The 144179-nt window shown below is 38.2% G+C and overlaps 3 protein-coding genes across 6 annotated transcripts; 1 reads left to right on the top strand and 2 right to left on the bottom strand.

Moving 5' to 3' along the window:
* Positions 1–47725: 47725 nt before the first annotated feature.
* LOC122040596 lies at positions 47726–49842 on the bottom strand. Its single transcript, XM_042599961.1, has 7 exons — positions 49686–49842; positions 49352–49614; positions 49080–49283; positions 48480–48587; positions 48319–48404; positions 47910–48237; positions 47726–47824 (listed from the first exon to the last, which is right to left on the bottom strand). The coding sequence occupies exons 1-7, from the start codon at positions 49840–49842 to the stop codon at positions 47726–47728; spliced, it is 1245 nt and encodes a 414-aa protein (XP_042455895.1).
* Positions 49843–58612: 8770 nt separating this feature from the next.
* Positions 58613–121288, top strand: LOC121970545 (beta-galactosidase 8-like). 3 transcript variants are annotated; one of them, XM_042521328.1, is made up of 19 exons: positions 58613–58832; positions 58980–59087; positions 59501–59696; positions 62443–62531; positions 62880–62960; positions 63115–63209; positions 78778–78848; positions 80248–80338; positions 80410–80527; positions 80611–80706; positions 80778–80826; positions 81637–81827; positions 81941–82012; positions 82156–82305; positions 103858–103908; positions 105516–105645; positions 109240–109385; positions 109490–109555; positions 121027–121288. In XM_042521328.1, the coding sequence occupies exons 1-19, from the start codon at positions 58623–58625 to the stop codon at positions 121135–121137; spliced, it is 2121 nt and encodes a 706-aa protein (XP_042377262.1). In that variant the 5' UTR covers positions 58613–58622; the 3' UTR covers positions 121138–121288. The 3 variants fall into 3 exon arrangements, with proteins under 3 accessions (XP_042377262.1, XP_042377279.1, XP_042377271.1); XM_042521345.1 differs by lacking the exons at positions 103858–103908; positions 105516–105645; positions 109240–109385; positions 109490–109555; positions 121027–121288 and adding an exon at positions 94861–95616; XM_042521337.1 differs by lacking the exons at positions 58613–58832; positions 58980–59087; positions 59501–59696; ... (1 more) ...; positions 62880–62960; positions 63115–63209 and adding an exon at positions 65695–66736.
* A 19899-nt stretch (positions 121289–141187) lies between these two features.
* On the bottom strand, positions 141188–143136 carry LOC121983706 (WRKY transcription factor 72A-like). Of its 2 annotated transcripts, none has more exons than XM_042536362.1 (4): positions 142980–143136; positions 142347–142696; positions 142120–142233; positions 141188–142022 (listed from the first exon to the last, which is right to left on the bottom strand). In XM_042536362.1, exons 2-4 carry the CDS (start codon positions 142689–142691, stop codon positions 141342–141344), a joined length of 1140 nt encoding a protein of 379 aa, XP_042392296.1. In that variant the 5' UTR covers positions 142692–142696; positions 142980–143136; the 3' UTR covers positions 141188–141341. The 2 variants fall into 2 exon arrangements, with proteins under 2 accessions (XP_042392296.1, XP_042392374.1); XM_042536440.1 differs by having other exon boundaries at positions 142985–143116.
* Between the last annotated feature and the right edge of the window lie 1043 nt (positions 143137–144179).

Raw genomic sequence — 144179 nt, 5'->3', positions numbered from 1 at the left:
AAGCCATGGATAACAACAGATCGAAGCAGGTTGGAATACAGACTTGGCGTACAGGTCGGAATGTACAAGCCATGGATTATAGAGGACAAAATCAGGTCGGAATACAGACCTGGCGTACAGGTCGGGACATACGAACCATGGATTATAGAGGACAAAATCAGGTCGGAATACAGACCTGGCGTACAGGTCGGGACATACGAACCATGGATTACAGAGGACAGAAGCAGGTCAATATACAGACCGGGCGTACAGGTCGGGACATACGAACCATGGATTACAGAGGACAGAAGCAGGTCGGTATACAGACCGGGCGTGCAGGTTGGGACATACGAACCATGAATTACAGAGGACAAAAGCAAGTCGGTATACAGACCGGGCATGTAAGTCGGCACGTATAGACTTATGGCTCAGGATACTTTGATCGATGAAACGGGTCGGTCGGGATGTGCCAGCTAAAGATGCAGGTCAGGATTCATAGCCTCCTGGTCCAAGGTAAACAGAATTGGATGCAGGTATACAGGTCGAGCTGGATGAAGTCAGACGTACAGCTTTGGATTCGGGATAAACAGAATCGGACTAAGGTCAGGAGGCGATATCAGATCGGGGTTAGCAAGATATCAGATTGGGGTTAGCAAGATATCAGATCGGGGTTAGCAAGCGCAAAGATCCAACTTAGCGATCACGAGCAGAGGATACCGGGCACTACATGACAAGCAAGCAAGAGAATCATAACTACCTGTCAGAGAATAATCAGAGTGTCAGGGAATATGCTGACAGTCGGGGCTCATTACCCCTTTGGTCATGCCGCCGACCTATGAGAAGATGTCGTGTGTCATTCACCGCCAGACACAAGCTAATAGTCGGGGCTCATTATCCCTTTGGTCATGCCATCGGCCTATGAGAAGATGTCGCGTGTCATTCACCGCCAGACAAAGTCTGACAGCAGACATTCCCTGACACCCACCAGACCCCAGAAACATCCGTTGTAGTATAAAAAGGGATGCTTTGTCCCTTACCCAGGTACGCTCACTCGCCATTTCTTACTCGTCTTTACTTTTCATCCTTTCTCTGTACTTCTGGGAAAATAGTACCTGACTTGAGCGTCGGAGGGCCTGACCCGGGGACTTTTTCCTTGGTTTCTGGTCTCTAACGACTGGTGGGCTCGTCTGAGTATGCGCAAAGCCCTAGCGTCATCATCCTGGTCATCACCCTTAGTCATCCGCCTGTGTGAACCCTTCCAGCGAGTGCCAGATAAGATCGGACGCCGCAGCGACTTTTCGTCAACCTCCAGTACATCGAGGCCCGCCTTCATCCGACTCAGCTTCTGGACGGGATCAAATTTGGCGCCGTTTGTGGGAACACAACCACCTGTTCTGGAACTTGAAGATGGAGGAGTCTGGCCGCATCAACTTCACCATGACTGCAGGAGAATATGAGCTCTTCAAGGAGGCTAAGAGGCGAGCGACCTCCGAGAAACAAGCAACCGTCTCGCGACCGAGCCAAGCTCCTGAAGCGTCCAAGGAGTCCATCCCTGTTTCAGATCGGGGCTCTAAGAGAAAACAGCCCGAGGAGTTTCCCCAGGTTCCTTATCGTGAGCCTGATTTGGGGTATTATCAGCCAGGACCCAATGACCCCTGCCTTAAGAAAGAACAGCCTCAAGTCTCTATGGCTGAGAGTTCCTTACCTACGGACTCGAGGAAAGGGAAGGCTCTCGTCATACCGGAAGTGCTTCTAGAAGATCCGGATGAGAAAGTACCCTTCTCCACTAGGATTTTGAACGAAAAATTACCTAAGGGCTACCGGGCCCCGTCGATCGGGGAATATGATGGGAGCAAAGACCCGGAGGATCATCTACCTAAGTTTAAGAATGCGGCCCTATTGCCCCAATATAGTGATGCTGTCAAGTGTCGAGTTTTCTTAAATACTCTATTTGGTTCGGCACTAAAGTGGTTTGATGGGCTACCACAAGGATCCATCACATGCTTCTTGGATTTCAAGATGACCTTCCTTCGTCGTTTCGCTAGCAGCAAAAAATATCAAAAGACGGATCATTGCCTTTTCGCTCTTAAGCAAGGGCCGACCGAACCTTTAAGAAGTTACATCAACCGCTTTAACCAAGTGGCCCAAGACGTCCCCACAGCCACTTCAGAGATACTGATGAGCGCTTTCTCCCATGGATTAGGAGAGGGAGAATTCTTTAGAGATCTCATCAAGAATCCCACTCGGAATTTTGATGAGATGGAGGAGAAAGCCGCTTGCTATATCAAGGTGGAGGAAACACAGGCGGCCTGGAGGAAAGCTAAGAGACTACCTCCATCTGTCAATAAGCCGGAAAGAAGGATACCTCAACCACCCCCTCAACCTCTTCCACGCGCTAGAGAAGCCATGCCTACCTTTCAGCCCGGTCCGGAGGTTAGACCGGCCCCCCGAGTCGTGGCTGTGCATGCTCCCCGACCTGGACCGTGGAACACTCGATATTGCACCTATCATCGATCTCGTACTCATGACACTAATCATTGTTTTCAGTTCGCTCGGGACTCTAAGCGAGCCGCCGAGCTAGGCTTACCTCTGCCAGAGCTAGCCCCTTAAGTACTCAAGATGATGGAAGAGCAGCGAGCCTCTGCTGGACAGGCCGGGCAACCCCGCCCTAACTTAACTGGACCCAGTACTCATCAACCCGGTCTGGAGGGAGAACCAGGAGTAGTGAGGGAGGCTGAGAATAGAGGCAACGCCGCCGTCCGAGAGATTGGCATGATCTCTAGAGGGCCAACCGATGGAGATTCGGGGAGAGCGCGCAAGTCCCATGTGCGTCGCTTGGAGGTCCATACCATTGGATGCAGCCAGGAGCAGGCTTTTGGCCCTATCATCAACTTCGGGCCGTCAGACCTGGAAGGTCTGGAGCTGCCTCATGACGATGCCCTTATCATCAAGGCCATTATTGCCAACAACCGAGTGGCTCGGGTTTTCGTTGACACCGGGAGCTCGGTCAATATTTTATTTAGAACTGCATTTGAGAAGATGCAGATCGATGCCACTGAACTCCATCCCGTGGCCACTTCTCTATACAGCTTCACAGGCAATAAAGTGAAGTCAATGGGTCAGATTAAGCTGCCCATATCTCTGGCACTGAGCCATTGGTGTGCACTAGGAGGAGCACTTTTATAGTGGTGGATTCCCCTCCTCTTATAACATAATCCTGGGAATGCCCGCCCTGCATGAATTTAGGGCTGTTGTTTCTACCTTCCATCAAAAAAATCAAATTTCCCGTTGGCGAGCAGGTCGGGGAAGTTAAGGGAGAACAGAAAGTCTCTCGGAGATGCTATGTTGATATGATCTGGGTAGAAGCTCGTAAGAATCAAAGGATGCAAGATGGTGGAGTTCATGCCATCCGGGAAGAGCCTTTGCTTATGGCTGAAGAACCCATCCCCTGGGAGGAGGTACAACTATATGCTAAACGCCCTGAAAGTCTAACTCGCATAGCCAGCGATCTGCCTCCTCCTCTCAAGGAAGAATTAGTCCAATGCTTGATCCGCATCCGGGATGTCTTTGCCTGGTCTACAGAGGAGTTACCCGGGGTCAGGCCTGAAGTAGCAGAGCACAAGTTACATCTACTACCGGACTCCCGACTGATCAAACAGAAGAAAAGGAACTTCTCGGCCGACTAGAATAAAATAATTAGAGCTAAGGTGGATCAGCTCAGGAAGGCAGGTCACGTCCGAGAGGTGCAGTTCCCATCCTGGCTCTCCAATGTAGTCTTAGTAAAGAAGCCCAACAATAAGTGGAGAGTATGCATAGACTTCCGAGATCTCAATCGAGCTAGTCCCAAGGATTGTTATCCTCTGCCCCGGATCGATCAGATGGTGGACTCAACTGCCGGTTGTGAGAGGATCTGCATGCTGGATGCTTATTAGGGGTATCATCAAATCCCCTTGGCAGTGGAGGACCAAGAAAAGGTTAGCTTCATTACGGCTGATGGTACCTTCTGTTATACTGTCATGCCCTTCGGTCTCAGGAATGCAGGAGCCACGTATCAAAGGATGATGGATAAGATCTTCCGGGAGGAGATCGGGAGCAATGTGTAAGTTTATGTGGATGATATACTCATTAAGTCCCCTTTAACAGTAAATCTGATCATGGATGTAGAAGAAACTTGCAGGACTCTTCGACAATACGGACTGAAGCTAAATCCATTGAAATGCTTGTTTGGGGCTAAAGGAGGAAAGTTCTTGGGCTACCTAGTGACCGAGCAAGGAATAGAAGCTAATCCAGAAAAAGTTCAGGCACTACGTGATATGCAAGTTCCCCAGAATTTGAAGGAAACACAGAAGCTGGTAGGCAAAATAATAACCCTGTCAAGGTTCATTTCCAGATCTGCGAACCGAGCTGCCCCTTTCTTCAAAGTATTTAGAAAGGCCTCCCTGTTCTAGTGGGATGAAGAATGCACCCGAGCCTTTGAAGAGCTAAAGAAGTATTTGGAGGCTTTACCATCCTTATTCAAGCCGGTTGTCGGAGAACCACTGTGGGTTTACTTGTATGCTCACCCTGAGGTTGTGGGGGTGGTACTTGTTAAAGAACAGGATAATGTACAATGGCCAGTGTATTTCTTTAGCCATCTATTGAAAGGGGTTGAGTCTCGATATATAGCCCTGGAAAAATTGGTTTATGGATTGGTTCTTATGGCTTAGCAGTTAAGATCATACTTCCTAGCACACCCTATCACAGTATTGACTAATAGTTCCATGGGCAGAGCTCTGACCAACGTGGAGGTGGCAGGTCGGCTTATCAAATGGGCAACTGAGCTAGGAGAATATGACATATAATACTAGTCATGCACCACCATCAAAGCACAGGCCTTGGCAGGCTTTTTAACAGAAATCCATCAGACTAACCTTGAGGAAACTTGAAAGATCTATGTAGATGGGTCAGCAAGTCACCAAGGAAGTGGGGTTGGGGTTCTATTGATATCTCCCCAAGGGGATATACTTCAGTTGGCTGTCCGGTTGAATTTTCGAGCCACTAACAATGAGGCAGAGTATGAGGCTTTGTTGGCAGGACTGCAGGCAGCTCGGCACGTAGGGGCTGCCCGGGTAATCATTTACTCAGATTCCCAGCTAGTAACTCAGCAAGTGGCCGACAACTTTGAGGTAAATTGTGATAAGTTACAAGTATACCGGGAAGCGTATGAGAAGATGAAGGAAGAATTTACGGAAGTTACCGTGACTAAGATTCCCAGGGCGGAGAATGAGAAAGCGGACGAGCTGGCAAAGATGGCTAATTCCCTAACTACCTGGGTGTTGGACAGATCTATAGCGCAAATTTTCCTTATAGCTCAAATTGATCTGCAGAATAATAGGGAAGCACCCATTGATTGGTGGGCACCCATGATCAGCTATCTTCAGCAGGGTACCTTACCGGCTGATCCAGAAGAATCACGGCTGGTCAGGAAACAAGCCCATGCCTATGTCATGATCGGGGATCAACTATACAAGAGGTCCTTCTCTAGACCCTTACTTAAATGCCTGGGTATAGAGGAAGCAGATCAGACTTTACGAGAAATACATCTGGGATGCTGTGGTAGTCATGTGGGAGGTCGGACATTATCTCGCAAGGTACTCCTGGCCGGGTATTTCTGGCCTACTTTACAGAGGGATGCTCAAAAGCTGGTGAATACCTTCTTGTCCTGCCAAAAACATCAGAATTTGACACACCGACCAACATCTCTGTTAAGAACATCTATAGTCTCGTGTCCCTTTGATCAATGAAGCATGGATATTATATGATCATTTCCAATGGCCCCGGGTATGAAACGCTTCTTACTGGTAGCGGTGGATTATTTCTCTAAGTGGGTGGAAGCAGAGGCCCTAGCCAGGATTACAGAAGATGTTGTCATCCAGTTTCTATGGAAGAATATTCTTTGCAGGTTCAGCATACCACACAAATTGGTATCAGATAATGGGAGGCAATTTCAAGGGCAAAAAATCCAGGCCTGGTGTAAGGGGTTTGGCATAACGCAAGCCTTCACTTCAGTGGCATACCCGCAAAGCAACGGCCAGACCGAGGTGGTCAATCGAGAAATAGTACAAGGTCTGAAGGTTAAGCTGGATCATGTGGGAGGAAACTGGGTGGAAGAGCTGTCGAGCATCCTATGGCCCTATCGTACAACACCACGAGAAAGTACAGGTCTAACACCATTCCATCTAGTTTATGGTAACGAAGCGGTAGTTACTATAGAGATTGGAGTGCCGTCAGTCAGGAGGACGTTATACAATGAAGGAAATGCAGAGCGGCGATTGGCTGAGCTGGATCTCATTAGTGAAATCCGCGAGAGGACAATAGCCAGACTGGAGGCCTATAGACAAAGAATGAGGCAAAATTATAACAAAAGAGTAATTCCTCGATTCTTTGGAGAGAGAGACCTAGTCTGGAAGCAAGTAAAACCCGTGGGGGATGTGGCTAAACTAGCACCACAGTGGGATGAGCCTTATAAGGTCGTTAAGAAATTGTCGTCTGGAGCTTACTATTTACAAGATAACTAAGGTAGGAAGTTAGATCGGCCGTGAAGTGCTAACTACCTGCGACCTTACCGAGTTTAAAGAATTGTATAAAGAAGAAGAGTCCGAGCTGTAAAATGTCTGCTAGACCGGGGCCAAACGCCGACCAGATAGCATAGTAGAAGGATATATCAGAGCGGGGATTGTATATCCTAACATTTCTTTCAACAGACTAAAATATTTCCACAAATTAAACCTCAAAGTGCAAGTGGTTGTGTAGGAAGTAAAGTAATAAAGTATTCTACATGACATCATTAAGTCATAATATGCGTAGGCATTTAGTATCAATCATTTAAAGGGAGCAAAAATATTATCCAGAATCTCTTTAATGATCCGATCATGATCCAGAAATCCAGCAGGAGGAGCGGATTTCAAGTAGCCCTGTTCGTAGAGTTGTCGCAGAGCCCCAACCGCACATGGAGTAAATAATAGCTGTGGAGAAACATTATCCTGCTTGTGTACAAAATTCTGGAGAGCGTAGGTACAAGTCGCGGCTCTGCTGGCAGCAGTCGGTCTCCCCTTCTTTATAGACGACCAGGGCTGTGGATACCCCCTCTGCAGTAGCACGAGCCTGCGATAGTTCAGCCCGAACGACCAGAAGTTCTGCTGCTTGAGACGCTAATTGGGCCGCCTGGGACTCTAATCTTTTGCTCTGCTCTTATGCTAGGGTTTCTACGGAACGTAGTTTCTAGGTTAATTGGTCAATGACTCGTTAATGCACCAAAGCTTGTTGATCCACGTGTTGCTAGTGCACGACATCAATCTGGCTCTTTTCTGCTAGAAGGCCTTTAAGCTTATGGTTAGCCTGCGCCATTGATACTTCTAGATGGGTATTCCTTCTGGTCAGGTCTTTTATTTCAGCTCTCAGGGCATAACTAGCTTGTGTGGGGTCATTTAACTGAAGCTCCAATTCTGTTACCATGTCCCGCAGCACCTTATTCTGGTAATGAGCGATGTGAAAGGATTGATTTATTATCAGGGACTCTGCACAAGCCTGGGACATAAAGGAAATATCTAATAAGAGCGGGGAGGATAATAGGTGCTGGGATCATTGAAGCTTACCTTGATATACAGCTCCGAGAATATATCCATTTAGGCAGGTGGCGGCAAGAGTTCCATCTGCTGCATACTTTCTTCCCATAAAGTGGCCAAACGACCTTTCATTGTGAAGGAGCTGGTAGGAACGTATTGCCTTGACCTTAACCTAGCCTCAGAAGGGGTAGTGGTACGGTAATGGTGATGAGCAGGTGGTGGTGGTTGTGAAGGTCCAGCAGCTGAGCTAGAGGGAGCTGAAGGGGGCACACAGTAAGGCTCTGGAGGTGAGGTAGTTGGTGAAGGGCGATGTGAGGGGCCAGCTTCGGTGCTCCGGTGCTGTTGCGAGGGTGAAGGTTGAGCTAGTGGAGGCTTGGCCTGAACCTCAGGAGGATCAGGAGGAGCATCTGTCTAGCTCGGGATAGGAGTAGTGGTTGCAATAGGAGGCGAAGGATGAGGAATAGCGGAAGGGCCCGAGTCCTAGCTAAGATTGGGGGCTCTGTAGCGAAGTCTGTGAGCCAAAGACCGATCATCCGAGTCAGAATCCTCAGAAGGCAGCCAAACTTTACGTCAAGAAGAAGAGGGTGTATCCCTACTCGAGCGGTCATTTACAGAGCGTGCCCGACGAGCCGCCTGAGATGCCTCTCTGAAAGCAGGGCTGGCATAAGTTATGTTGGCTGATCTTTGACCACGGCCGTGACCCGGGCTAGAAGTCTGTCTGGAAGGATCAACTAATTGGAGACGAACAGAGGCGGCAGGCCGGGATGTAGGCGAGGCCCAGGGATGAATAGAGGCGGCAGGCCGAGATGTAGGCGAGGTCCTGGGATGAGCAGAGGAGGCAGGCCTGGAAGTAGACGAGGTTCTTGGAGGACGACTAGGTCGGGGGTTTGTAGAGGCAGCCATACCGACCTGGGTTGAAGTCGAGTAGGGGAGCAACCTCCTCTCTAGAATGACTCGACCGCGCCGCATTATCTCCATATAACTTAGAGGAAGAGGTTAGATTTCTGAGGCACGGGTTAATGCATCGGCTGTACAAGACATAGTAGGGGGTCAGTTACAATAGGTAAAACAAAATGCGTGAAGTCATAAAAGAATCAAAAGAGAAGCTTACCCAGGGAGTGAGGTGTTTCGGAAGTAAGGTGGCTCAGTCGGAAATAGGACAACAATTCCTCAGATAATAAGCGTATTAAGTTTAGATGTCATCCTGCTAAGCGAGATGAAGCCTCTATATAGGAGGTATCAAGATGAAACTCCCCTAATTGCGGGGTCGGGGGAAGTAGCGGTTGCCATTGCAGGGGCCATTCTACTTCAGGAGGGAATTGAATAAAGAAGAACTTGCTCCTACAGTTTGTTTCAGGAGGCTGTAGGGGTGAGAAAAATGCAGTTCGAATATGCGGTTGGAAGCGGAATGAGCCTTCTTCCTGCTGTCGAAGGGTGAAGAAACAGTGGAACAATGGGGCAGACCAGGATAGCTCGCATACTTCGCAGAGTACTACAAATCCACAAAGGAACCTTATAGAATTGAGCGTCAGTTGGCCCAGGGGAATTTTGAAGTAACGACACACATCAGAAAAGAAGGGGTGAAGAGGGAGACAAAGGCCAGTTGTAAACTGTTCTTTAAAGAAGGTGCAATAGCCGTTTGGAGGGGCGGAAAATTGGTGCACTCCAGTTGGGATGATCACATGTGTGTTAGCAGCAACTTTGTAGGTATATCGCAGATCATCCAGGTCTAGTTCGTCGAAGGTGGATGAGCCAGGAAAATACATCGCCGCCAGAGAAGACAGATGAGAGGAGGATGCCATGTGAAAAGAAACAGAAGGAGAAGAAATCAAGCAAGAAGCTATCGAAGCAAAAATAGAGGTTTAAGCGCAGCAATGGATTCAGGAGGGAGGAAGAAGAAGGCGGGGAAAAGGTGGCAGGTAGAGATGAGGGGGAAGTATTTATAGCCGCTGGGCGGAGGGGTAATTTAGTCCATTATCATCCACCGGTCCACAATAATTGGCGGGAGCAAAGAGGACCAATGGATCGTCTTAGAAAATAACGTCCAAGGGTATATCTGGAAAAGTGTCGGCGCGAAGTACGAGGAGATAGACTTTGGGAAAAGACGCAACAGTTATAAGCGTCCTATGAATTCTTAACCCTCGCTTTCTCGCTCTGGTATTATCTTGTACTAGATTAAGATGGAAAAAGCAGACCAGGGTGTTTGGCTGAGCCAGGGCGGTAAGAAGGGAAAGGAAAGCAGGGAATGGAGAATGAAACCAGGTCAGGGTAAGGAAGTGAGCCCCGACCCTAACCAGTTATAGCAGCATGAGCCAGAAGGTTGAAATATACATCCATATCGCCATAGTTCATACCGGTCTGAAAACATACAAGGTATTGTTAGGAAATTAACTAGCAAGGGAAGATCGAAAACAGGTAGTCATATCACAACATATCATAAAAAGACTAAATAGTCCTAGATAATAACCAGTTTGGAAATACAATATCGCCAACAATGTTTTAGCTACATTGCCACATCAGAGTTCAGCATCAGCTGAGGGTGCGGGGAGAAGAAAGAGGTTGTCATCTTCCTTAAAAGAAGGATAAGACCCTGAAAGAAGGATAAGACCCTGCAAGAAGCTCGCTCATCAGGCGGGCAGTGTCCAGGAAGTTCTCTGAAGGTGCAGAGTGAAGCAAACCCTACTCAAATAATTGATGAGCTCCGCCAGCCGCTCCGCAACATAACATAAGGTTCATCAAACCTCCCATCTTCCTCAAGAAGAAAGGAGAGGTGATGTAGGATATCCTATACGCTCTCAGACGATCGGCCTCACCAGCTTGTTAGTCCGCCAGCTCAGCCTGGGTCTTCTCAGCATCGACTCGAACTGAAACCAACTCTTTTTGACCCTAGGAAGCAGTCTCCTGAGCCTTCAAAAGATCGGCTTGCAGTGATTTGAGTGTGGCTTGGCTGGCCTCCCAACGACTTTGGATGGTTTTCTCCCGGTCGGCACTGGAAGCTAGCTGACCCTGAACATCTGTTAAGTTTTTCTGAAGAGTCTCTTGAGTTTCTTTTAAACTCTTCGGATCAGAGGATAAAGAGGTCAACTTGGCATCTTTCTCATCTAATTCAGCCGCGAGTGAGCGACGGCGCTCCCCCCTCGAAGCCAACTTGTACTCGCTATTTTTCAGAGCCGCCTCCAAGGTCTTTATTTTGTCAAAAGTTGAATGGGAGATGCTTCGGGCAGACTCCCCAATCAACCGAAGATACCCCGCCAAGTCGCCGGGCGTTGGGTTGAGCGGATCGCGGGGAGTAAGCGGTAGCTCAAATTCCTGAAGACGAGCCTTCAACACCTCATGCTTCCTCTGTAAATTGGATGCGTATTGGATCGTGCTCAGGCTGGCGGAACAGACCTGCATAAGATACAGAAGGAAGGATTATAAGGAATTCCAGAGGAGGAGCCCTGATAAAAGAAAACTCACAGAAACTATCTAGCAAGAGGCTTGGTCCAACCCTTCCATTGGCAGATTGTTCCAAAATCGTCGATTGCCTGACCGTCAAGACGTGGCTAGCTGGCCCTGTAGTTGAACCAAGCCAACGACAGGAGGGGCATCTTCCACAGCTTCTTCGGCGGCATCAGGATCGGTGGAGGAGGGCAGGCGCGAGGAGGCGGTGAAGGCATACTTTTTGGAGATTCTCTCCCAGGTTCGAGAAGTGGAGGCCGGAGCGGCCACAGGAAACGAGGCGGACAAAGTTGTAGAGCTCCCTGGTTGGTCCATTACGGGAAGAGGGATTTGCCCGGGAGATAAGGCCTGAGCGGGAAGAGAGGCCTGCTCAGGAGACAGAGCCCGAACGGGTGTAGGGTCAGATATTCTGGGCGACAAGGTGGGAACGTCCGGCCCGAGAGCAATCTCCCGATCAGTAACAACCCTAGCCTCAGAAGATTGGGAGGCTGCGAATGAACGCTAGCCAGAAGGAAGAGGCGGAGGAGATGCCTGGACCGTGGGAATAACCATCTTCCTTTTACGTTGAAGACGCAGTCGTTTAGCGGGAGGGGGATGTTGGTTAGTCCTAGGAAAACGTACCGATTCCACTGTACAAAAAATTTTGTACAAGTGTCGAACCTTTTCTTAAATAACCTATTGTGTTCTTTAGAAGTTAAATTAGGAATCGTAGACGGAACTTAACATCATTGATTCCAAATTTAACTTATCTATTCTTAATGGTTTAGATTTGAATCACAAGCGGAACTTAACACTATTGATTCAAACCCACCTATGTTATTAATTCTATTAAATATTAATTTTCAAAATTAGCTTCCAGGACTACATGGCGAGGCACATGACCTTCTTGGATATGGGAGCAACCACCACCGCCTAATCAAAGCCTTTTAAGGAAAGCTAATATTTAATTTCCTTAAATAACTCTAGGTTAACCAAAAAAAACAATCGAATCACAAATTCGAAAAAGAAGAAAACACAAAATCAAAAAATAAATTCGATAAACTAGATCTAATTGCCTCTTGTATTTAGAATTCTTACAAAGAAAATAACTAGTATGATGCGAAAGAAAATTACTAGTTATACCTTCTCTTTGTAAGTTAATGACCTTGAGATCTTCTGCCGTATTGTTAGCTAGAGCCCTAGAGCCAATCATTTGATGATTGTATTTTGGACTTGTTGTTTCATACTTTATATAAATAAAGGCATTTGGTTTTTGGTTATTATACTTACGTGTATTGGTGCCAAATAAACTAAATATAATAACGTCCTTGAGTAGAAGGTTCTTACCTATATCAATCGATTGGTTGAATCGATAGTGAGATGATATAGGGAACACTACTCTTAATCATTCCTAGTCGAGTACTAACATTCAGGGACAATGTTAATGCAATAAGACTAGCATGTAGGTCAATTCGATGACTCGATTTCACAAGTCATGGATATGGAGATATCAAGTTGACACATGGGTATGCATTGGAGAATGTATACTAATTGACCCGCCATGAGAAAGTATCATGGATCGTTATATGAGTGTCATATACTTTCTCATGTGGCTATTAGTATGACTACTAGTCCTTAGACCCGAAGTCACCATGGTTCCCTATATAAGGAGTTATGTACTTTGGTTTCGTCAAGCGTCACCCGTAACTGGGTGGACTATAAAGGCGATTACTGGGTATGTAACAAATTATGCGGAGGGATGTGAGTGATGTAGATGGGATCTATCCCTCCTATATGACGGGAGCGACATCGATATTCTTGATAGAGTGAGACCACGAAGTGCATGGCCATGCCCAAATGAGTCAATATAGGATATTGAGCTCATTTGATTGAGTGAGTCTACTTGGAGTTCAAGATTTAGATTGATTAGAGGATGACACGGTCTATGCCTCACATTGATCAATCTAGATGTCTAGGATAGAAGGACACTTGTCATATATGTTAGAGTGTATACTAAAAGCCTAGCTTTTGATATAAACATTTATTTAGAAATAAGAATCACATTGGTCAAATGTCTACATTTGTGATAAATGTAGTTGTTCAATTAATTTATATTGTAGATAACATGGTGTGTGGTGTCACACACAGAAGATCATGTTATCAGTACCTTATAAATTATAAACAGTAGCTCACGACCATGATGGAAAGGAACAAACCATTGGAAGGATGTAGTGTAATTAGGTGTTAGTTTATCTTAACTATATAATTACACTAGTACACTAAGAGTGTATTGAGTAGGACCATTAGAGGTCGTTTCTTTTATACTGACTTTATAAAGGGACAAAGACCTCAGTTATTATGGAAGTGTGTGCTCTTAATCCTAATATAATAACAAGCACATATATTTGATATTTATTTCTTTAATTTATCAATGGGTGAGATTTAGTTCGATGAATCAATAAGCCTGATAAGTTGGGAAATGATATCACTTATAGTGTGTGTTGTTGATTATAGAAGGAAACTGTGTCCTAGTAATCTAGGTTGAGAATGTCCCCAAGAGGAGCTCATAAGGATTGTCATGTTAAACCCTACAGGTGGACTTAGTCCGACATGACGATGAAGTTGAGTGGTACTACTCTTGGAGCTAGATATTAATTAAGTGAGTTGTCAGTAACTTACTTAATTAGTGGACATTTGTTATCTTAAACACAGGGAGACTAACATACTCATAATAAGAAGGAGCCCAAAATGTAATTTGGGATTGGTGCGGTAGTTCAATAATAGTTCTTTAGTGGAATGAATTATTATTGATGAAATTAAGTTGTGTGTTCGGGGCGAACACGGGATGCTTAATTTCATCGGGAGACCAAAACCAATTCCTCCTCTCGGTCCCTATCGTAGCCTCTAGTATATAGAGATTTATACCCACCGCATACCCACCTTCTTACCCATCCAATGGGGCCGGCCAAGCTAGCTTGGAACCCAAGCTAGGGCCAGCCAAGATCAAGTGGATGAGTCATGTAGGTGGCCGGCCAAAGCTTGGGTCCCAAGCTTAGGTGGCCGGCCACTAGAATATTAAAAAGGATTTTTATTAAAATTATTTCTTATGTGGATATCATGATTTTAAAAGAGAGTTTAAAATTAAAAATTTCCTTTTATAGCTTTCTACAAAAGATTAAGAGAAGAGATTAATCTCTTTCCTTATTTGTAGTTTAAAAGGATGGTTTTAATTTTTGGTAAAAACTTTCTTTATTTGTAAATCATCTACATGTTTAAAAGAGAGTTTAAAATTTGAAATCTTTCCTTATTTGTTGATTAAAGGAGGATTTTAAATTTTAAGAAAACTTTCCTTTTTAATCATGTTCATGATTTAAAAGAGAGTTTAAAATTAAATATTCTCTTTTATAAGTTTCTACAAAAGATTAAGAAAAGATTTGATATCTTTCCTTATTTGTAGATTAAAAGAGATTTTAATTTATAGAGATAACTTTCTTTTTATCCACATGTTTAAAAGAAAGATTTTAATTTATTAAATTTCCTTTTTATAAACCAATCATGAAGGGATAAAAATTATTGAGAAATTTTTATAAATTTCCGGAAGCAAATAAGGAAGTTTTAATTGGTGTTTAAAATTTTATTTGCTTGGAGATTTCTTGGTGTGGTCGGCCATTGCAAAATTGAAAAGAAAAATTGTTTTTAATTAAATAAATTTTCTTTTTCAATGGCAAAAGAATTAAGGAAGTTTTTATTATATTTTCCTTATTTGCCAAGACCAAGGATTATAAAAGAGGGGGTAGAGGAGGCTTCAATGCTAAGGACTCTATTCTATTTTTCTCCCTCTTTTTTCCTTGGTGGTGTGGCCGGCCCTTTCTTCTTCTCTTCTTCTTCTCTTTGTGGCCGAACGTCTTCATGCTCATGGAGTTTTAATTGGTGGCTGGATCTAGCTTGAGGAAGAAGGAGAGAAAGCTTACATCCCTTGGAGCTTGGTTGGTGGAAAAGATCTTCATCTTTTGGAAGCTTTGTGCTTGGCCGAAATTTGAAGAAAGGAAAAGAAGGTGCTTTGGTGGTTTCTCATCTCGGAAGATCGTTGCCCACACAACGTCCGAGGTTAGAAGAGGAATACGGTAGAAGATCAAGAGGTCTTTCTAAAAGGTATAACTAGTAATTTTTCTTTCCGCATCATACTAGTTATTTTTGGAAATAATACCAAATACAAGAGGCATGCGATTCTAGTATTTCGAATATGTTTTTCGATGTTGTGTTCTTTTATTTTTTTTTTTTGTGATTTGATTGTTCTTTTCGGTTAACCTAAAGTTATTTTAGGAAATTAAATATTAGCTTTCCATAAAAGGTTTTGTCTAGTCGGTGGTGGTTGCTCCCATATCCAAGAAGGCCATGTGCCTCGCCACGTCAGTACTGGGAACCAATTATGGAAATTAATATTTAATGGAATTAATAACTTAAGGTGATTTGGGTCGAACGTGTTAAGTTCCGCAGGAGACCCAAGTCAAAACCTAAAAGAACGAATAGATTAAGTTTTGGATCAAACGTGTTAAGTTCCGCAGGCGATCCAAAATTTAATTTAAAAGAACACATGGTAGCTAGGAAAAGGTTCAGACCTTTGTACAAAATTTTTGTACAGTGGAACCTCTAGGTTTTCCGAGTAGCAACCAACAATTGGTATCAGAGCTAGGGTTTTGCCTCTGTGTATTTGGTATTAGTTTAATTATGCACATGTCATACATAATTTAGGTAGGATAATAGTAGGATGTGCTAACTTTGTGGATGCAGGATCCAACTATTATGGCTTATAGTTATTATGTGTGTGATTGGACCCTTGGACATGTCAAGGGCATTTTATTGTGTGTGCATGATTGTATTATAAAATACAGCAGGAGCTGTATTTAGTTTTATTAGGATTTTATTTTTGATCTAGTTACATGTACATTCCTTTTATGGAATATAGGATCGATGGATGTAAATTTTATTTTATGTTCGATCTAGTTTACATGTACATTCCTTCGAGGAATATAGGATCAAAATGTAAAATTCTATTTATGTCGCGGATCGAATCTTGCAAAGCGTGGAACCTTCTAAGGACCAGAGGCGCAGCGGAACTAGGAGCAAGATGGATGCGACAGCTAGACCCAGTGGCAGTGGCCAAATATGGCAGCAGCTTGGGATGACAACACACGGAGGACAACAAGAGATAAAAGCCATAATAGTTGAAAATTAGATTTTCTATTTATTGCTTTTATATTGTGTTGTGTGTGCATGTTAGTTTACATATTTAGTAGGCTAGCATAGTTAAAATTCCTCATTTATAAATAACTAAGTGGGAGAGGGATTTTTAAGTAAATCCCATGGTCTCCATTACTGGTTTGTAAGTGATGCAAACAAGCTTGCGCGTTGGCTCTGAGTGCCTTCCTCCATAACGGATGAGCTTGTTTGTGGATCACTAGAACAGACTTCCATTTTTGGATGACTATAGGAAGTTAATTAAGAGCGTGTGATCTTCCCCAACGGAAGGGGCATAATCTTATTAATGGATTTAGTGTCAAGTAATGGTATACACTTAGACACATCTAATAGTATCCTCCCTATCGGAGTCACTGCTATTATTTGTGTGACCAAATGATACCAACTATTAATTTTATTTGTCAAAAAGTTAGGTTGACAAGATAATAAAATTAATGGGTTAAAACCCTCCTTTTACAAATGTTGAATTTGTATACGTTCACACTAACGTGGCATGCAAAATTCACAGTGTTTGAGGTGTTGGTGAATTTAAATAATATTGTTTGAGGAATTAATATTTTTTTAAATTCAAAAGTTTTTGACCAAATATTTGATCAAAGGCAGATCAACTATTAATTTTATTCGTCATAAAGTAAAGTTGACGAGATAATAAAATTAATGAATAAAATCTCCTCTTCGATTTTGTATACGTCCATACTATCGTGGCATACAAAATTCATGGGGATTTTTAAGGAGTTGATCTTGACCAAGTATTTTTGTGATTCTTAGAATTTAAAATGTTTGTCAATCCCCTAGTACTCATACTATAAGAAAGACTTAGTAATCCCAATTGTAATGATTGGAAATAGGACTTGGACATTAAGGTAAACTGTCTTCTTAGAACTAAGAACAATATAGGTGTATTTAATTCATTAGTTGAAACATGTTTAGTGGTGTTATCTACCAGAACCTGGAGTGTAGATACAGATGTCATTAATCATGTCCGTAATTCATTGCAGGGTTCCAGGAAACCCGGCAACTAAATAAAAATTAAAACACTGTCTACATGGGCACTACTGTAAAAATGGTAGTTGTTGCAGTGGGAGATATTTATCTTTTGATAAGAATAAAACATGGATTTTTGAGTAATTGTCTTTACGCACCAAGTTTAGAAAGAACTAGTTTTCAGTTTCTAAACTATTCAAAGAACTTGATATTCTGCCTCTTTTAATAACAAAGTTGTTATTAAGAAAAAGAGGGAAATTATCTGTTCTGGTACGTTGGTTGGCAATTTATAAATCCAATAACTCTCACGATGCAACAAATGGAAATTAGTAACACATCTTCTAACTTTAAGAGAAAGTAACCTTCGAAAATGAACCAATTATATCTTTGGCTTCTAAGGCTAGGTTATATTAACTTGAGTATGATTCATTAGTAACTGATGAACTTTTGGGTTCATTAGTAGTGGAAATCTTTCCAACCTACGAGTCTTACTTGGAAAGAAAAATAACCAAGAAGCTTTTAAGTCTAAGGGGTATGGAGTCAAAGATATATTGGAACTAGTTCATTCTGATTTGTGTGATCCTATGAGCATCCAGGCAAGAGGTTGTTTCAAATATTTCATCTATTTTATAGACAACTATTTGAGATACGGATATATTTACTTGATGTGCCGCAAGTCTAAGTGCTTTGATTAGTTCAAAGAGTACGAGGCTGATGTGGAGAAACGACAAAGTAAAAGTATCAAGACACTACGGTAAGATCGTAGTGGCAAGTACCTCTTGGGAGAATTTAGGAGTCATTTATCAGAAGTAGGGATTCAATCCCAACTAACTGCACCTGGTACACCCCAACAGAATGGTGTAGGAAAAGGAAGGTATAGGACTCTTATGGAAATAAGTAGATTGATGAGTTATTAAGAATATTATCAAAATCATTTTAAGGATATACTCTGGAAACGGGAGTGAATATAGTACCTTCTAAAGTCAGAACTCTCTACTCATATAGAATTGCTGAATAGGCGTAAGCCTATTTTTAGCATATTCGGATTCGGGTAGTCCAGCACATATGCAGAAGAGAGACAATGATAAGTTGGACAGGAATTCACTTGTTTGTGGGTTATCCTAGTGAAATGAAAGTAGGTTTATAGTCTTAAAAATCAGAAGGTCATTGTTAGCATCAATGACCGATTTTTAGAAAAGGACTATGTAATAAACCATGCGCCCATAAGAAAATTTGTTCTTAAGGAAATAATAAAAGACATGTCTAATCTAGTACCAATTGTACAAGATGAGATACCACAAGGAAACTGCAACACGTATCACAAATGATACACAATTACAGAAAGTGCCTTGTCGTAGTGGGAGGGTTGTTAGGCAACCTAAAAGATTCATGTTTTGGGAGAGTTTTGGACTCGATCCCCGGAGGACATGAACCCGATCTCCGGACATATGACGAAACACTCCAAGATAAAGATGCAACATCTTGGCATAGAGTAATGAATAATTAGAATATATGTATTCTAATAAAATATGGAAGCTTGTAGAACCACCAAATGGTGTAAAAGCCTTTGGGTGTAAAAAGGTCTATAATAGGAAAAGAGGGATAGAAAGGAAGGTAGTAACTTTCAAAGCAAGGCTTGATGAAAAAGGAAACTTTTTCACTGGTAGTCATGCTTAAGTCTATCCGGATTCTTTTATCTATTTGGCAGGTGGATGTCAAGACAGCATTCCTTAATGGAAGTCTTGATGAAAGCATCCATATAAAGCAACCAGAAGGGTTCATTGCAAAGGGCTAAGAGCATCTTGTGTGCAAGCTCAATCAGTCTATGGACTGAGGCAAAGCTTCAAGGTCTTGGAACATCCGGTTTATCAAAGTAATCCAGACCTATGGATTTATTGAGTAAACGAATAAGTCTTGTGTATACAAAAGGTGTGATGGAAACGTGGTGGTATTTCTTGTACTATACGTAGATAACATTTTTGGTAGTTGGAAACAATATCAAAATGTTGTCAGAAGTAAGAGTATGGTTGTCCAAATAATTCGATATAAAGGACTTGGGAGAATGTATATATTTTTGAGATCAAAATAATATAGGATCGAAAGGAAAAATATATTTTACTTATCCCAAGCTTGATACATCGGAAAATCCTTGCTCGTTTTAAGCATGCAAAACTCCTCGAAAGGTTTCTTACCTTTTAAGCATGGAGTGTCTTTATCTAAAGAGATCTCTCCGATGATATCAAAGGAGATTGAGGACATGTAGGCAGTTCTTTATGCTTCGGCAGTTAGACAACCTAATGTATGCTATGCACGAGATCAGAAATCTGTTTTGCCAAGGGCATAGTTAGCAGATATCAAAGTAACCCTAGACAAGGAGATTGGACTGCAGTAAAGCATATATTAAAGTACCTTAGAGGCGCTAGAGATTATATGCTAGCTTACAAGGCAGTTAATTTGGTCCCTGTGGGTTACACGGATTTTGACTTCTAATCGGAAAGGGACAATAATAAGTCGACCTCGGGGTTTTGTGTTTACTTTAGGAGGAAAAGTCATAACTATGGAAGAGTGATAAGCATAGGTGTTTTTCTGTACTCCACCATAGAAGCTGAGTATATGGCAACCCTCTAAGGTAGCCATAAAAGCTGAATGACTTAATTACCTCAAGATAGACTTAGATATGATTTCTAGTTTGTCCAAAGATTATTACAATTTATTGTAATAATAATGGTGTAGTAACAAACTCGAAGAAATCATGAGTCTATAAGGCAAGTAAACACAATAGAGCGCAAGTACTACCCAATACGAGAAATTGTATAACGAGGAGAAGTTGTTGCCGCCTAGATTGCATCAGATGATAACCTAAGGTCCTTAAGGCAAGAGCTTTTTGAAAGGCATGAGAATCAGATGTATGGCAGCAGATATGACAGCTTAGTCTTTTAGTATAAGTGGGAGATTGTTAGAGTGTATACTAAAAGCCTAGCTTTTGATATAAACATTTATTTAGAAATAAGAATCACATTGGTCAAATGTCTACATTTGTGATAAATGTAGTTGTTCAATTAATTTATATTGTAGATAACATGGTGTGTGGTGTCACACACAGAAGATCATGTTATCAGTACCTTATAAATTATAAACAGTAGCTCACGACCATGATGGAAAGGAACAAACCATTGGAAGGTCGTAGTGTAATTAGGTGTTAGTTTATCTTAACTATATAATTACACTAGTACACTAAGAGTGTATTGAGTAGGACCATTAGAGGTCGTTTCTTTTATACTGACTTTATAAAGGGACAAAGACCTCAGTTATTATGGAAGTGTGTGCTCTTAATCCTAATATAATAACAAGCACATATATTTGATATTTATTTCTTTAATTTATCAATGGGTGAGATTTAGTTCAATGAATCAATAAGCCTGATAAGTTGGGAAATGATATCACTTATAGTGTGTGTTGTTGATTATAGAAGGAAACTGTGTCCTAGTAATCTAGGTTGAGAATGTCCCCAAGAGGAGCTCATAAGGATTGTCATGTTAAACCCTACAGGTGGACTTAGTCCGACATGACGATGAAGTTGAGTGGTACTACTCTTGGAGCTAGATATTAATTAAGCGAGTTGTCAGTAACTTACTTAATTAGTGGACATTTGTTATCTTAAACACAGGGAGACTAACACACTCATAATAAGAAGGAGCCCAAAATGTAATTTGGGATTGGTACGGTAGTTCAATAATAGTTCTTTAGTGGAATGAATTATTATTGATGAAATTAAGTTGTGTGTTCGGGGCGAACACGGGATGCTTAATTTCATCGGGAGACCAAAACCAATTCCTCCTCTCGGTCCCTATCGTAGCCTCTTGTATATAGAGATTTATACCCACCGCATACCCACATTCTTACCCATCCAATTGGGCCGGCCAAGCTAGCTTGGAACCCAAGCTAGGGCCGGCCAAGATCAAGTGGATGAGTCATGTAGGTGGCCGGCCAAAGCTTGGGTCCCAAGTGTTGGAACCCCAAGGTGTTTTGATGTGATCAAACAAGCTAAGTTAGGTCTTGCGTTTGTTTAACCCTTGTGTCTAAGTGTGCAGGAGCTTAGGAACACAGGAAGTCGAGCGGAAGACGCGGCTAGCGAGAAGGACGGCACGGGAGAGAGCCGACGGGCTCGGTGCGTCTGAGGGACGAGGTGTCCGCGGAAGAGTACACCGGTGGACGAGAAGAGCGTGCGCGGCGCTCGAGGGACGAGAAACCGGGAAAGAAGGCTGCTCGAGGAGAAGGCCGGAACATGGGTTCGGGTGAGCCCTATTCCGGAAGGCCGAGATCACCCAAGCTAGCGGAGCCGGAGCGAACAGACCCGGACCGTGACTGGGACTTGACGGAGAAGTGATCCCGGACAAAAAGTCAATCGCAGTTGACTTTTTGCTCCGGGCGCCCGGAGCATGATTTTGACCAGGATCGCGATTTTCGCAATCTGACCGTTGGGGGATAAAGTTTATCCCCCCGGGGGCGCCCGAAACCCTTCCAGGCGCCCGGACCAAGTCTATAAATATAGCCTTGGTCCAGAAGCAATGATCAATCAAGAAAAACTACTTGTAATCCAGTGCTTTCATTTGTGTTATTTATTTCTGTGCTTTCTACACTGTAAGAGGCTACTCCGCCCAGAGGAGAATCAATTAGTGCGCCGTCTTTGCCTTGGATTAGCAATCCTCTGATTGCAAACCAAGTAATTCCTCTGTGTCTATTTTCTGTTTTAATTAGTCTCTGCCTTTTTAATTATAAGTTCTTTTAAGTTAGTTGAATATCCTAGAAGGGCTTTTGGTTTTATTTTGTAGGGCAATTCACCCCTCCCCTCTTGCCGGCCTCCAAAGGGACCTACAAGTGGTATAAGAGCCGAGTACGCTTCAGGAGGACTAACCGCCGATCGAAGCAACAAGATGGCCGGACCAAGCATCGCCCCACCAAAATTCGAGGGGAACTTCGCAGACTGGAAGCGTCGTATGGAGGTATTCCTAAAAATAGATTTTGAAATTCGATTTATTATGAAATATGGTTTTGTAGCTCCAATAGATAAAGATGGAAAAGAAAAAGAAGAGAGCGATTGGACAAAGAAGGAGCAGAATGAGTCGGTAGCAAACAGCCGTGCGGAACATCACCTGCTGAGCGTGTTACCGCCTCAAGAGGTCAACCGCATCGGAAACTATTTTTCTGCTAAAGAACTTTGGGAGAAGTTCTTGGAACTCCACGAAGGCACGTCTGAAGCAAAGCTCGCTAGAAGGGACATCCTCCGCAACAAACTGATGAACATCCGTCTGGAGAAAGGTGAGAAAGTAGCCGGTTTACATGCAAAGGTAAAAGAACTAGTTACTGGTCTCGAGAACCTCGGTGAAACGATAACAAACCAGGACACTATACGCTACGCGCTCAACGCGTTTCCAAGAACTCCGGAATGGACATCAATCGTCGACGCCTACTACATCTCAAAAGACCTGAAGGTAAGCACTTTAGAAGAGTTGTTTTCTACTCTTGAATTGCATGAAACCAGGTATGCAGGAACAAAGGATACAACCCGGACTATGGCTGAACGTAACCTGAAGGATGAACTCGAGTCAGACTCCGAAGACGATCAAGAAGCATACATGGTAAGAAATTTTAAAAAGTTTTTTAGATCTAATAAATTTTAAATGCAGAATAAAAGGAATCAAAAAGGTGGAAGAAAGGTGCGGTGCTACTAGTGTCAGAAGGAGGGACACCTAAGAGAAGACTGCCCAGAACTCAAAAAGGCCAAAAGGAAGTCTCCCAAGAAACACAACCTAAAAGCAACTTGGGACGACACTTCTTCATCCGAATCAGAAGCTCAAGAATATGCCGGAATAGCACTAATGGCAAGCTACAATAGACAAAGTATATCAGAACCTAGCATCGATGAAGGGGGAGCGACCTCGGATGAAAGCAGTGAAGCAGGGGGAGATTCAGGCTTCAAATCCGACATGATAAGTGAGGTATGCCTCTTACCCCCTGATCAGCTTTACTCTAGTATCAAAGCTATGACTAAATCCATGTATAAATTAGAAAATAAAAATGCCAAATTAGAAAATGAAATTTTAGAAACGAAGAGAATTTTGGCAAAATCATGTCTTATAGAGGATTTTGAAAAATTGAAAATTGAAAATGAAAAACTAAAAGAAGAAATAGAAAGATTGAAAAAATCTAATGGTTCAAATATTCCTACTTTTAGAAATTTAAATTGGTATTATAGATTTCATCAAAGTCAAATTAGAAATATATCAAAAATCTATATACCTAGGAAATACTTGGTTAATCCTGTAGGTAGGAACCTTTACTGGATTCCAAAAACCTGTTTAACTTAAAATTAAAGTCAGACTTAGCATTTTCAGCAAGGAAATTAAACAACTAATTTCTTTATGAGGCTTTGTCTAAAGAAGTGGTTGTTGCTCCAATAACCAAGAAGGACTAGTGTCTCGCCACGACCTGGAAGCCAACTATCGAAATGAAAAGTTTAATTGACTAACTGAAAAAACATTAATTTAAATTACTTAATGCTTTAAAAGAGTTATTCAATTTGTGTTAGAAAATAGTTAAAAACTTTCTAACTTAACTTAGAAATTTTTTATTATCTTAGAAATTTTCATGAAAATTGACTTAGAAATTTTTTTTAAAGTTAACTTATTTTTTAAAAAAATTGCCTTATAATTTTTTTTAAAAAAATATTGACTTAGAATTGTTTCTTATGAATATTCACTTAGAATTTTTTTAAAAAAAATTAGAAATTTTTTTTTGGGAATGCTGAGATAAGTTTTTTTTAACACTTATGACTGTTCTTATCTGAAAAATAATTTTTTTTAAACGAAAAATTCTGAAGAGTGTCTTTACTAAATATTTTCCACTTAAAAGTACTTGTTTGAATTTACCTTAGACCTTTTTATAACCCCAATTTTTATGTGATCAAAGGGGAAGAAGTATGTTAAGTCTAGGGGGAGGTACTATATAATTTTTCAATTGAAAAATATTTGGACTTATTTTAATATAAATTGTTTTTATTGCATATGGTTACCCTAACTTAACTTGGGTTGCTCACATCAAAAAGGGGGAGATTGTTGGAACCCCAAGGTGTTTTGATGTGATCAAACAAGCTAAGTTAGGTCCTGCGTTTGTTTAACCCTTGTGTCTAAGTGTGCAGGAGCTTAGGAACACATGAAGTCGAGCGGAAGACGCGGCTAGCGAGAAGGACGGCACGGGAGAGAGCCGACGGGCTCGGTGCGTCTGAGGGACGAGGTGTCCGCGGAAGAATACACCGGTGGACGAGAAGAGCGTGCGCGGTGCTCGAGGGACGAGAAACCGGGAAGGAAGGCTGCTCGAGGAGAAGGCCGGAACATGAGTTCGGGTGAGCCCTATTCCGGAAGGCCGAGATCACCCAAGCTAGCGGAGCCGGAGCGAACAGACCCGGACCGAGACTGGGACTTGACTGAGAAGTGATCCCGGACAAAAAGTCAACCGTAGTTGACTTTTTGCTCCGAGGCGCCCGGAACCATTCCAGGCGCCCGGAGCATGATTTTGACCAGGATCGCGATTTTCGCAATCTGACCGTTGGGGGATAAAGTTTATCCCCTCGGGGGCGCCCGGACCAAGACTATAAATATAGCCTTGGTCCAGAAGCAATGATCAATCAAGAAAAACTACTTGTAATCCAGTGCTTTCATTTGTGTTATTTATTTCTGTGCTTTCAACGCTGTAAGAGGCTACTGCGCCCAGAGGAGAATCAATTAGTGCGCCGTCTTTGCCTTGGATTAGCAATCCTCTGATTGCAAACCAAGTAATTCCTCTGTGTCTATTTTCTATTTTAATTAGTCTCTGCCTTTTTAATTACAAGTTCTTTTAAGTTAGTTGAATATCCGAGAAGGGCTTTTGGTTTTATTTTGTAGGGCAATTCACCCCTCCCCTCTTGCCGGCCTCCAAAGGGACCTACACCAAGCTTAGGTGGCCGACCACTAGAATATTAAAAAGGATTTTTATTAAAATTATTTCTTATGTGGATATCATGATTTTAAAAGAGAGTTTAAAAATTAAAAAATTTCCTTTTATAGCTTTCTACAAAAGATTAAGAGAAGAGATTAATCTCTTTCCTTATTTGTAGTTTAAAAGGATGGTTTTAATTTTTCGTAAAAACTTTCCTTATTTGTAAATCATCTACATGTTTAAAAGAGAGTTTAAAATTTGAAATCTTTCCTTATTTGTTGATTAAGGGAGGATTTTAAATTTTAAGAAAACTTTCCTTTTTAATCATGTTCATGATTTAAAAGAGAGTTTAAAATTAAATATTCTCTTTTATAAGTTTCTACAAAAGATTAAGAAAAGATTTGATATCTTTCCTTATTTGTAGATTAAAAGAGATTTTAATTTATAGAGATAACTTTCTTTTTATCCACATGTTTAAAAGAAAGATTTTAATTTATTAAATTTCCTTTTTATAAACCAATCATGAAGGGATAAAAATTATTGAGAAATTTTTATAAATTTCCGGAAGCAAATAAGGAAGTTTTAATTGGTGTTTAAAATTTTATTTGCTTGGAGATTTCTTGGTGTGGCTGGCCATTGCAAAATTGAAAAGAAAAATTGTTTTTAATTAAATAAATTTTCTTTTTCAATGGCAAAAGAATTAAGGAAGTTTTTATTATATTTTCCTTATTTGCCAAGACCAAGGATTATAAAAGAAGGGGTAGAGGAGGCTTCAATGCTAAGGACTCTATTCTATTTTTCTCCCTCTTTTTTCCTTGGTGGTGTGGCCGGCCCTTTCTTCTTCTCTTCTTCTTCTCTTTGTGGCCGAACGTCTTCATGCTCATGGAGTTTTAATTGGTGGCTGGATCTAGCTTGAGGAAGAAGGAGAGAAAGCTTACATCCCTTGGAGCTTGGTTGGTGGAAAAGATCTTCATCTTTTGGAAGCTTTGTGCTTGGCCGAAATTTGAAGAAAGGAAAAGAAGGTGCTTTGGTGGTTTCTCATCTCGGAAGATCGTTGCCCACACAACGTCCGAGGTTAGAAGAGGAATACGGTAGAAGATCAAGAGGTCTTTCTAAAAGGTATAACTAGTAATTTTTCTTTCCGCATCATACTAGTTATTTTTGGAAATAATACCAAATACAAGAGGCATGCGATTCTAGTATTTCGAATATGTTTTTCGATGTTGTGTTCTTTTTTTTTTTTTTTGTGATTTGATTGTTCTTTTCGGTTAACCTAAAGTTATTTTAGGAAATTAAATATTAGCTTTCCATAAAAGGTTTTGTCTAGTCGGTGGTGGTTGCTCCCATATCCAAGAAGGCCATGTGCCTCGCCACGTCAGTACTGGGAATCAATTATGGAAATTAATATTTAATGGAATTAATAACTTAAGGTGATTTGGGTCGAACGTGTTAAGTTCCGCAGGAGACCCAAGTCAAAACCTAAAAGAACGAATAGATTAAGTTTTGGATCAAACGTGTTAAGTTCCGCAGGCGATCCAAAATTTAATTTAAAAGAACAAATGGTAGCTAGGAAAAGGTTCAGACCTTTGTACAAAATTTTTGTACAGTGGAACCTCTAGGTTTTCCGAGTAGCAACCAACAATATATTGTGAGGAGTCACAATTAGTAGTCACAAGGTGATGTTGGATCTCAACATTCTTGTAACTTGGGTAGCAATGATGTATTGCTAGATGCCGCTCATTGCTTATGTTTCTAAAGGAGTTTAGAAACATTGTCAACGTTACAAGAACCTATTGGGTCACACACAAAGAACAAGTGGATGGAGATTAGGTTCATATGATGAACCAATTGGATTTGGTTCATATGATGCACCAAAGATTGGATTTGGATTAATTCAAATTAGACTTATTGAGTTAGACTCAATTAGATTCAATTGTTGAATGAGACTAATTTAAATTTGATTCATTGAGTCAATTTATATTAATGAATTGAGATTCATTAGATTGAAATCGGCTTGAATCAAAGGTTGGATTCAACTCAACTAGGAAGAAAAATTGGTCAATTTTGACTTGACCAAATGGGAAGTTGAAACATCAAGTTTGACTTGATGTATTGCCACTTCATGAAGGATGACTCATCCTACATGGCATGACTAGCCTTGCCACATCATCTCCAAGTCATCAAGGAGGTTACAAATCCCATTTTCATTTAATGTGGTCGGCCACATTAAATGGAATGGGAGTTACATGTGTGGCCGGCCACATTTTTGAAATGTGGGTTTTCATTTTGTGGCAATTAAGTGTGGTTATTGTGGCATCTTCTTCCTTGGGTTCTTTCTCCTCCTTCTTGGCTGTTGCCGTGAGTTTCAAGCAAGGAGAAGGTGAGTGAGTTGAGTTCCAAGAGAATAGGGTGGAGTGAAGGTCACAAAGGAGGGTACCTAGAGGAGTATATGAGATTCCTTTTACTTTTTCTCCTTTCTTCCCTTTTTAAATCCTACCTGAGAGCCCTAGAAAGTGCTAGCACACTTGTGGTGCTCTCTTCTCCATCCTTGTGTGTTAGAGAACACATCTTGTTCGTGTGGATACTTCTAGAGGATTGTCTACGTTGACAATCTTGAGATCCGGCGTACCTTGGACTTGCGGGATTACGAAGGGCTTCGCTTCAAAGGTATAACCTTTTTCCTTTGTAGATCTAAGTGTAGATCTAGGTAAACTTGTACTTGTAGTTTTTCGAAAAAAATTTCTTTGCACGGATCCGTTGGCTAGGTAGTTTTGGGGTTTCCGCGACGCGAAAAAGCGGTTTTCGGGCCCGAAAATCCCAACACGTATTCCTCACCTCGCCTTGGACGTTGTGTGGGCGACGATCCTCCAAGATAAACACCACCCAAAAGCTTCTTCCTCTTCTTCTAAAATCCGGCCACCACCACCACCAAGGAGAAGAGAGCAAAAGGGAAAAGAGAAGGGAGAGGGCCGGCCATACCAAGAGATCTCCAAGTAAAAGAATAAGAGTTGTGTCTCATGAAGCCCCCTCACCCCTTCTTTTATATTACTTGCCCAAGGCAAATAAGGAAAAACTTTTTACAAAAAATAAAGTCATCCTCTAGTTTTTCCTTTTCCCTTTTTATTTTTCCTTTTCTTTCCTCTTGATTGAATCAATCACCAATTTTAATTTTGTGATATTTTTTAATTTAATTATGGCCGGCCACTTGCTTGGGCACCAAGCAAGGTGGTCGGCCACCTCATCAAGAGAAAAGGAAATATATATATATTTTTAAAAATTTTACAAGAAGAAATCTTCTTATAAAATTTACAAGTACTCTTACCTAAAGTAGGAGTTAAAAAAGGAAAGTTCTAAAAATTAAAACAATGTTTTAAAATTTAAAATTCCTCTTATAAAATTTCATTTTTTTAACATGATGATAGAAAATTTTAATTTTAAAACTTATCTTCCTTTTTTTTCTTAAACCATGAGGATGGTTTAAAAAGCAAAGTTTTAAAACTTTTAAAACTCTCTATTAAAAACATGTGGCCAAATTCAAATAAGGAAAGTTTTTAAAAATTAAAATATCTCTTTTAAAACTTATAGTTTTCTACAAAGAGAAAATTTTAAAAATTCAAAAACAACCCTCCTTGTTTGAATATTGTGGTCGGCCCCTTCATGCTTGGTCACCAAGCAAAGGGTCGGGCCCCTATAGAAGAGGATGTGGTCGGCCCTTGCTTGGTCACCAAGTATTGGACCGGCCCACTTCTTGGACACCAAGAAGAGCCTTACATTTGGATGGACTTGAGGCTATAATGAGGCTACGACAGGGACCTAGAGGAGAAATTGATTTTGGCCTTCCGATGAGCTTGAGTATCCCGTGCTCGCCCCGAACACACAACTCAAGTTCATCGATAATAACTCATTCCACTAGAGAGTTATTATCGCACTACCGCACCAATCCCAAATTACATTATGGGCTCCTTCTTATCATAAGTGTGTTAGTCTCCCTGTGTTTAAGATTACGAATGTCCACTAATTAAGTAAGTTACTGACAACTCACTTAATTAATATCTAGTTCCAAGAGTAGTGCCACTCAACTTTATTGTCATGTCGGACTAAGTCCACCTACAGGGTTTAACATGGCAATCCTTATGAGCTCCTCTTGGGGACATTCTCAACCTAGATAACTAGGACACAGATTCCTTCTATAATCAACAACACACACTATAAGTAATATCATTTCCCAACTTATCGGGCATATTGATTTATCGAGCTAAACCTCACCCTTTGATAAGTCAACGAAATAAATATTAAATATATGTGCTTGTTATTATATTAGGATTAAGAGCACACACTTCCATAATAACTAAGGTCTAGTTCTTTTATTAAATCAGTACAAAAAGAACTTACCTAAATGGTCCTACTCAATACACTTAGAGTGTACCAGTGTAATTTATTAATCAAGATAAACTAATACTTAATTACACTACGACTATTCCGATGATTTGTTCCTTTTCATCTTAGCTGTGAGTAACTGTTTATAATTTATAAAGAACTGATAACATGATCTTCCGAGTGTGACACCACACTCCATGTTATCTACTATATAAATTAATTGAACAATTACATTTAACTAATAAATGCAGATATTGACCAATGTGATTCTTTTATTTCAAAATAAATGTTTACAAAAGCTAGGCTTTTAGTATACACTCCAAAAAGGGAGAAGCGGCTCATTCTTCCTCGACCTATTCTGATGCGGTAAGGTCTTCCAGAGGGTCAACATTCAGGGGAAGAGTAGGGGGCTTCTGCTCGGGCTGGCACAGGAGGGGTAGACTGTGAAGAAGCTGTCAAGCCCTGTTTAAGCTCCACGCTCAGGGCTTTCAAAATGACGAGAGATCGTTGATTTATATTTGAAGAATAGGCCCGGAGCATAGCAGCCTCTACAAAGTGGAAGAGAAATACCTCAGTTAGCGAAGAATAGCAAGAAAGCAAGCAGGGTCTTACCTAACGGAGCCGCTATCTCTGCATGAACTGGGCTGAACCTGAAAGAATACAAAAGCCTTCCAATAGTATTATAGACAAGCGAACGCTCACGCCTTGGAGTTTTTCTGAAGCGGCGTGGCAGGAGGGTTGGTGATGGTGCACAGGAAGATTAGTAGGAAGATCAGAATGCCATTGGGCTGGTCCGATCAGCGGTTCAGGTAATCTTATAAAGAAGAAACGAGACTTCCAACCTTTGTTGGAAGAGGACATGTCAGAAAAGAATTTATAACCAGGTCTAGCTTGCACCATGAATACCCCTGGTTCAGATCGTTTGAAGGAATAAAAATGATGAAACAGTTGGGTGGTCAAGGGAATTTGGAATACGCGACACAGAATGACGGTGCCATATATAACCCTGAAGAAATTGGGAGCGAATTGAGAAGGATAGATACCAAAGTATTGGCTCGGGGAGGAGATGAATAGATGTAGGGGAAAATGAAGGCCTCCTAGAAGCTGGTCCTTGAAAACAGTCATGAAGCCTTCAGGAGGGGATGAGGGATGTTCGCTGGGTGTGGGGACTCGAAGTTCATAATCTTTGTTAAGTTCCAGGTTAGACCGGATCATGGACAGGTCATGGTCGTCTATGTTAGAAATGTAATAAGAATACCAGAAGGATGCCTTACCGTCCGCCATTATCAAAATGAGGAAGTTTGAAGGAGAAATTAGACAAAAGGAGGAAGGGCACCAGGCGTGAGGAGTCGAGAAGGGGAAGGGCTAAGGCACCGGGGATAGCAAAACAACGAGGCGGCGAAGGTAGTCGAAACGCTCAAGACGACGACGACGGACTGCCTTTAGGGCTTATAAAGTGGGCTTTCCTGGGGAATATCGAAAGATGAGTTGAGTATATTTTTGGGTAAAGCGCCCAATGTCGTCCGATCATAGAATGACATACTCTTATGGGAAGTCGTGTACAAAAAGGAGTTAAGTCGGTGGCGTCATACGATGTAAACAATAAAGGTGTGGGACAAGTGTCACCCCCTAGGAAGCGTATTAATGATAGACGTGATAAGGAAATCATGAAAGGAAGCGGGCGTACGGAAGCGTCTACCATGCGATCTTCTTGGGAAGCGGCGAAGAAAATTGGCGGGAGATAAATTCGAATGTTGCAAGGCTACACGACGTCATTTTCCCGAGGGCTGAGTAAGATTTTAATATTTTTTATCTTCACAGTACGTCTGATACTATATATTTCTTGATTGCAGACGGGGTCAGAGTGGTCCCTTCAAGCAATCCCTGGTCGGGAACTCACCCCCAGGTCGGCAGCATCTGTCCCCAAACGGGCTTTCCTGAGAAGTCCCGACCACCTGTTCTAGACTCTCGCCCCAGTGCGAGTTATAAGTGAGCTATACTCTCACACCCAACGACCGTCCAGGTCAGGTCCCAGACTCTCGCCCCAGTGCAAGTTATAAGTGAGCTATGCTCTCACACCCAATGACCTTCCAGGTCGGCTGTCCCAGACTCTCGCCCCAGTGCGAGTTATAAGTGAGCTATGCTCTCACGCCCAACGACCTTCCTGGTCGGGTCCCAGACTCTCGTCCTAGTGCGAGTTATAAGTGAGCTATGCTCTCACGCTCAACGACCTTCCAGGTCGACTGTCCCAGACTCTCGCCACAGTGCGAGTTATAAGTGAGATATACTCTCACGCCCAACGACCTTCCAGGTCGGCTGTCCCAGACTCTCGCCACAGTGCGAGTTATAAGTGAGCTATGCTCTCACGCCCAACGACCTTCCAGGTCGGCTGTCCCAGACTCTCGCCACAGTGCGAGTTATAAGTGAGCTATGCTCTCACGCCCAACGACCTTCCAGGTCGACTGTCCCAGACTCTCGCCCCAGTGCGAGTTATAAGTGAGCTATGCTCTCACGCTCAACGACCTTCCAAGTCGGCTGCCCCAGACTCTCGCCCTAGTGCGAGTTATAAGTGAGCTATGCTCTCACGCCCAACGACCTTCCAGGTCGGGTCCCAGACTCTCGTCCCAGTGCGAGTTATAAGTGAGCAATGCTCTCACGCCTAACGACCTTCCAGGTCGGCTGTCCCAGACTCTCGCCCCAATGCAAGTTATAAGTGAGCTATGCTCTCACGCCCAACGACTGTCCAGGTCGGGTCCTAGACTCTCGTCCCAGTGCGAGTTATAAGTAAGTTATGCTCTCACGCCCAACGACCTTCCTAGTCGGCTGTCCCAGACTCTCGCCCCAGTGCGAGTTATAAGTGAGTTATGCTCTCATGCCTAGCAACCTTCCAGGTCGTCTGTCCCAGATTCTTGTCCCAGTGCGAGTTATAAGTGAGCTATGCTCTCACGCCCAACGACCGTCCAGGTCGGATCTCAGACTCTCGCCCCAGTGCGAGTTATAAGTGAGCTATGCTCTCACGCCCAACGACCATCCAGGTCGAGTCCCAAACTCTCACTCTAGTATGAGTTATAAGTGAGCTATGTTGGTTGCTACTCGGAAAACCTAGAGGTTCCACTGTATAAAAATTTTGTACAAAGGTCTGAACCTTTTCCTAGCTACCATGTGTTCTTTTAAATTAAATTTCGAATCGCCTGCGGAACTTAACACGTTTGATCCAAAACTTAATTTATTTGTTCTTTTAGGTTTAGACTTGGATCTCCTGCGGAACTTAACACGTTCGATCTAAATCACCTAAGTTATTAATTCCATTAAATATTAATTTCCATAATTGGTTCCCAGTACTGACGTGGCGAGGCACATGACCTTCTTGGATATGGGAGCAACCACCACCGACTAGACAAAACCTTTTAAGGAAAGCTAATATTTAATTTCCTAAAATAACTTTAGGTTAACCGAAAGGAACAATCAAATCACAATGAAAAGTAAAAACAAAAGAACACAACATCGAAAAACATATTCGAAATAATAGAATCGTAAGCCTCTTGTATTTGGTATTTATTTCCAAAAATAACTAGTATGATGCGGAAAGGAAAAATTACTAGTTATACCTTTTAGAAAGACCTCTTGATCTTCTACCGTATTCCTCTTCTAACCTCGGACATTGTGTGGGCAACGATCTTCCGAGATGAGAAATCACCAACACACCTTCTTCTCCTCCTTGCTAGATTCGGCCAAAACAAGAGCTTCACCAAGGATAAAGAAAACCACCAACCAAGCTCCAAGGGATGCAAGCTTTCTCTCCTTCTTCTTCTTCTTCTTCTCCAAGTATTATCCGGCCACCACAAGAGCTCCAAGGGAGATGAAGAATTCGGCCACCACAAAGAGGAAGAGAGAAAGAGAGGATGGCCGGCCACAACACCAAGGAAAAGAGGGAGAGAACAATAGAAGTTGTAACCCATGAAGGCACCCCTACCCCTTCTTTTATATTCCTTGACTTTGGAAAATAAGGAAATTTATTTATAATAAAATTTCCTTAACTTTCCTTGACAACAATTAATTAAGAATAACTAAATAAAATTTCTTAATCAATTAATCATGGTCGGCTACCTCAAATAGACAAATTAGGAGAGTTTCAATCAAAAAAAAAACTTCCTTATTTGTCTTTGGAAATTTAAAAAAAAATTTCCCTTTAAAATCCCTTCATGGTTGATAAAAAGAAATTTCTATAATTTTAATTTTTCAACATGTGAATAATTTTCAAAGAGAAAATAAAATATCTTTCCAATCTACAAATAATGAAAGAGATCTAATCTCTTTCTTTAATCTTTTGTAGATCTTTTTAAGAGAGATATTTTAATTTTAATTCTCTTTAATAAATTATATCTTCCACATAATAAAATTAAAATTAAATTTTTTTTTTAATTTTATTATGGTCGGCCCCCTCTAGCTTGGGTTCAAGCTAGGGTCGGCCACCCATAAACCAAGCTTAGGTCGGCCCTAGCTTGATTCCCAAGCTAGCTTGATTCCCAAGTTAGCTTGGCCGGCCCCCTTTAGGTGGGTATAGAAGGTGGGTATAGGTGAGTATAGTACTATATAAATAAGAGGCTACGATAGGGACCAAGAGGAGGAATTGGTTTTGGTCTCCCGATAAAATTAAGCATCCCGTGTTCGCCCCGAACACACAACTTAATTTTATCAATAATAATTCATTCCACTAGAGAACTATTATTGAACTACCGCACCAATCCCAAATTACATTTTTGGGCTCCTTCTTATTATGAGTGTGTTAGTCTCCCTGTGTTTAAGATGTCGAATGTCCACTAATTAAGTGAGTTACTGACAACTCATTTAATCAATATCTTAATCCAAGAATAGTACCACTCAACCTTATCGTCATGTCGGACTAAGTCCACCTGCAGGGTTTAACATGACAATCTTTATGAGCTCATCTTGGGGACATTATCAACCTAGATTACTAGGACACAGTTTCCTTCTATAATCAACAACACACACTATAAGTGATATCATTTCCCAATTTATCGAGCTTATTGATTCATCGAACTAAATCTCACCCATTGATAAATTAAAGAAATAAATATCAAATATATGTGCTTGTTATTATATTAGGATTAAGAGCACACACTTCCATAATAACTGAGGTATTTGTTCTTTTATAAAGTCAGTATAAAAGAAACAACCTCAAATGGTCCTACTCAATACACTCTAAGTGTACTAGTGTAATTATATAGTCAAGATAAACTAATTCCTAATTACACTATGACCTTCCAATGGTTTGTTCCTTTCCATTTTGGTCATGAGCTACTGTTTATAATTTATAAGGTATTAATAACATCATCTTCTGTATGTGGCACCACATACTATGTTATCCACAATATAAATTAATTGAACAACTACAACTAAATGTAGACAATTTAACCAAATGTGATTCTTTATTCAAAATAAATGTTTACAAAAGCTTAGGCTTTTAGTATACACTCCAACAATCTCCCACTTATACTAACGACTAAGCTGCCATATCTTCTGCCATACATCTGATTCTCATTCCCTCCACATGCCGATCGAAAGCTTTTGCTGGAAGGGCCTTAGTGAAAGGATCTGCCAGGTTATCTGCTGATGCAATCTTGCGATGACAATTTCTCCTCGCTTCACGATATCTCGTATCAGGTGGTACTTGCGCTCTATATGTTTACTTGCCTTATGGGCTCGTGGTTCCTTCGAGTTTGCAACTGCACCACTATTATCACAATAAATTGTGATGATTTTGGGCAAACCAGGAATCACATCTAAGTCCATTAGAAAGTTCCTGAGTCATACTGCTTGCCTCAGAGGCTGCTACATACTCCGCTTCCATGGTTGAGTCTGAAACGTTTTAACACTCCTCCATACTATGGCTCCACCTCCTAAAGTAAACACATAGCCTGATGTAGACTTACTGTTGTCCCTATCGGATTGGAATCAGTGTAACCCATGGGGAGCAAATCGTCCGCTTGGTAAACTAGCATATAATCTCTAGTCCTTCTCGGTACTTTAATATATGCTTCTGCGATCAATGTCCTTGTCGAGGTTACTCGATATCTGCTAACCATGCCCAGTAAAAGCAGATATCGTGTCTCGTACATAGCATTGCATACATTAAGCTTCCTACGGCATAAGGAACTGCTTTCATGTCCTCTATCTACTTTGATGTCTTCAGAGACATCTCTTTAGATAGAGCTACTCCATGCCTAAAAGGTAAGAAACCTTTCTTGGAATCCTGCATGCTAAAACGAGCAAGGATAATATCTATATATGAAGCTTGGGACAGACACAACATTCTTTTCTTACGATCCCTTATAACTTTGATCCCAAGAATGTGTGCACAATCTCCTAAGTCCTTCATATCAAATTGTTTGGACAACCATACCCTTACGTCTGATAATACCTTGACATTGTTGCCAATTAACAAAATATCATCTACGTATAGTACAAGAAATACCACCACGTTTCCGTTACACTTCTTGTATACACAAGACTCATCCGGACACTGAATAAATCCATATAACTGGATTACTTCATTAAACCGGATGTTCCAAGACCTTGAAGCTTGTTTTAGTCCATAAATGGACCGATTGAGCTTGCACACTAGATGCTCTTTGCCTTTTTCAATAAATCCTTCTGGTTGCTTCATATGGATGTTCTCTTCAAGACTTCCATTAAGGAAAGCTGTCTTGACATCCATTTGCCAAATCTCATAATCCATATGAGCAGCAATGGATAAGAGTATCCGGATAGACTTAAGCATGACTACCGGTGAAAAGGTCTCCTCATAGTCGATTCCCTCTTTCTGAGTGTACCCTTTCGCAACAAGCCTAGCTTTGAAGGTTTCTACCTTCCCGTCTGTCTCTCTTTTCCTTTTGTAGATCCACTTGCATCTAACGGCTTTTACACCATCAGGTGGTTCTACAAGCTCCCAGACCTTATTAGAGTACATAGACTCTATTTCAGAATTCATTGCCTTTTGCCAAGATGCTGCATCTATATCTTGGAGTGCTTTGTCATATGTTCGGGGATCAGGTTCATGTTTACCCAGGATCAAGTCCGAAGACTCTCCTAAAAACATGAATCTTTCAGGCTGCCTTACAACCCTCCCACTACGACGAGGCATTGTCTGTGGTTGTGTATCATGTGTGACACGTGTTGCAGTCTCTTGTGGTACTTCATCTTGTACTGTTGGTACTGAAGTAGACGTATCCTCTCTAAGTTCTTCTAAAACAACTTTGCTACTGGGCTTGTGATCCATTATATAGTCTTCTTCTAAAAACTTGGCATTGGTGCTAACAATGACCTTCTGGTCTTTAGGACTATAAAATAAACCACCTTTCATTCCTTTGGGATACTCCACAAACACGGGAACTTCTGTACGAGATTCTAACTTATCAGCATCTGGTTTCAGCACATGTGCTGGACTACCCCAAATCCGAATATGTCTTAGACTGGGCTTTCGCCCATTCCACAATTCTGTGGGAGTAGAAGAAACTGATTTAGAAGGTACTAAGTTCAGAATGTACATTGTTGTTTCCAGAGCGTATCCCCAAAACGAATTTGGTAATTCTGAGTAACTCATCATCGATCTAACCATCTCCATAAGAGTCCTATTCCTTCGTTCTGCCACACCATTCTGTTGGGGTGTACCAGGTGCAGATAGTTGGGATTGAATCCCGGCCTCTGATAAGTAATTCCTAAACTCTCCTAAGAGGTATTCGCCACCACGATCAGACCGTAGTGTTTTGATACTTTTACCTAGTCGTTTCTCCACATCAGCCTTGTATTCTTTGAACTTATTAAAGCACTCGGACTTGCGGTGCATTAGGTAAATGTATCCGTATGTTGAATAATCATCTATGAAAGAGACAAAATATTCAAAACCACCTCTTGCCTGGACAGACATAGGACCACACAAATCAGAATGAACCAATTCTAACACTTCTTTGGCTCTTTACCCCTTGGCCTTGAAAGGCCTTTTGGTCATTTTTCCTTCCAAGCAAGATTCACAAGTTGGAAAATTTTTTAACTCTAATGAACCCAAAAGTCCATCGGCTATAAGCCTCTGAATCCTACTTAAGTTAATATAACCAAGCCTTAGATGCCAAAGATATACTTGGTTCATTTCCGAAGGTTCTTTTCTCTTATTAGAGTTAGAAAATGAGTTATAAATTTCCATGTTTTGCTTTGTGGGAGAAATTGGATTTAAAGTATACAAATTGCCAACTAATGCATCAGAACAGATAATCACTTTATTTCTCTTAATAATTACATCATTACTAAAAGAAACTGAATATCTATCCAAAAACAGTTTAGAAACTGAAATTAAATTCTTTCTAAAACTGGGTACATAAAGACAATTTCTTAAAACCAAATTTCTATTTCTATTAAAAGATAAGTAGACGTCTCCCACTGCAACAGCCGCCACCTTAGTAGCATTGCCCATGTAAACGGTAATCTCTCCTTCAGATAGTTGTTGGGTTTCCTGGAACCCCTGCAAAGAATTGCAGATATGATCAGTGGCTCCCGTATCTACACACCAGGTGCTGGTAGATAACACCGCTAAACATGTTTCAACAACTAGAGCATGAGATATACCTTTATTGTTCTGATTCCTACGAGGACAGTCCACTTTCCAATGCCCTGACTGCTTGCAGATGAAGCACTTGCCCTTCGTCTTCTTCACTCCAGCTTTAGGTCCTGTACTCTGAGATTTATTCACTTTCTTTGCTGAACCAACTTGTTTCTTCTTCTTCTTTCCTTTCGGTTTAGAAGTAGAACCGTTTTCAGCATAGTGAATATGAGAATTGTGACGAAACAAACCTTCTGCTGCCTGAAGTTCTGTCAGTAGTTCCGCTAATGAATATACCCTTTTGTTCATATTGTAATTCAGGCGGAATTGCTCAAAACTTCTAGGTAGTGTTTGGAGGATCATATCGATCTGGGTTTCCCCATCAATTTCTCCTCCAAGGATCTGTATTTCATTCAGATAAGCCATCATCTTTAGGATATGATCTCTCACAAGAGTTCCCTCTTGCATGGTGGCTGTCATTATCTTTCTCATGGCTTCTTGCCTAGAAGCCCGATCCTGATGACCAAAGAGTTCCTTGAGATTGTTCATAATATCATAGGCTGTTGGTAAATCTTGATGCTGATGTTGTAATACATTTGACATTGAAGCCAAAATGTAACACCGCGCCATCTCATCTGCTTTTACCCATTTCCTATGATATTAAATCTCCTCTTGGGTAGATTCACCAGTGAGTGCATCAGGACAAGGCTCAGTCAGTATAAACTTATAGCTTTCAGCAGTAAGAATAATGTCTAGGTTCCTTTTCTAATCTATGTAGTTAGGACCAGTAAGTTTATTCTGTTGTAGTATGATGGACAGTGGGTTGAAAGTCATCCTAAAAATCACAAATAACTTTTGGTCAGAACTCTAAATTTAGAATAATATTGATTCCTCAAACAATAATATTTTAAATTAACCAACACCTCAAAACACCGCGAATATTGTATGCCACGATAGTGTGGACGTATACAAATTCAGCATTTGTAAAAGGAGGGTTTTAACCCATTAATTTTATTATCTTGTCAACCTAACTTTTTGACAAATAAAATTAATAGTTGGTATCCTTTGGTCACATGAATAATAACAGTGACTCCGATTGGGAGGATACTATTAGATGTGCCTAAGTGTATACCACTACTTGACACTAAGTCCATTAATAAGATTGTGCCCCTTCCGATGGGGAAGATCACACGCTCTTAATTAACTTCCTATAGTCATTCAAATGGAAGTTTGTTCTAGTGAACCACAAACAAGCTCATCCGATATGGAGGAAGGCACTCAGAGCCAACGCGCAAGCTTGTTTGCATCACTTACAAACCAGTAATGGAGACCGTGGAATTTATTTAAAATCCCTCTCCCACTTAGTTATTTATAAATGAGGAATTTTAACTTTGCTAGCCTACTAGACATGTTTACTAACATGCACACACAACACAATATAAAAGCAATAAATGAAAAACTAATTTTCAACTATTATGCCTTTTATCTATTGTTGTCCTCCGTGTGTCGCCAACCCTAGCTGCTGCCTTATTTGGCCACCGCCACCAGGTCTTGCTGTCGCATCCATCTTGCTCCTTGTTCTACTGCGTCTCTGGTCCTCAAAAGGTTCCACGCCTTGCAAGATTCGATCCGCGACATAAATAGAATTTTACATTTTTCGATCCTATATTCCTCGAAGGAATATACATGTGAACTAGATCGAACATAAAATAAAAATTTACATCCATCGATCCTATATTCCATAAAAGGAATGTACATGTAACTAGATCAAAAAAAATCCTAATTAAAAACTAAATACAGCTCCTGCTGTATTTTATAATACAATCATGCACACACATATAATTGCCCTTGACATGTCTAAGGGTCCAATCACACACATAAAGAAAACTATAAGTCATAATAGTTGGATCCTGCATCCACAAAGTTAGCACATCCTACTATTAACCTGCCTAAATTATGTATGACATGTGCATAATTAAACTAATACCAAATACACAGAGGCAAAACCCTAGCTCTGATACCAATTGTTGGTTGCAACTCGGAAAACCTAGAGGTTCCATTGTACAAAAATTTTGTACAAAGGTCTGAACATTTTCCTAGCTTCTATGTGTTCTTTTAAATTAAATTTCGGATCGCCTGCGGAACTTAACACGTTTGATCCAAAACTTAATTTATTTTTTCTTTTAGGTTTAGACTTGGATCTCCTGCGGAACTTAACACGTTCGATCCAAATCACCTAAGTTATTAATTCCATTAAATATTAATTTCCATAATTGGTTCCCAGTACTGACGTGGCGTGCAACATGACCTTCTTGGATATGGGAGCAACCACCACCGACTAGACAAAACCTTTTAAGGAATGCTAATATTTAATTTCCTAAAATAACTTTAGGTTAACCGAAAGGAACAATCAAATCACAAGGAAAAGTAAAAACAAAAGAACACAACATCGAAAAACATATTCGAAATACTAGAATCGTAAGCGTCTTGTATTTGGCATTTATTTCCAAAAATAACTAGTATGATGCGGAAAGGAAAAATTACTAGTTATACCTTTTAGAAAGACCTCTTGATCTTCTACCGTATTCCTCTTCTAACCTCGGACGTTGTGTGGACAACGATCTTCCGAGATGAGAAATCACCAACACACCTTCTTCTCCTCCTTGCTAGATTCGGCCAAAACAAGAGCTTCACTAAGGATGAAGAAAACCACCAACCAAGCTCCAAGGGATGCAAGCTTTCTCTCCTTCTTCTTCTTCTTCTCCAAGTATTATCCGGCCACCACAAGAGCTCCAAGGGAGATGAAGAATTCGGCCACCACAAAGAGGAAGAGAGAAAGAGAGGATGGCCGGCCACAACACCAAGGAAAAGAGGGAGAGAACAATAGAAGTTGTAACCCATGAAGGCACCCCTACCCCTTCTTTTATATTCCTTGGCTTTGGAAAATAAGGAAATTTATTTATAATAAAATTTCCTTAACTTTCCTTGACAATAATTAATTAAGAAAATTTAAATAAAATTTCTTAATCAATTAATCATGGTCGGCCACCTCAAATAGACAAATTAGGAGAGTTTCAATCAACAATAAAAACTTCCTTATTTGTCTTTGGAAATTTAAAAAAAAGAATTCTCTTTAAAATCCCTTCATGGTTGATAAAAAGAAATTTCTATAATTTTAATTTTTCAACATGTGAATAATTTTCAAAGAGAAAATAAAATATCTTTCTAATATACAAATAATGAAAGAGATCTAATCTCTTTCTTTAATCTTTTGTAGATCTTTTTAAGAGAGATATTTTAATTTTAATTCTCTTTAATAAATTATAACTTCCACATAATAAAAATTAAAATTAAATATTTTTTTTAATTTTATTATGGTCGGCCCCCTCTAGCTTGGGTTCAAGCTAGGGTCGGCCACCCATAAACCAAGCTTAGGCCGGCCCTAGCTTGATTCCCAAGCTAGCTTGGCCGGCCCCCTTTAGGTGGGTATAGAAGGTGGGTATAGGTGAGTATACTACTATATATATAAAAGGCTACGATAGGGACCGAGAGAGGAATTGGCTTTGGTCTCCCGATAAAATTAAGCATCCCGTGTTCGCCCCGAACACACAACTTAATTTTATCAATAATAATTCATTCCACTAGAGAACTATTATTGAACTACCGCACCAATCCCAAATTACATTTTTGGGCTCCTTCTTATTATGAGTGTGTTAGTCTCCCTGTGTTTAAGATGTCGAATGCCCACTAATTAAGTGAGTTACTGACAACTCATTTAATCAATATCTTAATCCAAGAATAGTACCACTCAACCTTATCGTCATGTCGGACTAAGTCCACCTACAGGGTTTAACATGACAATCTTTATGAGCTCATCTTGGGGACATTATCAACCTAGATTACTAGGACACAGTTTCCTTCTATAATCAACAACACACACTATAAGTGATATCATTTCCCAACTTATCGGGCTTATTGATTCATCGAACTAAATCTCACCCATTGATAAATTAAAGAAATAAATATCAAATATATGTGCTTGTTATTATATTAGGATTAAGAGCACACACTTCCATAATAACTGAGGTATTTGTTCTTTTATAAAGTCAGTATAAAATAAACAACCTCAAATGGTCCTACTCAATACACTCTAAGTGTACTAGTGTAATTATATAGTCAAGATAAACTAATTCATAATTACACTATGACCTTCCAATGGTTTGTTCCTTTCCATTTTGGTCATGAGCTACTGTTTATAATTTATAAGGTATTAATAATATCATCTTCTGTATGTGGCACCACATACTATGTTATCCACAATATAAATTAATTGAATAACTACAACTAAATGTAGACAATTTAACCAAATGTTATTCTTTATTCAAAATAAATGTTTACAAAAGCTTAGGATTTTAGTATACACTCCAACAAGCTATACTCTCACGCCCAACGACCGTCCAGGTCGGGTCCCAGACTCTTACCCCAGTACGAGTTATAAGTGAGTCATGCTCTCACGCCCAACGACCTTCCTAGTCGGTTATCCCAAACTCTCGCCTCAGTGCGAGTTATAAGTGATCTATGCTCTCACGTCCAACGATCTTCCCGGTCGGTGTAATGACTCTCCCGGTCGGTACCCTTTATATTCGCCGAGGCAAAATACAACAAGCCATGTTCTTGTGCCTAACCGGTCAGTAAACCATATTTCCATTGTTTCTACTAAATATGAAAATTGACAGGCATATTCTCAAGCGTTATAGCTCCTGAAGCCTTGACATCTTCTGGTGAGAGGTAAGAGGAAGGTGGGGTAAGCAGGTTATTCTTATTATTTTTGCTAGAAATGTTAGAGGAACGCAGGTGTTTTATAACACAATGATACCAGAGCAAGAGGACATGGGGCTACACCATAAACGAAATCCAAGAAACATGTTTTATTTCGTTAACAAGGTGAACATATTTTAAGGGTTTACATGGCTACCAGATCCAGAGGCTTGATCCTTCCTGGCCAGATGAGCTTGAGCTCTAGTTAGATCTTCCTTAATGAGATTGATGGTGTGCTTCAGTTGGCCAATAGTCTCATCTTTGATCTGTCCTTCCTCTTTCAGGAGGGCCACTTCGTCCTCGTGTTTCATCTTCAAATGGATAATATAGTGAACCTGGCTCTGGAATTCCGATTGAGCTTTAAGCTTGAGAGTAATCTCGACCCGGGTTCTGGATTTAACAGCCAGCCAGAGGTTTTCCATTTCATGAGTAAAGGACGCTTGAAGATCTCTGCTCGCAGTCATCTCCAGCAAGGCTTCCTCTTTCTGAGCCAATAACTCTGTCAGATGGGCAATTTGTTGAAGCAAAGAAGCAAGTTCACTGGATTCTGTTGCAGGTTCCATGAATACTTGATACTTTATTGACAAGAGGATAGCTTGAAGAAAAGATGATAAAGGTATACTCGGACCTTTTATAAGGAAGGAGAAGGTGAAGGGATTTCCTCGGAACTTGAGTCGACGCTTGGAAAACAGTGTGTGACATTTATAGGAAAAGAGTATGCTCAGAAATTGAAGAATCAACATACACACAGAACAATCCCGTTTATCTCATAGGACGACGAGAAATTCTAGAGATAGACGGGAAACAGGTCAGCAGAAGATGCGAGAATCAAGTCAGGTAACAAAGGGACTTGGGTCTAGTCAGTCGGACTAGAGCCTCCTTCGACTAAACTTGAGGGGGAGACTTGTGATACGGTGCATGAGAAGGGGGTCCGGCGGATGACGTGGTTAAAGGTCAAGCCCATGGGATGGTCAGAAGTCTAGCCCCTGTGGAGGTCAGAAGTCAAGCTTGCGTGGCCACGGTCAATGTCTCAGCTGACGAGGTAGTCAAAAGATAAGATTACAGGTTGGACAAGATCCAACCTCGATGGCAATTAAGGGCAAGGCCCACAGGCCAGGTAAAGGCGCAGAAGGAAAGGCCTCTGGCGTAGAACAGACCTGGCGTACAGGTCGGAATACAGATCTGACGTACAGGTCGGAACGTACAAGCCAAGGATTACAGAGGACAGAAGCAGGTCGAAATACAGATCGGCGTATAGGTCGGAACGTACAAGCCATGGATAACAGCATACCAAAGTAGGTTGGAATACAAACCTGGCGTACAGGTCAGAACATGCAAGCCAGGGATTACAGAGGACAGAAGCATGTCGGAATACAGATCTGGCGTACAGGTCAGAATGTACAAGTCATGGATAACAGCAGATCGAAGCAGGTCGGAATACAGACCTGACGTACAGGTCAGAACGTACAAGACAGGGATTACAGAGGACAGGAGCAGGTCGGAATACAGATCTGGCGTACAGGTCGGAACGTACAAGCTATGGATAACAGCAGACCGAAGTAGGTCGGAATACAGACCTGGCGTATAGGTCAGAACGTACAAGTCATGGATTACAGAGGACAGAAGCAGGTCGGAATACAGACTTGGCGTATAGGTCGGAACGTACAAGCCAGGGATTACAGAGGACAGAAGCAGGTCGGAATACAGATCTGACGTACAGGTCGGAACGTACAAGCTATGGATAACAGTAGACCGAAGCAGATTGGAATACAGACCTAGCGTATAGATCAGAACGTACAAGCCAGGGATTACAGAGGACAGAAGCATGTCGGAATACAGATCTGGCGTACAGGTCGGAACGTATAAGTCATGGATAACAGCAGACCGAAGCAGGTCGGAATACAGACCTGACGTACAGGTCGGAACGTACAAGACAGGGATTACAGAGGACAGGAGCAGGTCGGAATACAGATCTGGCGTACAGGTCAGAACGTATAAGCCATGGATAACAGCAGATCGAAGTAGGTCAGTATACAGACCGGGCGTACAGGTTGGGACATACGAACCATGGATTACAGAGGACAGAAGCAGGTCGGTATACAGACCGAGCATGTAGGTTGGGACATACGAACCATGGATTACAGAGGACAAAAGCAGGTTGGTATACAGACCGGGTGTGCAGGTCGGGACTTATAGCCTTATGGCTCAGGATACTTGGATCGATGAAACGGGCCGGTAGGGATGTGCCAGCTAAAGATGCAGGTTGGGATTCATAGCCTCCTGGTCTAAGGTAAACAGAATTGGATGCAGGTATACAGGTCGGGCTGGATAAAGTCAGACGTACAGCTTTAGAGTCGGGATAAACAGAACCGAACTAAGGTCGGGAGGCTATATCAGATCGGGGTTAGCAAGCGCAAAGACCCAGCTTAGCGATCACAAGCAGAGGATACCGGGCACTACATGACAAACAAGCAAGGGAATCGTAACTACCTGTCAGAGAATAATCAGAGTGTCAGGGAATATGCTAATAGTCGGGGCTCATTACCCCTTTGGTCATGTCGCTGGCCTATGATAAGATGCCGCGTGTCATTCACCGCCAGACACATGCTAACAGTCGGGGCTCATTACCCCTTTGGTCATGCCGCCGGCCTATGAGAAGATGTCGCGTGTCATTCACCGCCAGACAAAGTCTGACAACAGATATTCCCTGACACCCACCAGACCCCAGAAACATCTGTTGCAGTATAAAAAGGGATGCTTTGTCCCTTACGCAGGTATGCTCACTCGTCATTTCTTACTCGTCTTTACTTTTCGTCCTTTCTCTGTGCTTCTGGGGACACTACAAAAAAATAAGGGTTTAGCAGCGGTTTTTCAAGGCCTATACCAGCGGTTTACGACCGCTGCTAACCCTATTGCACCGGTTTTGTAACCGGTGCAGGTGTTGGCGACGCTAAATGCACCGAAACAATAATACTGACCGGTGGTTTAAACTTATAAACCGCTTTTAATGCTTACCAATAGCAGCGGTCATACGGTGGGCCTTTAGGAGCGGGTAGTAACCGCGTATATAGATCAATATGGGCCACCTTAAGGTGGACCTTTAGGAGCGGTTAGTAACCGATTCCGAAGGTCAACTTTTACAAACAGTTAAAACCGGTCTTATAACTTACTTTGCAATTTAAAAATGACGTTTTAGAAGTGGTCTAAAACCGACACAGAAGGATGATTTATTAGAGGCGGTTGTAAACCATTTTAGAAAATAGTCGTTTAGATGCAGTTGTAACCGATCCTATAAGTTTATTATACAACAGTGACACTATCTATAGGAGCAGTTTTAAACCGCCTCTAAATATACAGAATTACCATATTTAAAAATGCTTTTATATCATATTGTACCTATAGATTTCCAAAATGAATGCTCAATTTAAATCAATTGATAATATTAATATTTCACTGCACAAATCTAATTTATATTCATAACACAATTTGGATTACCAAATAAACAAGTCATATTCATATTTAAGTTCAAAATATTCATAACATACATTTAACACCACACTATACCACTAATACAATCCTTTCTTTAATTCCCAAAATATATAGAAACTTCAATAACAAGTTTTCTCCGCCAATAAAGCATCAAAAGACATTTGCTTCAAGCGATAAAAGGCATTTGCTCCAACCTTCAATAGCAACCTTCAAAAAAATGCAAACTTCAAATAATGCAAAGACATATAGAAGGGAAAAAGACATAAAAGACTATATAGCTATAAAGAATGATGAATACCCTTGCGACTTTAGTAGTTGGAAAAAAAATACAATACAGGATGAAATAGAAAATTTAGACAAGATCAAGGCACAAAGCAGCTATACATGGTTTTCATAAACTACTTTAACTCGTTCAATGCTTATCTAGTCAAGGTTGTGAGATATGATATTGCAGATCTACAATATTTCCATCATCAACAAAACTCAATATGAACCATGAAATATCCAAGTTAAATTCTATAAGGAATAAACAACTTTTTTAGAATTTTAGAGAGACCATGGTAAAGGATATCTCATTGTAGCACCTGTATAGAGGAAGTAGTCTGTAGTTTAATATCTCAAGGAGCAATATAGACATTCCAGGCTTGTTCAAAAAAGATAATGATCGTTGGGTCAAATTCTGCAGATACAAAAAATAAAGTTACAAAAGAGCACATTGTTCTAGTATATTGCTAGCAAGCAAATAATGTAAATTTATCAATTAGGTAAGGTTTTTTTTTCGGTTGAACAATTCAATTTCCTGAACCAGTACAGCAGAGGTCACTTCAGTGAGGTAAATTTTCACAGTTAACAACTCCAATCAGAGCTATCATACATAACATTTCAATTAAGTTGAGAGATGATCAAAATTGATGCAATAACCAAAGCAAGATTTGATCTTACTACTTAAGAAGCCAGAAAAGGCATCGCACTAAGCAATTAACATCAGCCAAAATCATACTTTGAGACTTTAATGAAGTCATACTTTAGGACTTTAATGACTATATACTAACTTGATAAAATAGTAAACTTATAGAGTCACAAAATGGAGTTTGACCTTGAACCTAATTCAAAATTTAATTGTTTCCAGTTTAATTGTGATAAACAAGATGAGCTGCTAAAACTTTATCTTAACAAAAACATTTCTATTTAAAAATTTCTAACCTGTCTAGTTATTATTTGATTCTGGTGATGGGGAGGATCTACATCTATTTCCTTCCGCAGTTGATGAAACTTGTTGCATAATATTTGTAAGCATAGCTGCCATCTACAAAAATAAATAAATTTGCTATTATGTACTTAACTATACAAATAATTTTAAACAAATTCTTTTATTTTATTAATGTTATTACCTGTGCCGGTAATGATTCAGGTCCATGAGAACCTCCAGCACTACCCGACATCATATTGAGCATTACCCGTGCAAAATTTTGAAATTGATCATTTTCTTTCATTTGTCTTTTCATCTGCTCTATTTCCATTTGTCGTTGTGCTTCTCGCAACTCCATATCTTTAATTTTCTCTCCCATTTCCTTAAATTTGTCCATCATATCTGAATTAGAGTGATAGTCTTGCCAATACATTGAGCTATGTTTACATAGCTCTGGGAACACTTGACTAGGCAGCGCACCAGCTCCTAAACATCGTACCCGACCAGAATGCTCGGGTCCAAAAACCTCACTATATATTGAATAAAATTAAAGTTGAACCATTTGCAACAGCTTTTACAAAAATGAAATGAAATTAAAAAAATATTATTACCAAAATGCCTCCTCATGGACTTCTATTGGTTGTGTTCCTTCAGGTTTATCTTGAAGGTGACGATCCACAGTCTCTTTAAGTAAATTCTAACAAGAAAATAAATTGTTAAGAGAATAAAAATATATTTAAAAGTCGACTTAAAAAGTGAAATATATTATTACCTCAATTCGTATTGCCTCGTCATCAATAAGGGTGCCTCCTTTCTTTCTACTTCTTCGAGTCAATTGTTGTATTTCAATACGACTCGGTTTTCTTCCATTTTCTTGAGACTAACAGGATAACAAATCCACATTTAGCACCAAATATTAATAGCATAAATTCTTCTATTTGCATAACAACTTATAGAAAGAAAATAAAACAGTAATAAATTACATTGGTTGTAATTATATAAATTACAGTAATAACAACTTACAGTAATAAATTCTATTTATATAAATTCTTCAAAAACTAACTATATACATTACATTGCTTGTAATCAATTTCTAGAATCCCATAAAACCTTGGAACTTCAAGGATAAGAGCATTAAAGTGTAAAACAGTAAATAAGCAGTGTGAAACTAACTGTAAGAAAGAAAAGAAATAATTTTGATTCTTACAAATTTATATTCCAATGATGGAATATTAGTGCGTCCTTGTGCATGAGTCCCTTTCTTTTTGTTCGCATTTTCTCTATTGATTTTTGAAGTTTTCTGGCACAAAAATTTATAAGGAAATTATAACATCTATAACATATATAAAAAAACTATTAATACTAGTTGTACCTCGGTAGACTTCCAATAGTTACATAAAACTTCCCATGTTTGAAGTGTCAAGCCATGAGGAATGGGTTGTATTGCAACAAGCTCTTCTAGTGGAGTATTTGAATCATAAGATGTAGCTTTCACTTCGGTCCTCCACCTTCTCCACGCAGCCCCCATCATTTGCATTATAACTCTTCTATGGCAATTAGAGATACAGAAACGTGCCTATAAACATAAATAAAATATGTACATGATTTAAATTCATAATTGAAATTATGATCTTGTAAACTTACAGTAACAAGTTTCCATGCATCATTCAAGCGATTTGTCAGCATTTTTCTCCAATCTAAAAAGCTCAGGGGCAACACAACTCCATTCCGTGCAATAGTCCCAATAAAATTTGCAAGAGTCGGTTGTAGATCACCGTAAGGCTGTCCCCTTTCATTGAATTTCACTACCAGCATATGATCGGGATGTAATGCATGAATATCTCTCATAATAGTCTTGCCATGTTTTCTTTTCTGAGCTTGGGATGAAGACATGATCTCATTTTCATCTGAAAAATATAATTTTCACTTAGTGTTGCAAAAAATAATTTTCTATTCATATCCAAAAAACATTTTTCACCTTGCTCATTAACCTCCTCATTTTGTAGCTCTAATGGTGAATGAGATGTTGTATCTTGTGATTCATTTTCATGATCAACTCCTCTATTACTCGATTCTTCTCTCGTAGATCGTCTTTGGCTATTTTGTATTAGCTTTCGCATTCTTTTGTTTGCCATTTTCAAAAGTTACCTACAAATCACAATATAGAAATATGAATGAAGTTTGAAGTGTAAAATCTGAAATTGTCATAAAATGTTCAAGCATAATAACAAAAGAGAACAAATTTTCTGCATTAAAAAAACATCTAGATAATTAACTCAGATATCAATAACAAAAGAGAAACAATGTTCCGCATTAAAAAAACGCAAGGAATGAATTGTATTAGTCAAAATGCATAACTCTAGTAGCTGTAAGAAAAGATTTCTGTCAAAAAAAATTTAATCTAGTTGAAGTGGTTGAAGACCTACTTGAGCTGAAAATCACTATAAACAATAGCATAAATAGAGTTGGTGACGACAACACTAAAGAAACACTAACGAAAATAGAACTATGTTGTTCATCATGCTGCCTTCTTTAGTGATATTTACCAATATAAAAGTTATACAAAATTAATCTGATTTGATGAAGATTCAAAGGGACCGAAAGATAACATAATTGAGAACATCTAAATGATTGGCTCAAGTATCATCAATGACGTGGAAACTTTAGACCTTGTACACCATATATTTCTTTCAAACTATATCACAAAATAAGGGGAAAAAACTAAAACAGAAGCTCTAACAACACGAACTACATCAAACCTGATAAATGTAACTGCAAAACAATGCTAATAAAGAGTGCTACAAGGATATTTGTATACTTCTCAAATTCCATAAAAAAGTATCAAGAACATTGCTAGTGATTTTGTCTCAGCATTGCTCAAACATCCTTTGACTTGAACTGCTTATATCAAGAGATTCATCCCTTTGACAAAACCCATAAAAAAAACCCTAAACAAATTCCAAAAGCAAAAGCCTTTACCTGCAAAGAGTCGAAGGATCAAAGACAGGGCAAAGAGAGGTTGAAGTATAAAAACTCTAACAGCAGATAGGATTCGAAAATAGGTCTAATAATCTGTAGAAGGCTTCCAAAATCAATATTAAGCAACATAATAAAAAATCGGAATCAGAGGATGAAGGAAACAGCGGTGGAAGGAATCAGCGGCGGAAGGAAGAGGCGGAGGTTATGGTAGCTGTGTACCTGGGAGGAGACGGAGGTTCCTGGCTGTGTGACTAGAAGAGGCGGAGGTCGGAGGCTCGTCGACGATGGGATGAAGGTGAGTGTGTTTGTGGTCTGTGGAAGGCGACGAGGCGACTTTAGTGGGAATGTAAATTATGTTAAGGTAATGTGAGGGGAGGGAATTAATAGCGGGAATGTGAAATTTGGGTGCGGGAATGTGAAATTTGGGTGGAGTCTTATTTTTATTGTATTAATATTCATATTTTGTTTAATTAATTTAATTTATTAAAATGATTTTTAAAAATAGGGAATGTAAATTATGTTAAGGCAATGGAATTTTGATTAATATTCTAGACCTGGACCGATCAGGCTCTAACCTGATCGGTCTGTGGACCGATCAGTCCCTAGGCTGATCGGTCCCCAGACCGATCAGCCAACTCTCTGTGAGAGTTGGCTTCGAAGCCTGATCGGTCTGTGGACCGATCAGGCTATAGGTGGATCGGTCCCCAGACCGATCCCCCTACCTTCTTTGCCTCTGATCGTTTCCTGATCGGTCTGGTGACCGATCAGATAACTTACAGTGAGCCACTGTTTGGTTTCTGATCGGTCACCAGACCGATCAGAAAACCCATAGTATCACTGGATCGGTCTGTTGACCGATCCAATGCCCATGTGGATTTAGAAGGCCAACCAGTAAAGAAGCCCACTTATCACTAGCACATAACACTTACTCACTTCATTTCCACAATTGAATACTAGAGTACTTTTAAACATCAGAAATCTGGTTTCATAAGAAATTAGAAATCAGATTGAGAAATCAGAAATCAGAAATCAAATTCATAAACAAATCAGATTCAGCAAATAAATTCTGATTTCTGAAATAAATTCTGATTTCTGAAACAAATCAGATTCAGTATCAGAAATCAGATTGAGAAATAAATTCTGATTTCTGAAATTGCCTTCCATAAACCTGCACATATTCCTCCAAATTGGCACAATGGCAACTCAACAACAACATTTTGAAAACAGGTTTCTCAATTTCTGAATTGTAATTGCTCAAAAATCAGATATAGAAATTAGAAATCAGCTTTCATTTCAGAAATCAAATTCAGCAAATAATTCTGTGGTTGCTGAAATAAAACTCAGCAGAACACCTTCACTTCATTTTCAGAATTGTGATTTCCAAGAGATTACAACTGAGTTCATGGAGAGTTCAAATAAGTAACAATTCCCTTTTGCCATATTGATTTGTACTCACAATACATTAGAAAAAATTCTTATTGATAGAGCTTTAGAATAATGAACGAAAACACAAAAATCAACTAAAGCTTTCATCATCTGTTTCATTGTTCACAACTGGAAGAACATCAACTATTGAGCCCTCTACATCAGTTCTAATTAATTTAACATCTACTCTATTTACATCACCTAATATTGATTCCATATTAGAAAAATTATTATGAATAAAATGCATCGTATCCATATCATCTTCATTGCCCATGTTATACGTATCTCTTGGTGTGTGACGAATGGCGCAGTACCAATCCTCCTCCTTTGGATCACGAACATAATAAACCATTTGAGCTTGCGTAGCCAAAATAAAAGGTTCATGTTCCTCACGTTCTCCTGTATATATCAAGCGTGAAAAATTCAGCATTGAAAATCCAAATGGATCAATTTTGAAACCTGTAGTAGTGCTAACCCAATCGCATCGAAAAAGAACAATTCGTCCACGACCACCATAATCAAGTGAGATGACATCAGTTAGTCGACCATAATAGATTGACTCATGATCATCATTATCATGCATCGCCTGCACCATAACCCCACTATTCTGGACCTTTTTGTTTGTTTCAGATTCCACCGTGCGAAATACAAAACCATTTATGTTGAACCCATGATAACTAAATGCTACTGGATTTGGACCACGCGAAAGCACCCGAAGATCTAAGTCATCGATTCGTTCATTTGCTCGATCAACCTGTAAGGTACACATATAATTTTTACAGTAAAAAAATTAACAAGTCCATTTATTAAAAATTTGTAATATAAAATAAATCACATATATTACTTACTCGTCTTACAAACCATTCTGGAAATTGCATTCTAACCATGTCATCCAACTGAGAATTACTTGGGTGTTGGCCATATCTATGTCTTCTCTTCAATTCATTTTTTATTTCACTGTTCAATATCAACATTAATATATAATTAAAACAAATTATTGATCATAAAACAATAAAATATTATGCAAAAAACCAAAAAAATAGTATTACTTACTCACGATATGGTTGCAACACTATACAATTAGAGAGAATATATCTATGAGCTTGAGTTAGAGTTTTGTCATCTAAGGTAACTACTTGAAGCCCTTTTGTTGGTCGCCCTACATGTGGAAACATCGAGAGTGTGGGAAACTCATCATTTGGTGTCTCTTTATGTCGTGTTTCGGGATTGTTTAATGAGATGTTACCATCTACATAATGAGAACAAAACACAACACATTCATCTGCTAAATATGCCTCTGCAATGTTGGCCTCTGGTCGTGCTTTATTTCTAACAAAATTTTTAAGTTTCCCCAGATATCTTTCTATTGGGTACATCCACCGATAATGTACAGGCCTAGCAATTCTTGCTTCATACGCTAAATGCACCACCAAATGAACCATTATTGTGAAAAAGATGGTGAAAATATTCTCTCTAATTGACATAAAACCAAAATAACTCATTCTTCAGCCTTTTGTAATTCATCTTCTTGTAGGGTCTTTGCATATACTGTTCTAAAATATTCACACAACATAATAGTGGAGCAGTTACCTTTTTCGATAGCACGCGACAAAGAGCAATTGGAAGGAATTGTTCCATCATAATATGACAATCATGGCTTTTCAAGCCCATAATCCTACAACGTCCAACATCAACACACTTTGAGATATCAGATGACATACCATCAGGAACACGAATATCTTTCAATACAAAACAAAATATCTTTTTTTCATCTTTACACATAGAGTAACATGCAGGTGGCAAATACTCTCTACCATCTGAATGTGCCCGGGGCCATAATTGTTTCATAATACCCAAATTCTTTAAGTCTCTACGCGTTGCATAATTATCTTTGCTCTTGTTGGAATCATCTAAAAGTGTTCCAACAATATTGTCGCAAACATTTTTTTCAATATGCATAGGGTCCAAATTATGTCGGATCAAATTAAATTCCCAGTATGGAAGGCTAAAAAATATGCTTTGTTTTCTCCACATTTGTTCAATTGATCCTGTTTTTATTCTCACATTTGGTTTTGATGCATTACTCTTACCAAAAATCACATTCTTGTTTAAGGTCATTCGTAGAACGTCAGATCTAGACAATGGTGCCAAATCTAACTCACGTAACTCTGGTTTGCCATAACTTGGCATTGTTCGCATTTCTGAATCTGGTGGTAGAAAACGACAATGCCCTCTGAATGACCACTTTTTGCCATGTTTTAGGTACACTGCATCTGTATTATCAGCACAAGTTGGACATGCATTCTTGGCATATGTATTCCATCCAGACAAACAACCCAAACCAGGAAAATCACTAACTGTCCAAAGTAATGCAGCCCGCATTTGAAACATTTTTTTTTCACAAGCATCAAATGTGGCAATTCCATTTTCCCATAAATCTTTCAATTCAGTCAATAGGGGGCGCAAATATATATCGATATCATTGCCAGGTGCTTTTGGACCAGGAATAAGGGTGGATAAAATAATAGAATAAGGCTTCATGCATTCCCAAGGTGGCAAATTGTAAGGCATCAGGACAATAGGCCAAGTACTATGTGAAGTGCTTTGATTTTTAAATGGATTAAACCCATCAGCGGCGAGTCCCAAGCGTACGTTTCTAGGATCAGACGCAAATTCATAATGACGTTCATCAAATTCCTTCCATGCTCGAGAATCAGCTGGATGCCTTAGATTTCCATCTGAAACACGTTTTTTGAAATGCCATTGCATATTTTCAGACGTCTTAGATGACATGAATAACCGTTGCAATCTTGGTTTCAATGGAAAATACCAAAAGACTTTGGCTGGAATTTTAACTTCAAGACGTTTTTTTCCACCTTTATACGATCTCCTTGATGATTTCTGCAAATTTTTCCATCTTGGAAGGTTACACACTTTGCAAGCCTGTTCATTCTCATTTCCCCCCCAATAAATCATGCAATCATTTGGACAAGCATGTATTTTTTCATAATGAAGTCCTAAACTAGAAATTAATTTCTTTGCTTCATAAAATGACTTAGGCACTTGAGCTTCAGATGGAAGTACTCGATGAAGGAAGTCCAACAATGCTGTAAATGACTTATCACTCCATTTTCCATTCACTTTCAGTTGAAATAACTCAACAATGAACGACAGTTTAGAAAACTCTGTGCATCTGGTATATAGCTGTTGTTTCCCTTCCTCAATTAGTCGATAGAAATCTTTAACATTAGACTCCATCGGTGTATGACTCGTTGATGCTCCAATGTAATTTTCATTACTTGTAGATCCTTCATGAATTCCAAATGCATCATGCAGCATTTCTTGTACCATCGGTTCATGGCTAGTTACTTCAGAAACTTGTTGCACTGAATAATGAAGTTCTTTGTTATCATGAGCTTGTACAATTAGTTTTTCTCCATGAAAATTCCAGATGCGATAATCTTGTAAAATACCATTTATCATCAGATGTTCGTGTACTGTCTCACGATCATGACTCAATGAATTTATGCATTTGCAACAAGGACATGGTCTCGTGACATCTGGAGCCGCATCACCAAATGCATAACGCAAAAAATATAGGATTCCCACCCGATACTCAAGACTGCCATGTGGCGCAGCCATCCATTGCTTCTGCATAATTTAATGTTGTTCAATAATTTATAAAAGTTAAAACATTGAAGCAAGATTTATCAAAAATTAAAGAAACTTCGTAGATAAAATTTCCAAGAATTCAACAAACATATATATAAATACAATTACTAAATATAAAAATGAAGCTTAGCATCATAGACACGTTGTAAACAAACTACAATAATAAACTTGAAAAATAATACGGATAACTCGTAGAAAAAAAAAATCAAATTAAGGGATTCATTGGAAAAATTTACAAATCTACCGGCCAACACAAATTAAACCCTAATCGATTATAATTTTTATCACCATTAACATATAAAAACATTGTCACCATACGAAAACTAAACCAAGAAATTACCTCGAGAAACAAAATCAAAGGCGATTTATGATGTGGATGTCGAAGGATGATGCTAGGGTGCAATTAATCTGATGTGTCGCTATAATAGAGAGGATCGCTGGAACATAGATGGTCGATAGAAAAGAGAAGGTCGCTGGAACAAAGAGGGTCGCCGAAATAGAAAGGTTTGCTGGAATTGTGAAAATAATATGAGATGCGAACATGGTTTTTTATTAATCTCGTATGAACCCTTTAGGAGCGGTCATAAGTTCCTTTTAGGAGCGGTTCTAAACCGCTTCTAAAAGGAACTTATAGGAGCGGTTCTAATAACCGGTTCTATATGTGTCCAATAGCAACGGTTTGACAACCACATCAAAAAAATCTCAATTGAAGCGGTTTTAGGAGCGGTTACACTTGACTGATTCTATTGGATATGCTGTTACAACCGCTTCATCAACCGCTGCTATTATTGTGGTCCTAATGTCCAATTTTTTTGTAGTGGGAAAAAGTACTTGACTTGAGCGTCGGAGGGCCTGACCCGGAGACTTTTTCCTTGGTTTATGGTCTCTAACGACTGGTGGGCTCGTCTGAGTGTGCGCAGAGTCCTAGCGTCATCATCCTGGTCATCACCCTTCGTCATCCACCCGTGTGAACCCTTCCGGCGAGTGCCAGATAAGATCGGACACCGCAGCAACTTTCCGTCAACCTCCAGTACATCGAGGCCCGCCTTCATTTGACTTAGTTTTCGGGCGGAATCAGTAATGCATCAATTTGGTTTTGCTTATTGGGCTGAGGAGATGACTTGCTCCCCAAGTCATGTAGGTTTATAAATACTCTTTTATCATTAGTTTAGATTTTTAGAAAACCCTAGCCACCCTCTTTCTCCTCTCCTTCTCCTTGCCGCCGACCGCTAAGAAGCCAATGGTGATTTTTCTTCCAAAGCTTCTCTACTTCTTCTCCTATTGGATTGCATGCCTCCATACTTGGTTAGTACTAATCCGAGGCGAACCATGTTGCTCACCAGAGTTGTCTTGATATCTCAACATGTATACGAATAGAGACGAGGTTCATGAATGTTGCTATAGTTGATGCACTTTCCCTTCGCATCATCCATAAGGAACACTTAGAATAATTGTTACTTTTTTATTTCATAAAATTTTATTTTGCGCTTATGTCTGCACATGTTGTATCTTATATGCGTGGGTATGTATTGTAATAAATTAGGAATTTATTATATTTTTATTTTTTCGCTAAGCACGTTTTGTGAAAACATCTAAAGCAAGCATTCGCGTCAGACTCATAACCCCAATAGTTAGTGACCTAAATCATGGGGACGGAAATATTCAGTCGCTAAATAATTGCTAATTAGGATTAGTGACCAATTAACAGTGAATATTTTTGTCGGTAATCGCGGGATGTTTTGTATTGAAACATTCTATTACTTAAGGAGGTTAATCATAATAATAATTGTGTCGTATGGTGTTAATTCAAATGTTAGCCCACGACTTAATCCTTCACTAAATATATAGATAAAGGCGAGGAAATACAAGTAATTTTTATATTTAATTATAATAATTTTGATAATAATAAAAAATTATGTAAAACACAGTTATAATATTGAATATGAATTATGTAGAAAATCTTTATTGATTAGATTAGAGTCAATTATGAGTTTTGTCTTTTTTTTTTAAGTATTATTATCCTAACAAATCTCAGGAGAGATAAGGAATATTAAGTTTAATTAATATTAATAACTTTATCATACATGGAGATATAAAATGTGAATATTTATTTATCATACATTTTTGAACATAATAGATGTTAATTTTATATTTTTGCGAGCATTAAAATTAAATTTACAGTAAGATAAATAATTTTGTTACTAAATTATATTCACAGAGATGATTGTCAATCAAAATGCTGAATTTCCAATTAATTTCAAACGTAGAGCTGCGATTGACTGTAAAATGTGGACTCGTCCAATTCCTTTCTATAAAAAAGAGGAGATTAATGATAAATTAAGCAGCATGCTTCAAAAGTTTTACCACCTGTGAAATTTTCCTTAAAATTCTGTTTAACTTTAAGTAGACACTATAAAATTTTGTTCATTAAATTAAGCAGCATGCTTCAAAAGTTTTACCACCTGTGAAATTTTCCTTAAAATTCTGTTTAACTTTAAGTAGACACTATAAAATTTTGTTACGGTCCCTAGACGTAGCATAGACCATGATATCTCGAACGTAATAATCAGAAATTAATTCTCAAGAACTGATGACATGAAATTTATTTAACCATATGTCTTATGCCTGTATGTCTATATATATTTTCTTTCATATCCGTAAATATTATGAGAATCGTTAATATAACCTATCTATATTTTATAACGTTTTGTTTCGAGTTTAAATAATATTTTTATTTTTTAAGTAATTTTTTTACGCAATTTGGGCAAATATAATTTTACCTTTTTATCGACATTAATTGTCGTTATATTATCGTGGTGGCATAATATAACGACATTTAATGTCGATTAAAAGGTACTACCACAGTGAGTTGTCGAAGGGATCAACGCTCGGCGGAGACGGTAGCGCGATGGTGGTGCTGAAGAGTAACCTCGAGTTACCGCTCTTTATCTTCGTCGTCATTGTCACCACCGGAATCGTCTCCTCCTCGTCCTCCTTGTCCGGCCTCTCCTCCTCCGGTTGCGCTTTCCACCGTCGCTATGGCTCTTCGGTAACGCCATCTCTCAACTCTCATCTTGTTAGTATCAAAACCTCGGCGTAGGACCAGATCTTGACCCAGAGCTGAAGCCCTAGTTCTACTTAGTTCATCTTAGCTTTTGGGGATGGTGTAAAGTGTGTTTTTCAATTGTTGGGGCAGGCAGCCTGCAATCGGAGGTTTTGGATTTCAGATGACATGTTTTGGAAGGATGGCAATCCTTTTAGGATCATAGGCGGTGATGTGCACTACTTCCGTATCCTGCCGCAGGTATTCCGTTGTTATTGTGCTTTGTTTTACTGGTTAAAACACCCTACCGCGGTTCGTCATTCAAGATAGTGCTTAATTTTGCCCGCGAAATGAAGTGGAAGTTGCTCATATTAATTTCTGAGATCTAACTATTCCTGTTATAATCTGTTGGTTTAGTTCACACTCCCTCCTTTTTCAAGCTTCCAAAACTTGATTGCAAATCATTGATTTATTTGATACGTTTCATATATTTTAGTCGCCTTTGTTAAATGAAAAACAAGAAAGATATCTATGATTCTCAAAATTTATTGTTAATAGCCAAATTGGAAGAATCATACTAGTTGTTTAAACGTGCATTTTCTCAATCATACATGGCTGTGCAGCTTTGATATACAACGATTGTATGTAAGGCCTTGTGCAATGCGTTTATGCAGTATTGGAGAGATAGATTGTTGCGTGCTAAAGCCCTTGGCCTTAACACAATCCAGACATATGTTCCGTGGAATTTGCATGAGCCAGAGCCAAAAAGATGGGTATTTGAAGGTATAGCAGACATTGAATCCTACTTGAAGCTTGCTCAGGAGCTAGGTTTTCTCGTTATGCTTCGACCTGGGCCATATATATGTGCAGGTAAGTGTAGTTAATTCATTAAAGTTGCTCAATCCATGCTGAGGGGAAATCATTTAAGCTATATGCATCTGTTCTATCTTTTATATGCTTACTTTTTTCAACATCTATATAAAGTAACTCCTGCTGACAATTACTGACATGTCCATTGATAATTTCTAAGAGGCATGTTCTTGAAGTACTGCAGGCCAGTTGAGGTCAAGCCTAGTTTATATTAAATATCAAACTGCAGCGACCTACATTTTAAGAAGAAGATGATATTTACTGTCAAAATGATAGGTTCTATTTAACCTGCACTGTTTATTGTACATGCTGGAATAGGTGAATACATTGATAGTTCAGAATTTGCTTTGTTAGCATCAGGGAATGATATGTCTTTATTGTTGGAACATGGAACGGCGGGAACAAAAATATAATTATTCTCCTGTTCAGGTGGATAGTTATTGAAGTTTTGCTTGACCATAGCATGAACTATGGTGCCACTATATGCCTATTCAGAAATAAAATCTTTACAAATATGTTGCTTTCTGGTACATGCCTTATTTTGCAGAACTTGGGATGGACTTGGAGTTCATTTCATTTAAACAGTTGTTTTTCATAAGTTTTGAAGGAATAAAGTATAATTCATTTGCTGCAAATAACGTGCTAAACGTGAAGTCTACAAGATGACCCTTTAAATTTTCATGGAGAAAAATGTTTTCTATTTGACAGGGGTAACATGCATTGAGTTTTTTCTGCCATTGTCCAATTAATTGCATGCATTATCTTAGGTACATTGAGTTAACATAGCGGATTTGCCTTTTTTTTAGACAAAGCACTGTATTGTATATGCGATATGTGTCCTCTTTAGGTAGTTCAAATGCCTAGGTGGACCATCTTTATGCAAAAAATGGTTTAGTTCACCTGATGATCAATAATTTAATGAGGGAGTTTGGTGATGATTTTTCTCCACTAAAGAATACTTATTATGAATGTAAAGAACTGAACTGCAGTTTATTTGATTTTATTTGGTAGCATGTAACTTATAAGTTTTTACATACACACTTCTTTTGCAAGTCATAACACTTTAGATACTAATTATTTTATGTGTTTTTGATTATTTGGTTAACATACTTTCTTTTTATTTAGAATTGTGAATTGGATGCATTGATTAGTACACCTTGTTGGATATCTATATTAATCATTTTATTAGTTGACCTCATAATACCTCTTGCATGCCTCTGCATTGCATATGTGCTATGTTGTGTAGTGTGTCAATTGCCCCTAAAATTGCTTAAAACCTTGATAAATGATTCATGATTTCTTTTATATTTATGGAATTGCTAATATTTGTATTTGCCCTTTCAACTTATCCTAAAGATTAATGCAATTCAAAGGAATTAAAAAATGCCATTAAGTTACAAAACAAAGAAACTCATAGTTTGGTTATGTTACATGAACATTTTATGCCGATTAAGAAGGTCTTTCACTAAAGTGTTATGGACATAGATTAAATAGCTAAAAACACTAGCTACTTTGGGGTTATTTATTTCACAGCAAATACATTTTTGGAAAATGTATTTCGAGTATTTCAAGGTTTGGAAGTTGGAATGTTGGAAAATCATAGTCAACAGAAAATATTTCCCAGTGAATAAAGTTTGTGGGCATTTTGAGGGAAAATGACTTTCACTCAATTGAGCGAAAGTTGTATCCCCACCTATTAACAAGCCTTCCACCTTTTGCCTTGTTCCCAAGCCAGCTTGGTTGTAGGCTCTCCTCCCTCTGTCAATAGCAATGCCCTCTTTTTCCTTCATTGTCAACTGTGATACCTTTATTCTCCCTTGTCGATCATTAGCCTCCTTTGCCCCTCCATCCTCCACCGTTGACCGCGATTCGCCCTTTGCCCTTTACATCAATCGTGAGCCTCCACTCTTCACTATTGATAACGAGGCCACTTTTACCCTCTTTTGTTGACTTTGAGCCCCTCCACCCTCTACCACCATCCATGATACCCTCTTCCTCCTTTGCCATTGACTGTGAAATCCCTTGGCCCTTTGGTCAATTGCAATTCTCTTCATCCTTTTCCCATTGATTGTGAGCAACCTTACGTCATTGGGTGCGCAAGCCCCCTTCGCCTTTCACTCATTGACAGCAAGTTTTCCATCGTCCATTTACCGTCACCCTCCACCTTTCACTCGTCGAATGGGAATCACCTTCTGCCCTTTGCCCTTCGCCATTAATCACATGCCTCCTTTCATTATCAAGTGTGAGCTTCCCCTCACTGAGAAGAGGTTGTGTCGGGAAGGGGAAGTACATTCCCGCTTTGCACATCAAACACAAATAATACCTTTCTCATAATTTTTTTCTCTATAAAAATTTTCTTCGGAAAATTTTTACCCAAACAACAAATTATGCAAACATTGGGACCCTTATTTGAACTTTAGGTACTTCAACTATAGTTATTTGTTTCTTGTTTTGCCAACGAGCAACTGAAAATATTCTATGACGACTTTTAGTTAAGTTATCCTTCCTCAAATATTGGGTTACAAAAGCACCTTAAATACGGTTGTTACCATGAAAATTACTGATAAAATAAATGCTATATTCCACCTGGCCAGAACCATATGGATATTTAAATACTAAATATCACCAAGATACCAATCTAACAAATGCATTTTTTCTCATTCGAAATCATAAATTCTACCCCCAAATTTGTTCCTATTTTCCTTGCTTGCATTATTTGAATTGTACACCCACTTGTTGAATGCAGAGTGGGACTTTGGAGGTTTCCCTGCTTGGTTACTTGCAATAGAACCACCTCTTAAACTCAGATCATCAGATAAGACATTCCTTGCCTATGTATGCCTTTTGTTTTAATTATCTGTTATTCTACTGGAAGTATTTTATTTTTCATTCTTGTTCTTTTCCCATTTGCTGGAGAGAAAATTGTTTATTTGAGATGGATATCCTCAACTATGAAGAAACATCTATTTCAATCAAGTTTCCAGAGAATTTATAGTGATATGGAACATGTAGAGTGTGTTGGTCTTCAGATTAATTTCTTTCTGATGCTTCTAGAAATCATTCTGTTATTTAAATTGGGTTTAGTATAAGTTATCAACATTCCGTTAATTCCAATTAGCTGGCATTATTCTGTTATCTCTTCTCTTCTTTCTTTTTTCAGCATCTTTCATATTAATTTCTCAGGTACAGAGATGGTGGGATGTTCTTCTTCCTAAAATAGCTCCCCTATTATATGAGAATGGAGGTCCCATCATTATGGTTCAGGTATCCATTTTCTCCTCCATGTTTAATAGATGACATTTGACAAATATCTGGTGAGGGAGTTTATGTAAGAATATCTATGTAAAGTTCATCTTGTTAAGGATATGAAATCAAATCCTCTGACACACTGCTGGTTTAATGCCTACAAAATTTACAGATTGAAAATGAGTTTGGATCATACGGTTACGACAAGAAATATCTTCATTATTTAGTTGCTTTGGCTAGAAAGTACCTTGGGAATGAGACTATACTGTATGTAGGATTTTTTTTGGTTTTAATTCTCATGTTCATCTCCTTGATCGCTTTTTTTTGTTTTAAATCTTATTCAGCAGTGTTACACCCAATTTTCTGTACTAGAACTGAAAATGGATTTTACTGTTTTTATTGGGTTGGTTTAAATATCATAATTTAATTCAACTCTCTTGTAAAATGCATTAGACTATTGGCGGTAAGTTTTCTCTTGATTCATAAACTTACTAGTCAATGCCTACATTGTTATTGCATTGGATACAGTATATTGCTAACCTTTTTCCTAATGCATACAGAATTTAAACTTTCTAGGATTTTAGATTAGACAACAAGACCTAGAACTTGATTTCTTAAGCATATACTTGTATGGTAGGGCTAGTATGTGAATACAAATTAAAGGGCTTCATTGATAAAAGACATCTTTGGTGAAAATAACTACATTTTTTGTCGATCTTATCTGACATATTTTGTAAATTCTTTTTCTGAGATTGCTTGCCAACTTATCTTGAAATAATGCAGGTATATAAACCATACTCAAATTCAGATTAGTGACTATACTGGATCAGATTGTGTCACGATCCTCAAATAAAAGAACAACTCTATTAACCTTGTCAGGTTCAATCATTTTCACCATCATGGCAGACATCATCTGCAACTAAAGCTTCATATTGTTCTACGTCTCCTTATCTACCACCATTGCTGCTGAAGCCACTTCATAACTCATAGCAACTGGTTTATATGCAACTAGGGTACTTTGGCTTTACTCCATTTCCTAGCTTAGTAGTAACCTATGCAACTCATTTAAGAGTGATTCTAGTGAAGTCTACATTGGCTGCCTCTTTTTCTTTTCTCGCCCCTCTATGCTCATGGTCTTTCCACAAACAACACCACTTTGCTAAATTCACAAAAGAAAGTATGTTTGCCACCCAAGTGAACTCAAACTTCAATCTGTGTTTGTTTATAGCATTCAAAATTGAGCTTGGCCGAGATAAACCCAGGAACCTCCTTGACTTTGACTTAGAGGGTGAACTCTTGGATTAGATGACTTGAACAAAGCAGAGTGAATTGGATTGGATGGAAAGGGTTAAAGAGCGGAGAGCAAAGATGTGGTAGATTGATCCATGCTAGTGATAGTTGTTGTCTGACAATCTTCCAGAGAACCACCCTTGGAATGTTAATGTGGCAATTCAAGAGTGAAAATCCCCAACAATGTTGTACTTGTTTTTTTTATAGGCCTTTGAATTAGTGCCCATCTTCTAGGAGTAAGACATCCCTCCACGTGGTGCTAACCTATGGGTTCCATTGACTTTAACCATTCACCAGCTTGAGTCAACATATGTTGTTTTCCCATTCATTGTTCATCACTCCTGTGAATTTAACTTTAAACCATTGGTAGATACTTTTTTGGCACATTATCATCTTTACAACGGTTAAAATAAGTGACTAATTATATCCACATCATGTATACATTGGTAATGAACTTTTTATTGGAAAATTTATGAAAGTAAAACTCTTAGTTTCACAAGTTGCCTACATGATAATTGACCTTATTAGCTTATTAGGTCAAACTACTAGCCCAAAGCCTAGGCTTATGTTGATATCATAGATGCAAAATCAAGCAATCCCACTCTAAATCGACCTAGTTAGAGTTGGATCATCTGATGCAAATTTGATTTCATCTAAGAAATCAGACACCCTTTGGAGGCTAAATCGTTATTAATTATGGTCAAATTATTACTAAATTCATCATTATTAATTGGCAATCGTTTAAGGTTACTGAAAAATCAACCGAATTAGAGCGTTCTCTAATCTATCGATTGCTCTTATTCCCACTTGGGAATCTTTATCGATAGATAAAGATGAAGTGGGGAAGATGATGTGTGTTTGAGGTTATTGTGTTGGTGATCTCAAGGATAGATGTAGATTTGGAGTGACTTACTTGTTATATTGAGCATTTGAGAGAAAGAGATTTACCAGAACGATATGTTTGACCATTTCGCTTTGCATGGTACGGGATCTCAAACCATGCATAACAAGGGTTATATATAAAGGTTCAAAGTAAGAATAAAATAAGAAAAATTCTACAAAAATGTATATCCCACTAAAACCAAAATGCAAATAATAAATGCTCAACAAACTAACAAAAATCCAAAAATGGATTCAAATCTTGAACTCCACTCACCTCAAGATGACTTGAAGGCAAGTACAAAGTCATAAAAATACTTCTAGAAGAGCCTTAAATATGAAATCGAAGTATAAGAAAGGGCAAATAACAAGTATGTTTGAATGTTGTTGAAATTCAAACTAGCCAACTTGTTATTTTATCCCTATTTTGTAGGGATTTATTTTGTAATCTATTTCCTTGATGGATTGTAATTAGCTCATACTTATCACATCCCTAATTTTTAAGAGATTTTATCTTTGTATATGAGGAGGATATCCTATCAATGTTAATAAGAGAATTTTCTATCAAATTACATGGTATCAGAGTAGAAACCCTAGTAGTTGGTTCTTCCTCCGGCCGCAAGACAAAGCTGCACGATTACTGACCTGCATTCCGATGTCATCGACAACAAACAGAGAGCAGCTGATTTCCAGGTGTGACAAGATCATGGCTGACTTTGATTTTTCAATGCAAGACATGGCAAGAACTTCCTCGGCATGCCCCACGCCATGCCTTCTTCTCCATAAGGCAGTTTCCTTTCCATTACCACTCACAAATTCAATGGCCACAATAATCTTCAATAGTTCCAATCCATGATGATGTTTGTGAGTGGAAGGGGTAAATATGACTATCTAACTGACTTTATTCCAGAACCAAATTCTAAATCTCCAGAGCATCGAATTTGGAGGGCTGAGAATAACTTGGTGATGTTGTGGCTGATTAACTCTATGAAGGAGCAGATTGGTGAATTTTTTTTCCATGTACCTCTGCTAGCGATATTTGGGAGGCTGTATTGAAACCTACTCAAGCTGTGACAACACTATAGAGTTATTTCACGTGGAGAGCACTCTGCAAAGTCTCCAACAAGGGAGTCCACCGTGACAACTTACTACAGCAAACTTAATCGATATTGACAACAACTAGACATGTTCGAAACTCCTGAATGGAAGTGCACAGAGGACAAGAATTGCTATCGTAAGATTGTGGAGACAAAACGTGCCTTCAAGTTCTTAAGTGGGCTCGACAAGTCGCTCGACGAAGTGCGGGGCAGAATTCTCAACACCAATCCGCTACCTAGCCTTAGGGAAGCATTTGTAAAAGTGCGTCAAGAGGAGAGTCACAAGCGAATAATGATGGGACAGTTCTACATCTCAAAGGTCCCGAATCTAGGCAAGGACTCCTATGCTAATTTCAATGCATTAGTAGTTCAAAGTCGGTCCACAAACCGCAACACTGATGAGCCTCGAAATGCATGTCACGGAAGAACAGGCCTTGGTGTGATCACTGTCAAAAGCCAGACCATCTCAAAGAAAAATGGGGGCAACTCCATGGAAAGCCAGTCGACTGGAAGCTTCCTAACTGAGAGGTAAAGGCACATCATGTGAAATTCAAAATTTGCGAGTTCTCCTTTCTCCATAGAGCAGCTGGATATGCTCCAAAAGTTAACAATATGTTTAAGAGTTCAAATTCTAACTCGTTGACGAGCAATCCTATGGCAATGCACACAACCAAGTCTTCCTCTTGGATCATCGATTCATGAGCATCTGAACATATAACAGGTGACAAAATGTTATTCTCAACATTGACATTATGTGACAAACATCTAATGATGCGTATAACAACAAATGACATTGGCATCATAGTGGTCGGTGTGGGAGTAGTTAAAATTTCTAGCGATATTAATCTTAATTATGTGCTTAGACTTGCTTGTAATCTTGTGTCGGTTGGTAGGCTCAACCGAGACCTTAATTGTGAAACTAAGTTCTTTGGTGATTGTTGTGTTTTTAAGGACTTGATCACTGGGAAGATGATTGACAGTGCTAAACTTCGTGCATGACTTTACCTTCTTGAAGCCTCTCCTCTAGCCAGTTTGCTGAGCTCAACTATCAGCCAATCCATAGTTTTAGGTCTAATAATCTATCCAATAATGAAAGTGAAATTATGATGTGGCACTATCGATTAGGACATCTAAATTTCATATACTTGAAACATCTTTTCCCTTTATTATTTATTAATAAATGTCTTGATTTCTTTCAGTGTGATGTATGTCAGTATGCTAAACATACTCGACACACTTATGCACCCCGTCAATATCAACCAGCACAACCTTTCTCTCTTATTCATGGGGACATTTGAGGATCATTTAAAAGTCCAAGCCCTACTGGCTCTAGACGGTTCTTACTTTTTGTTGATGATCACACAAGGTTGTGTTGGACTTTCTTATGAAAGAAAAATCTGAACCACACAAATCTTTTAGAATTTTTATGTCATGATCAAGACCCAGTTCAGGCTGACATACAAATTCTCAAAACAGATAATGCCAAAGACTTCTTTCATTCTAGCCTTAGCTCCTATCTCCAATCCAATCACATGGTCTAATAAAGTTCATGTGTTGATACACCTCAACAAAATAGTGTAGCTGAACTAAAAACTCATCATATACTTGAGGTAGCTCGCTCCTTACTCTTCCAAGCTCACGCTCCAACCAAATTTTTTGGGGAAGCAGTCCTAATAGCTACCTATCTTATTAATCATCTCCCTTCTAGGGTTCTCAAGTTTAGCACTCGATTTCAAGTTCTAAAAAACTTGTATTTTACACTCAGACTTGTCTTTAACATCCCTCTCAAACTCTTTAGATGTATTGCATTTGTCCACATCCACTCTCAATACCAGGGAAAGTTTGATTCATGCACACTCAAGTGCATTTTCTTGGGAAATTTAGCCAACAAAAAGGATTATAAGTGCTTCTCTTCTATCACCCATAAATTTTATCATTCTATGGATGCCATCTTCTTTGAACACATTCCATTCTACTCGAATACCACAATTCATAGAATAAAATTGAATTGCAGCATTAGGATTGGGAGTCCCTTCTAGAACCGAATCCTTCCTCAATCTTTCCATCATCGTCACTCAACCCTTAATTAACTCCTTTCTCTCCATCATCATTACAATCACATGTGCCATCTATCTCGGAGTTGCAAAAGAACACATCACCTTCCCATGACACAATGAAAGTCTATGTGAGGAGAAAACATCTTGTGTCTTTACATGAAATTCATTTGTTTCATGAGTCAACTCGAGGCCAAGTTAAACTGGAAAAGCAGCGAGATCTAATAGAACCAATTCCACAAACAGATCCAACATTGGATTAGTCTATTGCACATAGAAAAGGTAGTAGATCTTGTGCTCGTCATCCAATGCACAACTATATATCCTAGTCACGTTTATCTCCAGGGTACCAAATATTTGTAACATCACTTGACAAGATTAGTATTTCCAGTTTTTTATATGAAGCTCTAAAATTTTCTTAATGGCGCAAGACAATCCTAGAAGAATATACAACTGTGGAAAAGAATGGGACTTGGACACCATCTGAGCTACCTCAAGGAAAAATAATTGTGGGATGTAAGTGAATTTTTTTTCAATCAAGCAGAACCCAAATAGAAGCATAAATATAGACTTGACCCCAAGCCGGACCCGGCTCGAGTCAACGGGTTGGTTACCCGTTGACTCGGGTTGCCTAGCCGAACTGTAACTAGTGCCGAGCAGGTTTTGGTTCCAAGCCCCCAAAATTGGTGGATCGCCGGTTCGGCCCGCCAGATTTTTTTTTTTTTTGTTATTGTGGCCGTTGGAACCGGCGGTTCCTAGTTGTTGGAATCGCCAGTTAGTTCCTAGCCGTTTGGGGGGGGGGGGGGGGGGGGGTGATTTTTTGGTAGGGATGTAAATGAACCAAACGGTTCGCGAGTTATTCGGAGCTCGGTTCGATAAAAAGCTCGTTCGAGTTTGTTCGTTTATCTTATCGAGCCGAGCTCGAGCTCGATTTCGAGCTAGACAGTTTTATCGAGCCAAGCTTGAGATTAAGGATATTCGGCTCGTGAGCTTCGGAACATGTTCATTTAAGCTTACGAGCAAAAAAACGAGCCTTAAATCGAACAAAAAAACGAGCTCTAAAACGAGTTCTAAAATGAACCTTAAAACGAGCTTTAAAACGAGTAAAAAAACGAGCTCTAAAATGAGCCCAAGCTCGCTTAACGAATTAGGCTCGTTAACTATGATAATCGAGCTAATAACGAGCCGAACTCGAACTGTTCGCGAGCTTGATAATTCCAAAACAAGCTGAGCTCGAGCCTTGTAATAAAAGTTCGATTTGAGCTCGAGCCGAGCTCGAGCCCGAATATAACTTAAACGAGCCGAGCTCGAGTCTAATACTGTTCGGCTCGATTCGGCTCGTTTACATCCCTATTTTTTGGGTATTTTTTTCAATGGTTAAGATCATTTGACCATTTTTTAATTAATGACTATGATTTAGTATTTGTTACTATCCAAAGGGGGTGTTTGGTTCTTTCCTAGGAATAGGAATCGGAATGAGAATCATAGTATTGTGAAATGAGAATGAGTATGAGTATGAATATCACAATGAAAGTATGATGGCAGAGGATGAAGAGAGAGAAAGTGTAATAAGAAAAAATGAGGAGAAAGTGTGTGATGGGAGAGATTGAGGAGAGAGAAAGTATGATGAGAAAAAATGAGGAAAGCGAGTGCGATGGGAGAGATTGAGGAGAGAGAAAGTAGGATGAGAGAGAAAGTGTGTTGAGGAAAAAAGGGAGAGAGTGTGATGGGAGAGATTGAGGAGAGAGAAAGTGTGATGAGAGAGAAAGCATGATGAGCAAAAAAGAGAAAAGAGTGTGTGATGAGAGAGAAAGTATGATGAGAAAAAAAAGGCAAGAGAGTGTGATGGAAGAGATTGTGGAGAGAGAAAGTGTGAGGAGAGAAAAAGTGTAACGAGAAAAAGGAAAGAGAATGTGATGTGAGAGATTAAGAAGAGAGAAAGTGTGATAAAATGAGGAGAGAGAAAATATGATGAGAAAGAACAAGGAGAGAGAAAGTGATATGAAAGAAAAATTAAACAAATATATTTTGATAATTGATATTAAAGGGGAAAATTTTAGTTTTAGATCAAGAGTATTTTTGGAATGAGGAAATATTTAATTGTTGAAAATAGAGTAATGACTCATTGAGGGAGGACATAGGAATGAGTCATTATCCAATTTCAAGGATTTATTCCCTTATTTGTATTCCTATTCCTGTAATTCAAACATTAACAATGACAATCAATGATTGCTATTCTCATTCCCCACTCTTATTCCCCGAAACCGAACGCCTCCTGAGTTCATTTTAATTTTCATTTTACACATAAATTTTGATCGTCATAACTTCAAATTTTTGGTTTCCTAAAGTTTCGAATTCCAATCATTGTTGGTGTAAGAATAAAAGTCTGGAGCATCTTTTGAGGGAAGGAAATAGTGAATTCACATGAGGACCCCAACATTCAATCCATCGATGATAGACTGATCATCTTTCGATTCTGACACTCAAAACACAAGTACTGATGCAATTACTTCTAAGGTTTGGAAAATTTCTCCTCTAAAATCTTCTATTTTCACTAAGTATTTTGAGAAGGTCACTCTTCCGTCGGGAGAATTGCGTGCAAAATGTAAGCACTTCAATGCTTCCTACAAATTCTAAGCTAGCGACAATATCTAGATTTTCTTCAACTAGCGGTAGTACTAATTCTGATTTATTTTTATATTCTGATAATAAATTAGGAGAATCATTAGCTAAATTTGTATTCATAGAATATCTTTCTTTTGGTTTTGGATTTAAATATACATTTGATTTTTTTTTTTTTTTTTTTGTAGAAAATCTCTTAATCCATATGCTAAACGTGCTCCTAGGACTACACTTACTCGTACAATTAAAAAATTGATAAAACAAGGGGAAAAATGAACATATTATCCTTACTCGTATTTAACCATGCAACTAAATAACTTTTTGGTGTTTATTATCCTTATTTAAGTTTAGAAAAATTTTCTAGTATAGTATTAGTTTTAAATGAACATATTAATAATAAATCTTTTTCTTCTTGCATATTAGCTATGAAAAGTAAATGAGAAAAATATTTTTATGTTATTCCTAAAATTTATTTAATTGCATTTGCTTTATATATTTAAATTAGAAGTTTTATATTATGACGCTTTAATTCCAATTAAAGATTCTCTTTCTCTTGATCTAATTAATATTATATATAAAATCTATGATATTTATAATTAATATTATGTAAAATATGGAATATAACCTAATATTTTTGAAACATAAGAAACTACTAGTAGTAATTTAAAACTTACAAAAACACAACTTTTATTAAAAGAATGGACGAAACGTCTACGAGGACTCTCAAGTTCGTAGAACTTGAGAATTATTTTACGACTTCTTTTGATTTTAGTGAAGCAGATAGTGAAAATTTTGATATTCTAAAGTTGTGGTCACAAAGACTCAAAACTTTCTCATCTTCTCTGTGATTGGCAAAGAAATTTTCGTTGTCCAGTGTCAATTGTTGCTGTGGAGCAGACGTTCAGTGCCTGTGGCAACATAATAGATAAACGACGATTGATTTTGTCTCTCGACTTATTGGAAGCTCAAACATTACTCAACAATTAGATCAAAGCTGAGAAAGGAATCCAAGGATGTAACTTTCTGATGGCCAAGTCGTAGATTTTGATACTGAAGGAACGAATACAACGGGAACGGGAAATTAAAGTGAGTAATAACGCCACTTCCTAATGTAAAAGGGTAAAAATGTAAAAGAACTACATGAAATTTGATTTCCCTATACCCTAAGGGGATACATAGGTAACTTAAATAAGTGCAAGTCCTTTTTTAAATAAATTTTAAATTTTTTATATAATAATCTTGAACTGTTGTGAACCATGGCGAACCGTGAACTGAACCATGAACCGGCTGTTTTGAACCGTGAACCGTAGCCGTCTTGGATGGTTAAAGTTAAGGATCAACCTGTCAGGAATTGTCGAACTGGTGGCTCCGAATCATCGAACCGTCGATTTTGAACTGTGGTCAAGTTTTCATAAATCGATACAAGGCTCGATAGGTGGTAAAAGGTTACACCCAGTCCTATGAGATTGACTATTAGGAAACTTTTGCACCGATTGCAAAACTAAATATAATCAGAGTATTACTATCTATCGTTGCTAACTTAGATTGACCTTTTTTTTATAAGTAAAATGTTTATATCAATGCAAGTCCAAAATACAATACTCGGTAATTAGCTGCGCTTTATGTTTGATGTACTATCAGATCAGAAAACACTCTTAATGACCTATAAACATGGATTTGTAAATTTCTAAAGATACTCTCACTCTCCAGTCCCTCATCAAAGATACAACTATTCCTATCTCTCTATACAAAATGTATCAAAGTAGACATCGCAAGGTGTCTAGCTTTAGTCAAGAGACGACCTCCTCAGAAGAAATGTCCGAAGACTTACAGCATCCGCCGGTAGGTAGACTTCTCTTGCCCCATGTGTAGCCACTCTTGGATCCTCTATCATAAGACCGCAACAAGAGGACACCCAAAGAACCAGTACTGCGTCTCTATCTCTCGCCTACAAAAGGCAAAACAACGATCCTCTAAATAGTTAAGTGTATCTTTGGCGGGCAGTCGCCTCTTAGCCAACATCCAAAGCGTAATTGGATGGTTAGGCTGGATGTAGGTCTTCCACATTGTCTGTACCTTGGACTTCTTTGGACTGGGACGCCTAAAGAAGTCATAAGCCCTAGCCACACCTTCATTATGCTCAAACCAATCTGCCAACCTCTGCATAACACCTACCGATGACCCAGTAGCCGTAAGGATAAGGTCACCTGTGACGTCATTAATTTATATATATATATATATATATATATATATATATAGAGAGAGAGAGAGAGAGAGAGAGAGAGATTTGATATGCTAAGCGACGCTTTGTGCGCGACCGTGAGCGAAATCCGACGTGAGCTATCTGACGCGGCTAAACTCTAAGTTTTTTAATCTCTCTCATCTGCATGCAACAACTTTTCTCTCTTTCTTTTTGAATCAAAATAAAATTTTATCTTCTCTCTATTATTACATGTAAAAAATTATTATGGTAATGATGATACAACATTGTAGCAGCTACTATGCAGTAACTGCTACAACTTGTAGCAGTTAGTATGTAGTAGCTACTACAACGGTGCAGTAGCTGCTACAACGATGCAGAAGCTGCTACAACGGTGTAGTAGCTGCTACAATGGTGCAGAAGCTGCTACAACGTGTAGCAGCTATTGTATAGTAGCTGCTACAACGTTGTAGCAGCTACATCACTTTTAAAAATTAGCAGCACAGTGATTGTTACATACAATCAGATGAGAGAGAAATGAGAATTTTATAGTTGCATGCAAATGTGAGAGAAAAGTTGTTGCATGCAGATGAGAGAGATTAAAAAAATTGGGTTTTGGTTACGTCAGATAGTCCACGTCAAATTTCGCTCACGGTCACACACAAAGCGTCGCTTAGCATATTAAATCTCTCTCTCTCTATATATATATACATACTTTCATAATGGTTCTCAATTCAACTAAGATACATAGATAGCTCTTAAAATATAAATTATTAGCGACCTTTGGTACTAGTTATACAGATTGGAATTTATTCTTCAAAGAAAACACCTAACTAATGCGAAAACTAAACTGGATGGTCTTAGGGTTGTACTGCCATTGCCTCGAGCTGGCTTACAGGTCAACACCTCCTGTCTCATTCGTCCCATTATCTGAAAAAAAGCTTAAATCTGTGAATCGAGAGACTCAGCATATTCAAAACTGTGTTATGCACTAGTTAGTGCCTATAATCTAGTGTACCAAGGGAAATGCATGCTGGGTAACTTAGGACTTTCCTACTGGCATATCATAAATATAAGTATAAGCATCGACATAAGCATGAGAGCATAAACATAAGCATGCATATAAGCTAAGCATAAGAGTAGACTTGATTATGAGCAGATACATAAACATAGGCGTAAGCATACTTGCATGACATAAACACAAACACAAGGATAGATTTAATTATGAGCATATACGTAAACATAGAAATAAACATACTTGCATAAGAATAGACTTAATCATGAGCATGCACATAAGCATACGAGCATAAACATCAATATGCGAATAAGCTAAGCATGGAAGTAAACATAATCATGAGTATAAACATATATAGTTATAAACATAACCACGTAGGGTTGATGAGCTCCCGGGCTAAGGTCATCGGTCACACTCAATCACCTAGGGTTTGGTGAGCTCTCGGGCTAAGGACACCGGTCACACTCGATCATATAGAGTTTGGTGAGCTCTCGGGCTAAGGACATCGGTTACACTCAGCCACGTTCATTACATAAACGTGAACATAAGCATAATCACACACTTAGCATAAACTTGATCACTATTTAAACATGAACATAATCGTAAATCTAAACATAAATATGCAAATTCATATCATAAACTTACGCATAGACTTGTGTATCAACATAACATGAGCATGCATAACAACTTAAACATAGAATAATCGTAAACCTAAACATAAGCATGCAAATTCATATCATAAGCTTAAGCATAGACTTGTGCATCAACATAGCATGGGCATGCATAGCAACTTAAACATGACATAATCGTAAACCTAAACATAAACATACAAATTCATATCATAAGCTTAAGCATAGACTTGTGCATCAACATAGCATGAGCATGCATAACAACTTAAACATGACATAATCGTAAACCTAAACATATAAATTCATATCATAAGCTTAAGCATAGACTTGTGCATCAACATAGCATGAGCATGCATAGCAACTTAGACATGACATAATAGTAAACCTAAAACATAAGCATGCAAATTCATAACATACATATAGCCTACTAAGCTATCACGATGTGAAGCAAGAGTAAACACAAGCACACTAAGCAAATTCCGAAACTTACAAGTTCTAGAGCTAACATGGTATCATCTTCTAAAACTAAGAGCTTAAAAACTTGTAAAATTCGAAACCTACAAATTTGTAGGAGCTAACATGGTATAACCTTCCTAAAACATAAAAAAGCATAAGGATCTATAAAATCCGAAACTTACAAATTTATAGGAACTAAAATGGTGTCACCTTCTTAAAACCTACAAGAGCATAAGGATCTATAACATCCGAAGATTAGAATTCCTATCCTACAATTTGAGCATGCAAAGTTCTCTAATTTCAAAGGATAAACACATAGAAGAACATGGAGCTATAGTAGAGTTATTATCAAGATAAATAACCCCTAAATCAGTGAATAAATCTCCTCTTACAAATCCGAACCTTAGAACTTCTATACTAAAATTTGAGCATGCAAAGTTCTCTAACTCCCAAGGATAAAGACATGGAAGAGCATGAAGCTGTTGTATAGATTCGTTAAGACAATTGACCCATAAAATTAGTGACTAAAACTTCTCTACTAAAACAAAATCCGAAACTTAAGAGGTCTCTAACATAAATTGAGCACACCAAGTTCTCTAATCCCTAAGGGTAAACACATAGAAGGACATGAAGCATTTATAGAGTTATCCTCAAGATAAGGAACCCCTAAAATCAGTGGTTAAACTAAGATGTATGCCTTTTATAAGAGCAGAATTTGCAACCAAGATGATTAGTCATCAAACCGGATTCAACTATAAGGATGGCATACATAAAATCCGAATTAAAACTCGAGGTTCGTAAGCTAAATAAAAGGTTTAAAAACCACTACTTACGATATCCGAAATTCAACATCTATCCAAGCAAATTGGAGCATAAGAAAAGAACCTAACTAGAGCATCATACTCAAAAAAAAAAAAAACAGCCAAGAACAACAAGTTATAGGATTTGAAACTACACCAAATCATAGAACTAACTAAAACATAACTCAAGTAGAGAACATGCCTTCCATCTTTAGCTACTAACTCCCTCTTCTTGCTTGTCTTCCTTTGGAGCTCTAGAACCGGTGGAGAATAATGGGGAGGAGGAGCTCCTTAGGGCTGACGACAATATCAAGGGGATGGGGCTTTTGGACGTAGGGGTTTTAAAGAGATGGAGCTTAGGACTTGGTCTCTCTTTTCCTTCTTCTACAAGAAACATTGAACCTAGTCCTATTAAAATTACCACATAACAAATTTGAGAAAACATCTAAATTTTATCAATTAAGTTATATAAATTTTATTATACTAAGTCATATAATTTTTTTATATAAAAATTTATATTCATACGTTATGTAAATTTTTATCTACATACTAAGTCTTATAACTTTTATAATGCTAAGTCATGTTTAATTTTTTTTTATATAAAAATTTATATCCATGCGTTATATAAATTTTTATACACACTAAGTCATGTATGATTTCTCATCCCCCTTGACTAAATAACCCTTGATTCAGCTAGATGTGAAGAACGTCTTTCTAAATGGAGATCTTGTGGAAGAAGTGTATACGGATGTCTGTGCAGCATTTGAGATAGATAGTACAAAAGGAGAAGTTTGCAAACTAAGGAGAGCCTTGTACGGGCTCAAACAATCACCCAGAGCTTGGTTTGACAAATTTTCTAAAGTCCTTAAAAGAGATGGCTACTCTCATTCTCATCACACGCTATTTGTGAAACATTTTCTGTGTGGTAAAATGTCACTACTAACTATATATGTTGATGATATTGTCCTCACGGGAAACCATGAATCAGAAATCAAAAGGCTCAAGTCACTTCTATCTAAGGAGTTTGAAATCAAGGATCTGGGATAACTCAAATACTTCTTGGGAATAGAGGTTGCTAGAAGTCACAGAGGAATCTTTGTGTCTCAAAGGAAGTATATTCTTGACCTACTACAAGAAACTTGGTTGAGTGGATGTAAGCCAGTTGATACACCTATGGATCCTAATACCAAGTTAAAGTGTCAGACTGATGAAATGGAAGCTGATAAAGGACAATATCAACGATTGATAGGCAATCTTATCTACCTAACTCACATTCGTCAGATATAAGTTATACTATCTACGCTAGCCAATTCCTGGGAAATTCGTTGATCACATGATGCTGTAATTCTAATATTGAGATATCTAAAAAGGGACTCAGAAAAGGACTCATGTTTAGAAAGACATACAAACTAACCTTGGAGGTTTACACTAATGCTATCGAAGATCTACTTCCAGATATTGCGCATTCATTTGGTGAAATTTGGTCACTTGGTGTAGTAAAAAGCAAACAATTGTTGCTTAAAGTAGTGTCGAGATTGAATTCTGAGCTCTGATATTGGGCATTTGCGTGAGAATCTGGTTACAATGGATTCTAACGGAACTCATGCTAACAACAATAGAGCCAATTCAAATTATGTGTGACAATCAGTCAGCCATTGCCATTGCCATTGCCAGGAATCCAATTCAGCAAGACCGTGCCAAACATGTGGAAATTGACAGACATTTCATTACTAAGAAGATTGAAAATAAAGACATCATGCTCCACCATGTGCCTTGAAAACACCATGCAGTTGACATTTTGACAAAGACATTGTTCCAACATCATCGAACTGAGCTCGAATATGGTTTTAGAGAGCATTTATTGCCTAGCGTGAGGGGGAGTGCTGAAATTCAAACTAGGAAACTTGTTATTTTATCCCTATTTTGTAATCTATTTCCTAGATGGATTATAATTAGCTCATATTTATCACATCCTTAATTTTAAGGGATCTATCTTTATATATAAGGAGGATATCCTATCAATGGAAATAAGAGAATTTTATGTCAAACTACAAATGTAATGTGTCAAACACAGTGATGTCTTAAGTTTATCCATTCTCTACTAGGATGCAGTGTTCTAAAATACTCAGCGTCATCTAACACATATGACACAATGCAACTTTATGGCCATCTTTTCTATATCAGAAGTATGAGGGGGAAAATAAGTTTACAAGGAATGTGTAGGAAAGTAATCCCTCATTTCCAATTCCCCGTGGCCAAATTGATGTCATTTTGGCCGAATTGGAGCTTCCCTCCTTATTTTCGCTGCAGCAAAGAAGCTGGTCCATCTCTCAAAGTGCGAATATTTGGATATGCAACTCATTTTATATATAATAGACAAGTATGTACTCAAAACAACCTAAAGGAATGCTCCAACATAAGATCTAATTTGTGATCTCCCACCCAAATTTACAAGGCATTACCCAAAAAATTCAATTTATTTTCTCCTGCTAAAGGCCAATAGGGCATTGTAGTAACTTGCTAAATCATATTTCTCAAGAATCACAACCCCCAGACGCTAGAAACATGCCAAATGAACAACTCAAAGGACAACACAGCACATGACAGGTCGCCTTATCGACTGGATGTTTAGATTAAATTCCAAATTTTTTCATCAGTTGTACCCCTTAGTTAAGCCAAATATCCAAATATTTCATCTATTTTGGTTTTTATGCCACTATAATACCAGCTAAAGGCTATTTATGGTGATACTTCAGACAACTATAACAATTTTACATCTGAATTTTCTTGTAGGTATACTACAGATGGCGGTTCTAGAGACACTCTAGATAATGGAACAATCCCCGAGAAAGGTGTTTTTTCAGGTGAAGTTCAGAATAAAAGGACACATGCCTTCTTTCTCCACCAAACTCTTTTCTCTTAATGGAAACTTTTATTCACAATCACATTGTCTAACTTTGATCTCTTTTGGAGACTCAGACTGCAATAAGATCATACTAATAGGTTGGTCTGATAGTGACAATGTTGTTTCTATGGGAATTTTATTTTATCATTTTATGTGGAACCATCTTTTATCTTGTGATGGAATATGTTATCTTGATTATTCTTTAGAGAAGACTAAAAAAGGGCAGCTCGGTGTACAGAGCTCCTGCCATGCGGGGTCCAGGAAGGATCCGTTGTACACAGCCTTACCTGCTTTTTGCAAGAGGCTATTTTCAGGTTTTTTTAGAGAAGACTAAATAAGAATAAAATAAGATAAAACAAAATAAGAAAGAACTTGTTGGAAATCCTATTCAAGGATATGTGAGCTGATTGGGGTTAAATTTCTTGTGACTGAGATATTTGAATGTCATAAATTTCAAGATAAAGTCTTCTCTTCCTTTGAAATTTGTCAACCTATACACTAGTTGTCTTTGAGAAATCTTTTTCGCATAGCCAGGTCCATGTGTGATTCTAGGAGTTGGAGCAAGCCATGTAATTATAATCTTGCTCTTTTCTTTCCTCACTAAAGAAATGGTAGAAAAATTCCTGAAATTTTCCTATTTTATTAAAGTTGATAGGCTAATGAAAAGGAAAATTTTCTAGAACTGACTACATGGTTGTTCTCATGGACGGAAATTGATTACCTGAGAACAAGCTGGGTCATCCCAACCAAGCACACTAATTATATATTTTTTTTCTGTGCTTTAAGTGTAGGTTGTGTACCTTATAACTTGTCACTTTTGAGCTGCAAAAGGTTCTTCGCTTAGTTTTGACCAAATTCTGTCTATTTTTCTTAGAAGCCCATAGAGTCCACAGTCCAGAATATTATATTTTCAACATGACAACCATAGAACTTGAATAATGGAGTAAGTTTGTCTTAAGGATGTTCATCTGCATAGAAATGTGACTAAGCAAACTGAAAAAAAACCTGCCAGCAAAAGTGATTTCAATTAAGATGATTGATTATATGGGGTTCTTTGGATGAGAGGATAATGCATATTTATATCTTTTTCTTTAAACCTATTATGCATCATCAGTTTGTAGCAGCTTTTGTTAGTGATAACATTCCTTTCTTCTTTTAGCCTTCAATAGTGTTGGTCTAAGCATGAACTTGATAATTAGTTTGCTTTATATATTTTTTATAATTTTGCCTTGCTCTCTCCAGTGGCAATGTCTACGTGTATGTGTGTGTATTAATGAAAGATACAATAAGTTTACATACTATAGCAAATACTTAATACATTTTGTGCATGTTAATATGATTTTCTTGGTTATGTGCAGCGGTCGACTTTTCAACTGGTGAGGATCCATGGCCTATATTTCAGTTGCAAAAGGAATATAATGCCCCTGGAAAATCACCTCCTCTCTCAGCGTTAGTATATGTTCCGTTGCTTACCTGTTTTACCTCAATATTATTCTGTTGTTTGGAGCTTTTTTTTGCAGGGAATTCTATACAGGATGGCTCACCCACTGGGGAGAGAAGATTGCAGAAACCGATGCCAATTATACTGCTGCTGCTTTAGAAAAGATTTTATCTAGGAATGGTTCTGTTGTACTCTATGTATGTTTGCCGAAATTTCTGGATCAGCTAAACTAGCTCTCTCGCACACTGCTCTAATAACATTCACTATCTCAAATTTTCAGATGGCTCATGGTGGAACTAATTTTGGATTTTACAGTGGTGCAAACACTGGTCAGAATGAATCTGATTATAAGGCAGATCTTACGTCCTACGATTATGTATGCCAACTGGAAATTGCAAGTGTACTTATATTCAGTTTGACTTTATTATTATGTTTTTGGTAATTCAGGATGCTCCAATCAAGGAGTCCGGTGACGTGGGCAATCCAAAATATGAAGGCATGTCCTGTTTATATAATCAATTGGTTATTGTTTCTTTGATGTTGCCTCGATTAGCAATTGGAATCACATTTATCATGTATTAGGACTTTTAGTTTATCTTCCAGTTAACTTTTGTGGTCTATCTGGTGAACATTATGCTCCTCAATGATGTGTGTAACTTAAGCGTTGAAGAAGATGGGACTCAGTATTAAGTACTCTATGAAATGGCTCCATTTTGACCTGTCAGACTTAGGGTTTTAGTTATTGAAACAGTGGTTTAATTATAGAAATAGGGCCTTTATTGTAGGGGTAGATCTAGACTGTCCATATTCTATATTCTTTTACCTATATTGTCCAAGCTCGGCTCTCTCTTCTAATTTTTGTTCAATCCTAGTCCATTTTATAAGAACTGGAAAATAAACTTGCTTATGCTTTTGTTCCTAGAGAAAGGGTCAAAGTCGAGAGATGAAGGCAAGATTTGAACCCAAGGCCATCAACAAAATTCTAAGACCCTTACTAAGTATGCTAGTCGTCACCTCTAACAATATTTTGAAAAGAAATGAAGGGATAAGTTAGTTGGTAGCAGTTATAACTGTACATATTTTCTATATCTGCCTGACAATGTAGTGTAGTGTGCTTGTGTAAAAAGAAGGCAGCCCTTTTTCCAAGGTCTATAATTTCACTTGACTTTGGTATATTGTTTCTGATGAATAAGTACTTGTTCCACTATTATGAGATTTTCTTATTTATGAGTGTTCCCTTTTCCAAGTATAAGAATCACATTCCATGGATATATGAAGTTTTAGGTTCAATGTTGTGTCATTGCAGCATTAAGGAGAGTTATTCAGAAGTACAGTGGAGTAGTTCTGCCTCGTGCCCCTCCTGATAATAAAAAATTAGGATATGGCCTAGTTGATCTCCGCAAGATTGCCTCTTTTAATGAGGTTCTCAATGACATATATGATTCAACCATGGTAGTCAAAAGTGAACATCCTATGTCGATGGAGACAGTTGGCCAGGTATGGCCCACCTAAAATATTGTTGCATATTTTGGTTCGTCCATTTGCTCTAGTTTTCAACTACTTTGAGTCAATATACCTTCTTAATTCTAATATTTTATTCTTGTCTTCAGATGTTTGGATTTATGTTGTATGCGTCTAAATTACCTCCGAGGAAAAGAAGTAGCATCCTAAAAATTCTGAAGGTTGAAAACTCAAAATTTCTAGGTCCCATTTAGCTTCTTTATACTGCATTTTTCATTCTAATCTATAAATTTTTTTCCATTATAAAATTCCAAACTTATCACTGCTAAATGAAGACATTTATACACTGTAAATTTGCTGGCAGGTGCACGATAGAGCCCAAGTTTTTGTTTCATGTGGTTTGGACAAAGCTGGAGGCCATCCTATATACATTGGTGTAATTGAAAGATGGTCGAATAGGGAACTTCTGATTCCCAAAATCTCTTGTTCCTCAAATAGCAGCTTACTTATTCTGGTATGCATATCAGTTGTTGCTTTTAGGATGCACATTTTTACACTTGGCACACCATGCCAAAAGAACTTGTAACCTATATCTGTTTTTAATGACATAAACAACACTTCTTTTGACAATCTTATTAATTAAGAAAATGATTTCAAAAAGTTCTAATAAAAACTCACACACAATCCAAAACTGTATAGTTTATTTTTTTTCCCAGAACTTTATTGGTGTCATAGCATCCACTATAAAATCAACATCAACTCTTAAAATTTTGTTTTGACATGCCTTACCTACAACCAACAATTAAAATACTGTTCCGTGTTGCCCGACACAGATGGTTTTTACTGTTCTGTCGCTGGAGCGAAACCAACACAGGATGCGGGATAATTTTGTGCGTCATCGTGTGCGTCACATGATAGATGGAGTTGCATCGCGTGACAAAAGGAATTGCGTGTCGCCGGACAGAAAGAATCGCGACAGAAGGAATCAATTCAATTCCTTCTATCGATCGATTAATAAAAAAACGCTATATAACGTAGGTGGCAATAGCGGCGAGCGATCATAGTGGGAAGGCAGCAGTGAAGTGACAGTGAGGCAACGAGGCGATTGTTGGGGCCTGTTGACCGGTTAGAAGGGGGGTTGAATAGCCCTGCACAAATAAAAAACCAACCCTTCTCGGACTTAAAGGAACACTTGCATAATCGATAAATAGAAGAAACTGAAAGAGAGACTCAGATAGTTTTACTTGGTTACAACCGGGGAGGTTGTTAATCCAAGGAAATGATGCGTACTAATTTCTCCTTCAAGCAGAGAAGTCTCTTTACAGCAATGAAAGCTCAGAAAGGGAGAAGCTAAATAAAAGAAAAAAGCTCACAAGTGTTGTATTAAGAATTGCTTATTCTACTTAGCTTCTTGGACCAAGGCTATATTTATAACCTTGGTCAGGGCGTCTGGAAGGATTCTAGGCGCCTGTAAGGGGATAAAACTTTATCCCTTTCGCAACAGATCGTAGTCAAACACGATCTGGATAATATCGCATTCCGGGCGCCCGGACCTTTAAAGTCAACCATGTTGACTTTTTCGGTCCGGGCCCTCTGCTCCGGTGTCGCTCGCATCGGTTCAGGTCTTCCGCTTTGGCTCCGCTCGCTTGAGTGATTTCATCCATCCGGAATAGGGCTCACTTGAACCCAACTTCCGGTCTTCTCCTCGAGCAAGCTTCCGCTCCGGCTTCTCGTACCTCGGAATTGTTGCATGCTTCCTTCTCGTCTGCCAGTGTACTCTTCCGCAGCTTCATCCCTCAGACCCATTGAGCCCATCGACTCTCTCCCGTGCTGACCTTCTCGCTAGCTGCGTCTTTTGCTCCTCGAGCAATCTTCTGCTCCAGCTTATCGTCCCTCGGAAACATCGCACGTTCCTTCTCTTCCGTTGGTGTACTCTTCTGTAACACCTCGTCCGTCATACGCATCGAGCCTGTCGACTCTCTCCCATGTCGTCCTTCTTGCTAGTTGCGTCTTTTGCTCGACTTCTTGTGCTCCTAGGCTCCTGCACACTTATACACAAGGTTAAACACAACAGGACCTAACTTAACTTGTTTGATCACATCAAAACTACCTTGGGGTACCAACAGCGACGACCACTCTCGAGATGGGTATGATTTCAATTTGACCTAAACGAGTAGAGGCGGCGTACCGGAGGCGACGGAGCCTTATAGGAGGCGTCAGAGATGTCGCGGAACTCCTCTGGTGCCGTTGGAGGTATTGCGGGACCAAGTGTCCTAGAGGCGCCTTCGATCCCTCTTCGCAAAAGCCACGGTGCGAAAGTTACGGTGGGTCGGAGGCGTGGCGTTACAAGTGTTGCCGGAGGCATCGTGGGACGCCTCTGACACCGCGCATTCGCGAGACATTTCTATTCATCGAAAATTAAACCAATGATTTAAGTAATTCAAATATTTTCCAACTTAGATGTGATTTTTCGAAAGACTTTCATAAATCCTAATTAAATTATTCCTAAAAATATATTTAAAATTTAAAAACTTTTATTAATTAATATTCTGAAAATAATTTTTACTATTTTAAATTTTATTTAAAAATTCTACAAAAAATTTAATAAATCAAATTTATATTATGATAATTTTTTTATTTTTTTATTACTGTTTTACTATTTAATTGATATTTTGATTTTTTTACCATTTTAAATATATTTTATTTAAATTAATAATTAAATAAATAAATAATTAATTAATTTATATAATTATTATATATAAAGTAGCATTTTTTTATTAATTTATATACTTATTATATATAATATTTTTCTTGTCTTAGAATAAATTTAAAATTTGGATCCATGAATATTAAGATATTTATTTTTTTTCACTTTTAGGATTCTTGCTTCCAAAATAAATGAAACATCTATTTTTGTCTTAGAATGTCTTTACCTGATCTGCCTAGGAAATTTATCAATACTTTATTTTAGAAATTTTGATAAAGATATGCTCTCAAGTTTATGATTCCTAATAAAATACTTATAATCTTGTGCACTTCTAATTATTTTAAATTGAAAAAATTGAATTAATATTCCAAGGAGATTGTTTTAAGTTTACTTTATAAAAATGTGTTATGGAAGATTGCTTTCAGTAAGTTGCTTTTTATATACTTAGTTTGTAAGTTTACAATGACAGATATTCTTGATGTTGTTATTTAAAAAAGGGCAACCCGGTGCACGAAGCTCCCGCCATGCAGGGTCCCGAAGAAGGATCCATTGTACGCAGTCTTACCTTACTTTTTGCAAAAGGTTGTTTCCAGGATTCGAACCTGTGACCTTTTGGTCATATGGTAGTAACTTTACTGTTGCACCAAGGCTCCCCTTCTTTTCTTGATGTTGTTATTATTATTCTTAATTTTTTATAATGCATAGGTAATGACACTAAAACAACAATCTCATGATTCAACTTGGAGACACACGTCAATTAGAAAATCGATTCCATTGGCAATGTTTACATTGCGATATGATTCGACACGGCTGTAGAGTCACACGCCTAAAACAACATCTTGCTGGTGGATATCTGAATGTTTCTAATTGTCCAAAAGTTTTTCAAGAAGTTTGTCGTGCAATGAAAGAGGAACTTGATGGCAAAAAAGTATTAAAGTATAAACAACAATAACAATGTGAACTTGTTGATAGCCGAAGCTCTAAAAAACCAATCTATGATGAATTTGAAGGTCGTGGTAAAGTTTCAAATGACGAAGATTTTTTTAACAACTCTCAGTGCCTCTTGAACTCAATATGAGAGCAAAATATGCAACATAGAAGTGACTCCGTTGGTGTTGGTGGAAGTGGCTCACCTACCACAAAAATATTGGGAAGGAGTGCAAGTGTTCGTATTACTTCGACACAAGGTGATATTGGTCGTTTTTTCCCTCGGATGAAGACGTGCAGTTGATATTGCTGATTTTGATCCATTGACATTCCCAGACCAAGCTAGCAAATATGTTATGATTGATGATATATATACAAAAGAGCATAAGAAATCAATCGGTCAAAGTATTATTAAATTTTTTCGTTTTAATCATATTCCCTCTAATGCAGCAAACAACACATACTACTGTAGCATGGTGTCGAACATCCAAAAATCTAGTCCCGGTATTCAACCTTCGATTGCATATGAAATTGTCGGTCCATATTTAGATGAACAAGTGGAGGTGATCAAGACTTGGATTCTATCATGCAAGAAACAATAAAGCTTATATAGGGTTACGTTGATGTGTGATGGCTTGGACAAGACCTACACGAATAAGCATTATCAACTTTCTATTATACTACAATAGAAAGATGATATTTCATAAATCTATTCATGCAACTACATACTATCATGATGCATCCTACATATATCGTTTGATGGATAGTATAGTTCAAGAGATAGGTGCTGAACATATAGCGTAAGTGATTATAGATAATGGTGCCAACTTTAATAGGGTTGGAGAGTTATTGGAGCAAAAGTATCAACTATTATTTAGGACACTATGCGCAGCACAGTGTATCGATTTGATGATAACATATATTAGTAAACTTGATATAGTGAAGAAGGTAGTGAAAAAATGTCAACCTTTAACAAAATTCCTCTATAATCATCATCGGGTTCATAGATTAATAAGGAAATTTATTGATGGGGAGAGTTTGCGACCAGGAGCGACTAAGTTTACCACTCACTTTCTCTTGTTAAAATTGTTGAATTAGAAAAAAGTCGGATTGAATGCTATGTTCTTTTCTGAGGATTAGGAAGCCTCTCAATATTCTAACATGACCGAAGGTAAGGAGGCGCAAAAAATTATTATTTTTGTTAGATTTTGAGACTATATTGCAGATATTCTTATAAAAGTAGAACCCTTGTACGTTGTTCTACGTAAAATTGATATGGATAAGAAGTCACAAATGGACAATGCTTACTACCTAATTCATAAAGTAAAAGAGAAAATTAAGAGACATATATAATCACCAACCAAGTATTAATATAACATTGATATAATCACTATAAGATGGGACGATCAAATAGGAAAATATATTCATTTGGCAAGTACATATTTTTTAATGATAAAGGATTTTTAATATTGTTAATAATTATATATGTTTGATTATTGTAGGTTATTATCTCAATTCGATATATTAATACTGTCATAATCTTGACACAAATGATGATTTATTAGTGACCCTCCTACATGTAATATCAAGACAACAAACAAATTGAGAATCAATTGCCGAGACTATTAATGAAAGTCGATTATTTTGAGAGACATATGGTTTTTTTAATGATCCTATTGCAGTGTCATGTATATATAAAATGGATGCAGGTAAATATAGTCAAAATTATTAATAATTATTGTTAATAAATATAAATACTATTTTAATTTTGTTCTTATTTATATTACAGTTGAGTGGTGGTTACAATATGGAGTGATCCTGTCCGAATGCTGAATCAACGGACGCTGGGCACGGGGCGCTTTTCGACTGTTGACGTGGATCTTCGCCTGGTAGCACGAAGCTCCGGTGAACTTGCACAAAAGTCGTGCCGGGAAGGGGTTCCCGGCGGCGACCCTCCGACGCTCAAGTTAGGCGAAGCTCAAGAGAGAAAAAGTGGCTCAAAAACTCATAGAAAGCGTACCTTGGGCGAAGAATGAGAGCCTTTATATAGGGCAGCGAAGAAGTGAGTGTACACCTACCGAGGTGTACACGTGTCCAGGGCCCATACCCCAGTAAGGGCTTGTCAGTGAGCTTCCCTAACCCATACTGCTACAGTCTCAGCATGTCCTCGATGGGACAGCGGAATCCCCTGTCACAAGATTTGGAGCATGGCCTACACGTGAAACATACCTGCTGTCAGAAAAAGACGTCCCTTGTCCTTTTCCCCTTTGCTCCAGATCAGGCGTCCGGGCGGACAGCTCCCCCAACATCCGACCGGACATATGCGGTGGTTTACTTGGGGAGATTCTCCCTCACGTGCTTTGGGGAGACTATTAGCAGTATGTTACCTTATGGCTTTGGCCGAGCGTGCAGTCCGCTCGGCCCTGCAACCTTTTCCACTGAGCTCCGGAACCCTGATTTCGACAAGGCGCCTTTAACCATCAGCCGAACATCGTCCGGTCGGCCAGCCGATCGGACCCATCCCTCTCCGGACGTTCGATTCCACCGGACGGCCGGCCGATCGTCCGGTCGGACCCGGCCCTTTCCGGATGGACAACTGCCACTTTGACTTCCAAGTGGCGTTGACTCCACAAGGCGGGGTTCCCTGTTCTCACTACCGGATCATGGAGGATTAACTCTAAATTTGAAAAAGATTGTAATACAAATTCTCTCACGATGTTTTCAAGTGGTTGTGAAAGAAATTGGTCAACTTTCTCCCTTATTCATACAAAAGTACGAAATCATCTTTTTTATCATTGCTTGAAGAAGATAGCCTACATTCATTATAATATGTGTCTTCAACTAAGAGTAATAACATAAGAGAATGAAGAACAAGAGTTTGGTGATGTATACCCATTTGATATTGGATTTGTCCAAATTGAGAATGATCCAATAATAGATTAGTGGAGTGCTGTTGAGGTTGAGCTCACCATGACCATCTCAATTTCTTACTTATAAAGATTGAAAAAAATACAAGTCAAAGGAAATATTTGTAAGGAAGAAGAAGGTAATGAAACTTTTGATCAAGAATTTCAATTTTTTTTGGATATCGGTCTAGACGTTCTCAAACATCCCAACCCCAAATCCAACCAAAGTCCATAGATAAAGGCAAAAGCAAAGGCAAAGCCCTTGTAATTTTTTACTAAAAAGAAAGAAAAAGACAAACCTCATGCTTTTACGGGAAGGGGTTAATTGATAATTAGTAAAAATCCACTCGATGCAATTGATGAGCAAGAACATGATGAGAGTGATGAAACATCATATGTAGTCTAATGAGAAGTTCGAAATATGGATAGTGATGTTGTTAGCAGTGCAAGTATTCATGAAAGTGATGACAGTGGCGATGCTCCTCTACTTTAGCACAGGAGCCATGGATATGCAAGACAAATTACGCATGCAACTTAAAATTATGATCATTGATACGGGTTATGACAGGACGGCCTGGCGAGTGAAGGAGGGGTCAAGGTAGAGGAAGATAGGAAAGATATATAATCGGTTGAGTGAAGGTCGAGTGAGCACTCACGTGCTCATATATGCTCGGCCGGGCAAAGCCCGCCCGAGCATAAAGACATTTAGCCTTATATATGATTCTTAGCATGTTACCGGCCGACCGAGTACCCACGTGCTCATATATGCTCGGCCGGGCAAAGCTCGCCCGAGCATAAATACATTTAGCCTTATATATGATTCTAAGCATGTTATCGGCCAACCGAAAGCCAAGCGAGCATTCACGTGCTCATATATGCTCGGTCGGGCAAAGCTCGCTCGAGCATAAAAGCACTTAGCCTTATATATGGTTCTCAGCATATTATCGGCCGACCGTAGGCCGAGTGAGCATCCCTATGCTCATAACACACTCGGTTGGGCAAAGCCTGTCGGCACATAAAGGCACTTAGCCTTATATATAATTCTTTGCATATTACTTGCCGATCGCAGGCCGAGCGAGTATCCCTATGCTCATATACACTTGGTCAGGCAAAACCCGCTCGAGCATAAAGGCACTTAGCCTTATATATCTCAGCATATTACCGGCCGACCGCAGGTCGAGCGAGCATCCCTATGCTCATACACACTCGGTTGGGTAAAGCCCGCCTGAGCATAAAGACATGCTCAATAGGAGGTATTCCTAATATATATATATACGACCGGCTTGAACGACCGACCGAGACAGGTTCAACAGAAGGTATTCTTAATATACGGTCGACATGAACGACCGGCCGAGACATGTTCAGCAGAAAGTATTCTTAATATACGGTCGGCTTGAACGATTGGCCGAGACAGACCCAACATAATATTTGGCGGGAAATGTCTTCTAGAAGCTTCTTCAGTTACAATGGCGTGCCCCCCATCACAAATATAAGTCACAAACAACAAAAGAGGTACATCTGGGTTACAAAAAAGATTCCTTAAATGATTATTGCACGAATTATAGAAGATGACTTCATCTTCTAACAAACCCTAACGAACCGGGGATTAGTTCACGATTACGGAGGTCACGTGAGGTAGTATAAAAAGGGGGATCCTCTCTGTTGGCAAGGTACGCAAGTTCTAGCATCTAAATTCTGTTTCACTTCAGTTACTGTGCTTCTTCTTTTCTTCCACCTTTGAGAGAGAAACTGACTTGAGCGTCGGAAGGCCTAGTCAGGGATCCCCACCTCGGTTTTGGGCCACTAACGCTTTGTTGGTTTGTCTCGTTGTGCATAGGATCACGGAGGGCTTCTTCCGGATCTCTAAGAGGTTATCTTCATCAGGTATCGTCGTTCATCGGAGCCAGCGCTCGTCTTCGCAGATTTCATATAGGATCAATCATAAAGCTAGAAGTAGAACTATTCAATAGCAACGTCGATATAAGGGTGACAAGTAAAAGAAAGCTCATAATTATCAAGATTTGCGAGAGAGATTAACTGAGATTGATTTTGGTCAAAGTTCATCATACTCGCAACTTTCTTATTATAACTCTGATGCATCATATGGTGATCCATCATACAGAGCTTGAGGATGTTTGCTTATCCTTATCCTTATCTTGTACCTATATCTGTTTCGATTTCAAGTAGTGCTAGTTCAAATCCAACTGGATTGAATCGAGACACGTTGATGGACATGTGGAAAAATCAATATTAATATTGTATGTCATACGATGATTATTTAATTTGGGCGTTGGAGAATTATGGAGTTGACCTAAGCAGAATGTTACAAGAACCAATGCTTCCATTTGATTCATGCCACTCATTTTGGTATTAGTAAGGTAACATATTATGATGTATCAATTTTAATTCAAGTTATTGATTGATTAATTTTCTTTAAATAAAATTATATTTAATTATTTTTTCTAACCATATTAAGTTGTCCAATAATTGAGAATTTATATAAAATCAATATGCAATTTATTTTTAAATTATACAAAATAAACATATTTATCTAATAATTACTATATATATAAATAAAAAAATACTACACTATACGATACCGAAATCGTATCGTTCCGATTTGGACCGAAACCTCGGTACGGATTGAGATTTTAAACGTTGCCTACAAATCTTACACTAGCACTCTTGAAAATATAAATGTTGCTAATGCCAACATGACACAACCACCACTGCCCTGCTTGATGATCACCTCTTGTGCAATCTGTTAGTACCCGGGGTAGTTTGATGTGGTAAACTAAGTTCAGTTAGGTCCTGTTGTTTTTGATCCTTGTGTCTAAGTGTGTAGGAGCTTAGGAATACAAGAAGTCGAGCGGAAGACATAGCTAGCGAGAAGGATGACACAGGAAAAGAGTCGACAGGCTCGGTGCATCCGAAAGACGAGATGCTGTGGAAGAGTACACTAGCAGACAAGAAGGACTTGCGTGGCGGTCCGAGGGACGAGAAGCCGGTAAGGAAGGCTGCTCGAGGAGAAGGTCGAAATTGGGTTCGGATGAGCTCAACTCCGGTTAGCCGGAGCATCACCCAAGCGAAGAGAGCAGCAAAGGAGCTAATCTGCCGTATGGAAGGCGCCTTCAATGAACAGTATGAAGGCGCCTTCCAGCCTTTGTGCCTTTCGATAATCGTTAGCCGCGGATAGAGTTTTATTCGGAACAGATAAAACTTATCTGATGGAAGGCGCCTTGGACCTTATTGGAGGCGCCTTTAAGCTGCGGATAGAGTTTTCCAGGGGCTATAAAAAGACCCCTAGACCTAGGAAATAATGAACAACTGAATTATAAGTCTTGTATTCACTTCCTTGTCATTCTGTGTATAAGAGGCTACTCCGCCTTCAACAAAGTAGTTTTTCTAGCGAAGCTTTCTTCAATGCCTTGAATTAATAACCACCTATGTTGTAACCAAATAAATAGATTATCCTCTTACTTTTCTTTAATTATTCAGTTTTATTATTCTTTTTATTATTATTGTGCTACTAATCAAATCAAAAGAACGAGAAGGGGTTTATTTTTTTTAAGGCAATTCACCTCTCTCTTACTAGTCCCGCTACGCCAACAAGTGGTATCAGAGCCCAACTACTTTAGAAGGGCTAACCACCGGCTGAAGTACAAAAACAATAGTCGGACTGAGCATTTATCCGCCGAAGTTCGAGGGAGACTTCACACAATGGAAACGTCGGATGGAAGTATTTTTTAAAACAGATTTTGAAATTCTCTTAATTATGAAATATGGTTTTGGAGCCCCCACAGACTAACAAGGTGCTGAGAAAGAGGAGCACTGATGGACAAAGAAAGAACCAGCGGACTTCGTAGTTAAAGGACGAGCCAAATTCTATCTGCTGAGCATGCTACCTCCGCAGGAAGTTAGCAAAATCGGTACTTAAGAATCAACAAAGGATCTTTGAGAGAAGTTCCTGAAACTACATGAAGAAACGTCCGAAGCAAAGCTCACGAGACGGGACCTCTCGGGAATCAAATCAGTAACATCCGGATGGTAGAAGGCGAATCGGTTGCTCATCTACACGGAATAATCAAGGAGCTAATCACTAGATTAACGAACCTCGGAGAAACGGTAACTAATCGGGACGTGCAAAGGTATGCCTTAAATGCATTCCCAAGAACATCGGAATGAACATCTATAATAGACTCCTACTATATCTCCAAAGATCTCGAGGTAAGTACATTAGAAAATCTTTTTTCCACTTTCAAATTACACGAGTCTCGGTGTGCAAGACAAAGAAAGGAACCAAGTTAGAACTTAGCACTACAAGCCTAGAAGGGTGGACTAGATTCTGACTCCAAAGCATCCATCGACGTAGATGAAGCAGTATTACTGATAAGGAAATTTAATAGATTTATTAAATCTAATAAATTCAAGTCGTAGGCGAAAAATGACTTTCAAAGCAAAAGGAAGATTCGATGTTACAATTGCCAAGAAGAAGGACACAACGACTGCCCCAAACTGAAAAAGGAGAAAGACAAGGGAAAAAGACCAACAAGATCGAAGCTCAAGAATTTAAAGATAATATGGGATGAATCTTTGTCCTCGGAGTCTGAGATCGAGGCCTACGTCGGATTAGCCCTACTGGTCGACTACCAAGAAGAAAGTGAAAGCAGTTCAGAGATAAGCATTGATGAAGGGGGAGGATCTTCAGAAGAAAGTTGCGATGAAGGAGGAGCATTAGAACATGAGGTAAGTAAGGTACGTGCCTTACCTCCTGAAAAGTCATTTCAATTTATTAAGGTACTCTCCAAGGATTTAGTAAAACTAGAAAGAAAAAATGCTAGGATAAAACTAACTTTAGGTAATTCATGCCCCATAATAAGGTATGATAATCTAAGAATAGAAAATGATAAATTGAAAGTACAAATAGAAAAATTAGAAAATGACTATGCATGTTTGTATTCAAATAGTTATCAAAAATCAAAATTTAGACATTATAGTAGAATCAACTGGTACATTAGAAATCACTTGGGATAGATAAGGAAAATCCCTAGAAATTATGTATCTCCAAAATTTTTTATAAATCCAATAGGTAGGAACCTATATTGGATTCCAAAATCTTTTTTAGATTAAAATTTATCTTTTTTGAAATTGTCTCAATTAGAAAAATATTTTTTTTTCTGTTCGTATTCTGAGTTAATTTATTTTTTTACTTCCCGATGATTTAATCTACAAATAAATTTTTTTCCAATTTTTTTTAACGAAAAACATACTTTGAAATTTAAAATTATTTTACAGACTTAAAATTTAAAAATCTTATTTTTTGTGATAAAATATAATATTATCTGTTAAAAGAAATTCGAAATTAAAAATTCAAAGTAAATAGAAATTTGAAAACTTTTACTTTTTCTGCCATTAAACTAAGATTTCTTGTTATGTACCCATAGAAATTTATATAAAAATTTTCTACCTGTTTATGTTATGTTTCTTTTTTTTTTATGTGATAAAAGGGGGAGAAATAGTTACAAATTAAGGGGGAGATGTGCCCCTAGAATTCTTTTGTTTTTTATGAAATTTGCAATTTTTATTAACTCGCTTAATTCCTATAATTTTTATCCTTGTATTTCTTTTTGCAATTAACTTGTTTAAATCATTGCTTTACTATATTATTGCATTTTTAACCCTAGAACTTGGATTGATGCACATAAAAAAGAGAGTAATTGTTAATACCTTGAGTAGTTTTGATGTGATCAACTAAGTTCAGTTAGGCCCTATTGTGTTTGATCCTTGTGTCCAAGTGTGCAGGAGCTTAGAAACACAAGAAGTCAAGCGGAAGACACAGCTAGCGAGAAGGATGGCACGGGAAGAGAGTTGACGGGCTCGATGCATTCGAATGATGAGATGCTGCGGAAGAGTACACCGATGGACGAGAAGGACGCGCCGGTGGTCGAGGGATGAGAAGTGCGGGAGGATGGCTGCTCGAGGAGAAGGTCGGAGTTGGGTTCGGGTGAGCTCAACTTCGGTTAGCCGGAGCATCACCCACGCGAAGAGATTAGCAAAGGAGCTGATCTGCCGTATGGAAGGCGCCTTCGATGAACAGTACGAAGGTGTCTTCCAGCATTTGAAGGCGCCTTCCGATAGTTGTTAGCCGTGGATAGAGTTTTATTCGCAGCGGATAAAACTTATCCAATGGAAGGCGCCTTGGACCTCATTGGAGGCGCCTTCAAGATGCGGATAGAGTTTTCCAGGGGCTATAAAAAGACCCCTGGACCTAGGAAATAATGAACAATTGAACTACAAGTCTTGTATTCACTTCCTAGTCATTCTGTGAGCTGTTAATGTCTATAAGAGGCTACTCCGCCTTCAACAAAGTAGTTTTTTTAGTGGAGCTTTCTTCAATGCCTTGGATTAACAATCACCTATAGATTGTCTTCTTACTTTTCTTTAATTGTTCGGTTTTATTATTCTTTTTATTATTATTGTGCTACTAATCAAATCAAAAGAGCGATAAGAGGTTTATTCTTTTTTGTAGGCAATTCACCCCCCTCTTGCCGGCCCCACTGCGCCAACACAATCCTCCTTGACAAGTCGCCCTCTTCATCAGGAGCAATATGCTAGAAGCAATTGGTGTCACCTTCATCACTCTTACCATAACCACTTCTATCAGTAGATATTTCTACACACAAGCCCCATACCTCCATAAGTTGTATCCCAACACATTTTCTCTGTTGACCACCACTTTACCTTAGCAAGGCACATCCTATCACTCAGATAGCTTGAAGGCTATTGGAAGATGACTAGCATTCTTTTTTTTTTTAAGCAAGATATCAAATTTGTCCGCCCGTCTATGTTATGCTGGAAACATGCCATGAATTGTGGATGCTATTTGAGTAGGAAATCCCCCACAATTTCTCTTTCTCCCTTTCTGTGTTTTTCAAAGAAACAGTCCTCTTGCAAGTGGCCAAATATGAAGCATCCTCATTCTTCCCCTTGTGAATAAGTATAACCCTCCCAGCTAGCCAACGTCATATCTCGTGTTCTTGAACTTACGTACTCTATATATCTTGATTGTACGACTAAGTCATCTCTTTATAAAATATCCTTATCAATTAATTGTTCTCTTCTGATTCAATTAGTTCAATCCCTCTTTGATTTGGTAAAGACAAACTTGGCGAATTCTTGGCTTAAACCAAACTCTTATTTCATAAGATCTGTATCTCAATGTATCTCACACTCAAGCCTTGTTTAAATTATTTGTCAGCTATTGAATAATGATTTTACTCACAACCAAGGTTTAAAATCTCGACTCGTGTCGAGGTTTCAGTTCCATACTAGAACGATACGATTTCGGTATCGTATCGTGCCATGCCGATATGGTTTTAGTATTTTTTATTTTTATATAATAATTATTAGATAAATATGTTTATTGTGTATAATTTAAAAATAAGTTGTATATTGATTTTATATAAATTCTCAATTAGTGGACAACTTTATATGGTTAGAAAAAAGAATTAAATATAATTTTCTTTAAAAAAAAATTAATCTATCAATAATTTGAATTAAAATTGATACATCACAATATGTTACCTTACTAATACCAAAAGGAGTGGTGTGAATCAGATGAAATTAGTGGTTCTTGTAACATTCTGTTTAGGTCAACTCCATAGTTCTTCAACGTTCAGATTAAATAATCATCCCATGACATGCAATATTGATATAGATTTCTCCACATGTCCATCAACGTGTCTCGATTAAACATTGGAAGTTGGATTTGAACTGGCACTACTAAAATCGGAACGAGTACAAGCACAGGATAAGGATAAGCATACGTCCTCGAGCGCTGGTATGATGGATCACCATATGATGCATCAGAGTTATAATAAGAAGGCTGCGAGTATGATGAACTTCGACCATAATCAATCTCAGTTAAACTCTCCAGCATATCTCGATAATTTTGAGTTTTCTTTTGTTTGTCACCCTTATGTCGACGTTGATATTGAATAATTCTACTTCTAACTTTATGATCATAATCTTGAGTTGCATGTGTGTAATCTGTCTCGATAATTTTGAGTTTTCTTTTGTTTGTCACCCTTATGTCGACGTTGATATTGAATAGTTCTACTTCTAATTTTATGATCATAATCTTGAGTTGCATGTGTGTAATCTGTCTTGCATGTCCATTGCTCCAGTGCTAGAGTAGGGGAAATATAATTTTTACCACCAGAGCGTCACCACTATCATCACTTCCATGAGTACTTGCATTGCTATCAACATCACTATCCACATTTCAAACTTCTCGTCAGACTACATATAATGTTTCATCAGTGTCATCATGTTCTTGCTTATCAATTGCATTGAGTGGATTTTCACTAATTCTCAATTGACCCCTTCCCGTAAAAGCAGGAGGTTTACCTACCAGAGCATCACCACTATCATCACTTCCCTGAGTACTTGCATTGCTATCAACATCACTATCCACATTTCGAACTTCTCGTTGGACTACATATAATGTTTCATCACTGTCATCATGTTCTTGCTTATCAATTGCATCGAGTAGATTTTCACTAATTCTCAATTGACCCCTTCTCGTAAAAGCAGGAGATTTACCTTTTTCTTTCATTTTAGTAAAAATTACAGGAGCTTTGTCTTTGCTTTTGCCTTTATCTTTAGACTTTAGTTGGGTTTGGGGTTGGGATGTTTGAGAATGTCTAGACCAAGATATAGAAAATCAAAATTTTTAATCAAAAGCTTCATCATCTTCTTCCTCGTAGATATCTCCGTAGCTTGCATTTTTTCAATGTGGTGGGTCCACTACTTCATCAAGTAATGGATTCTCAGTCTCAATAACACTCCACCATAATTCTCAGTTTAGACTAATCCAATATGGTCTACATCACTAGACTCTTGTTCTTTATTCTCTGTTATTGCTCTTAAGTTGAAGGCGCATATTATAATGAACGTAGACCATTTTCTCTAAGCGATGATAAGAAAGACAATTTCATACTTTTGTATGAATGAGGGAGAAAATTGACCAATTTCTTTCACAACCACTTGAAGATGTCTGTGAGAGAATTCGTATTACAATCTTTTTCAAATTTAGAGCTGATCTTCCATTTTGTAACCACCATTCAGCTCAAAAATAAATAAGAACAAAATTAAAATAGTATTTATATTTGTTGACAATAATTAGTAATAATTTTTACTATATTTATCTGCATCCATTTTATATATACATAACACTACAATAGGAATTGATTCTCAATTCCTCCATTTACTAAAAGAGTCATATGTCTTGAAATAATCGACTTTCATTAATAGTGTCAACAATTGATTTTCAATTTGTTTGTAGTCTTGATATTACATGTCTGAGGGTCACAAATAAATCATTATTTGTGGCAAGATTATAACGGTATTGAATCTATTGATATGCCGAATTGAGATAATAATCTACAATAATTAAATATATATAATTATTAATAACAATATTATAAATCCTTTATCATTAAAAAATATATACCTGCCAAATGAATATATTTTCCCATTGATCATCACAGCTTGTAGTGATTATATCAATGTAATGTATTAGGCAGTAAACGTTGCCCATTTGTGGCTTCTTATCTATATCGATTTTACGTAGAACAACGTACAAGGGTTCTACTGTTATAAGTATATCTGCGATGTAATTCCAAAGTTTAACATATATAATAATTTTTTGCACCTCTTTACCTTTGGTCGTGTTAGAATATCGAGAGACTTCCCAATCCTCAGAGGTGAACATGACTTTCAATTCGACTTTTTTCTGATTCAACGATTTTAATAGGAGAAAGTGAGTGGAAAACCTAGTCGCTCCTAGTGGCAGAATCTCCCCATCAATAAATTTCCTCATTAATCAATTAACCCAATGATGATTATAGTGGAATTTTGTTAAAGATTGACCTTTTTTCACTATCTTCTTCACTATCGAGTTTACCGATATTTGGCATCATCAAATTGATGTAGTGTGCTGCGCATGATGTCCAGAATAATGTTTAATACTTGTGCTCCTACAACTCTCTAGCCCTCTTAAAGTTGACACCGTTATCTGTATCTGTTCTATATGTTCTGCACCTATCTCTTGCATTATACTATCCATCAAACAATATATGTAAGGTACATCATGATAGTTTGTAGTTGCATCAATATATTAATAAAATATCACCTTCTATTGCAGTATAATATAAAGTTGATAATACTCATTCTTGTAGGTCCTGTCCAAGCCATCACACATCAATGTAATCTTATATAAGCTCCATTGCTTCTTGCATGATAGGATCCAAGTTTTGATCTTCTTCACTTGTTCATCTAAATATGGACTGACAATTTCATATGCAGTTAGAGGTTGAATACCGGAACCAGGTTTTTGAATGTTCGACACCATGCTACGATAGTATGTGTCGTTTGCTGCATTAGGGGTAATATGATTAAAATGGAAAAATTTAGTAATACTTTGACCGATTGATTTCTTATTCTCTTTTGTATATGCATCTTCAATCATAGTTTATTTGCTAGCTTGGTCTGTGAAGGCCAGTGGATCAAGATCAGTAATATCAACTGCACGTCTTCGTCCCGTAGAAGGAAAAAAATGCCCATTACCACCTTGTGTTGAAGTAATACGAACACTTGCACTCCTTCCTAATGTTGTTGTAATAGTTGAGCCACTTCCAACTAGTGCATATTTTGCTCATAGTCATATTGAGTTCGAGAGGCACGAGCTGTTAAAAAATCTTCGTCATTTGGAACTTCACAATGACCTTTAAATTCATCATAGATTGGTTTTTTAGAGCTTCGGCTATCAACAAGTTCACATTATTGTTTCTACTTTAATCCATTTTTGCCATCAAGTTCCTTTTTCATTTTACGACGAAGTTCTTGAGAAACTTTTGGACAATTAGAAATATCCGGATATCCACTAGGAAGATGTTTTATGCGTGTGACCCCATCGTTGCGTCCAATCATATCGCAATACAAACATTGCCAATAAAATTGATTTTCTAATCGACGTGCATGTCTCGAAGCTGAATCATGAGATTATTGTTTTGGTACCATTATCTATGCATTATAAAAAAATTAAGAATTATAATGTCGTCAAAATGTCTTTTTCATTGTAAACTTACAAATTAAGTATATAAAAAACAACTTTCTGAAAACAATCTTCTATAACATATTGTTATAAAGTAAACTTGAAACAATCTCCTAAGAATATTAATTCAACTTTCTAAATTTAGAATGATCAGAAGTGCACAAGATTATAAGTGTTTTATTAGGAATCATAAACTTAATAACATACCTTTATTAAAAATTTTGAAATAAAGGACAGATAATATTTCGTAGGCAGATTTCTAGAATGAAGGACAAATAATATTTCCTAGGTAGATCAAGTAGAGACATTATAAGACAAAAATATATGTTTCATATGTTTTGGAAGCAAGAATCCTAAAAGTGAAAAAAACTAAATATCTTAATATTTGTGGATCCAAATTTCAAATTGATTCTAAGACCCAAAAAAAATAAATATAATAAGTATATAAATTAATACAAAATGCTACTTTATATATAATGATTATATAAACTAACTATTTATTCATTTAAATAATATATATTTAAATGATAAAAAAATATCAGAATATTAATTAAATAGTAAAACAGTAAAAAATAATTTAAAAATATTAGAATATAAATATGATTTATTAGATTTGTTTATATTTTTTTAAAATTTCTAAATAAATTTTAAAATAGTATTTTTTCAGAATATTAATTAATAAAAATTATTTAATTTTTAAAATTTAAATATATTTATATATATTTTTGAGGATAATTTAATTAAGGTTTATGAAAGGCTCTTCGAAATATCATACCTAAGTTGGGAAATATTTGAATTAATTAAATTATTGATTTAATTTTCGATGATTAGAAATGCCTCGTGGACACACGGTGCCGGAGGCGTGTGGCGACGCTTTCGGCGGCGGTTGCGATGCCATGCCTTCGACACACGACTTTCGCGCTGTGGCTCTTGCGAAGAGGGATTGGAGCCACCTCTGGCATGCTTGTGATCCCATGACGCTTCCGGCAATGTCGGAGGAGTCCTGCGACATCTTTGACACCTCTGGTACGCCTCCGTCTCCTCCGGTATGAAGCCTTTGCTTGTTTAAGTCAAATTGAAATCATACTTGTCTGGAGTGGTCACCGCCCTTGCTGCTGCCTCCCTGCTACCGATGATCTCTCGCCGTCGTTGCCTCTTATGTTATATAGCGTTTTTTTATTAATCAATTGACAGAAGGAATCAAATTGCTTCCTTGTGTCGCAATTCCTTCCGTCCCTGACATACGATTCCTTCTGTCGCGTGACGCGATGCGACTCCTGTTGCTCGACGCAACGCGATTCCTTCTATCGCGTGATGCATGACGCATGAAGTTATCCCATCTCCTGTGCCAGTTTCGCTCAAGCTGCGGAATGGTAAAAACTGTCCATGTTGGGCGACACAGAACGGTATTTTAATTGTTGCTCATGACTCAACATAATGACAAGACGTAACTCAAAATTACCACTGATCACTTAACTAATGTTACCATTCCACTACACTGGCCTAGTTAATTCCTTGATTATTCAAACCTGCCTTAGTTCACTTGTTGATGCTTTGTTAGAGGAATGGAGCACCGATGATGTGCTAAGAAGAGATTTAAGGTTGTGCATTTGAGTTAGTTTATGGCTTTATGAATTTACCTAGTTGTTCATCATTGAACATGGTGTGGTTGTGCCATTGAGTTAGTTTATAGCTTTGTGAATTTACCTAGTTGTCCTTCATTAAACTTGGCTGAGACATTAAACTTGGTGCTCAGCCAAACTTGTGCTCAACCAAATTGACCGGGATGATCAGATCTCCAAAAGTTGCAAGTTAATTTTTAGTATGGAATATGATATCATATTGTCATGATCAATTCTTATTATGCATGTACTCCGTAGACTTCTAAATCCTAATGTTATAACTTATAAAATGAACAATTAACTCTCTCATGAAAAGGAGAAACCAAATGGCCTGATGGACATTCAATAGCAAAAGAACAAGAATTTCCTTTGTGCAGCCAAGTAGCTGCAAAAATTAGCCAGGAAGCTGTGAGAATTTAGCCTTGTCTCTGTTTTGATATTATATTTCTTATTTCTTTGCACTTTCTTGTCTTCACATATTTCTCACTTTCACCGAGTAGAAACAATTAGTTCTTACACCATGTTTTTTTTTTTTTTAAAAAAAAACTAGGTATACTTTAAATCTTCTTCCTCTCTTAATTTCACTCTCAATTTGATCCTCTTTCAATTGGAAAGAAATCAATCTCTCTCTTCTCTTCTCTCAAAACATATGCAATGGGAGATGTGAACAGGCGCTTGGAAAATCCAAGGAAAAAGTTGTGAAGTGGACTTCCCATTACATGAAATATATGAATGTCTCACTTTGTTTCTGCAAATTGGCATGAGATTGTTGGGTCTTGTTAATGAAAACAGAAGTGGAGACATGAATATTGAAAGGAGCACTTTGGCTATACCACTATATCTATATTTTCATGGTATTATTATCAATTGGTGTTGATAATGGTTCTCTCTTCACAACAGACATGTTTCTGTTACTTAAATAAGTTTATGATTTGGCTAAAGAACTTTGCCAGAGTTGGGAAAAAAAGAGTAGTGTGATATTTTGTGAGTTATACACCATGCACAGAATCCAAATTTTATTGACAATAGGAAGAATTCATCAAGTAGCATTTTGTATGAGTATTTCTAGATAATAACTGTCGATCATTTAATAAGATATATATATATATATATATTAAGAAAGTCATCAGTCATCTAATGATTGCTTTGTAATTTAGCTGACCTTTATGTGGTATTGTTGAGAAGTTACCACATACTGTTAACGTACATAAACAAATATGAAAAGATGGTCCATAGTTTGAGAATCAATTTCCAAGTGGGAGGTTGCTAGTGGAACCTAATTAATGCATCATGCAGTACTTTGAGGGTCCAGTCTGTTAGTAGGTTTATGATTTTTTTGAATTGACTCTAGTTTTTCAAAACCAGTGCTTTTCGAGCTTGGTTCTGGATGAATTAATAATGTCTCAATTTTGGCATTCAATCTGGGCCTAGGTGATCAAATCTTTATGATTTTGTTATGAATGTAAACCTTAGACTCCTTGTGCTATAACACAGCATTAACTATATCATAGTAAAAGTCAAATCACGATGATATGATGTCAGCATAACAAAAAAATTGTCTTCATGTGATCATGGATATTGAAAAACTTGCTAAAACATGTAAAAAGTTTCTCTCATATTTCTTATTTTGTGTTTTGTCCTCTTTTCATCCTTTGTTTTCATTTCGAAACATTTCTTGCTTGCACAGATTGCAAATATAGTTGTGTTTGTAAACCTTGATTTGAGAAGGCATGCATTCCCGAAATTGGCATATAAATGGTACCATGATCCTAACAATGTCTTATCTACGATCAAGTTGACAATGTGACTCAGCTTGACCCTACTGTCTTCTACTCATCTTAACTTTATTCAATTAAATCCTTCTTGATGTGAACCGACTAAATCTCCTTTGACTCCACTCAGTTCAATCGAAATCATGAAGACAACATTGAATACGTATTTCATGCTAGCTTAGGGAGGGATCATAACTCTATATGAACTATTCTATAACATGGTCTATGATAAGAGGTTTATGGTAGACCAGCCTGTGCTTCTGAGCTTGTGAGACTCGATTCAGGTGCTCTACATAATTGTCTTTAATGACCAATGTTTCGGTGTTGTTTAAGTCTTTGATTGGAATGATACTATTTCAGCATTGTGTTGATGTTTTGATACATGGTGCTAGTAATGGATTGGAGTTGAAGGAGCAATTATGTAGGGTGAGCATGGTTTTAAATCTTGTACCATGCTAGGCGAAACAGTCGAAACATAGTAAATTATCAAAATTTGATACCACTTAGCACAGATAATGCCTTCTTTCTTTGTTCATCTCCTTTTTCAATCTTCCAATTTGTCACCCACCATGCATGGATCGTCGACACGATACTAGAACAATATCTTTCTATTCAAAGACAGAAAAAACAAGTATGACTCAGGATTTTGAACCTTAGTGCCGAGTGGTATTGAGTTCCGGTGATTTACCGGAACGATATGTTTCGACTGTTTCAGATATGGTATGAGATTTCAAACTATGTTAGTGACATTTGCTGAATCATTGCTTTTCTGTGCATGCTGGAAGTGCTGTACAATACTCTTATCATTTCAGATATATTTTGGCTTAATCTTTGGAGTTCATACTTGTATGGTAATTAGAGTCTAGATTCACAGAGCACTCGATATTCATGAAGTGGTCACGCCAAACAAAAAGGAATTGCCACTTACATTAGTTGCCTTTGTTTAACATCTTGCAAGAGTTTGTTTAAAATTGTGTTATTAATTATTTTAACTTTGAATTTGATCTTAAATGCAGGTGGAAAACTTGGGTCGTCTAAATTATGGTCAATACATCTCTGATAAGAAGGTAATTCAATAAATAAAACACAGACAATTTTGTTAAATATTGAACTTGCAAATTTTCTAGTTGTGTAATATGTGCATCTAAGTGCTGAAGATAGGCCTAAGAATCATTGCTTCACATATCAACCTATGTGTTAGATGCTATTCTCTTAGGCTGCCCTGAATTGAGCCGTTGTTATAAAAGCAAATCTTGTTTTTGTTTGCATATTATTAGACTGTATATGCTCCTAGTTCTTTGAGCCTCACAGATCATATTAGACACTAGATATGCCAGTTGATGTTCTCGATTACATTATTTGTTTTTATTGGCTTTTTTCAATAATCATGCACAGTCCGTCAAACTCTAGAGAACTTGGCTCCACTAGCCAATAGACTAAATATTAGAGTAGAAGAGGATTGGCATCTAATCAAGTCACAAGGAGCAACCATCAAAGGGAAGGAGAATATGGTGACTAGTGGGCCTATTACCTGGACAAAGCAACACACTTTTTCATGCTTCCTGTTATGGTTACTTACTGTCTTCTACCTCATCACAAAAAATAGATACAGGAAGGAAATGAAACAAACATGGTTCTTGCCCTCCTTTCAAGGGATTTGGGAAATGGGTTTTAGATTAATTTATCATTCTATGAGCAATATATGTAGCTGGCTCCAATTAGTGTGGACTGACATAACTTGATGATGATGAACTATTATCTTTAACATTGTTATAAATGTTATCACTATACTGATAAAAATTAATCGAGAATTCATACCAGTTGGAAGGTAAGGATTTGAATCAAGATAACATGCGTGATTGTTATTTAGTTTCATTTATCTAACCTGACTACCAAAAGATATTTTAGTTATTGGGTGGTGCTCAATCTTAATATTTAATCACCTGGTCATGCCCAATTGTTCTTCAAAATTTATACAACTTGAATATTTGAGTATCAATTCACAAATCCTTCAAAGAATTTATCCATCAGTTTGAAGGTAAAAATGTGATTCATGGGCCATGGCAACATCTGTAATTACTATTTGGTTTCCCTTATCCATACTAGCTAGAAGAAGAAATTTCGGTAATGGGATCCTGCTGAATCTTATTACAGATTTAATCACCTTGTCATGTATAATTGTTGCTTTGGAATTTGCTAAAACCTGAATTCTTTGGGTAATCTTTTAATTGTTTGAGTTAGATTATTTGGAATCTCTTGATTCATCTGCAATATTCTTCTACTGTAATCTAAATAAACTAGCATCACTTATCAATGTTGTTCCATGACACGGTTAGAATTCTCTTCTGTTTTGTTTCCATTGAGGTACTGAGAATGCATTCATTTATTTTTGGCATCCTTTGGTCAAATAGATTATCACTTTTCCCAATGGTCCCATATTTTCTTAATTTGGATATCAATATATTGTTGCAATGACTAAGGAAATGTTTTCACAAAAAAATTTCCTTCTTCAAATACCTTTTCGTTCTTTTGTAGTTGGTAATTGAAATGCTAATCTTTGAGATTGTGAACTGCTGCAGTGTATGGAGTATTGTTTTTTTCAAAGTTAAGTTTTGTTGTTTCATTGGGTCCAAATTCTTGAACGGAGATTTTAATTGACATCCTTTTGAATCAGGGAATACTGTCTAATGTTTTCATAGATGGCACTGCCCTTCATGGATGGCAGATGTTTCCAATTCCACTAGATAGATTTAGCAATTTTACGACTGTCAACCCGATCAAGCAAATTTCTGATTTGATGACAGGTAATATGTTTCTCTTGAGAAGATTAAACTATCATCAATACAAATTGTCGGTCAAAGGTTATTTAGCTATATCTAACCCACACAAATTCTTATTTGAACATTTCTATTACTTGCTTTTAATTATAGAAATACCATTTGTTGATATTGAGATATCAATATTTACTAATATCATATGGCACTAATCCCCTGACACAAGTAACCATTGTTTAAAATTTTGAGCCATGTTGTAGTTTTGGTTTTGCAATCGGAATAATACGGTTTCAGTCTTATATCGTGTCATGCCGATACAATTTCAATAACTTTTTAAATATAAAATATATTAATTAAAAAATATTTTTATCAATATTTGATTGTTATAGATGTTTACTAATGTGTTATATTTGAGATGTTGAATGTTGAGTTTAGGTTTTGATATTGTCTCGTTAAATGTTTGATACTTATTGAGTAAAGTCGATTTAGGGTTAATTGAAATCCATCAAGTAGACATCCCATGGTCAAGTAGGTTTAAACTAGGTTTAATTTGAATTTATTTTGATGAATTTAAAATTAAATCAAATTTATATAAAGAATAACTTATTTCATTAGGAGTAGTATTTTTATAAAGTTAGAAATTATATATATATATATATATAATCATAATAATCTGTCTCCTATATCCTTATATATATTTTTTCTCTCTATGCTTATTTGTGGACATGGAAAAAGATAATCATCCTTAATGATTTGTTTTCTACTTGTGAAGAGATGAAGGTGAGAACATAATTAACCATTCTTAAAGGTTAAAGTGATATTTTTTTCTCTTTATTTACCTTTGTGGACTGATGGAGGGGGAAAAAATTATTGAATAAAGGAGGGAAAAATTAACAAGGAGGAAAAAAAATTAATGAATGAACAAGGGAAAAAAAATTAAGAAGGGAAAACAAATAACAAGGGAAAGGAATTACCCTTTAAAAAATAAAATTTTTTAAAAAGGAAACAACAATAAAAAAACCACGAAGTTGTAGTAGCCACCACGTTTGTGGAGGCGGCCTCGCTAGGTTGTGGTGTTGATGTCGGTCGGCGGGCGGGACGGTGAATTTAACCTGTGCCCACCGACATCGATCGGTACTTAATTCATGCAAGTATCTATTTGCTTTTAGCAGAAGGGGAGCCTTGGCGCAATGGTAAAGTTGTTGCCATGTGACCAAAAGGTCACGGGTTCAAATCCTGGAAACAGCCTCTTGCAAAAAGCAGGGTAAGGCTGCATACAATGGATCCTTCCCCGGGACCCTGCATGACGGGAGCTTCGTGCATCGGGTTGCCCTTATCTATTTGCTTTTAGCAACTTTAACACTTCACCTCAAACAATCATTTATATCCAACTTGTTAAATCTACTTAAAATTAAAAAAAATTCATAACTGAGGAGTTAACTATGATGAAAAAAATGAATATTCAATAATTATTTGTAGGTGCTAATTCCTTCAACTTTAGATCAATGTGTCGATAGAGAGAGGATGGTTTGAGACTCATGTTTACTTGCTAGTGGGGGAGGGGAGGAGAGGAGAGGAGAGGGTGGAGAGAGAGAGTAGTGGCTAGGTGGAGAACCACTAGGTGGAGAACTTGTTATGTTTACCTATAGTATGTCATTCTTGTCTTCTCCGAGCCCAACATTACTTATTTTTATATTTATCGTTGCATCTGTTGCATCTTAGTGCTGTCCATGTCATAGCATTTTTTGACCTTTGCCATTGGACTTGCTATCATGTCCGCTCCGCTTTGCCTTCTTTCTCTCACGCCCAGGGTTGCGTTCTTTTGTTTTGCTCATCAATCCTCATGGCTCATCAATTGTGATGTCCGTTGCTAGTTGCGCTTGCTGCATTCGCTGTTGTGCCCAATGAGCTCCCTATCATGTCTATCGTTGTCGTTGTTGCGCTTGCACTCTCAACTTAGACATTATAACTTCCCTCGCCTCTAAGTTACATGTTTGTCATTCGCCATTTGTTATAGATTAAAAGTATAGTTTTTAGAATGTCGAGGAAGGGATTCTGTGGTCCACCTTGTTTAGGGTGGATGCCATTTTTAGGAAAAGCCACTTCATGGAGAGGGATTAGAACCTCATCTCTATTAGATTTTCGTGCAAATAAGTTGAGTAGAGTTTATGGAATCAGATGTCGAGTGGCGGCGCAATGGCCTCGTGGAGGCCTCTACGAGGTCACAAGGCTGCCTCGATGTTGGCCATGAGGTTGATTGGTAGTGCCGATTTTTTTTTTTCTATCATTTTTTTCTTTCCTTTCTTTTTGTTCCCCCTTTTTTTTTTTTATTTTTTTTCACTTAATTCCTTTCCCTCCTCTTCCTCTTCCTCTTCCCGATAATTTTTTCCCCCTTTTGTGAACATAGACTAAAGTACCTCTTTAAAGATGTAGGAGACGGATTGTTAAGAAAAATAGAAAAAAAATATATTTTATATTTTAAAAAGTACCGAAATCTTCTTAGTACGATATGATACTGTATTGAAATTGTATTATTCCGGTCATAAATTAAACTAAAAATTTTAAACCTTGGTAGAGTCCTTGAAATCAAAGCTCTTCTTTGCTACCCTATGGAATAAACGACATCAATCATGGCATTTGTTTGCATATCTTGAAATATTTTTTGAGTTGAATAAAAGTTTTCATAGAAATTAGTAGTTTTTATAAAAGTGCTATTAGATAATAAGTTTATAAGAAATTGTAGAACATAATGAACCTTGTCCAAGAATAATAAAGAAATATGTAAAGAAGCTTGTCCTTTACTAGGGATATGAATCATTAGTAATGGAGACGATGGTATTAGAGAAGGATGAATACTGACAAATAACCCCCTTTTTCTGTGGTATAAGACAACAAAATCAACCGCAGTAGTACCAGTGGTGAAAGTATGGTAGTGAATAAGAATATTGATTATAATTAGATTAAAACTCACATTTAGTTGTGCTTCTCCATATACGGCAACAATTTGCAAATAACAGCCTTGTCATTGTCAAACTGTGTTGGTAATTGGTATTTGGAGTTGGATGATATTAGCAAATAAAAATGTGAGCTAAGGTAAATCCATTTTTTCTAACAAAAGTTTTACAACAATGAAATTTTTATCAATTGATATTATATGCTTAATATGTACACTATTATAAACTTCTTGACAACTTCAGAAAGCAAGAAATTTCAAATAATGAAAATTTTCTAGAAGGTATCTAAAACCTAGAAAAGGAAAAAAATCTGTAAGAAATGGCAAGGGGTGATGAGATTTGATATTTCCTTTGTCTGCAAGCTTGTTCCTGATTTAAAAAATAAAATAGAATTCATTTAGTATTATTTGCTTCTCATAATCTATTATTCTAAGTGAACTTTATGTTCCTTGATTATTCATCAAGGAAATCCAGAGTCATGACAATTCTGAGAATATAAACACTTTTCTATCATGTACCTAACGTAGCTGTTATACTATTGCAACATTAAGTGTGTTTATTCCTGGCTACTATTTATTTCTCTTGAAACATTTTGCTTTTCTCATTTGGGATTATTGTTATTTTAACTGCATAGGCTAGCTGATAGTGAGATGTTTATTTTGCTGCACAGAGAACATTTCCACTGGACCTGGAATTTATGAAGGCCATGTCACCATCAATTCAGCAAAACAAATCAAAGATACATTTATTTCTTTCCGTGGTTGGAACAAGGGAATTGCTTTTGTGAATGACTTTAATATTGGAAGATTCTGGCCTGTATGATGCTGAGCCTGAGACTGCTCACTCCTTTGTTCTTTTTCTGAAATAATATATTATAATTTCTTTCTCATACAACATTCAATTTGACAATATAAATGCAGTCACTTGGACCGCAATGCACCCTTTATGTTCCTGCACCATTACTTCGAGAAGGAGAAAATATTGTGGTACGTGCTCCACTTCTATTCACAATTGGATTTATTATATGCGCTTGCACCAATTTTTGTACCAAAATGAACAATTCCGCAATTGCCTCAAGCTTCTAAAATACATAAACGTTCAAGTAAAAGTATTTGTAAACTTATAACCATAGCTGGAATGTGCAGTATTGGATTAGACTGCATGGGCACATAACCTGTGCTTGCCAACAAGCCATGCCAAGTATGAGTTCATGTTGGGTTGGGTATGGATCGGAGTAAACACAACCCACTTGCCTCCTCTATTTAAGAATGAGTGCAGAGAAAGATGGGATGAGGAGGTAGGGAGACCAATTACTACTTTAAATTCATCTCTCCTTCACATGGACGTAAAGTTGTTAGGATCAAGATCCTCCCTAGGAGCCTAAAGAAGTTTATAGATTTGGATCATAAGATTGAATCATTGGATAACCCTACAATTTAATTTTAATATTTTAGAACTACTTTTTTCATTCATAATTATTTTAGATTTGTTAACTTTTAGCAACGAGTATTATAGTAAATATTTTCCCCCATTCTAATATAATGAAGCTTATATAAAATTATTCATATTGTAAATTGATGAAATATATAACAATTCATAGTGTTCCATCTTTCTTTTCCTAGCAAGTAGTAAATTTTGGCTAATTACAAGATGGATAAATAATGATAACAATTGAAAAAAAATTGTGTTAAAATGAATCTTATACAATTAATTCTTTCTCAAATGATACAACTGTTTCGTGAATAGCATAGAAGCTTCACATTTACTTTTCATAGGGTGAATCATACCAAGCTAGAGGATAGCGAATTATGCTTTCTTTAGTCCTAGTTTACTATTACTTTATTTAAGAGGGCATTCTTATGTTGCAGTAGAAGGTAGTCCTGACCAAGGGCCATACATATTGTTGGTTATACTAAGTAATGAAAGCAGAGTTGATTTCAATCATTTTAATGGCCTAAAGCTTCTTACTAATTTAGCTGTTAACTTCTAGATTGTATTTGGTATGCAAGAATGGAATAAAATGAAATCAGAATGAGATTCTAAATGAAATGGAATAGAACTTAAATTAGAATGACCTATTCCTTTCTTTATTTAGCTATAATATAATGATATAACTAATGGAATTTATTTTTGACATTTTTATTCATTTAATTTTCAATCAATTTTACTGACTCATCTTATTGATTTTGGAGTGACAAATCTATCTCATTAGTTCAAGACACTTAATTTGGTCGATCTACACAATTCAATTTGGTTGGTTTAGTCAACACCTGTAGCACATTGGATTCACATACTCTATTTTACCTTTATTAGTTCGATTGATTTGACTAGCCTATCCACCTAGCTTGTCAATGTTTAACCAAGACAAATGGTCCACTAAGCCTGACTAGCCTGATTATCTGCTTGGTCTGCCTGCCGGGTCCAATTAATCACATGGCTAGTTTTTTATCCACTAGAGCTAAGCTTGACCAACCCGAATGACTTGTTGTTGGTTGCTACTCGGAAAATCTAGAGGTTCCACTGTACAAAAATTTTGTACAAAGGTCTGAACCTTTTCCTAGCTACCATGTGTTCTTTTAAATTAAATTTTGGATCGCCTGCGGAACTTAACACGTTTGATCCAAAACTTAATCTATTCGTTCTTTTAGGTTTTGACTTGGGTCTCCTGCGGAACATAACACGTTCGACCCAAATCACCTTAAGTTATTAATTTCATTAAATATTAATTTCCATAATTGGTTCCCAGTACTGACGTGGCGAGGCACATGACCTTCTTGGATATGGGAGCAACCACCACCGACTAGACAAAACCTTTTATGGAAAGCTAATATTTAATTTCCTAAAATAACTTTAGGTTAACCGAAAAGAACAATCAAATCACAAGGGAAAGAAAAACAAAAGAATACTATATCGAAAACAAATTCGAAACTCTAGAATCGTATGCCTCTTGTATTTAGTATTATTTCCAAAAATAACTAGTATGATGCGGAAACAAAAATTACTAGTTATACTTTTTAGAAAGACCTCTTGATCTTCTACCGTATTCCTCTTCTAACCTCGGACGTTGTGTGGGCAACGATCTTCCGAGATGAGAACCACCAAGCACCTTCTTCTTCCTTACAAGTTTCGGCCATCAAAACTTCTCCTAGGATGAAGAGGTTCGCCACCACCACCACGCTCCAAGGGATGCTAGAAAAGAGGCTTTTTCTCCTTCTTCTCCTTCTTAGATCCGCCACCAAAGCTATCTCCACCACGAGAAGGTTTCGCCACACAAAGGAGAGGAGAGGAAAGAAAGGGCCACACCCAAGGAGAAAAGAGAGGAAAAATAGAATAGAGTCGTTAGCCTCAAGCCTCCTCTACCCCTCTTTTATAATCCTTGGTCTTGGCAAATAAGGAAAATTTAATAAAAACTTCCTTAATTCTTTTGCCATTGAAAAGGAAAATTTATTTAATTAAAATAATTTTCTCTTTTCAAATTATAATGGCCGGCCACTCTTCTCCCCAAAACAAGGAGAGTTTTAATTAAAACAAAAATTAAAACTTCCTAATTTGTTTCTAGAAATTTATAAAAATTTCTCCAATAATTTTAATCCCTTCATGATTGGTTAATAAAAAGAAATTTTATAAATTAAAATCTTTCTTTTAAACATGTGGATAATTTCCAAAAAGGAAAGTTATCTCTAAAAATTAAAATCTCCTTTCAATCTACAAATAAGGAAAGATATTAAATCTTAATCTTTTGTAGAAACTAATAAAAGAGAGTTTTTAATTTTTAAACTTTCTTTTAAATCATGAATATAATTAAAAGGAAAGTTTTTACCAAAATTAAAATCAACCTTTTAATCTACAAATAAGGAAAGAGATTTTAACTCTTCTCTTAATCTTTTGTAGAATCTTATAAAAGGAAGGATTTAAATTTTTAAACTCTATTTTAAATTATATTATCCACATAAGAAAAATTTTAAAATTAAAATTCATTTTTATTTTAATAGGGACGACCACATGAATTCACCCATGAACATATCCATGGCCGGCCCTAGCTTGGTCTCCAAGCTAGCTTGGCCTATAGATGGGTAAGAAGGTGGGTATAGTGGGTATAAGACTTATAATTAAGAGACTACGATAGGGACCGAGAGGAGGAATTGGTTTGGTCTCCGATAAAATTAAGCATCCGTGCTCGCCTTAACACACAACTTAATTTTATCAATAATAATTCATTCCACTGAAGAACTATTATTGAACTATCGCACCAATCCCAAATTACATTTGGGCTCCTTCTTATCACGAGTGTGTTAGTCTCCCGTGTTTAAGATATCGAATGCCCACTAATTAAGTGAGTTATCGACAACTCATTTAATTAATATCTTAGTCCAAGAATAAGTACCACTCAACCTTATCATCACGTCGGACTAGGTCCACCTGCGGGGTTTAACACAATCCTTATGAGCTCCTCTCGAGGACATTATCAACCTAGTATCTCTAGGACACGCTTCCTTCTATAATCAACAACACACACTATAAGTGATACCATTTCCCAACTTATCTGCTTATCGATTCATCGAACTAAATCTCACCCATCGATAAATTAAAGAAATAAATATCAAATATACGTGCTTGTTATTATATTAGATTAAGAGCACACACTTCCATAATAACCTAGGTCTTGTTCTTTTAAAATCAGATAAAAGAAACGACCTCAAACGGTCCTACTCAATACACTCTAAGTGTACTAGTGTAATTATACAACAAGATAAACCGATACCTAATTACACTACGACCTTCTAATGGTTTGTCTTTCCATTTGGTCGTGAGCATCGCTTATAATTTATAAGGATCGATAACACGATCTTACGTGACACCACACACCACGTTATCTACAATATAAATTAATCGAACAACTACATTTATCACAAATGCAGACATTTGACCAATGTGATTCTTATTTCTAGATAAATGTTTTATACCAAAAGCTAGGCTTTTAGTATACATTCTAACAATCTCCCACTTATACTAAAAGACTAAGCTGCCATATTTGCTGCCATACATCTGATTCCCATGCCTTTCAAAAAGCTCTTGCCTTAAGGACCTTAGGTTATCATCTGATGCAATCTAGGCGGCAACAACTTCTCCTCGTTATACAATTTCTCGTATTGGGTGGTACTTACGTTCTTATAGACTTATGGTTTCTTCGAGTTTGCTACTGCACCAATATTATTACAATAAATTGTAATTATCTTTGGACAAACCAGAAATCATATCTAAGTCTATCTTGAGGTTATTGAGTCATTCAGCTTTTATGGCTACCTTAGAGGCTTGCCATATACTCAGCTTCTATGGTGGAGTCCAGAAAAACACCTATGCTTATCACTCTTCCATAGTTATGACTTTTCCTCCTAAAGTAAACACAAAACCCCGAGGTCGACTTATTATTGTCTCTATCCGATTGGAAGTCAAAATCCATGCAACCCACAAGGACTAAATTAACTGCCTTGTAAGCTAGCATATAATCTCTAGTGCCTCTAAGGTACTACAATATATGCTTTACTGTAGTCCACTATCCTTGTCCAGGGTTTCTTTGATATCTGCTAACTATGCTCTTGGCAAAACAGATTTCTGATCTCGTGCATAACATACATTAGGCTTCCAACAGCCGTAACATAAAGAACTGCCTTTATTTCCTTTATCTCCTTTGATGTCTACAGAGACATATCTTTAGATAAAGTTACTCCATCCTGAAAAGGTAAGAAACCTTTCTTGGAGTTTTGTATGCTTAAAACGAGTAAGGATTTTTCCAATATATGAAGCTTGGGATAAGTAAAATATTCTTTTCTTGCGATCCCTTATTACTTTGATCTCAAGAATATATACATTCTCCCAAGTCCTTTATATCGAATTGTTTGGACAACCATACCCTTACTTCTGATAACATTTTGATATTGTTTCCAACTACCAAAAATGTTATCTACGTATAGTACAAGAAATACCACCACGCTTCCATCACACCTTTTGTATACACAAGACTTATCCAATTACTAAATGAATCCAAAGGTCTGGATTACTTTGATAAACTGGATGTTCCAAGACCTTGAAGCTTTACGTCAAGATCGATTGAGCTTGCACACAAGATGCTCTTAGCCCTTTGCAATGAACCCTTCTGGTTGCTTTATATGGATGCTTTCTTCAAGACTTCCATTAAGGAATGCTGTCTTGACATCCACTTACCAAATAGATAAAAGAATCCGGATAGACTTAAGCATGGCTACCAGTGAAAAAATTTCCTTTTTCATCTAGCCTTGCTTTGAAAGTTTCTACCTTCCTGTCTATCCCTCTTTTCCTATTATAGACCTTTTTATACCCAAAGGTTTTTACACCATTTGGTGGTTCTACAAGCTTCCAGATTTTATTAGAATGCATATATTCTAATTATGTTATTCATTACTCTTTGCCAAGATATTGCATCTTTATCTTGGAGTGCTTCGTCATATGTCCGGAGATCAGGTGCATGTTCTCCAGGGATCGAGTCCAAAAACTCTCCCAAAACATGAATCTTTTTAGGTTGCCTAACAACCCTCTCACTACGATAAGACACTTTCTGCAATTGTGTATCATTTGTGATACGTGTTGCAGTTTCCTTGTGGTATCTCATCTTGTACAATTGGTACTAGATTAGACATGTCTTTTATTATTTCCTTAAGAACAAATTTTCTTATGGGCACGTGATTTATTACATAGTCCTTTTCTAAAAATCGATCATTGATGCTAATAATGACCTTCTGATTTTTAAGACTATTAACCTACTTTTGTTTTTCTAGGATAACTTACAAACAAGTGAACTCCTATCCAACTTATCATTGTCTCTCTATAACATATGTGCTGGATTTCCTGAATCCGAATATGCTTCAAAATAGGTTTTCACCTATTCAGCAATTCTATATGAATAGAGAGTTCTAACTTGGAAGGTACTATGTTCACTTTCGTTTTCAGAGTATATCCTTAAAATGAATTTGGTAAAATAACTCATCATCAATCTACTTATTTCCATAAGAGTCCTATACCTTCTTTCTACTACACCATTCTGTAGAGGTGTACCAGGTGTAGTTAGTTTGGATTTAATCCCTACTTCTGATAAGTGACTCCTAAATTCTCCCAAGAGGTACTTGCCACTATGATCTCACCATAGTGTCTTTTTACTTTGTCGTTTCTCCACATCAGCCTAGTACTCTTTGAACTAATCAAAGTACTTAGTCTTGTGGTACATTAAGTAAATTTATCCGTATCTCAAATAATTGTCTATAGATGAGATATTTGAAAATACCTTTTGTCTGGATAGTCATAGGATCACACAAATCAGAATGAACCAATTCCTATATATCTTTGGCTCCATACCCCATAGACTTAAAAGCTCCTTGGTTATTTTCCTTCCAAGTAAGACTCGCAGGTTGAAAAGATTTCCACTACTAATGAACCCAAAAGTTCATCAGCTACCAATGAATCCTACTTAAGTTAATATAACCTAGCTTTAGATGTCAAAGATATAATTGATTCATTTTCGAAGGTTGCTTTCTCTTAAGTTAGAAGATGTGTTATTAATTTCCATTTGTTGCATCGTGGGAGTTATTGGATTATAAATTGTCAACCAACATACCAGAATAGATAACTTGCCTATTTTTCTTGATAACAACTTTGTTATCAAAATAGACACAATATCTATTCTATAATAGTTTAGAAACTGAAATCAGGTTCTTTCTAAACTTAGTATGTAAAGACAATTCCTAATAATCCAAATTTTATTCCTATTAGAGAATAAACCTCTCCCACTGCAACAGCTGCTTCTTTTGCAGTAGTGCCCATGTGGACGGTGTTTTTTATTTTCATTTAGTTGTCGGGTTTCCTGGAACCCTGCAATGAATTGCAGACATGATCAGTGGCTCCCATATCTACACACCAGGTACCGGTAGATAACTCCACTAAACATGTATCAACTAATAAATAAAATACACATATATTGTTCTTAGTTCTAAGAGGACAGTCTACCTTAATGTCCAAATCCTATTTCCAATCAATTATAATTGGGACCACTAAGTCTATCCTAAAGTATATCAGCTAGGGATTAACCATCATCCTAAGAATCACAAAAATATTTGGTTAAGACCAACTCCTTAAAAATCCCCATGAATTTTGTATGTCACGTTAGTGTGAACGTATACAAATTTAAAGAGGAAATTTTATCATTTAATTTTATTATCTCGTCAACCTTACTTTATGACGAATAAAATTAATAGTTGGTCTATCTTTAATCAAATATTTGGTCAAGACTCTAAATTTAAAATAATATTGATTCCTCTAACAATACTATTTAAATTTACCAACACCTCAAAACACCGTGAATTTTGCATGCCACGTTAGTGTGGACGTATACAAAATCAACTTTTGTAAGAGGAGGGTTTTACCCATTAACTATCTTGTCAACGTAACTTTATGACAAATAAAATTATCTCAAACACCGTTAATTTTGTATGCCACGTTAGTGTGGACGTATACAAAATCAATCATTCATAAGAGGGTTTTAACCCTTTAATTTTATTATCTTGTAAACCTAGTTTTACGACAAATTAATAGTTGGTTTCATTCGGTCACACAAATAATAGCAGTGACGATGGGGAGGATATTATTAGATGTGTCTAAGTGTATATCATTACTGACACTAAGTCCATTAATAAGATTATGCCCTTCCGTTGGAGAAGATCACACGCCTAATTAACTTCCTATAGTCATCCAAAATGGAAGTCTGATTCTAGTGATTTGCAAACAAGCTCATCCGCTATGGAGGAAGGCACTCGAGCCAACGCCAAGCTTGTTTGCATCACTTACAAACCAATAATGGAGACCACGGGATTTACTTAAAAATCCTCTCCCACTTAGTTATTTATAAACGAGGAATTTTTAACTACGCTAGCCTACTAAACTTGTAAACTAACATGCACACACAAGACAATATAAAAGCAATAAATAGAAAATCTAATTTTCAACTATTATGGCTTTTATCTCTAGTCTCCTCAGGTTGTCATCCCAAGTCACGCCATATTCGCCACCGCCATCGGGTTCACTGCCGCCTCCATCTTGCCTCCTAGTTCCACGTGCCTCGGTCCTTAGAAAGTTCCACGCTTTGCAAGATTCGATCCATGACATAAATAGAATTTTACATTTTGATTCTATATTCCATAAAAGGAATGTACATATATCTAGATCAAAAATAAAATCCTAATAAAACTAACTACTGTATTTTAATACAATCATGCACACACATATAAATGCCCTCGACATGTCCAAGGGTCCAATCACACACATAATAATTAAAAGCCATAATAGTTGGATCCTGCATCCACAAAGTTAACACATCCTACTATTAACCCGCCTAAATTATGTATACGTGCATAATTAACCTAATACCAAATACACGAGGCAAAACCCTAGCTCGATACCAATTGTTGGTGCTACTCTGAAAACCTAGAGGTTCCACTGCATAAAAATTTTGTACAAAGGTCCGAACCTTTCCTAGTTACCACGTGTTCTTTTAAATTAAATTTTGGATCGCTCGGAACTTAACACGCTTGATCCAAAACTTAATCTATTCGTTCTTTTAGGTTTTGACTTGGTCTCTGCGGAACTTAACACGTTCGACCAAATCACCTTAAGTTATTAATTCCATTAAATATTAATTTCCATAATCGTTTCCCAGTCATGACGAGGCACATGACCTTCTTGGATACGGGAGCAACCACCACCGACTAGACAAAACCTTTTATGGAAAGCTAATATTTAATTTCCTAAAATAACTTTAGGTTAACCGAAAAGAACAATCAAATCACCAAGGAAAGAAAACTAAAAGAACACTATATCGAAAACAAATTCGAAACTCTAGAATCGTATGCCTCTTGTATTTAGTATTATTTCCAAAAATAACTAGTATGATGCGGAAACAAAAATTACTAGTTATACCTTTTAGAAAGACCTCTTGATCTTCTACCGTATTCCTCTTCTAACCTCGGACGTTATGTGGGCAACGATCTTCCGAGATGAGAACCACCAAGCACCTTCTTCTTCCTTACAAGTTTCGCCCATCAAAACTTCTCCTAGGACGAAGAGGTTCGGCCACCACCACCACGCTCCAAGGGATGCTAGAAAAGAGGTTTCTTTTCTCTCCTTCTTCTCCTTCTTAGATCCGCCACCAAAGCTATCTCCACCACGAGAAGGTTTCGGCCACACAAAGGAGAGGAGAGGAAAGAAAGGGCCACACCCAAGGAGAAAAGAGAGGAAAATAGAATAGAGTCGTTAGCCTTAAGCCTCCTCTACCCCTCTTTTATAATCCTTGGTCTTGTGCAAATAAGGAAAATTTAATAAAACTTCCTTAATTCTTGCCATCGAAAAGGAAAATTTATTTAATTAAAATAATTTTTCTTTTCAAATTATAATGGCCGTCCACTCTCCCAAACAAGGAGAGTTTTAATTAAAACAAAATTAAAACTTCCTAATTTATTTCTAGAAATTTATAAAATTTCTCCAATAATTTTAATCCTTCATGATTGGTTAATAAAAGAAATTTTATAAATTAAAATCTTTCTTTTAAACATGTGGATAATTTCCAAAAGGAAAGTTATCTCTAAAAATTAAAATCTCCTTTCAATCTACAAATAAGGAAAGATATTAAATCTTTTCTTAATCTTTTATAGAAACTAATAAAAGAGAATTTTTAATTTTAAACTTTCTTTAAATCATGAATATAATTAAAAGGAAAGTTTTTACCAAAATTAAAATTAACCTTTTAATCTACAAATAAGGAAAGAGATTTTAACTCTTCTCTTAATCTTTGTAGAATCTTATAAAAGGAAGGATTTAAATTTTTAAACTCTATTTTAAATTATATTATCCACATAAGAAAATTTTAAAATTAAAATTCATTTTTATTTTAATAGGACGACCACATGAATTCACCCATGAACCAAGGGCCGGCCTAGCTTGGTCTCCAAGCTAGCTTAGCCTATAGGACGGGTAAGAAGGTGGGTATAAGTGGGTATAAGACTTATAATTAAGAGGCTACGATAGGGACCGAGAGGAGGAATTGGTTTTGTCTCCGATAAAATTAAGCATCCCGTGCTCGAACACACAACTTAATTTTATCAATAATAATTCATTCCACTGAAGAACTATTATTGAACTATCGCACCAATCCCAAATTACATTTTGGGCTCCTTCTTATCACGAGTGTGTTAGTCTCCGTGTTTAAGATATCGAATGTCCACTAATTAAGTGAGTTATCGACAACTCATTTAATTAATATCTTAGTCTAAGAATAGTACCACTCAACCTTATCATCATGTCTGACTAGGTCCACCTGCAGGGTTTAACATGACAATCCTTATGAGCTCCTCTCGAGGACATTATCAACCTAGTATCTCTAGGACACGCTTCCTTCTATAATCAACAACACACACTATAAGTGATACCATTTCCCAACTTATCGGGCTTATTGATTCATCGAACTAAATTTCACCCATTGATAAATTAAAGAAATAAATATCAAATATATGTGCTTGTTATTATATTAGGATTAAGAGCACACACTTCCATAATAACCGAGGTCTTTGTTTCTTTATAAAATCAGTATAAAAGAAACGACCTCAAATGGTCCTACTCAATACACTCTAAGTGTACTAGTGTAATTATACAGTCAAGATAAATTGATACCTAATTACACTACGACCTTCTAATGGTTTGTTCCTTTCCATTTTGGTCGTGAGCTACTGTTTATAATTTATAAGGTACTGATAACATGATCTTCTGTGTGTGACACCACACACCATGTTATCTACAATATAAATTAATTGAACAACTACATTTATCACAAATGCAGACATTTGACCAATGTGATTCTTATTTCTAGATAAATGTTTTATACCAAAAGCTAGGCTTTTAGTATACATTCTAACACTTGCGTCAACTAACTGTTCCTCTTGGCCCGACCAGATCACTTGCCCCCTTGATGCGTTCAGTTTGGTTGATTTGAGTTGTTCGCTTGGCCTAATCGGCCTGTCCATCCTAGTTAACTCTATTTCAATTTTAGTTTAAATTGTTAATTTGCTAATAGAGGTGGAATGAAACTTTCTCCTACTAAAGGGTGGAATGGATTTAGTGGAATTAAATATTTTTTGGAAAAGATCATATCACTTCAAATTGTTCATCCAAACATTAGAATGAAATTGTAGGGTGAATGAACCTTACAATTTTATCCCATTCATATATAGCTAATGCTATGTTTGCCCTAGTGCTAATACACATCCATACTGCTTTATGAGGCATGGGTTTTTTGGCCAAAGAAAGCGTTCTCAACCCAACAATGCTCTTTCTAATTATTTATGTATTTGCAAGGAATAAACATGGATTTTGACACCAACTGCAGGTCATCTTAGAGTTACATGCACCAAATCCTGATTTCACAATCAACTTGGTGAAGAAACCAGACTTCACTTGTGGAACCAAGAGTAGAAGGAATGATAATTATCGAGAATAAGATTTGCTACTGAATGTACATACATTATAATTTCATTCTATTGAACATTTCCTTATGCGTTGATTCCCATAACAGCCCCCAACAGTTTGTACTCTTTTGTTTTTGTATCTATCTAGTGATCCATGCTGTTCAACCTGTGATTTTGTTAGTCTCTTTAATGGCCCACATTCATGATAAATTTATTAACATCCAAAAAGTTCTTGGATTGAGTTATCAATATCATCCACCAAAATTAATTTCAATTATTTGTGCTGTGATACAAAAGATGCATGACCGGAATTTAGATCATGCGTAATCATAATATGAAGTGCTAGTTTGCTTGCCTCCTCCGTTTCGTCCTCTTCCCTGTTATATCTTCCAAAGGCATTAGTTTGCTTGCCTGCCCGACAGTTTTTCAATTCCCCCTGAGGCTAGTCTCTGCAGTATGCCCATGATCCCAGAACCCATTTCAGCAGGAAGCACCACAGGGCTAGAAGCCTGCATTATCAACTTTTCCTTATTCTCTGCATTTGTGAAATGAAAAAGGACTCGTGGTCATGGATAGCAAAAAGCCTCCATCTTTGGTTTGAACAATTGGACTCAATCCCTCACCAAGTGGTGGCAGCTCCAATGGCTCCTCGGTTGGCAGGTCAATAGGACTACCAAATGCACCGCTGTTTCTAGGGGGAGAGAAATTAAAATTGTTCACTGCCATATTTATTCCCGAAGCTGTTTCTCTGCTTCATAGACCATTAGTGAAAGGTCAAGATCATCATAGAAATTGCCAGAGTGAGAGAATTGTTCGATTCCATCACCAGGACCAAAGAAATATCCTCCTGAAGCCAAAGATTCTTTTTCAAATTGCTTCCACAACTTCTCCCTGGGTGATTCTGGTTCACTGTTCTCAATCCCCAAGGGCTCTGTTCTATGCCTAGCACACTTAAAACCTCATTGGCAACAGACTCTGCGAAGGCATCTAATCTATGCGACCTGCTCAAGCTTGTTATCTTGCAACTAGAATCAGTGTCACCATGAGGGTTAATTCGATCCTGCCTGTACAGGCACTATCCCAACCTCTCACATTGGGATGGTGGAACCCACACTTAAGTAGTGGATCTCAATATCTCATTGTAAGAGATTGGGGCAGTGCCTGTACAGGCAGGGTAAAATTTACCCACCATGAGATAGAGTTTAGGTCTTCTGCTGCTCCATCCACGGTTACCACAGCACCATTTAGAAAATTGTCACCCTCAAGTGCGGTATCCACATCCAACAGTGGAGACTCTTGAATGTGACGATTGCTATGGCAAGACCGCCTCCACAGCTGATTCATGTGACTCGGTGTCAACCACTTCTTCCTGCAAAGTCACCAGCAGATTAAGGTCGTCCTGAAGTGCAGCCTCACCGTCTGGTTTAGTATCTTATCTTTAGGATGTTATGAGTTAATTAGGAAACAATTACGTGCTGGTGCTAGCCCTTTGACCGCTAGTACAAACCCTGGATTTCTTACCGAGAAACTTAGGATTAGGTTTACATCTACTATCTATATGTCTATGTTGTCTAGATATTTAGATAGACAGTTTTTCATGAGATCATGCATTCCATCTGTAGATGTTATTGATTATTACAGTTTGCAGAACTTAGTTTATTGCACTAGTTCAGTTAACATAGGTCTGTGTGCTTAACTATATAACAACTTAGTTAGAGTCGATGATCTTACCTATACCACTAGGGTCACGGTGTTGGTTAGTCCTAGGAAAATGTACCGGTTCCACTGTACAAAAATTTTTGTACAAGTGTCGAACATTTCCTTAAATAACCTATTGTGTTCTTTAGAAGTTAAATTAGGAATCGCAGACGGAACTTAACATCATTGATTCCAAATTTAACTTATCTGTTCTTAATTGTTTAGATTTGAATCGCAAGCGGAACTTAACACTATTGATTCAAATCTACCTAAGTTATTAATTCCATAAATATTAATTTCCAAAATTGGCTTCCAGGACTACATGGCGAGGCACATGACCTTCTTGGATATGGGAGCAACCACCACCGCCTAGGCAAAACCTTTTAAGGAAAGCTAATATTTATTTCCTTAAATAACTCTAGGTTAACAAAAAAAAACAATCGAATCACAAATTCGAAAAAGAAGAAAACACAAACTCGAAAAACTATTTCGAAAAACTAGATCTAATTGCCTCTTGTATTTAGAATTCTTACAAAGAAAATAACTAGTATGATGCGGAAGAAAATTACTAGTTATACCTTCTCTTTGTAAGCTAATAACCTCGAGATCTTTTGCCGTATTCCTCGCCTCGCCTTGGACGTCGTGTGGGCGACGATCCTCCAAGATGAACACCACCCAAAAGAGTCCTTCCTCTTCCTCTAGAATTCGGCCACCACCACCACCAAGGAGAAGAGAGCAAAGGGAAAGTGAGAAGGGATAGGGCCGGTCACCAAGAGATTGTTGGACCGAAAAGTAGCTAGGGGGGGGGGGGGGGTGAATAGCTCGTCGCGTGCTTCGTGGTTGGCGTTGCTTGTTTCTTGCGATGATGTGCAGCGGAAATGTACAAGAAACAAAATACAATGCTAACAAATGGATTTTACTTGGTATCCACCTCACAAGAGGTGACTAATCCAAGGATCCACACACTCACGCACCCTCCACTATGAAACACACTCCTCTACGGTAACTACCGAAGGCGGAGAAGCCTTTACAAACTCTCAATACAAGAAGAAAGGAAAGGATATGAAATACAAGCAAAAGCTTACAATAAACCCTAACCCTAACTTCTCTTCTTGCTTTTGATCCGCCTCTTGACTTGGAAGAACCTCCAAGAATCTTCAAGAACTGGCGATCTGAACTTGAGAGAGAGGTGTGGAGTCGCTGGTGAAGATCGGTGATGAATCGTATGAGCACTGCTGAAGGAAACGTTCGCCTGCAGCTAAATACGACGCCAACGGTCGGATCCCGATCGATTGGATTGCTCCCAATCGATCGGGGAGGCTTTGGATCGATCAACCGATCGATCCAGGGCTTATCGCGCACAAACAGCAGCTCCCAATCGATCCACCGATCGATTGGGACCTCTGGATCGATCCACGGATCGATACAAAAGGGTTCTGTTCGTGGGGACTCACTCGATCGATCAGCTGATCGATTGGGCATGATCCAATCGATCGGCTGATCGATCCAGATCTGCTGGATCAATCCGCTGATCAATCCAGATCTGCTGGATCAATCCGCTGATCAATCCAGATCTTGGTTTTTGCCCAAAAGCAAGTCCAAAGCCCCCTAAACCAACATTCAGTCAACCGTGACTTGTTGGTACATAAAACCTAGCATCCGGTCACCCTTGACCAGCTAGGACTCTCTCACCAAGTGTCTGGTCAATCCCTTTGACCCACTTGGACTTTTCTCCATCGTGCCAAGTATCTGGTCACTCCCTTGACCTACTTGGACTTTTCCTCATCGTGCCAAGTATCCGGTCAATGCCTTTGACCTACTTGGACTTTCACCAGATGTCTGGTCAACCTTGACCCATCTGGATTTCCCCGTGCCTGGCTTCACTCACCAGGACTTCCCTTCTGCTTAGCTTCACTCACTAGGACTTCTCTTCTGCCTGGCTTCACTCACCAGGTCTTTCACCTAGCTTCACTCACTAGGATTTTCTATCTGCCTAGCTTCACTCACTAGGTCTTTCACCTGGCTTCACTCACCAGGATTTTCCTTCTGCCTAACATCCCAGTTAGGACCTCTCAGTCAAGTATCTGGTCAACCTTGACCTACTTGACTCTTCTTCAATCAACCTGATCAGACCCTGATCAGAGGGAAATTGCACCAAACAATCTCCCCAAATGAACAACTGCACCTGCACTTGTCCATATCATCGAAGTCTTGTATTGTCAAACATTGAAACCCAAACCAAGACTCAAGTTTGGTCAACCAGGTCAACCTTGACCTGAGGGATATTGCACCAACAATCTCTTCCTTTTTGATGTTTGACAATACCACATGTAAGTTAGACTAATCCCATAGCCTAAACCTCCTTCATGCCACTAGGTAATGAAGGTATAAGTTAAACCCTTCATTCTCCTCCTAAGAGGGCAAACTCACTCTAGGTAATGAAGTCCTAACTTAAACCCTTCATTCTCCCCCTATTGGCACACATCAACAACATGCCCCATCCTTTGGCACACATCAACAAATTCACTTGTTGAAAACTCTCTCCTTTGAGACTCTCCCCCTGAAGAGTTGCTCATCGTTGTTCACAACTTCACTCGTTGTGATCAACACAACAATGAAAGTCTCATACCCTTCATTATTCTTAACCCTACATTCTCCCATTAATGTAGTCAAATGCCCATCCTAGAGCATTTCTAACTTAAACCACTTGAACAATGAGGATATCCAACCCCCATTAAAGTTCAAACGCTCAACCTTGAGCATTTTCTGAAAAGAAGGTTAACCACCTTCCAAGGTTCTTGAAAAATAGTGTTCATGTCTTTAAAGAGTCCCTCCCCCTAAAGACATGGTGGTAACTTCTGTCATTGCACCAACAATGACTTAGAATCCCTAAACCTTTAGGAAACCCAAATTTAGAAGTTTTGAGGTTCAAAAATTCAATATTGAAACCAACCTCAACCTAAACTTCAATTTAGTCTTCCTTAACCAATCCATCCTTGTTTTCAATGTGAAACCACTCTTTTTATGTATACACATGTATTTTGATGGGTTAGGAATGATTACCTAGACTAAAATAGGTTCAAAATTCTAAAAATAAGCTTTCCCAGCCAAAATCAGCATCTTCGATCGATTGGAGTTAGGTTCTAATCGATTGAACCCTGCTGAATCGATCCACTGATCGATTCAGTCTTCTTGGATCGATCGGCTGATCGATCCAGCGAGCTTCTGCTCGCGAGAAATGCCTTCTCAATCGATCGGCTGATCGATTGAGGCACTCCAATCGATCCACTGATCTATTGAAGGCCTGAAATTGTTGAAATTCAATTTCAGTCAATTTCAGAAACCCCTAGAAAATTTTACAAAATTCCAAAAATCGTAAAAATTTATGTAGACATTATTTAGGGTATAATTTATCATGGAAAAATAGTTTTCTATGAAAATACATCATATTTTCAAAGATTGATACAAACTTGAGAACTTATAAAAACTTTAGTGTTTTCTTCAAGTTTGTGTCTAACTATTCAATGGTGATTACTATCAAAAGATAGCCTTCACCAAGGTTTTCCAAAATCATTTTAAAAATATTTTTAAAACCAATATCCCACCATGTTCCTTGGGCTTAATGCACATGACTTGTACATTAGCTTTCCCAATGATGGGAAAACACATAACTATGTGTTTTGATGAATTTAAAACTCAAAAGAATGCACTAAATCAACATCTTGAATTTTGTTCATCATCCTTACATCTCACTTGTATCTAATGTGCACTAAAACACATACAAATCATCTTATAGGTCTTTGTGAGATGTAAAACAAGTCATCTAATGGTCTTTGTACCTAATCTAGGGATCATGCATATCTATCTAGGCATTTTGTAGATATTGAACATCCACCTAGGATGTCACTTGTTGACTTGTTGATTAATGTCATTTGTCCTTAATTTTAAGGAAATGAACATAATGCATGATAATGTTATGACATACATAAAAATGAAATAGCTTTCAAAAGAAAGATTCCTATAACTACATGATGTATGTATGACATGACATGGTATTTTTATATTTTTCATAGTAAGTCATGAATGCAAAATACAAAACTAAATATGATGTCATGACATATAGTGAGCAAACAATCATGGCAAGGTTTAGCATAAATAAAATACTAGATTACCTATCTAAGTGTCCTTAAACCTTAGCTAAGTTAAAACTTAACCCTAGATTGCCCTCTAAATGCTCCAAGAAAATGCCAAAGCCTAAATTGACATTTTTAGTTCTCTTGATTAACTTATGCCAATTGAAATTAAGTTTATTCCTCAAATGTTGGCATATTTCGTTCTTCCACAAGAGTAGCACTTTAAATTAAGGCTTAGATTGACCTTAAATTTCCTAAGAACATACAAAAATCCCAACTTGGTAGTTCTTATGATTTTCCCCAATTTGTGTCACTTAAAATATCATCCAATTTATCAAATTGCGACACATTTTACTCTTCCCAAGAGTAAACATAAATCCATTTCATTTTCAAAGGTTAATAATAACCTTGAAAATGCTCCTTGAGTGTCAATTTCTTCAAAGTTGGGTTAACTACCCTTCTTCTTAGAGTTGACACTCTCTAACCCTTCTATGGGGTAGAGAAGATGCTCCTAGGAACCCAAAATCTATTGGTGCTCCTTGGATGCTCTAGGTATTCACTAGGGATAACTTCCCTAGATACCTCCCTAGTGAGCTTGTTTGGTTTCTTAGAAGCCTTGGTCACTTTTTCTAGGTCAACTCTAGGGATAGCCTCCCTTGTGACCTTGTTAGTGACTTTCTTAGACTTTTTAGAAGTCTTAGTCACATTTGTTGTTGCAAAGATACTTTTAGGGATGACTTCCCTTGTATCCTTGACTTGACTTCTAGACTTAGGGTTGGTTCCATAGCTATATGGAACCCTATGGTAAGTAGGTACATCCTTTTTGATTTTAGGTTTGTATCCCAAATCTCTATGGTCATTGGATGACCCTTGTTGTCCTAAACCTAGATTTTGCTCATTTTACCCTTTAAGGATATTTTCCATCCTTTTTAGGGTTTTTTCTAGTTGTCAAGTCTTGACCTCAAGACTTGATTTTCCATCACTAAGTCCTTAATTTTTGGTTTTCCATTAAATTCATAAGCATTTTTATTTCTAGGCTTATAGTTATTGACCTTAGTGTTCTTGCCTAGTTTTTTATCTACATTTCTAGCCCTAGGTTGAGAGGTTTTAGCATGATAAGCTACATGATTTTCCTTAATTTTATCATGCCTCCTATTTTCATGGTAAATAGCATTAAAATGATATAAGTTAGTACTAGCATGCTCTTTACCATAATTTAAAGGGGTAGGCTCAATAAAAGATGCCTTCTTTTTTACCTTGGAGGCTCCCCCTTGAGTTGAGCTTCCTCCAAGAGCCTTGACCACCTTCTTCTTCCCCTTAGGGCATTGACTTCGGTAATGCCCCTTTTGATTGCAAGAGAAACACACAATGTGCTCCTTACTCTTCTTTGTATTTGGGATGGTCTTCTTGGGCTTCTCCTTGCCCTTTTGTGCCACTTGACCCTTCTTCTTGGCCAATTTAGGGCATTTACTTTTGTAATGCCCTTTTTCCCTACATTCAAAGCATATAATATGATTTTTTTATTAGTAATTGAAATTGTTATACCTTTGCTTGTAGGGGTGACATCTTCTCCTTTTGATCCGGAGGTAGAAGCTTCCTCTTGATCCGAAGATGATACTCCTCCAATAGATTTGACTTGATTCGTGGAGGTGGAAGCTTCTTCATCCTCTTCTTCTCTTGACCCGGATGTGGAGGATTCTTCTTGCTCTTGATCCGGTGTCAATGAAGATTGCTCCCCCTCAATCCTAGAGGTGGAGGCTTCACCTTCATCTTCATCCTCTTGTACATGAAACAAGGAATATACTCCTTCCTTGCTCTTTTGATTGCTCTCCTTTGAGGATGAAGCTTCTTCTTGGACTTCTTCTTTGGAAGTTGAGCATCTCTCAACTTCGGAGTCCTCTTCCTCTTCCTCCAATGAGTCACCCTCTTTGGATTCCTCTTGATTTGGTATAGTGGAGGGGATCTCATGAATTGATGCCAACTTGCTCCAAAGCTCCTTGGCATCCTTGAATTCTCCAACTTGAGCCAAAATGTGGCAAGGCAATAAGTTGACCAAAAGCTTGGTCACTTTATCATTTGTCTCACTCCTTTGAATATGCTCTTTACTCCATTTGCTTTTCTTGAGAGGCTTGCCCTTGGAGTTTGTTGGAGCTTCGAAACCATCCATAAGAGCAAACCATTGCTCTATCTCCATCATCAAGAAATTTTCGATTCTTGATCTCCAAGAATCGTTGCTTGTAGATGTGTACGGTGGAGCCACCCTCGTGTCAAATCCAAGTCCATCTTGGAATTGCATCTTGAAGTTGAGCCTTTTGATGAAGTCTTCGACTTGTAGGATTTCTTCAACTTCTTCACCCTCTAGCTTTGCTTGTTTAGTTTGCCCCTTCCGACGATGATTCCGGTGAAGAGCGACCTCGCTCTGATACCACTTGTTGGGACCTAAAAGTAGCTAGAGGGAGGGGGGGGGGGGGGGGAATAGCTCGTCGCGTGCTTCGTGGTTGCCGTTGCTTGTTTCTTGCGATGATGTGCAGCGGAAATGTACAAGAAACAAAATACAATGCTAACAAATGGATTTTACTTGGTATCCACCTCACAAGAGGTGACTAATCCAAGGATCCACACACTCACGCACCCTCCACTATGAAACACACTCCTCTACGGTAACTACCGAAGGCGGAGAAGCCTTTACAAACTCTCAATACAAGAAGAAAGGAAAGGATATGAAATATAAGCAAAAGCTTACAATAAACCCTAACCCTAACTTCTCTTCTTGATTTTGATCCGCCTCTTGACTTGGAAGAACCTCCAAGAATCTTCAAGAACTGGCGATCTGAACTTGAGAGAGAGGTGTGGAGTCGCTGGTGAAGATTGGAGATGAATCGTATGAGCACTGTTGAAGGAAACGTTCGCCTGCAGCTAAATACGACGCCAACGGTCGGATCCCGATCGATTGGATTGCTCCCAATCGATAGGGGAGGCTTTGGATCGATCAACCGATCGATCCAGAGTGCCTCTGTGCTTTCTGGAATAGCCTGGATCGATCGGCTGATCGATCCAGGGCTTATTGCGCACAAACAGCAGCTCCCAATCGATCCACCGATCGATTGGGACCTCTGGATCGATCCACGGATCGATCCAAAAGGGGTCTGTTCGTGGGGACTCACCCGATCGATCAGCTGATCGATTGGGCATGATCCAATCGATCGACTGATCGATCCAGATCTGCTGGATCAATCCGCTGATCAATCCAGATCTTGGTTTTTGCCCAAAAGCAAGTCCAAAGCCCCCTAAACCAACATTCAGTCAACCGTGACTTGTTGGTACATAAAACCTTGCATCCGGTCACCCTTGACCAGCTATGACTCTCTCACCAAGTGTCTGGTCAATCCCTTTGACCCACTTGGACTTTTCTCCATCGTGCCAAGTATCTGGTCACTCCCTTGACCTACTTGGACTTTTCCTCATCGTGCCAAGTATCCGGTCAATGCCTTTGACCTACTTGGACTTTCACCAGATGTCTGGTCAACCTTGACCCATCTGGATTTCCCCGTGCCTGGCTTCACTCATCATGACTTCCCTTCTGCCTAGCTTCACTCACTAGGACTTCTCTTCTGCCTGGCTTCACTCACCAGGTCTTTCACCTACCTTCACTCACTAGGATTTTCTATCTGCCTAGCTTCACTCACTAGGTCTTTCACCTGGCTTCACTCACCAGGATTTTCCTTCTACCTAACATCCCAGTTAGGACCTCTTAGTCAAGTATCTGGTCAACCTTGACCTACTTGACTCTTCTTCAATCAACCTGATCAGACCCTGATCAGAGGGAAATTGCACCAAACAATCTCCCCAAATGAACAACTGCGCCTGCACTTGTCCATATCATCGAAGTCTTGTATTGTTAAACATTGAAACCCAAACCAAGACTCAAGTTTGGTCAACCAGGTCAACCTTGACCTGAGGGATATTGCACCAACAGAGATCTCCAAGCAAGAGAATAAGAGTTGTGTCTCATGAAGCCCCCTCACCCCTTCTTTTATATTACTTCCCCAAGGCAAATAAGAAAAAACTTTTTACAAAAAATAAAATCATCCAAGAGTTTTTCATTTTTCCTTTTAATTTTTCCTTTTCTTTCCTCTTGATTTAATCAATCACCAAATTTAATTTTGTGATGATTTTAAATAATTTAATATGGCCAGCCACTTGCTTGGGCACCAAGCAAGGTGGTCGGCCACCTCATCAAGGGGAAAAAGGAATTTTATTTTTATAAAATTTTACAAGAAAAACTCTTATAAAATTTTACAAGCTCTCTTTCCTAAAGTAGGAGTTTAAAAAGGAAAGTTCTAAAAATTAAAACCATGTTTTAAAATTTAAAACTTCTCTTACAAAATTTTCTTTTTTAACATGATGATAGAAAATTTAATTTTAAAACTTATCTTCCTTTTTTTCTTAAACCATGAGGATGGTTAAAAAAGGAAAGTTTAAAAATTTTAAAACTCTCTATTAAAATGTGTGGCCTAATTCAAATAAGGAAAATTTTAAAAATTAAAATCTCTCTTTTAAAACTTATAATTTTCTACAAAGAGAAGATTTAAAAAATTCAAAACACCCCTCCTTTTTGAATTAATCTTGGCCGACCCCTATAAGCTTGGTCACTAAGCAATAGGGCCGACCCCTATAAGAGGATGTGGTCGGCCATTGCTCGGTCACCAAGCAATGGTCTGACCCCCTTCTTGGACACCAAGAAGAGCCTTACATTTGGATGGACTTGAGGCTATAATGAGGCTATGACAGGGACCTAGAGGAGAAATTGGTTTTGGCCTTCCGATGAGCTTGAGTATCCCGTGCTCGCCCCGAACACACAACTCAAGTTCATCGATAATAACTCATTCCACTAGAGAGTTATTATCGCACTACCACACCAATCCCAAATTACATTATGGGCTCCTTCTTATCATGAGTGTGTTAGTCTCCCTATGTTTAAGATTACGAGTGTCCACTAATTAAGTAAGTTACTGACAACTCACTTAATTAATATCTAGCTCCAAGAGTAGTACCACTCAACTTCATTGTCATGTCGGACTAGGTCCACCTGCAGGGTTTAACATGACAATCCTTATGAGCTCCTCTTGGGGACATTCTCAACCTAGATAACTAGGATACAGATTCCTTCTATAATCAACAACACACACTATAAGTAATATCATTTCTCAACTTATCGGACATATTGATTTATCGAGCTAAACCTCACCCTTTGATAAGTCAAAGAAATAAATATTAAATATATATGTTTGTTATTATATTAGGATTAAGAGCACATACTTCCATAATAACTAAGGTCTAGTTCTTTTACTAAGTTAGTACAAAAAGAACTTACCTAAATGATCCTACTCAATACACTTTAAAGTGTATCAGTGTAATTTATTAGTAAAGATCAACTAATACTTAATTACACTACGACTATTCTGATAGTTTGTTCCTTTCCATCTTAGTCATGAGAAACTTGTTTATAATTTATAGAGAACCGACAACATGATCTTCTGAGTGTGACACCATACTCCATGTTATCTACTATATAAATTAATTGAACAAATACATTTAACAAATAAATGTAGACATTGACCAATGTGATTCTTTTATTTCAACAAATAAATGTTTACAAAAGCTAGGCTTTTAGTATACACTCTAACAATCTCCCACTTATACTAAAAGACTAAGCTGTCATATCTGTTGCCTTACATCTGATTCTCATCCCCTCCACATGCCGATCAAAAGCTTTCGCCGGAAGGGCCTTTGTGAAAGGATCTGCTAGGCTATCTTCTGATGTAATCTTGGCGACAACAACTTCTCCTCGCTTGACGATATCTCGTATCAGGTGGTACTTGCATTCTATATGTTTTCTTGCCTTATGAGCTCGTGGTTCCTTCGAGTTTGCAACTGCACCGCTATTATCACAATAAATTGTGATGATCTTGGGCAAACCAGGAATCACATCTAAGTCCATTAGAAAGTTCCTGAGCCATACAGTTTCTTTGGCTGCCTCAGAGGCTGCCACATACTCAGCTTCCATGGTTGAGTCTGAGACGCATTTCTGCTTAACACTCCTCCATGCAATGGCTCCACCTCCTAGAGTAAACACATAGCCTGACGTAGACTTACTATTGTCCCTATCTGATTGGAAATCCGAATCCGTGTAACCCACAGGGAGCAAATCGTCTCTAGTCCTTCTCAGGTACTTTAAAATATGCTTCATAGCAGTCCAATGTCCTTGTCCAGGGTTACTTTGATATCTGCTAACCATGCCCACGGCAAAACAGATATCAGGTCTCGTACACAACATTGCATACATAAGGCTTCCTACAGCCGAAGCATAAGGAACTGCCTTCATGTCCTCAATCTCCTTTGATGTCTTCGGGGACATCTCTTTAGATAAGGTTACTCCATGCCTAAAAGGTAAGAAACCTTTCTTGGAGTTTTGCATGCTAAAACGAGCAAGGATTGTATCTATATATAAGGCTTGGGATAGGCACAACATTTTTTTCTTGCGATCTCTTATAACTTTGATCCCAAGAATGTGTGCACATTCTCCTAAGTCTTTCATATCAAATTGTTTGGACAACCATACCCTTACCTCCGATAATACCTTGACATTGTTGCCAATTAACAAAATATCATCTACGTATAAGAAATACTACCACGTTTCCGTTACACTTCTTGTATACACAAGACTCATCTGGAAACTAAATAAACCCATATGACTGGATTACTTCATTAAACCGGATGTTCCAAGATCTTGAAGCTTGCTTCAGTTCATAAATGGACCGATTGAGCTTACACACTAGATGCTTTTGGCACTTTTCAATGAACCATTCTGGTTGCTTCATATGGATGTTTTCTTCAAGACTTCCATTAAGGAAAGCTGTCTTGACATCCATTTGCCAAATCTCATAATCCATATGAGCGACAATGGATAAGAGTATCCGGATAGACTTAAGCATGGCTACCGGTGAAAAAGTCTCCTCATAGTCGATTCCCTCTTTCTGAGTATACCCTTTTGCAACAAGCCTTGCTTTGAAGGTTTCTACCTTCCCATCTATCCCTCTTTTCCTTTTGTAGATCCACTTGCATCCAATGACTTTTACACCATCAGGTGGTTCTACTAGCTCCCAGACCTTATTAGAGTACATAGACTCCATTTCAGAATTCTTTGCCTTTTGCCAAGATACCGCATCTATATCTTGGAGTGCTTCATCATATGTCCGGGGATCAGGTTCATGTTTACCAAGGATCAAGTCGAATACTCTCCCAAAAACATGAATCTCTCAGGCTGCCTTACAACTCTCCCACTACGACGAGGCACCGTCTGTGGTTGTGTATTATGTGTGGCACGTGTTGCAGTCTCTTGTGGTACTTCATCTTGTACTGTTGGTACTGAAATAGACGTGTCATCTCTAAGTTCTTCTAGAACAATTTTGCTACTGGGTTTGTGATCCATTATATAGTCTTCTTCTAAAAACTGGGCATTGGTGCTAACAATGACCTTCTGGTCTTTAGGACTATAAAATAAACAGCCTTTCGTTCCTTTGGGATAACCCACAAACACACGAACTTCTGTACGAGATTCTAACTTATCAGCATCTGGTTTCAGCACATGTGCTGGACTACCCCAAATCCGAATATGTCTTAGACTGGGTTTCCGCCCATTCCACAATTCTGTGGGAGTAGAAGATACTGATTTAGAAGGTACTAAGTTCAGAATGTGCGCTGCTGTTTCCAGAGCGTATCCCCAAAATGATTTTGGTAATTCTGAATAACTCATCATCGATCTAACCATCTCCATAAGAGTCCTATTCCTTCATTCTGCCACACCATTCTGTTGGGGTGTACAAGGTGCGGACAATTGGGATTGAATCCCGGTCTCTGATAAGTAATTCATAAACTCTCCTAAGAGGTGTTCGCCACCACGATCAGACTGTAGTGTCTTGATACTTTTACCTAGACGTTTCTCCACATCAGCCTTGTACTCTTTGAACTTATCAAAGCATTCAGACTTGCGGCGCATCAGGTAAATGTATCCATATCTTGAATAATCGTCTATAAAAGAAACAAAATATTCAAAATCACCTCTAGCCTGGATAGACATAGGACCACACAAATCAGAATGAACCAGTTCTAACGCTTCTTTGGCTCTATACCCCTTGGCCTTAAAAGGTCTCTTGGTCATTTTATCCTCCAAGCAGGATTCACATGTTGGAAAGTTTTCCAGCTCTAATGGACCTAAGAGTCCATCGGCTACAAGCCTTTGAATCCTACTTAAGTAATATGACCAAGCCTTAGATGCCAAAGATGTGTTTGGTTCATTTCCGAAGGTTCTTTTCTCTTATTTGAGTTAGAAGATGTGTTATTAATTTCCATATTTTACTTCGTGGGAGAAATTAGATTTAAAGTATATAAATTACCTACCAATGCACCAGAATAGATAATCACCTTATTTCTCTTTATAACCACATTGTTACTGATCCTGTCCGAATGCTGAATCAACGGATGCTGGGTACGTGGCGCTCTCCGACTGCTGACGTAGATCTTCAACCGGTCGTATGGAACTTCGGCGAACCTGCAAGGAAGTCGAGCCGGGAAGGGGTTCCCGACGATGACCCTCCGACACTCAAGTCAGGCAGACGAAAAACAAGAAGGTGGCTTCCAGGATCAGAGATTTCATACCTCCGGTGAAGTCTAAGGGCTCTTATATAGAGCTATGGGAGCTTGGTGCACACAAACCGAGGTGTACACGTGTCCTATACCATACCGCAGCATGGGCTTGTCAGAAGAGCATGTCTGACGCCATACTGCTAAAGTCTGAGAGTCTCCTCGATGGGACAGCAGAACCCTTTGTCGTACGATACTGAGTATGACCTGGTCCTCGAACATGCCTGTTGTCAGCAACAGGAGTTACTAAGATGACGTCCCCACTGTCCCACACTTTTTGACTTCCTCTTCCTGGATCAACCATCAAGCCGCTCAGCCAGAACATTCGCCTTTGATCTGACGTAGGTGGTCGTCAGTCCGGGAAGGTTCAGGGTCGTCGCCTGCTCGGCTCTCGTAGCCTGACACCCTGGCCGAGCGGGCAGACTGCTCGACCTTTACTCTTGCCTTGCACCGCGGCCGAGCGGACTATCCGCTCGGCCATATGATCTTCTTCATTGGAAATCTGGACTCACGGCCAGATGGTTGTTCTCTCGGATGAAGGTCATTGCCTAGTGATCGGCATGTCCCGCCCGCTCGTCGAGCCCATGGGGTTGACCCCCCTTTGACTGTTGACCTTCACGTGTCGTTGACCTTTCCCTCATGAGGGCCCCCCGGCCTTACCACCGGATCAGTTACTAAAAGAAACTGAATATCCATCCAAATACAGTTTAGAAACTGAAATTAAATTCTTTCTAAAACTGGGTACATAAATACAATTTCTTAAAACCAAATTTCTATTCCTATTAAAAGATAAGTAGACGTCTCCCACTGCAACAGCTGCCACTTTAATAGCATTGCCCATGTAGACGGTAATCTCTCCTTCAGTTAGTCATCGGGTTTCCTGGAACCCTTGCAAGGAATTGTAGACATGATCAGTGGCTCCCGTATCTACACACCAGGTGCTGGTAGATAACACCGCTAAACATGTTTCAACAACTAGAGTATGAGATATACCTTTATTGTTTTGATTCCTACGAGGACAGTCCGCCTTCCAATGCCCTGTCTGCTTGCAAATGAAGCACTTGCCTTTCAGCTTCTTCATTCCATCTTTTTGTCCATGAGGTTTATTCTAACTTTTTGTCCCTGAGGACACTTGGCATGAGACGGTAAGTCCAAGTGAGTCAAAGGATTGACTGAACACTTGGTGAAAAACTCCCAGCAGGTGAAGGTTGACTGGATGCTAGGCATGAGAAGTTCCAACAGGTCACAATTGACCGGATGTCAATTTTGAGAACCCTTGAGCTTGAGTTAAGCAAGTCAAGGGTGGTCAATCGATCAGCCGATCGATTGAACTGAAACTCAATCGATCAGCCGATCGATTGGGAGAGTGCTGCGATAAACAGTAACCCAATCAATCGATCGATCGATTAGGAGCCTAGATCGTGAGCATATAAGCCTCCCCAATCGATCAGCTGATCGATTGGGCACCGCCAATCGATCGGGCGATCGATTGGGGTTGGATTTCTCGTGCGGATGCGAGACAGCTGAATCAATCGGTCGATCTATTCAGGCTTTTCCAGCAAGAGCACAGAGGTGTTCTAAATCAATCGACTGATCGACTCAAGTCTCCCCAATTGATTTGGATATGACCGTTGTGCAGGTAGAGAGTGATGGATGACTGCGATTGCGTGGATGTGACGTGGCAATCAATTGAGAGTAAGCCCAATTGATTGGGAGTCTTAGAAGCGTCGGGTATAAAGCCATGGCAAACTTTCTTCCCCGTAGTGTTCTTTCGCTCGAGCCTTCTTCAAGCACACGATCTTCTCCGATACTCTCCGCCGGTTCTTGGAAGCTCTTGGGGACAAGTATTGTTGCACTTCCAAGGTTCAAGAGGTGATCTACATCAATAAGATCAAACAAGAAGAGGTTTTTACTTTGCATTCTTGTATTTTCTTCTTGCATGCATTGTATCTTGCTGTGTGAGTGTTGTACGAGGTTTCTCCACCTCTGGTAGTTACCAAGAAGGAGTGTTTTTCATAGTGGAGAGTGTGTCGTGTGTGGATCATTGGATTAGTCAACTCTTCTTGAGATGGATACCAAGTAAATACTTGCGTTAGCGTTGTAAGTGTTGCTTCGAGTTCTATCCGCTGGATATCATCATCACCGAAGCAAGCAAATGAAGCACGACGAGCTATTCACCCCCTTTAGCTACAAATCAACCCTAACAACAATTACTTTGAAATTACTTTTAGAAAAGTTTTTGAAATCACTTTGAAATTATTACTTAGAAAATTTTGTTTAACATTGTTTTGCCAAAGTTATTTTGATTTTTTTAAAAAAAATTAAAGAAGTTTTTGTAAAGTTTTACTTCAAAAATATTTTTAAAAATAACACCTTAGAAGTTTGCATTAAACTTCCCTTAAAAATAATATTGAGAATTTTACTTTAAACCTTCTTTTGAAAATCTTACTTACAGAATTTTTCTTAACGTTTCTGTCGAAGTTCTTTAAAAAGTCATACTTTAAAAAATTTAAATCTTTGGAAATTAATTTTAAATAGAACTTTAAAATATTTTTGAAAAGTTATTACTTTTGAAAACTTACTTGCAAATTTTTTTTAATATATTTACTCCTCCTTCAAATAAAGCTAAGTTTTTATTTAAAACCATCACTTTGCAATTTTTTAAGTAGTTGGTTTTTTAAAACCTTATTTTCTTTCAAAATTACTTGACATATGTGTTTGAGGCTTGCTTGAAAAACTAAGAATGCAAAATTCTTTTTCTCAAATTGCTCCTTAGTTATTTATACTTAATGTATGTATTTTTTAATGTATGCCAAAGGGTGAGGATAGTGGGTTAGGTTAGAAAAATTATCTACTCACTTTAAACATTTTATGCTATATTACCTTATTTTATTTTTTTCTAACTTTAACCTGACTTGTCATTACGTCAAAAAGGGAGAAATTGTTGATACAGGTTGCACTAATAATCTAGTTTTGATGTATGACAAATAGATTAAAGTTAGATGTGATGTTTGTCTAACCTTTTCTATCAAGTGTGCAGGAATTGACTGGTCTGAGAGATTTGACATCAGACTGAAGTCCAGTTGGGTCAGTGAACCTAACAACTAGTGGAAAGACTTGGTGGGTCAGAGGCAAGTTAAGTGACTGTAAATGGTAAGTGAAGGTAAGCAACTCGGGGAGAGATCCAGTGAGGACGCGTTCCTTATTGAGGGAACTGTAAGCGTCGATCCAACTTAGGTCTATTTGGGAAGTCTAAGTTGATATCTTGACTAGATTCTGGTCTCGAGAAGATAAGATCGAATTACTACCCTATCTGCTATGTTGTGTTAACTTTGTTTTGCAAGGTAGATATAATTTTTATTGCCCAGACTAATCCTTTCTTGTAGGGAGAAGGCTGCTGAAGAAAAGGACTCTAGGCGCCCAGAAGGGATCTAGGCACTTGGACTGTGGACGTCCGGAGCAGGTTGGCCTAGGCAGGCCACAAGCGCCTAGCAATCCGGGAGCCCTAAATTGAAAAATCATCCATAGGCTGACGTGGAGGTCTAGGTGCCTGGAGGGATTCTAGGTGCTCGGAATGGACCTATTTAAAGGTCTTCAACCCAGAGCTTCGGAACAACAGCGACGACTAATTTCTCTCTTGCTCGGTGCTCCGAAAACGCTCATGTGATGTTGTGAAACTCCTCCGACAACCGGCGACCAAGACTTTCCCATTTTGTTGTTGTTGGTAACTGTTATTTCTAGTTTTTGTACTTAACTCTTGTAAACTTTTTGTGAACTATTAGTGGATTGCCAAACGAAAGTACTTGACGAGTGCGGGCTTTGGATTAGGAGTCGTCGAAGGCTCCGAACCAAGTAAAGTTCGGTTTCTTAGCATTGGTTTATTTTTCTTCCACTGCATACTTCGTTTTAATTCACTTTCGATTTTTGACGATCACTATCACCTCCCTCTAGCGTTCTTTTCGATCCTACAACTTTGACGTTGATCGGGAGATGACTCTGCTAGGGAAGAATGGTGATGCTAGACACTCTTTTTGGCTCCTTTCTGCACACACTAGAAAGAGCATACATGAGGTTAGGGTAAAAACCAGGGAAGGAGTCCCTGGAGTAGGACCTCTGACGCTCAAGTTAGTAGATGATCGGGTGAAAAGTGGAGAAAGTGAATAGTAAAATGTGAGTATATGATTTAAATTTGGCTTAGAGTGTCTTGCGTACCTCGCAAATGAAGAGAACCGCCTTTATATCACCTCTCATAACCTCCGCAATAATGAGGCAACAAGGAATATTCGGTGCTAGAAGATTTTGGGTGATGGAAGACGTACAGTCTTCCTTTGAGGAATCTTCCATTACACGTGTATGAAGTCTTTTGTAACCTCCGTAATAATAATAGAAATTGAGTAGTCATTCTCATAAGAAGGTTTTGTTGCATGTATGTGTCAGATATCAGAATATTCCCTGATGAATAGCTGTTATTCTATGACAGATTGTTATGATTTCCCAACAATATTGTCCTCTAGAGGTAATCCGATCGAACCCATATCCAACCAGCTACATGTAATAGGACACTAATAAGAATGGAGAATTAAATCCCTTCAGTCCAACCGACTATTAGGTCGGCCGGACTATATATTGAGTTGATTGTAATAGTGAGAAATGCCCTCCAAGTCTAAATGAAACTGAGTCCGATCGATTGTATACTGAGAGTGCTTTCGCGGGGAAGTGGGGAGCTCAACCCTAGGTCCATTTGACACTTTAGACTAAGTAGCCATATGTAATAAGACCTGCCCCTAAATTGTTATGCTGCGATCTGGAAGTCCAATCAAATCTCATACTGGACTACTGCATGTTAGGAGATATTGCCTTTGTTGTGTGCTGAAAGAATACTTTTAGAGGATGGAGCACTAAGCCCCATTTGCCCCCATCGACATTCGTTCGGTATATCTTAGCATCAAGTGGAACGATAAATCCTTCTAGTCCGGCTTGTCCTTGTGGTTGTTTGACTGTATATAGAGAGACTTGTACTCAAAGAATGGGGAACTGAGTTCCTTGAATCCGACCAGCAATTGAATCAGCTAACTTTACTCTGAGAGTCATAGTGTTGAGTGAGGAGTTGAGTCTTGGCAAGGATAACTCGTTCAGATACATCCATTTTGATCCTAATTGTTATCTCACTTTGACTTTAACTACTACCTCATCTTGACTTTGATCGACACATTATCTCTAGGCAGTGGCGAATCCAGGAATTCAAGTATGGAAGGACGATCATGATAAACAAGGGATGATATCCTCCATCTCCACCGGTGGAACCCCAAAATACTAGGGGTTCCATTGCCGGCAAGGACCATATCGATATAGGTCAATCTCCAAAATAGATTTCCAATATTATTGCATGTTACGATATGTTGAATCCATTTTAAGCTAATTTAATAACAAATAATCGATGTTACCAAGTTTTAAGATTGCACAACCAACAAAGTGACACAAGCAAGCTAAGGTACCTTTTCTTGAAATCGCAACTTAAAGAAGAATGTAAATGTTTTAATCTGCAGGCTCATGAAAATAGAAGTTCAGTACTTCCAAACGCAATATTCAACTCGTTTATATATCCACTACAGTATCCATCCAAATGCATGGCATCCGACTTATATATACACATGTATGATGAATCAATCTCCATCACCACAACCATCATCGATCGATCTCTGTTATTGCGAATTATGGTTCAGGTTTAAAGAGTTCAATATCGTCGAGTACATTGGTACCGATTGCATCTGAGGCAGCTTCATCATCTTCTCTTCTCGCTGCACATGAACATCATCGTAGCTCAATCCTTCCCTGACCAAACCACGAGCAGCCCCATGCTCTCGCCCAATGCACGAGGTTACGGCGGCCGCCAGAGCAGATTGGAAGCTCGGGTGCGATGTGATCGCCCCCGCGATCATGTCCGTCAGTACTGCATGCTGGCTCGGCAGAATCTGAGCTGATTCAGTCTTCAATTTAGCCAAGTATGGAAGGCTCAGTGATGGCACGATCTCGCTGCGCTTGCCGTAATCGATCTGCAGAGGTCCGACGTTGCTATTCCAAGGGGTGGTGGAGAAGGAATGAGGGAATCTGAACTGTGAAGTCGAAGATGGAGCAGTGAGGTCCAACGTGATGGTAGGGTGGGAAGAAGAAGAAGGGAATTGCATGGAGAAGCTTGGAGGGACGAATTGGCTCTGCATCTGCATCGAATTATAAACAGAGGAGGTCGATGAGCCGGACATGAGCATGCTCGCGGCGGCAGAGGTGGTGGAGGCGACGGCCGTGGCAGAGAGGGGAAGTGGGTGGTTATGAGTTCCTTCGTAGGTGGTGATCAAAATGGACAAGTCCTCTGCACACCTTTGCACCTGTTTAATTATATATATGAATTATGATCATCAATTGGATCGAGCTAGCAATGAAAGAGTAGTACAACAAGAGAGAGGTTGGCTGGATCGTACGTACCTGCTTCCGCACAAGGCATCCTGGTGCAATACTGCAACGATAGTATGCTCGCGGGCATGGATTTCCTTTAGATATCTTCTGCCCATATTTCCTCCAGTGGCATCCATCGTTCATCTGAATTAGTAGATAATAATTCAAATACATAAATTAGCCTTGCATGTTTAACAACAGTATGAATTATCCACAAATAATTAGTATATACTCAAATCTATTTTTAATTTACTTACTGTTGGGGCATCACATCTTGCTCGCACTGAAACCCTAGCTCTCTTCGCGTTGGCTTCCTGCTGATCTGCATCATCCTTTGACTCTCTCAAGCTGCTGCTTCCTGCGTTATCCGCGCTCAAAGCTTTGCCGAATTCGCGGTCCGGAGCTCGTTTCAACTCCAAACCAAGCGAGAGATCGGGGACTTCATTGAGATCGTGATCAAGTTTAGTACTATTGGGGTTCATAGCTTTGTCTTCTTTTCCTGCAGTCTGAGTTTTAGGGTTGAGGGTTCCAAGGCAGAGAGCAAGATCAGATTCTTCACCATCCTCTTCTTGCTTGGCTATCAATCCCAAGTGATCTTTCATTTTGGCTATGCAGAAATAAAAAATAAAAAAAAACTTTCATCAGATTTACCAATTATTAACTTATAATTTGAATTAAACAGAGAATTTACTGCTTAAGAAGATAGATTATGATAGAATTTTTGAATATATAAAAGTTTGAAGCAGATCTATGGCCTAATCAGAAACACTTTTGGCTTAAAAGAAAAAAAGGATAAATCACAAAGGAGATCAGATCGATATATATAGATATATATCTATATGCATGTCTAGCTAGCTAGCTAGTTTATCCAAGAACAGCTTGAATCATACCTTACCAAGAATATCTGAAACTGGGAAATTAATCAAACGCAGTAGTACTAGCTCCTTTCTTCTTAATTTTCCCCCTTCATTAGAGGCACCGGCCGTACCCCACAGATATATAGGAAGAGGTTATGCCTACTGTTTTTGACTTGTAAAATCAATAAACTATAAACTAACATTGAATGGCCCTCATCTCTTTTGATTGAAGTTAAATGTCAACGGCCCCAGATGAAGCAAACTTAAACAAGGCATTCAAGTTCAACGTGCGTCCAGGTCGTAGCTAGAGTAGGGCTACGTCATGCATGCATATATATATATATATATATATATATATGGCTCTCTACACGCAATCCACGCGCAGTCTTTTTGGGTACCATTCTCACTTTGAACTTTATTTGAGATCTCACGCTTAATTGTCAACTCTAATACTAAGTCAGTCTTCGCGTAGGCCTGCGTTCATACTTTAGAGAAATATAGACGCATCACTTGTATGACAAGATTAAAAGAGATTTAACGATCAATACTACTGCTATGAACCAACTGAATCGATTAAGTATCGTCGGCCGGTAGCGGGATTGGCTCGACCAATTCGACTTGTCCTACTCAACTTGACTTAGCTTGCTCCTTAGCCTACTCAATTTAATGAGTTTGCTAAAGCCATTTGATTTGGTAGATCCTAATTTCAACTCCTCTAAACCTCATTTACTTGCTCAATATCCGACTAATTAACCCCGTAATTGGATAATTCAGCTTTCTTTAATTTTATAAGTCATTATATTGCTTAAATCCATAAAAATTGATATTTCAAAATTTTGTTTAAAGATCTTTTAACAAATTTGTGAAAAGGAAGAGGATGCTACAAGCTTAGACTTCATTTTCTTGATAAGGATGTTTAATAAACTTCTTAGGTGTGCTATAAATTGTTGACTAAAATATTTAATTTCTTGTCAAAGAATATAATCGTGTCATTATGTACACATATAGGTGATTTCTAAGTTTTTATATATTTTTGTCAACGAAATTGAAATTAAATTGAAAATAAAAAGAAAAATAGATGACATGAACTTGGATATGGTTGAAAAATTCTATGGCTGTCCAACTTGCAAGAAAGAACAAAATGTGTATATATGGCTGAAATTTTCAAGGTGATTTAGCTTGCAAGACTTAATCGAAGACGGGGTTTAAGGACTTTTTGCATACAATGTAGTG

The sequence above is a fragment of the Zingiber officinale genome, chromosome 1B, assembly GCF_018446385.1.
Source record: "Zingiber officinale cultivar Zhangliang chromosome 1B, Zo_v1.1, whole genome shotgun sequence".
NCBI lineage: Eukaryota > Viridiplantae > Streptophyta > Magnoliopsida > Zingiberales > Zingiberaceae > Zingiber > Zingiber officinale.
Note: the sequence above shows the minus strand (reverse complement) of the source record. Positions and strands in the feature narration are given on the sequence as shown.

Coding starts and splice junctions, on each gene's coding strand:
- LOC121983706 (XM_042536362.1), bottom strand. CDS start 142,691: ATGAAAGATCACTTGGGATTGATAGCCAAGCAAGAAGAGGATGGTGAA. Junction 142,234..142,346: donor CAAGATGTGATGCCCCAACA/GTAAGTAAATTA, acceptor CTACTAATTCAG/ATGAACGATGGATGCCACTG. Junction 142,023..142,119: donor GATGCCTTGTGCGGAAGCAG/GTACGTACGATC, acceptor ATAATTAAACAG/GTGCAAAGGTGTGCAGAGGA.
- LOC121970545 (XM_042521328.1), top strand. CDS start 58,623: ATGTCGATTAAAAGGTACTACCACAGTGAGTTGTCGAAGGGATCAACG. Junction 62,961..63,114: donor GTCCCATCATTATGGTTCAG/GTATCCATTTTC, acceptor CAAAATTTACAG/ATTGAAAATGAGTTTGGATC. Junction 81,828..81,940: donor CGATGGAGACAGTTGGCCAG/GTATGGCCCACC, acceptor TCTTGTCTTCAG/ATGTTTGGATTTATGTTGTA.
- LOC122040596 (XM_042599961.1), bottom strand. CDS start 49,842: ATGGCAAACAAAAGAATGCGAAAGCTAATACAAAATAGCCAAAGACGA. Junction 48,588..49,079: donor ACTATTGGAAGTCTACCGAG/GTACAACTAGTA, acceptor TTATCCTGTTAG/TCTCAAGAAAATGGAAGAAA. Junction 48,238..48,318: donor GTCCATGAGGAGGCATTTTG/GTAATAATATTT, acceptor TTCAATATATAG/TGAGGTTTTTGGACCCGAGC.